The following is a 144,179-nucleotide window of genomic DNA, read 5'->3' on the forward strand; positions in this document are numbered from 1 at the left end:
CAACCTTTTTGTTGTATGAAAATATTTATTTAAAACGTTACCATCAAAACGTCTAACAAACTAAACTTTAAACTGTTTTGAACCCAAAAATATTATTTTGAAATCATCTATGATGAAATATTATCAGAATTACTCACGCATGTCTCACCCATTTCAACTGCTTTTATCAAATAATCATTATTGTAAATGAATGATGTAAGATTTTTTAAAGTTTTATAGGCATGTCAACTGATAAAAAAGAAAAATAAAACAAAACACCCTTGGAATTATAATATTTTTATTATATGTGAATAATAATTATAATTTGTTACCATTTCCTAATTTAATTAATATGACAACAATGCGATAATGCAATCGAAATATTTACTGTAATAACACGTTTATAAAGTATAAAATATGATTATAAATTATATACGTATGCTCATTTAATGTGTTCCATAACAATACAATATACATATTTAGATAAGTTGTATTTATCTAAATATATACATATTTAGATAAATACAACATTTAGATAAGCAAGTATAGAAAATTTTAAAAATTTCGAAATTCTAATCAATCTTTGCGTTTCTTCAGACTCCACAACGGATCCAAATAGCTGAGCGGATCCTGCATATCGCCACTTTTCAGTCCGGCGGCCTGTTTCATCTCTTCAAAACTTTCTTTGGTGAATTTGTTGAAATTTTCGGAAGAACTTCGTGGATGAGGAGTAGTTATATGCGGTGGTGGAACACTAGCACCGCTTTGAATCGAAACAGCTTCACCGTTAAACATCACAGTACCTGTGAAACGTAAAATTTAATTATAAAGCCATCTTATCGAATGTACACAAGTGGATTTAAATAAATTAAAATATCACCAGAACAAAGTACACCCTGCACGTAAAATAATACTGTTCGGTAAATGTCAACAAGATACTTTGTATCTTCCAAGACATTCGTCCGAACTCCACATAGATATAATAAACCTGCATCCAACATATCTAAAACAAATATAAATGTCAATAAACGATAGAAAATTGCTACCGTTGAGACAAAACAGACATTGATTTTCCACCTCTGAGATCTACAAATCCTCCTCTCACTTGACTCATCGCCATGATTAAAAGTATAATAAGAGCACTTCGGCCAGCTCCAGCGTTGCAGTGAATCAAAGTTTTTGGAAGATGATTATCTTTAGAATTTACGTCTTTTGTATTCAAAACTTTGTCAACCAACATAACAAGCGGGGCACTGACGACTCTGAAACAAAAATTAAACTATAATCATTGAAACTATTAAACTATCAAGCAATTAAATTTAAAAAAATGCAATTTACCTTGCTGGAAATACGTTTATTTGATAATGAGTTAGATTTTGTTCGATGTTTTTATATTTAATAGTCAATTTTCTTTCAGTCCAATTAACGTTACAATTAATATCATTGAGAGTAATGATTAAGTCAGAGAATACAAGTTCTTGATTTTTAGACGTCGGTCCGTAAAATTTTCCTTGCAACTATAATGCAATGTAAAAATAAAACTTGTGACTCAAATTCAAAATAAATATAATGAAGGTTAAGTTGTTTTAATAAAAATTACCTCGATTTCAGTCAATAAGCAAACCATTATAGAAACTTTTTGCTGAAGAATCATATGCCAAAATGCAGAATAGTTTTCTTCAGACGGAAGGTCAGATACAATTAAAGGAATGGACCAGGCGGAAATTTGCTAAAAATTAATCATGGTTATTAAACTTGATTACAGTTTCAATGATTTATCATTTTAGATTTACGTAAATAGATACCTTAATGTGTGAAGCATTCACATATTTATCAGAAAATTCCAAAGTAAGCTTAACTCTGGAATCATCGTACGGAATAACATCCGGTGAAAAGTTTTTATCCATATTATTCTTACCAGCCAATGTTAATTTCAGATGGTTATCTTTGTTCTAGTGAAACAATAAAAAAATAATAAGCAAAAATACTCAATATAGTATATTCAATGTATGTACGTCAAAAAATATTGAAAAAAACCTGAGTATCTTGAATTTTTTTCCATTTCGAATCCAACATAGTAATCCCCGAGTGAGTTTTCTTCGTAAGTCCATCAACAAACTGTTGTAAGCTCTTCACTTCCTGCGTGAATTTATTTAAAAGACTGGGATCTGCAAATATGTCCTTCTTTGGCGGTCGCACCAAAGTTTCATCCTCGCACACGTCATCGCCCTCTAACATTTCCGACTGAGACATTTCTTTTTGTGGCACTTTTCGGATCACGTATTCAGAAACCGGAGGCACTCGAATCTCCGGGACGAGCGGCGTTTGTTCAATACTGAAATCTAAACCGGAGAGTAAATCCAAAGCCGACGGCTCTTTAACTTCCTTGACTTCGGGCGTTTCCGGAGATTTCACCTGTTCTTCGCTGACATGTGACGTCGTTTTAGACGCCTTACCTGAAACACAATTACATATAATATAAGCATAAGAATAAGATTTTATTCCATTTTTGAAATGATACGAGTATTGTATATTATATATTATTGTTGAATTCATTTTCATAAGATCTACAAAAGCTTTGATTGAGAATTTCATATACTTCTATAATAATAATTTGTTAATGAATTTTTCAGATTATACACACCTTCATCAGAATACGTCATGGTAGTTTTATTATCATGTGAATTCATATAAGTTACGCTATTCTGTCCGTTCGTACTTGGCTGTTCAATGTAAGAAGGCTGTTGATCGTAATTGGCAGAATGATTTTGTTGAGAATATTGCACAGGATTTGCATTAGAGACTTGAGGAACTTCAGGCGTATTCGTTTGCCTTTCAGTAGAAATATTTGAAGAAGATTGTACCGTTCCGTAATGTCCCGCACTCGTATACAAATTTGGTTGGTAGTGATTTTCGTTCATATCCTGATTGTTCGGAACGACCGACTGTTGCATGTTATTACTACAATTTTGATATCCATAGTTGTAATCGTACAATCCAGTCTTGTTATTGAATCCGTATCCAGGATGATTTTGATACGAGTTTGACATTTCCATATTGGATTGATTGTAATTATAGTTAGAATACTGCTGCGGTTTCGTTTCATCGACTGGAATCGATTCAGAAGTATTCGCTGAATTTGCGTCATAGCCCATCATATGAGGCAAATTTTTGGGCAAAAAATCGCGTTGAACGTGAGATTGAATTGGCAAGGCGTCTGTCGAAGCTTGCGATGTGTACGTATTTTTCATCTCGTTATTAACAGGTTGAGCATTTTGCTGTTCTTGAGGCATAGAATACAATTGTGTGTTTTGTTGCTCTTGAGGCATAGAATACAGTTGTGTATTTTGGTGCTCTTGAGGCATGAGATACTGTTGAGTGTTTTGTTGCTCTTGAGGCACAGAATACGGTTGAGAAGTTTGGACAGAATGTCCTATTTGGGAATAAGTACCAGCGTGTGATGATATCAAAGGATCCATCGGCGGTTTTATTTCTTGGGGTGCCACAACGTTAGATTCTGCGGCAGGAATTTGTTGATACTGATACATATTTTGCATATCGTTCGAAACACTGACATTTGCAACAACAGGTGCTTGATAATTATACTGATAACTCTCACTGGATGCATACGTCGGATAAGCGTTTCTATTAGACGCTTGTGTATCAGGCATAGGTGACATGTGAGGCATGTTATAATTATATCCGATTTGAGGTGTCATGGATTTGTCGGACACTTGTTGAGTAGTTGCGTTAGAATATGTCAAGTTCTGTTGTTGAAGCGACATATCATACATCTGAGATGTGTTCACCACGCCCCCATACATGCTGTTCGGTACTTGATTGGAAATGTTCACGTTTTGCATCTGACTTGTCAGTTTGTTGTAATCAACTTGGGCCGGATCTGAATACACCGGCTGTTGAATATTGCTCTGATAGTTCATCGGATTTTGTAAATAATTAGTATAATTGGGATTGTAAGCTTCGTAGCCCGGTACGCTTTGAGCTGATTGATCATAGTGCTGCATGGAATGAATGGGTGCTTGATAATTTGAATATCCCATGTCGGTTTCTTTCGGAGTCATATCGAAATTTTTATTTGGCATGTTTTCACTCGGTACGTTCGTGTTGTAACCATAGTAGTTGGAATACTGTTGATATATTTTGGGGTCTACATTAGAATACTGTTCAACGTTATGGATATGTGGATTAAGTTCGGGGTTTGGAGCATATGCTCCAGAAATATTAGACGGTTTGTAGACGTCGCTGTCTGCTATTGACGTTGGCTGTCTCATACTATACGAATCGGAATAATTTGAAGTCATCGGAATGTTTTCACCTGAAATATATATTAAGAATAAATAGCAATTCAATATATGAGCCATTATATTTGAAAGTGGCAAAAGTTCAATTTTCAGTTCCTAAGATACTATTTCTGTTTGACTTAATTCACAAATTGTTATCACTTATTTTAATTCGATATTTCCAAAATATCTGAAAAGCAGAATAAATGTATTACAGGCCACCAGTAATTTTAAATATTGTTCAACTCAAAACATTACATTTATTGTTTTGCGAAATATTTCCCGAAATGAAGAAAAGTAGACTTATGCCACTTTCAACTATAATGGCACATATTTAAATACATATATGTATATGTATTGCGATCAATATGATAAATTGGAATTTGTTATTAATAATAGTTTAAAGTAATAAATAGAGTATCGTAATTACTTTGACCAAATCACTAGGTTATTATTAATATTTATCGGATTTATCACTATGACCGTAATATATATATACATATTAATATGAGAAGACAGATAAGATCTAATGCAAGGAGTAAACGTCACTATGTCTATAAATTACCTTCAGAACCTAATGGAGCAGGTCTAACATATGGAGGATACATATGACCAGCATATGATGCTTCTGAAGAATCTGTAACTAAAAATACCACATTTCTTATTTTGTAAAAAAGTTTTAAAATAATTTAATTGAAAATAAATACCTTGAGAATGTTGAGAACTATTCCGATTTTTCATATATGGAAGAAAATCTTTTAATTTTGGAGCTGCAGAAACTTCATCTTTTATTACACTTGAAGCCAAATTAGTGTTCAGTGGGACAGAAGGATTTTTTACTACTGCAGGAGCTGCTATGAAAAGTTAATTATATTTTTAGAATGGTTTAGATTAAAACACAAATTTGCAAATGCTTACGAGAATCATTACCTGGCGGTTTCGGAGAATGACTGGCCAAAAGTTGTGCTCTTTCCTCTTGTTGCACTTTGCATATGCTCTTCAAACGAGACAAAAGTCTAGATACCGTGCTGGAAAGCTTACGATAAAATTCAATTCCTTTCAAAGACTTGTTCAATAGGTCTTCGTATGTTTCATAAGAAGTTTTCATTGCTAGAAGAAATATTGAATTATAAAATTATGTAATATCAAATTTTGCAAATAATTATAAATATTTACATCAGAGACAAATAGTGTGTATGGCTAGAAGGGAAAGGAAACACAATTAATGCTAAGATAGGAATGGAATGCTTTTATAAAATATACAAATGAATGCTTTTATATTAACACTCTATACATACATAGCATTTTATTGTGTAAAATGGGAGTGTATATGAAGGGTTCTTATAGAAATGGGCGTTCCGGCACACCTCGTAAATCTGATAAGTAAATGTAAACAATATGTTAACTTCAAAAATTCCCCAAGTCTCCCATGCTGTTGAATATTGATGGGAAGGGTACTTGATGACTGGGAGCATATACAATTTCAGATACGCCAATGATACCACTCTCATAGCCAACTCCGAAGAAGTCTGCAATATGAAAGCAGAATAATCCGACTCGAGATGAACAGAGCAAAAACAAGGATTGTGATAGTGGATCGATATGGTAAACCAGTGAGGATGGATGCTCTATCTGATCTTGAAGTTGTACACGAGTTAATTTATCTCAGATGATGGAAAATAAAAACGCGGATTGGGATGGCGAAAAGCTCAATTTCGAAACAGAGCAAAATTTGGAAAAGACCAGGCCATCACCACATGTCTACAAAAATGCATCTGATCCAAGCTTTTCCCTGTATTTCTATAAGTAGTGGAGACATGGACGGGACGAGCTCGAGAAAGGCAGGGAATAGTTGATTTTGAGATGTGGTGTTAGAGACGGATGTTTAGAATTCCCTGGACAGCGAGAAGAACCAATGCCTCCATCCTGCAAGAGATAGGATATCATCCGTTCTTAGGCGTATCTTTCAGTTTTTTGGGCTCATCGCGAAGCGAGACCAGGACAGCTTGGAATAATTGGTCATTCTGGGAAGCGTTGAGACGAGTAGAAGAAAAGGATGATCCCAACTAGATGGAGTAACCAAATCAAGGCTGCCACTAGGAAACTGTGTTCGAGTTATTGCGAGCTGCAGGGTGTCTAAAGGCTGGAGGACCATGATAGGCCGTATTATGGAAGTCCGACCCTCAGATATGAGGACAAAAAATATACATATACATATGTACATAAAGTGTTCAAGAGTATGCAAGGAATTCAAGTGGTGGAACAACTAGTAAGAACACAAAGGATGTATGTATGTATGATGATGAATATTTTACCAGTTAAGAAAGATTCCTTCTTCTTTAGAACGTCAGATATTAGCTTTTTAGTTGGAGCATATTTAGCGTAGGCCTCCGTCAGAGCCTTGAGAATGTTTTCTTGAGCTGCCATATTTTGATTGATGAAATTGACCTAAACAATACAAAACATCGTTAATATGTCCGATTTAATCTAATAATACACACTGATATTTAAACTTACCAATTTATTATGCTTTTCAATCTCCTGCTTAAATATTTCATCGAGAGACTCTCCAGTTCGGGTGAGTAATTGTGATGTAATATCATCAGTGTTTACAGTTTCGCGTAGCTGAAGAACGAGCATACTCCTCTGAGCACGCATTTCATTAACTTTTTCGACTAAAGATCTCATATCTGACATTGCAGTTGAATCAACATTCGCTATCATAAACAAAAAATAGCATATTATTCGCAAAAGTTTAAATTTAAGTTATATTTAGTAGAAATGGGATTGAATAATTACCTTTGACAGATTCCAATGATGGAATATGTTTGCTCAAATCATCAAGTGGTAAACTTAAAAGCTTGAGATTTGCCAAATGAAGCGTCATAGCTTTATGTAAAGTTTGATTGCTTTCATTTGCTTTGTTGTGAGCTTCTAAATATTTATTGGCTTCGCGCGATAACTCCGTACTTACTATAGATGGAGGTCTTTTTCCAATGATTTGTTGAAATTCTTTTTCGCTTCCTTCTTCCATCTGTAATATACATCAAAACATATTGTATTAAATTTGAAAACTCAATCATATTGTATAAAATATATTGTTTTAAATACCTCAATCATGCTTTTAATATCGGCAAACATTGATTCGACTTCCGTGTGAATATCAGCAAGGTTGTTCATAGTTTCGATTAGATTTTGTATAGCATCAGTTTTAACACTGATCGAAGCGCATATGTCGATCAAATCCTGTGGTAGTCTCTCCGGTTCATTCAAAACATTGAGGTCATCGAGTTGGAGTGATGACATAAATTCATTGAGCTGGTTGTCTTTTGCGTCGACGTCTCCACAAACTTTTCGCAACAGTTTCGCTTTCTCTTCGGAGTACATAGAAGACGCTTCATGAGCTCTCATCGGAACGAGACGACCGAATATATCAGGACCCGAAACTTCAGGATCGTTGAAGTTGATCGGAATTCCTTTAGCCAACGCGGCTGGTTTAGGTTCGCTGAGCAAATCCTTATCGGGAACTTCTTCGTGGTAAATGAATTCATTTTCATTTTTAGCGGCTTTTCGTTTACCCTCAACAACGTCATTTGCAAATGTCAAAGCTTCGTTTATGGCATCGATTTGCTCCAAACCTTTGGATAGTTTTTTTGCTTCTTGTAGTTTATCGCTAGCTAATTGATAGAATGCAACACGCTCCCCCATTTTTTGGGACTCTTCCGATTGCATGCCTTGAAACAAGTATACTATAGAACTGATATAAGCAATTTTAAAAGACAAGGATTTATGCCAGGCGTTGCATGTCTTCATTCCAACTGTTTCATGAACACTGTCCGCACCCTGAGACGTGTCTAGTGCGGCAAGTGCACTTTTATAATGCAGTATCGCTTGCATTCCGATTGCTCCTGCAATAACAAATCAGATATTATTTTTTAAATACAAAATGTATATTAGCAATACTATATAAACATACCATTGAAAACATAATATAATTAAATGAACACTATTATTATTATCAATAAAATATCATAATCATTTCGATCTAATACTATTTATTTAATTTGCTACTTTATATATAAATCAATAATACAAACCGACGATAGCTGGCTTTCTACTATCTTGCATACTTTTTTCTAAAATGCATTCCTGGGCCTGTGCTAGGCAAATATCTTGGAATAATTTCATAATTTCAGGACTGAGATCAACACCTGATGGTTGTGGGAAATGATCTTTCAAGTGTTGAAAGGCCCATACGGCATTTTGAAAATGAGTACATGCGGCTTTCATGCTATCAGGTGTAATTCTAGATTCCGCAGCACCAAGTTTGGAATGCAGAGCGCCTACATTATACAGGACGCAAACCATCTCAAAACGAATATCAGACAAGGTGCAAACAATGTTTGCGAATAAATCTTTCCTACAAGAGAAATGTATCATAATCAGCGAGGAGTCAATAACCGTGAAAAGTAAACATAGGTGATTATTACGTTTGAAAAATGTCTACTTATCACGTACCATGCGAATGCAACTGCAACCGGTTGACCTTTAGACATGGGAAATCTGCTTTGAAGTCCTCGAAGTTGGCAAAAGTAGCGTTTTAAAGCAGCAGTGCCGGTGAGATCTATCGCCGGTCGTACGGCCACCGATCGAAGCCCTTCCAATTGATGAATTTCATTGTTATAGCTCTCTGAATCTTCTCGATAGCATACGGCGATATACTAAAATTAAGGAAGGTATTTGTAATAGGGTTTGGGATAAATACACTAATTACATATTGGTGTAAGAATGTATTGGCTTTAAAATTTATAATATAAACAATATTTGGCAAGTCACAGTTTTTTATATCATAAGAAAAGATGTCGTCATAACACATATATTTTTTTTCCATCGATGAAAATCTAATAAATGAATGCATAAAATAGTAACCATTTTTTTATTGTTTAGTATTATTTTATCATTTATACATACATTTTCACCGTGATTTTTTTTTTGTAATGACATCACTCAATCTTTAGAAAATAGAGTTCTAACCAAATATAAATAGCAGTAAATAACAAAAAACTCAATCTCACAAAATATGTCAGTTAAGGAATTTTCTTTGTATACGATGATATGATTTAAAATTTGCATATTACATTTAAGCATGAAAATATTTTGTAAATGAATTCAACAAGCAATTGACATTTTTTTAAGTATAAAAAGTAAAACCATTACATGGTCAACAGAAGACCTTCACAGATATTTAAAAATTAGATATATACAGTGAAAATTCATTATAATGATGTCTTTAAGACTTATGAACACACCTTAAGCGGGCGAATTTTTTTTGCAGCGACTAGCGGTAGGGGGCAAAATCACAAGACTGCGCGAATAAATACAATAGATTATAAAAATCATTCAACATTCAAACTCATATAAAAAAAATCTCTATATACTATTAGAATAAATGTAGTACTACATATCCCGCCTTCCGCGATGAACCAATATCAAACGTAATACTACGTATCCCGCATTTCTCGTCAAGCTCATATGAAACGTAGTACTACGTGACCCGCTTAAGGTGTGTTAAACTATTTCATATTACCGAAAACTCCAGACTGGGAAATTATTTTTTGGTTATTTCCATAATCGATATATTGAAATTTGATTATATAAATGAATCGAATAATATATAAGTACGAAAATTGTTTTTTATTAAGTACATCTTCAATATTTTAAAGCTTTTTAAGACAAATAGGAAAGATTTGATATAACATACTAGCTGAACCCGGCATGCGTTGCAACGCCACAATAGCGCATTCAATTCCCGTTCCAGTTCCCTATTCCGTTCCCGTTCTCGTTCCCGTTCCCATTTGTCGGAAAAACGCAGGCAGCGAACACTTTGGTCGCGACGCGAAAACATTTGAAATTATAACATTGCAATGACACCCATTCCCGTTTTTTTTCACAGTAATCTTCCCGGACATGCATACAACAAATCCTGAAAGTTCCATCGTAATCGGTTCAGTGGCTTAGGAGCCTATTCGATACACACACACAGACATTCATTTATATATATACAGTGGCGGCTCGTTAAGAAAAGATCTAAGAATCCGCATCGAGATGGCTAGAACAGCATTTGTAAAAATGAAGGCGGCGCTTAAAAACAAGCATCTCAATCTTCATACGCGGTTGAGATTCGCGAAGAGCTACGTCTGGACAGTATTACTACACGGATGTGAGACGTGGACTCTGAAAACCAAGATGATCAGCCGCATTGAAGCTTTTGAGATGTGGGTCTATAGGCGTATGCTGAAGATTCCGTGGACCAAAAAGATATCAAACGAAGCTGTCCTCGGCATGATGGGGAGAGGCAGGGAACTTGTTTCTGTCATCAAGCGGAGAAAGATGGAGTACCTCGGACACATGATACGGGGTCCAGAATACGAATTTCTCCGTTTGATAACCATGGGGAAAATAGAAGGAAAAAAATGGATTGGCAGGAAAAAGTTATCTTGGCTTCGAAACATGCGCATGTGGACCGATATGAGCGCCGAAGAGCTGTTCCGAGCCGCTGAAGACCGATGCGGATATATTCAAATAATCGACGAGGTGGTCGCCAACGTCCGGATGCGGACAAGGCATTAACAAGAAGAAGAAGGCGGCTCGTGCATAGGAACTGCGGCGCTGCAGCACCCCCAGAAAAATTACAAAAAAGTCGCATTTACAACTTGTATTCAGATATATTTGACATACTCATTAATAATGATTATGTGAAATATCTTATCATTCTTATTTAAATTATATTCACAGGTTGTAAATGTATACAAATGAGATTTTTTTTGTATTTTTTCTGGGGGTGCTGCAGCGCCGCAGTTCCTATGCACGAGCCGCCACTGTATATATATATATATATATATATATATATATATATATATATATATATATATATATATATATAGATAGTTGTACTAAAATCAGTTTTAATCAAAATAAAAACAATAAATTTCATAATTTTTTTAATGCAACCATTGTCATGAAAATGATAAAAAAAACAACAAAGATATGGTCGTTATATTTTGCATTAGGATCACCGGAGATCAGCTGAGATTTTGCACATGATCAAAGATTGACCAAAATTACACATTACTTTCAAATAATGGTCGTTGTTGTTCACACTTGGGCCATTTTAAGTGTCAAATATGACATGATTCTGAAAGATAATTCGCATTTACGAATGCGCAATCGGAATGACGTGTACACTCAGAGGCTCAATTAGGTGGAGCAATCGATATCTGCCAGGCATTAGTGACGTATATGATTTATAAACAGAAATTGACGGTCTTCGGGTGACAGAAGTGAGGTGGGGTGAGTGGACGAGTACCTGCTTTAACTTGGTGGCAAATTGTGGGGCTTCGTGAGGAACTTTCAGCTCCAGCGACAGCATCGGCAGCCTCGGAGCTGCCTCCATCGCCATTCTGAACGCTTTGAATCTGCACTTATCCTATAAATGATTTGATCCTGTCAACCGAAAAAACAGCTCAGACGACACAAATCACACACCCACTGACACACAAAACGCGCTTAGCTGCGACTTTGTTGACCATTGCCGATTGATTAATTAATTTTGGAATGCGATTTGTAATCTGATCTTATGATTTGGGTCAAATTGATTATTTATTAAAATTTGCAAGTATCATTTATTACTCTATAAATATGAGCACATTTATCTGAAATAATCTGTTCATTGAGCTGCCACTGTGGTATTTTGAAAACGCTGTAACGTTATATCCATAGAAGTAGAATACATAGAATCGCTCTCAGCCTCCAAAAATGTTGCCACAAAAACCCTGCGTGGCAGAGTTTGTTCATTGTTTGCTAAACTTCGTCTCCGTCTCTCTTGTCTCTCTTCTGACTTTCCGTCTCTCTCTTCAATGGCTCGCTTTTAGACGGTACTTTTCTTAACAATGACCATTCTATGCATTCTACTTCTATGGTTATATCGCATAAATATTAATTTATAAATCATTTTTATAAACATTTAAGGAGCTGTGTCGGTACAGAATTTACCCAAACATTTTTACACAATGTTTTCGTAGTTCGAAAATATTGATATATTAGAAGAATAATAGATTATGGTTTGATTTTAAATGGTAAACGGATTATTTCGCACGAAAATCGTTGCCACAGAAATCACGAATACGGAATATCTGGCACTCGAGTTCTATCGATGGAGTTTTTGGGTGCTGGATGTTCCGTGATCGAGATTTTAGTGACGTGCGCGAGATCGCTTTTTGCCGAATAATTACCAAATCGTTTTCAGCGAGGCAGATTACACGCATTATGGCCCAAATTGGGGAATCCTCAAATCATGTTTCTTATTTACATTTAAATGTTAATTGATTTACATTACGTTACCTTTTCTTATTAGAAGCCTGTTGATATTAGCTTCAATTATTATATGTACATATATGAGATCAGAGCAAACAATGCATATTTTATATTTCTATGTACATATGTACGTGTATGTTGAAAACGGGTCTACGTGACGAGCCGGAATGTTAAATTACCGAAAACGCAAATATCGGAAGGCAAAGATCGAAAATCGAAAGATAAAAAAAGGTTGTTGGTAAACGGTACATACTCACTTAATTTGCGCGAGGAGGATACAACAGGGACAAGAGGAACAGGCTTTTCCTCCCATATTAATGTGCGCGCGCAGAATACGGGAGGAAAAGCCTGTTCCTCTTGTTCCTGTTGTATCCTGCTCGCGCAAATTAAGTGAGTATGTACCGTTTACCTTGCACCCTTTTTTTTGATCTTTCGACTTAAGATCTTTCGATTTTCGATCTTTGCGTTTTCGGTAATTTAACATTCCGGCTCGTCACGGAGACCGGTTGAAAACTAATAATGGACTCGCCCGCCGTAACCAAACAATATAATGGCGGGCTTTGCTACTGAAGTGGCCTTAGCACCGCGAAAACCGACCATCAGATAAATCTTTTGAATATGTATCTATGAAGTTGCAGCTGTCGAAATATCATTTATGTATGTGAAATAAACATGCATATATGTTGCACAACTATAATATAAAGTAAAATAAAATAAAATCTCACAATAACGTTTTTTCTAATACAAATTCACAACATTTTAAATTTTGAAGGTCGACAAACAAATTTATCGATAATAATTATCATTACATTTAGAAATATTCGAGTTAAAAATACTATTGATTTTTCAGTATTTCATTAGTGGGACTTTTGTTTGGGTTAGTTAGTCCACAGATGAATCCATTATTATTCATTTTCACATTGGATGGAAATTTTATATTTCTATCCACCAAAATGAGCATAGTATTAACAATAAATATTATACTTTGATTGATTGATTACGTGTTCGAAAAATGATTACATTCCCATAGTAACTAAAATGTGTACACAAACAAACATACATTCTCAACAAAATGAAGTTTAAAATATCGAAATTTAACGAGCCGAAGCATAAAAGCATAGTTTCTTGTATCAGTTGGAATAATACAGAAGAAGTATTCTCATGCGGGTAATAATTTGATCGAAAATAATATTTCATACATTTCCTATGAATGTATAAGATTTTCATATTTGTTGCAGCGATGATCACATACTTCTGAAATGGAATCTAGTAACTAATGAATCTTTGACCGTCACAACGCTACCTGATAACTTCTTTCCGACCAGTCTTCAGCCGTATCCTAAAACAGGATTTGGATCTAGCAGCAATAAGCAATCACAAGATAACCTTCTGCTCACTACAGCAGATGGCAGGTATTCAATTAGAAAACTAAACATACAAATATTTACTAAATAAACATACATCATATACAAACTTACATCACTTTTATTAGATTCCATTTCGTCAATCAAAATGGACGTATTGAAAAATCAGTCGCCGCTCATCAAGGAGCTTGCCTAGTTGGTCAATGGAGTCCTGATGGATCAAGCATTTTAACAGCCGGCGAAGATGGCACATTAAGAATATGGTCCCGGAGTGGACTAGCAAGATCTCTCATAGGAAATGTCGGTGTTCCCATTTACTGTGCCATTTGGGGACCATCAGGAAGCAGCTTGTTGCATACTCAATCTAACTGTATAGTGATCACACACTTGCAAGGAAACACCAAACGTTTACAGTGGAAAGGTCATGATGGTCTCATATTATCTGCAGCGTGGAATCCGACAAATAATATCATCGTTAGCGGCTCTGAAGATGGATTTTTCAAAGTATTACTATACATTAGAAAAGCTCAACAATCAAAATACAGATGACATATTATTATGTGTTGCTTTATAGACATGGGATATGTTCGGACAACTACTTTCATGTAGTATGAAGCATGATTGTCCAATACTATCGGTCAGTTGGTCTCCGGCTGGAGATTTGTTTGCAGTGGCTGGTTATAATCTATTGCGACTTTGTGATTTTACAGGGGTAATTTTTTTCATATTTCAACATTTACATATTTGCGATATTCTTCAATTTATTAATGTCGTTTTCAACAGTGGTCTCACTGCCTTGAGCGACCGAATACAGGTAGTATCCAGCATATTGCTTGGTCTTCAGATGGGACACAACTTGCGGCAGCTTGCTCAAATGGACATGTTTTATTTGCACATTTGATACAAAGGTAATTGACTAAATATAATATAAATATCTTAGAATTCCATGCTTTGCAACAAGTTAAAGCGTTTCAGGCAGATGAGCTGGAAGAACTATTCGTGTACGTTGACAGGACGTAAGACGATAACAATAACAGAAGTCACCAATAGCACAACAGAGCAATTGGATTACTCGAATCGGGTAATTCAAATGGGCCTCGCCAGTGGACACTTAATAGTTGTCACTACTAAACAATGTCACATCCATTCATCGACCAGTTGGAACACTCCGGTCGTATTTGATTTAAAGGACAGCATAGTCTACATGATATTGATCTCGGAAAGGTAATAAATCATTCATAAAATATGTTGAATATTTAATTACGAATTATAATTATAATTATTACCTCACCAACTTTTATTTATGACTATTGTCGTCGTTTCCAAAACTGATTATTTCATTTATTGCAATATTTTAGATGTTTTTGCTTGGTGGAACGTTCTGGAATCAATATCTACAGCTATTTAGGAAGGCTGTTGGCTAGTCCGAGATGGGGTTCGATGCGTTTGGATGTCCTTGCTAGATCGTCCATTTCTTTAGGACCTGATACACTAGCTGTTATTGATCAGAATGATCACAAAAGTATGTAAAAAAGTGAATATGAGTATGTGAGTGTTTATGATCATGTTGAAAACTTTCCAGCTATACATATATTCGAACTTCCAACTGGAATTGCCGTTCGAAGCTCGTCGGAACACTCAACTATGACCGTCACTCATACAATGGCTGCTTCTGAAATAGTTTTGAGTCAATCTGGACTATTAGCCGAACGACAGTTAGCCATGATCGATTTCAATAAAGATTTATACATATTAACAGTTAAGGATTCAAAATTGAAATTGAAAAAAATTGGTGGGTATGAAGATTGATGACTTATAAGCATTTAATTTTATTATAATACATAATGGTTGCTTTATGCTTAGCCGTACAAGTAAGTGGAATTACCTGGTGTGAAGATGTTGCAATTCTTGTAGCTCTACGTGAAGGTCGACTAATTATATTCGGCAGTCCGAGAACATCTGCATTTCTATCGCTCACCACTATAGTAAGAGATGTTAGGTAAATTGGAATCTAGTGGATTTTTAAAGTTATGTATTATTTGTAAGTGTGATTTTTTTCAAAAGTGATCTAGGAAAAAATCCCAAGTTAATCAGAGCAGAAGAAGGGTGTGTGGTCATAAGACGGGGCGACGGTTCGTTATTACACATTGCAATTTCGCCATTTCCAATGCAGTTGGCGAGAAAAGTTGCCGCTAATCAGTGGTCGCAAGCGCTCAAAGTGAATTTATTTTTTATTTATATGTAATGTAGATATATCAAACAATTATTTGAATTGTAAAGTTAATGCTGCAAATATTACTTTTAGTTATGTCGAATAATCAAAGATGATACATTGTGGGCTTGCTTAGCGGCACTGTCTTGGGAGAGTAAAGAGTTGGCAGTTGCTGAGGAAGCTTTCGCTATTATAAAACAGCCTCATCAGGTTGAATACATACAACAATTAAAGGTTTTTTTATGTGTTATTATATAATATTAAATTTTAAATATTTTAACACATACATATATGTACTATGGTCAAATTGTTGTAGAATCCTACTCAAATCGAGAGCAATCAAGACTAATCAATGGTGATTTTGAAAAAACATAAATAAATACTTGAAGTTTACGAAATAAATAAAAATTTAATTAACAGTACAATATACAACAATCTTAAAACTATACAATACCATGTAATATATATATATAAAATTATAATAAATTAATATATTTAATAATATCAAGATTAATGTCTTTATTTTATATCAAAATTAGTACATATGTATGTACTAATTTAAGATTTGAGGTATAATAAAATTTTTACTAATAAATGAATACATTGCAATGACAATGATCTTTATTACCTTAATAACAACAAATAAGTTAACACAGAAATCCATTTAAAATACAAATTGAAAACCATCAACATAAATAAATCCTACTATTATATGTACATATATTTTTGACAGATATCATAATTTTATTTACAAGATATAGGCACTTTCAGGTATTTTTTTTGTTTTTGATTATTGAGCAAATGATTATTTCTTGTGTAAGATAAAATCCCATGTATCTTTCCATCGAAGGTTTACAAGATCATTTTCAGTTAAATCCGTCGTGCCGTAGTTGAGCACAGTAAATTTCAAAAAGTTTTGCACTACATACAACAACCAAACAACTATTCCCATTACGAACAAAACTGTTATCCACTTGTTGACAGTTTTGCAAATTAAAAACAAGTAAATGTGTTCGATTATAGCTGCCAATAAGAGGACTTTAAAAACGAAAGCTGATAAGTAATGATGAAGGAACAGTGTACGCTCCATGAAAAAATAAGGCAAGTAGTGAAATAGGTATCCTACGACGAATATTTCGCCAGCTGCTAAAAATTGCTGCCAACTTGCTACTGACAAATCATAGCACAGACGTCTTCTTCTTATCAAATAAAATGATAAAAACCCAAAGTAAATAACCAAACCAAGTGATCCTGAATACCAAACGATCAAATTTCCAATCAAATGTACTTGCGCCTGGAAAAATATCAATGAATTAATGCCAATAAATCACAACTGTAAATATTTACAGCAGTTTCATACATACGTTTGAATCTGAGGATACCCAATAGGCAATTCCTCTAGTGAGGAAAGGCCACTCTAATGGCTCACTGGAAAACATGTGGTTTTGAACATATTCTTGACTAGTAAAGAGCATCTTGTACTGAAGCTCCAGAAACTTTTCCCAAAATGTTAGATGAGTAGCCGTTGTCGGAATCATTTCTGCATGTACCAATTGCCTTTCGCGTTCCTTTTTATCGTCAGCTGAAATATATAACATTTATGATTACTGTGAACAATTAACCCTTTGCCCGTGGCAGTAAATATAGCGAACAAGCCCTGTACGCGGTACCTTTTTCGCGAATTTGGAAATTGAGTTTTCGACCTTAAATACAGATTTTAATATTTACTCAAGTAACCAGATATGTTAATTAATACATAAAGTATTATTTTAAACAATAAAATACATAGTATATCCCGTAGTTTTGGCTTAATTGTCAAATAATCATTCTTCATACAATTGAGACGGTGACACGACAACTCGTTCACAGATTTTTCGTAAACCGATGATGCGCTCCAGGCATTACGTATACGGCCATCTCTTTCTCACCCCATCTGTTCACCATGATCTCGTTTACTCTGCCATTACGTATGCAGCTATCTCTTTCACAGACCATTTTTTCACCGATAACAGACGGTCTGTGAAAGAGATGGCTGCATACGTAATGGCATAGTAAACAAGATCATGGTGAACAGACGGGGTGAGAAAGAGATGGCCGTATACGTAATGCCTGGAGCGCATTATCGGTTTACGGAAAATCTGTGAACGAGTTGTCAGGTAACCAATTGAGACGTATCGTCGCCATTGTTCAACAGACGTGACGTCACATAAACGAGGTTTCAGTATGGTTCCACAAAAAACTAATTTGACTGGTATATATTCATTTTAAACAAATTTAATAAAAGGCATTCAACTCTCAGTAATATATTCAACTAATTTTGAACCTTAAAACAGTTGAAATAGGCACATATAAGGCTCAAAATCCCGTACAAAGTTCAGAAATTCTATGGAAGACAGCCGCGCTACAGACTTATCGCGCAAAGCTTCCATAGAAGACGGCCGCGGGCAAATGGTTAAGATATTAATTTGTTACACACTGGTTAGAAACTACGGCATGAGTATTATTAATTTCAAGAAAAATATGTACTTCCAACATACTTTTAGTATATCGATGCTCTTCGACGTTCCAAATCGTATCATCTTGGTTTATAACTTTATCGGCAACAATTTCGTGCTGATTGAAGCCCCATTCAGCCAGCTGTCTACCGCTAAACTTCAACGCTAAGCCAGAATTGACATGTATCAAGTGTACGAGAGACTGTATAGTATTCCATGATGCACCTTCTTGATCTTTGTTGATAATTTCTACTTTCCACAAATTTTGAGCAGACATTGAAACATTATAATCTATATAACAAGACACTTCCTACAAATAAAAATCAAAACATAAGACTACCCCAATTCACAATGAGCATATACATGTATGTATGTATGTAAAAAGTAAAATAAATATAATACTTGGCATTGTGGAGACATTGGTGCAGCTACGTCATGAGAATTGAGTGCTCTGCTGGTGATTCCATGAACCAACTGTATCACATCGCCGTCTTTAATCGGATCTATCGGATAACCTACGGTGAGATCATTCTTTTCGGGCCTCTTGACTATCCACCAGTTATTGACGTCTTTGAAACTGTAGCACGTAACTTGCTGCTGATGCGATGAGCCTCTCTTGTCGGCGTATTTAATAGGATAGACGTGAGCGTGTGAGTGAAGCCAGCATGTACGGCCGTGAGTGTGTCTACAATCAATACAATTGGCGAATTTTATCTTGTAATTTGTTCATATGATAGACAAATGTTCTAAATAATACTAACCGAAGTGTAATCTGAGATCCGTGAGCAACATGTAATGGTTGCCCTTTGGTGATACTTGCAAGTCCTCCATCTAACGATGCTTGAAAAGCACTGGTCATTACTGTATCATGGGGACCAGCTTTGGTCAGCAAGCTCAAATGTACAGCAAATATTGAAATATAAACTATGGATGGGACGATTATCAACAAACAACTGATACGTAGAAAAAAACTTAATATAGTCTTAAGGACTACGGTCCGATTTCCCAAGAGATTCCAAAACTCACGTCCAATAATAAACAGTCCTAATAGACAGGAATAGAACCCTGAAAATTTGATACTGAAAAGGATAGTAAATTGAATATAACATGTACATAAATACTATTATAGCTTCAAATCATGTATTCTAAATATTATACCTTGTACAGCAAGTGAGTGAAATACAACCGATAATAAACCACATCCATTTGGTGGAACCAGTCGAGTGATTGTGATGAAACTTAAACTTGAGCAGAGAAAATATACCGAAAAATCCAAATATTAACAATATTGACTCCATCAGCATAAATCTAGACTGCGTCAAGAGTGCATTATCTAAAAGACAAAAAAATAAACACAATAAAACAATCAAGTATAAATCTAAAGTAGTCAGTAGTTACCCAAAAATTTTGTACCACAAGTTATTAACAAAGAGGCTATTACAGCCGTCCATTCTGAGTATTGTAATACTATCATAATTTTATAGACTAGTGGAATTAGTAAGCTGCCACATAGAGCTGGAATCAACCTCAATGTGAAAATTGGGACGGTATCGTCATAAGCGCTTCCTATTTTGTCAAATGTAAAATTTCCAGAGTAGCCGGCTAAATAGGCGACTGCTGATAGCATCTGTTTTCCAAGTGGAGGATGAGAATCGAAAAAGAAAATTCTCTTCATATACAGTGATACATATCGGCCGTAGTGTAATTCATCAAATCTGAAATATAAACCTTAAAATTAAAAGACTGCTTGGAAACAATAAATGCATGGGAATATAACGAGATACAATTAAAAATTTGACTATGTATCTGAACTCTTAGTCAAATATAAACATTGAAACCCCATATTCAATGAACATTTTGTGAGTTTAACATTTCTCTTCACCGAAGTCAGAAGAAAATCCATTGGATCAACTTCATTTTAACTGGCATTCAGGATAGGCCCAATTATGTATAATAAATGCTTACACTATATTCTTAGGCTCTTGTAATTTGTAAAATCGTGTCATTAGCGCTATGATGAATAGACTTATTGCCATCAAATCCAATTCTATTTTTAAGCTAAACCTTCTTTTGTATAGGAATTGTTTTGTGAGCACATCTTCGGCGAATATTTCAGTAGCTGTAGCGCCATCTCCCTGCAATAAAATATTTTCCATTTAGTTCTAAAATTATATAGAATACAAAAGAAAACGAAATTCGATAACTCGGATGATACATTTAAAATTTTCTTATTAAAGTGGATAATACTCTGAAGATGATGTATGTTCCACTAAGGATAATCTTATGGAGTTTGATTATCAGAAGTACACTTACATATGTACATAAAACAAACGATGTTTATTTATTTATTGAAAAATCAACAGATCACAGATGTAGAAATGCATAAAAATAAAGAATAAATGTAACAAAATAACATCTGAGCCCAATTATAGATTTTTACAAATTACATTAAATGGTACATAGAGACAAACAAATGGAAAAGGAAAGAATAAAAATTAAAACATGACTAAATGGAACAATGCATAACTAAGCATAAATTAATATAATATTGGATAAAGATTATATAATAGAAATAGAAATGGATCAATTAATTAAAACTCTCCCGATGGCAGTCCTGAATTGATGCAAGGAAATACCGAATGAATCAACTTCATTCAACTCCCCGTTAAACATACGATAAACACGCTTCAGATAGCAATATTTTAGGGAATTGGTTTTGAAAGGGCTAATTGAAAGGAGTGCAACGGGTCCAATATACCTAACTGGGATCCTGAAACCAACCTTACTCGGTGAATCGGGACAATCAAGGAAACCATTTAGGAGCTTAAAAAGTAATGTAGCATCAGTGAGTCGTCGTCTGACAGAAAGATTGTTAAAGGATAGGAGTTTTAAAATATCGGAAACAGTAGTATGGGCGTAGATCGGAAAACGGTAGCGTAAGAATTTGATAAATTTTAGTTGAACTTTTTCAATACAATTAATATGGGATATGTAAAAAGGTGACCAGATAATTGAGGCAAATTCAAGGCGAGAACTTACATGATCATTAAAGGGTTTAGTTGAGCAGAGTAGGAATCCAAGAGATTTATATGCATTATTAGTATTATCATTAATTTGGAGATTTATATGCTTTATTAGTATTATATTAATTTAGACGAATGCATAGTATATGTAGTTCTATAAAACTGAATGCATGGTTCATATGAATGAGCTACAACTATCAAAATATTTACGGTGGTCGGTAAGTAGGTACCTACATGTACCAACAACAATAACAAATATATGAAACTGGCGCGCCAATTTCAATGTCATGAACAATAAACAAATAAGACGATACTCACCACCTCTCTTTTTCCACACTTGTCTCGTGCGGGTTCCGGTTCATTATCCGGACCTGGTTCCACTTCCGGTTTGAGTCTAGAAGTGACATCGTCGCGACGAGTCTTCATAACGACCACCAAATGGTACGCCACGAGTGCAACTGAACCAACGGTACTTTGCGCGCTTTCACCTCTTCTCCCCCCACTTCTTCATTCCTCACACTTCTACAACTTCCACGCCTCTACAACTGTGAAGCCTGTAGCACCTCTAATCGGACGAAAACCTTGCTAGAGTTTTAAATTCGGAGAAACGTCACAGTCGTTGACTGTAAAAAATAAACAGATTGACAGATTCGTACAGAGAGATGTAATAAGAATAGAGGGGCCCTTACGAATAAATAATTGTTGTCAATTTTACGCGGTACGTCTCTATAAATACGCTACATCGCACGGAATACAATCGGATCAATTTACTTATAAAATTTTATCCCATGTTGTTTATTGTGTGTTTTTGAATGTGTTGTGCAATTTTTAGCGATGCTTGCCTATCTTGAGAGTAATATAAACAAACAGATAAGTTTTTATCGGACATACGTCGAGCACCAAGCGTCAAATACGACTGATGCTAAAATTATTTAGATCTGTCCGTGGACAGAATGTCACTTGACAACAAAAGAACTTACACTTCTATTAATATTACATTTCTCTGGATTCGTAGGACCGAATTGAAAAAACTGCTTATTTTAGGTAGTCTCGTTCATTAGCAAGTGAGGCAGCGCTTAATTCGAAGCTGGTTTTCCCAGATGTGAACAATAAACTACTCACTGCGTCTTCAACTTCAATGTGGAATCCTCTCTTCATATCCACGCAACCATTATGATATGTGTATTGTAAAGTGTATTCGAAAGTGGATAATGGAGACCCTTGGGTTAGGCCAAGCGGCATCTCCCACTAGTTCCCAGAATCCGGATGAAAGCGTGAGACTGTACGTGTCTGAGACCGTGATACTGTACGTGCCTAAACAATGGAGAAACAAACGGATCAGAGAAGCTGTGCTGAGTGGCTTGCCCTTCATAAGGAGGTACTTAGGTCATATCAGATCATTCTGGAATGATCTGATGCTGTGGCGGCTCGCTTATACGACATGGTCGAGTTTGGTTGCCTTCCTGCGAGTGGGGACCAACCCGGCTGGGTTCGGACAGCTGCTACTCACTCTGTCTTCAGCTGTCATATAATAAACACGTGCATTAACATGCCAGTCGTCTCATTCGTTCATCCTCCATACTGGTGACCCCCGACATCGAGCCACGCAGCCTCGATCAATTTCAACATGCCGCTCATCCCTGCCTCGCCGAGTCAGGCGGGAGAAGCTACCCGCCGCGCCCCCATCGCCATCAACACGCGTCGCGGCCCGCGGGTGACAATAAACGAGCAGACACGGCTACCTACCTACCTACCTACCTACCGACGTCCAGCCACAACGTCGACGACAGGTGCTTTTAAAAAATGGGGGAGCGAATGAGACGACGATCTTGACAGCTGGATGTGGAGTCATGCGCGATCCACTACACATAGAACGGTCATCCAGCACCACAAGACATACACCACCTCAGCACCATCATCATCATCATCATCATCAAGGCCCCGTCCGTCCCCACGAGCGTCGTCACGCCGAGACGGGCGGTAGCGCTACAACACCTCCACGAGCCACAACGACTCACAGTCCAGCTCGGAGTATCATCAACCACATCGATGCCCCTGCCGCCCCCGCCGCCCCACCAACCGACATCAGCCTCGGAAGAGCGCCGCCGCCGCAGCATCGCATTGATCGGCGCGACCATCGGACCACCCACCGTCCTGCTCGCGACGTCACCGCCCTCGAATCTACCGACCATTCAGGGCGGTACACCTATGTACACAGCGGATGACCCACGTCAACATAATTTTTTTCTCCCCACTCAATAATTTTTTTGCTTTTTGTGTAACAATAACTTTTTTTCTTTTGTAAAATTTGTTTCTTTGTAATTTTGGTATCGCTGATGCTGGGGGGGGAGTGATGTGGCGGCTCGCTTATACGACATGGTCGAGTTTGGTTGCCTTCCTGCGAGTGGGGACCAACCCGGCTGGGTTCGGACAGCTGCTACTCACTCTGTCTTCAGCTGTCATATAATAAACACGTGCATTAACATGCCAGTCGTCTCATTCGTTCATCCTCCATAATGCGCTGGCTGCGCGTGGACCTCCTTAATCATCCAATAAATGATGTGAAGCGATTTTGGCCTTTCATTTGGATCCCCCAACCATCCTTACGCAACAATATCACATTTTTAAAAGGGGTGGCATTTTGAACTTTCCCCGGGGGCGGCATAGATCTAAATGCGTTACTGATCACATAGTTAATGTTCCGACCAAGTCTTCATGGTCAGCTTTCGTGGCGTTACGACCAAAGGAGCCGTTTTGGAGGGAGATCGGCGCCGAGCGCGCGTCCCCGCCTTCTATTCGTTTTCCGCTTCGGTCGAGTGAACATCTCTGTTCGCTACCGAGTTTGTTCCCACCACCGAGTCCCGATCAGCTCAGCCTGGATCGGCAGACGATACTGGAAGTACAGCTTCAGTATACGTCCGGTGAGAAGTGAGGAAATCCTGGTCTTTCTTCGTCGAAGTCAGATCACGTAGTCACGTGAGGAGTGAGGTTATCATAACCTCTCGAACACGTGCGCGCTAATTTCACGACGGACTCCCCCCCCCTGCTTATTCTCTGTATTTATACATATATAAAATACAGTCACCATACAAACAGAATTACAACCTGTTTTTATTATTATACAATTTCCTCCCTTTTTCCACATCACGCATCCCACGCACATTACGAAGGAGAAAGGGACATAGCAGAGCAGCCGACATCAGCAGAGACCAGACCACCGACGACGAAGGAAGGCACCGTGAGGAAACCAGTCCCGCCCAAGCTTACCACTAGCTATCTCAGAAAACCGACTTCGGAGGTGCTCTCGAGTTGAACATCCCTGGAGTCTGTACAGTTAATTGAACTCAGTTTATTTTGTGATTATCAACCATATTGGTGACTAAAGTCATCTTAAATGGCTGGGGTGGATAATTATGGTGATATTCAAAGCCGTTACAATAGACTGACTGGCAGAAAATGCATCTGATAAATCGGACTCAAATTGTCAGCTGATCTTCAGTCATATGTTCCAATCGATTGATGTTTATTGTGATGAAAAATGTAATATGTGTTAAATTGAGCAAATATAGTCTTTATAATCTGAAGTTGGCATGCTAGCTGTCAATGTGACAGATCTGTAGACGACGTGTGCGCCATGGAGTGTAGGCTTTGTTTGAGGCTTGTAACAGCTGATTGTTTAATTCCAATTTTTGAAAATTCCAATTCTCAAGTCGAACGCATTTGGAGTTGCTGTAATCTACGGGTTAGTTTAAACAATTTTTATTTCATTTTTGGTTTGAAAGCAAAATATTTCAATTATTATTTAACTTACAGGTTCAAAATCAATACAGACTACCAGATATGATATGCTTGTCGTGTGAATCCAACTTAAGCATGTTTAGTGATTTTAAAACAATTTGTGCTAAAAATGATAAAACAGTTAAATTGAGATTAAACGAATGTTTGAATATTAAAGTAGAAGAAGTTTTATTGGATAATTTAGTTTGGGAGGACAACTGGAGTCATACTAATGTACTGGAATTTAAAAAAAAATGTAATCCTGAGGATTGTGAAAATCAATCAAAAAATGTGGGAAAAGGCAATATAAACCAAATGAATGTAATTACAGATCACCATTTTAACCCAAATCAAATAAGTCCCAACAGCTCTAAGTTTTTTGAAAATAGTACTTTAAAAGTACATATGGAATATCATTCTGGAGAAAAATCTTTCAAATGCGAAATCTGCTTAAAAGTATTTAGAAGAGAAGATGATTTAAAAGAACACATGAAATATCATATAGAAGAAAAACCTTTCAAGTGTGACATTTGTTCAAAATGTTTTGTTTTAAATGGTGCTCTCAAACTTCATATGAAACGTCACATTGGTATCAAACCTTTCCAATGTGTCTTCTGTTCAAGGTCTTATCTGATAAAAAGTGAATTAACAATTCATATGAAGTATCACATGGGAGAAACACATTTCAAGTGTGAAATTTGTTCAAAAGGCTTTGTTCGAAAATGTACTTTACAAATACACATGAAATTTCACACAGGAGAAAAACCTTTCAAGTGTGACATTTGTTCAAGAGGCTTTGTTCAAAAATGTACTTTACAAGTACACATGAAATGTCACACTGGAGAAAAACCTTTCAAGTGTGACATTTGTTCAAAAGACTTTGTTAAAAAATCTAACTTAAAAAGACACCAAAATATTCATGACAAATAAAAACCCCTGAAATAATATAAAAACCTGATTTTGAAAAATGAAATAACTCATTGAGTTAAATTACATGTATGTAAATTCAGAGAGGTTTTTCAGATTTGTAATCTTTATAGTTACAAGGTTTTTATTAGTTACATTTTATATCATATATATTGTATACTAGCTATAAGATAATAGTAATCATATTAAAAAAAATTAAGAAAAACTTTGTTTTTTAATTGGGACCCGAACCGAAAACCGGATTAAGGTCTGTTCATACCTATCCAGCACGACCCGTATCCTGCAAGTGCGGATAGTATTCTTTGGTACATTATATGGACGTATTCATACCCCATTCGCGCATACGCATTCATGCGCGTCCATATAGAATGTACTAAAGAATACTGTCCGTACTTGCAGGATTCGGGTCGTACTGGATAGGTATGAACAGACCTTTAACCGTTACGTTTGCCGGAACAAAAACCAAAACCGTACCGATATTTTTTTCGGTTCGTCACCTTCCTGCGAGTTGGGACCAACTCGGCCGCGTTCAGAATTGCTACTATCACTTCGTCTTCGGCCGTCATAATAAACCAACGTGCATTAACAAGCCAGTCGTCTCATTCGTTCCATCCCCTATAATACTAAAATACCTGTAATAGAATGTATTACTAAATGGAATAGCACATTCGATGTGTTAAACTCTTGTTATGTAAAGAATTTTGTTCAAAAATAGCTGAAAACAATATGGGATAAATTGCAAAGCGAGCAAAAGACGTCAAGTCATTTTTACGGGATTTGGATTCAATCAAAATTGAAACTACAAAACTCAAAAATAGATATACCCATACTTGTAATAATTAGCTCCTAGCATAAAACAAACAACTTGATTCTTTCTGAACTGTTGTTGCATTTTTGTTCCTAAAAGCAGGGCTTGATGAGAAATTGGTAAACCTAGAATAATCGTAAGTGAAGCTAAAAGGAGGTTTGTAAAAAGTTAAATAAGTATGAATAAGAAAAATGTATTTTGTCTACATCAGAATATATCTAATAATTTTAGCTACATCAGATTCTGCCCTCTATTCTGCAGTGCATCAGCGGCAAGCTGCAAACGCTAGAAAATATTCTCCTTTGACATTTTAATAATGTATATGATCACAATAAGTTATAGCAAAAAGTCGTATAGACGATGTGGGTGTATTTACATTAACTTGCTAATATACAAGAGAACAAAAAACAGGAACTGAACCGATATATTTTTTTACCGAACTAGAACGAAAAAAATAACGGTTCGGGTTCCTGCAGAATATTGACACTATCAGACAATGGGGCCTTCGACACAGTCAATATTACTAACAGTATCACCTGTAAAAGTCTGTTCATACTTAACAACACTGCACGGCTTCAGCACTGCACGACTCCGTTTCAAATATGTCATTTTATTACATTTCTATTCATATCTACCTACACGTCGCGGTCACGTCACGCTTACAGCATTTTGGCCGAGTGCAAGGCAAAATCGGCTTACTTATACATTACAGGCCATGACGATACGGCGCAATATTGCTTACGTCGTATTATCGAGTACTTACAATATGAATGCATACACGTGCATATTGTGGATGATGGACAACATTTTTTAAAATATTTCCGTGTGAACCGATACCAATTTGAAACAATACTGGATAAAATAAAAACACAAATCACCAATAAATCTACAAAATTTAAGGGAGCATTGTCAAAAAGTCATTGTCAGTGCCAAAACAATGTCGAAAGATTGAACAGCTGTCAACTGTCACTATCGATAATTGGTCCAAAACAGCAAAGCGGCAGACTCATGGCACATAATTCGCGTGTATTTCTCCACGATGGCCAAAAAGACGGATACGATACGTGATTACTAGTCAAATGTGAACCTGTCACAGGACAACTGGTCGCTCTAGATCGGTCACTCGTGATCATCCGTCACGCTAAAACTGGTCACGAGAAAACTAGTCACACGCTAAAACTGGTCACGAGAAAACTAGTCACACGCTTAAACTGGTCACGAGAAAACTGGTCACACGCTGAAACTGGTCACGAGAAAACTGGTCACACGCTGAAACTGGTCACACCCAAAAATTTAAAATTGGTCACACAAACAAAAATATTCTCAAATAGTTTTTATTTACGAAATTTTTATTATTATCGACTAGACATATGTTCGAGCCAAAGGCCCTCATGGCCGTGGCCGTGGCCGTTGTTTGTGGTCTTCGCGAGGAGTTCGCGGGTATCTGTCAGCCCATCTGACGTTCGCATCGCTCGCATCCGAGAAGGTTCGCATGGCAATCGCTTTTGCGTTCATTTCACTTTGACAGTTCGAATGTCAAATCAAAATTTAATCTTAATTCACCACGGTAAATGTATCGCGGGGAGGTCTACGAAAACACTGATTGTGTTAGTAAGATATGGCATGCCATATCCCTTTGCAGCCCATCCAACAAAATCCACATGCTGGGGTGGCTGCAATTAAAAATCGCGTTCAACGCATTGTGAAAACCCTCGCAACAATTCGTTGTTTTGGGCGATCCATCAATGGCTGCCGAGTGTTGGTTCCACAATTCTACCCACCTGACGAAGTGAATACAATTTTTTCGATGCTTCATGGGGAGTTTCCAGACGAGGCCATTTATCAAGATGTCGCGACATATTTTTTTACGACCTATATTGGAGGCATTGCGGGACGAACTCCACCATTCCCTATAGAATTGTACCAATTCTACCAATTATCATAGATATTACAATAGAACCACGATTATCCGTTTTCAACACATTATACATAAACATATTCTTGAATATATATTATTTGGTTTGATTTTTAAATGCTTTTTATTATTACGAAATTATGTTCACAATACATCTTATATCTACATATTTTAATAGCTACTGATTTACTGATCATTTTCTATTTTGCAATTTTATTTTATTTGGTTAGTAATCATAGTATTATATTATTCTAATGTTAATGCACAGCATAATAGGAGAAAGAGCTCAAAAACCTATTTACAATTGAATATATATTATAATATATAGATGACATATAGAAAATGTTTTACAATGTAACAAAGATAGACAAATAATGTTACCGACGATTTATTTATGTAGATGAGATGTAACAAGTTCATTATAAAATGACGAATTCACTTTTAGATACCGTCCATATTAAAGATGAAGCCGATGGCATAATCATCGCTCTTGTACAAAACATGCAGAATGAATCTCCGGCAACGTCCCATTGGCTCCGAAGCTGAGAAAACAAAACGACCTTCTTTTTTACATATAATTTCTATTGTAACAAGTGAACATAAATAAAGGATCCTCTTACTAACACAATCAGTGTTTTCGTAGATCTCCCCGCGGTACATTTACCGCGGTGAATTAAGATTAAATTTTGATTTGACATTCGAACTGTCAAAGTGAAATGAACGCAAAAGCGATTGCCAACCTTCTCGGATGCGAACGATGCGAACGTCAGATGGGCTGACAGATACCCGCGAACTCCTCGCGAAGACCACAAACAACGGCCACGGCCACGGCCACGAGGGCCTTTGGCTCGAACATATGTCTAGTCGATAATAATAAAAATTTCGTAAATAAAAACTATTTGAGAATATTTTTGTTTGTGTGACCAATTTTAAATTTTTGGGTGTGACCAGTTTCAGCGTGTGACCAGTTTTCTCGTGACCAGTTTTAGCGTGTGACTAGTTTTCTCGTGACCAGTTTCAGCGTGTGACCAGTTTTCTCGTGACCAGTTTTAGCGTGTGACTAGTTTTCTCGTGACCAGTTTTAGCGTGTGACTAGTTTTCTCGTGACCAGTTTTAGCGTGACGGATGATCACGAGTGACCGATCTAGAGCGACCAGTTGTCCTGTGACAGGTTCACATTTGACTAGTAGTCCCTTTACCGATTTTCTACAATTTTTTTTATATTTGTCATTTCAAGTAATGGTCATTAAATTTTTATTTATGGCGAAATGCACTATAAATTTCAACCTAGTTAATGACAGTTGTTCGCGGGCTTTCCTGTTCGAATGCCTGTATTTATTTTCCATAATATTCTATCGGTTTTTTGATATAACAAATGTCATCTAAGATTAGCTTGTCGATTCTCACGTGATGGAATAATTTATTTTCGATAAATAGGAGTTTCATGAATCGAGGTATTTGAATAAGCAAACACGTTTTCGGCGTATTTTCCTAATCGAATACTCACTGAATACCTAATAGATTCCTTTTAATCACGATGAATAAAAGTACAGAGGTGACTTGCCCTGTCTGCGGACGTTCATTCTCACCAGACGTCATACAGCAACACGCTGATCGTTGTTTATTTCTTACATCATCAGCATCACCACCTAGTAATAGTATAGCGAAAAAGATAAAACTTGACCACCGCCCAGCAAAATCTCTAGATTTTGATAATCATGATAAACCTCCACCTGCAAAGGTTTTTTTCTTATATGATATTTTTATTATATGTACATATGTATATACAAACAACTGTTTTTAATGTGCTGTAGAAACCAAAAACGGAAAATGTACCACTTGCAGAACAAATGCGTCCGAAATCTCTGGAAGAGTACATCGGACAATGTCACGTGATAGGAGATAACACTTTATTGAGGCAATTGATATTGAAGAGAGAAATTCCCAGTATGATATTTTGGGGTCCTCCTGGATGTGGAAAGGTATTCAAGTTTTACAATATAAAATTAGTGTGTATATAAGCATTTCGTTTCACCGTTTCAGTAGACATCGTTGGCGAATGTAATATCAAACATATGCAAAGAGGAAAGTAATCTACGATTCGTTAAATTATCGGCGACCATGTCCGGGGTTAACGATGTCAAGGAAGTTGTTAAAGTTGCTAAAAACGAAGCCAAGTTTGACCGTAAGACTATTCTTTTCATGGACGAGGTACATCGTTTTAATAAACTGCAGCAAGATACGTTTCTGCCGCATATCGAAAGCGGGGTCATCGTGATGATTGGAGCGACAACGGAAAACCCATCTTTCAGTTTGAACTCGGCTTTGCTGAGTCGATGTCGGGTTATAGTACTAGAGAAACTTAACAGTGATAACGTTATGAATATCTTGTTGAGAGCTGTGACTGAAAAATACAGTGCAGATATTGTAGATTGTGCAGATGAAGTTTCTAGCAGGTATTCTAATAACGAAATAATTATAAACTTTTACAATTCTTAACTTTTATCATTTTTTAGACCGTCTATAGATCGGAAGACTTTACAGTGGTTAGCGGATATTTGTGACGGTGATGCAAGAATAGCGTTAAACAGTCTTCAGATATCATTTCAGATGAAACAACCTCGCACTGGATCGTCCAAATCTGTTCATATATCCCTTGAGGATATACAGGAAGGAATCAAGGTTATAAAATCTTTGCTTGCATTAGTTGTCTTTATATGTAGGTACTTCTAGATACCTTTTATGTTAATGGATTAATGTAATTAAAACAGCTTTTAATAACTAAGTTTAAGCCGTCAATTTGAGTTATGTTAAATTTCTCTATAGGCTTTTCTAAGATATATTTTAAAACAGAAGGCAGTTTCTTCTTCTTTCCCGTAATTTTCTTCATGTCTGAGAGTCGTGACTTTCCCCGTCTTTTGACTTCCAAACAGTGGCCCGTCGTGGTCTTCTAGCCATCTTGACATCCCACAGTTTTCCCAGTGGCAACCTTAACCTTGTCCCTCCATCTTGTTGGAGATCTTCCTCTACATCTGCTTCCCAAAATGACAAAATTTCGCAGGTCGTCCTGATCTCGCCTTGCAATTTGCTCAAATAACTAAAGGATACGTCTAAAACAGATGGATAGGTTATCGCAAACCTTCAGCTCTTGCTCGATGAAAGGAATTAGTTCTTCTCGCTGTCCAAGGGATTCTAAGCATACATCTCCAGTACATTTCAAAAGCGTCTCTTTTTAGCTCGCACCGTCCATGTCTCCACTCCCAACAAAAATATGGGGAAAATCAAAGCGCATTTTCATAGACACTGCCTTTCTCAAGCTCGCACCGTCTATGTCTACTCCATATATAATAAAATATGGGGAAGACCAAACGCATTTTCGTAGACATGGTGATACTCTATCGTCAACCCTCAGCTCTTGCAGGATGGAAGCAATAGTTCTTCCTGCTGTCCAGGGGATCCTAAGTATCTATCTTCAGGACATCTCAAAAGCGTCTATTCTCTGCCTTTCTCGAGCGTGCACCGTTCATGTATCCACTCCGGTTCCCGGAAGAATGCATTGAATAGTAGCGCAGTTTCAAGAAATCCTAATTTTAAAGAGGCTCAAGAAGAACTTACGCAATAGAATTCTACAAAAAAGGGTTAGCACCAATGGCGGCTCGTGAGAATTCATAGGGGGGGTTGCAGAGATTAATCAGGCTGTAGTAGCTCGCTGACCTTACCGGTGATCAAATGCAGACAAAAACAGCATGTATTTGTACTATACTGGGAGGGCTGCACCCTCAGATAACATAGAAATACCCCTTGACGCTTTTTTGTGGAATTCTATTGCGTTAGTTCTTTTTGAGCATCTTTGAAAGTTTGGATGTCTCTTTAGTGCATTTATCCGATCACCTTCCACTCAATATATAAATACGGGAAAGACCAAACGTATTTTGGTAGATACGGTAATGCCCTATCGTCAACCCTCAGCTCTTGCAGGATGGAAGCAATGGTTCTTCTCGCTGTCCAGGGAATCTTAAGCATCCATCTTCAGCACCACATCTCAAAAGCGTCCATTCTCTGCCTTTCACGAGCTCGCACCTTCTGTCTGGTCTATCCAAATTGTGCTCAGTTCTGACACTGAGCTTTCCAAAGACGTTTAATAGTGTTTGTAAAAGTATTGTAGTTGGGTTGCATCGCCACTGATGCCAAAACAAGTTTGACGCAAAACTAAAGAAATTTTTTAATGGAATAACAGTCGGCGATGCAAATAATAACAAATTGATTGTTAGTTCTAGAAAAATATAATAGAAACGAAACTAGGATTAACTCTGCGGTCCTTTTGGCTCTAAGACATTGTTCTAAGAAGAGCATACAATCCTTATTTCAAATTAGCCAACAAAGAAAATCAATGACTCGAAATTTATGCATACGTATTCATCGACTATTTGGTAGTTGGCATCATTTTTCCAGAGCAATGCATTTAAAATTGGCTTCTCTGGCATGTGGATCTTTCACTTCTTTTCCTTCTCACTTTCATTTAGAGATCTCACTTATTATACGACCGCAAAGGGGAGGAACATTACAACATAATATCAACGATGCACAAAAGTATACGAGCATCGGACGACAACGCTGCACTATACTGGCTGACCAGAATGCTCACCGGTGGAGAAGATCCTCTATACATTGCGCGACGTTTAGTTCGACTCGCTGGCGAGGACATCGGTAATTATAAATACAATTCGAATTGTTAACTATTCATATCCATAGGTAAATGGATATTCGATTTACCTATTTTAAGATTCTATATATACTTGTAGTTTTAAGCTGACACACATAAATTTTGTATGAATAGTGACGTATCACAATTCATACAGACATACATATGTATCTGAAGGCAATCATATGTGGACATTAGTCGATTCAAATGACCATACATTTGTAGGTCGTCAACTTCCACCTCGAGATAAGCTTTACTGAAGTGATAAAGCAACTGTTTCAATTGCGACAAAAACTTAATTGAGAACATTCCAAAATGTATCTGGTTGAAATTTTAATCGCACAGGTCTAGCAGATCCCAGAGCCTTGCAGATTGCCGTCTCGTGTATGCAAGCCTGTCAATTGATAGGCATGCCGGAATGTGACGTGGTATTGGCAGAATGCGTCGTGTACATGGCGAGGGCTCCGAAGAGCACCGAGGTGTATGTGGCCCTTCAAAGGTGTAAGAAGAACATCTCGGAGCACAAAGGAGCTCTGCCGTCGGTGCCGCTACCTTTGAGAAACGCGCCGACCAAACTCATGACTGAACTCGGTACTAATTGATAGTCCAAACTTTTTTGGGAAGCATGGAGTTGAGATGATTAGTTTTTTATTCTGGTTATTGTCTTGTGCAGGTTACGGGAGAGGATACAACACAGCACACAAAAACAAATCGGGTTTGCAGTATATGCCGGATGGGATGGAGAGCGTGGTGTTTTTTTGAAATGAACACGAACGTTGAGATTTATATATCATTCTTATCAAAAAATACACACATTTAAAATAAACATCTTTTCATTAAAAATTATGCATGCAATTTGCAAGGTATTATTATTAAAAAGATTGCAATTCCTACATTTAATCATTGTCATATTAATAATGCAACTAACCTCTGCTCGGAAATGCTCTTTCACATGTTGCAAACACTTTTCTTCCCAACAATAAAAAAAATACACAGTATGGCAGTTTTTTTTCAATGACATTGAGAAAACTAGACCTATCATAATTCAAAAACGACTTCACTACTGATTTTTTATATATATATATAAATTTAATTAAGTGAAACCGATGCTAAAAAAGTTACATTGATTTAGATACATCTAACGAAATTAGATGCATAACAACTTATATTTGATTTGATTAAAACTATCAGGTGTTTCAATAGATTTGTGCATAAGATTAGTTGAAATAAAAAGTCAATTGAAAATTCATGTATTTTTTGTACACTACCGATGCAAAGCAACGTAACTAATTTAATAAATAAAAGAAATAAAAACATAACCGTTAATATTTCAGTTGAACTAAAGTTAATAAAGATAAAAAAAAGTAGTCCCCAATTGTATTCGCCATCATCTAAGATGTTTCTCAATATAAATACAGCAATAAATAATCTAAACATTTGAAAACTATTTTTTTTTAAATGCAACAATAATTAATTTTTCAATAAGTGTTGAATTTGCTATACTGAAAACTAAATAAAATACATTTTTAACTAATAAAAACAAAACACTTGAGTTTCCTTTAGGCATATTTCGTACGTATACGTATATAAAATATAACAGGTTGGAAATGTGAATTTATTATGATATATTTTCTAAAATACATGTAAAGATCACATTTCACAATACATTTTCAATAAAAAAAATTTGATGAAACCTATGTACATACTTGATCGTGACCGTAAAAAAAATCATGTTTGTAATTAACGATCAATTTATAAAAAAAAACATGAAAAAATGAGTCATTAGGTGACAAATGATTATAAATTGACTATTAAAAAAAAAGATCTAAAAATAGCTTATTCTAAAATTTTTTGATTGCGTCTGGAATTTAATCTATAAATATGTATTTTACTACATATACTAGGCTCAAAGATATTTAATTGATAAAATAAGAAGTTATGCGAGTTCGTCAAAAAAATCTAAAATATTAAAAACTAAATTGCAACATTGTATGTTTATTTTTTTAATTTAATTTTCATTAAAAGACATAGTCAACCGTAGCCATATCAATGGCCCAACGGAATTTGTCTCGCTGAGTTTTGTTGTAGATTTTCTCAATTGGAACACCATTTTTCTTGCACCTGAAAATAAAAACGATCGGTAAGTATTAAACAGTCAGTACATATTGGATTAATGTAATAAATAAAAACACTAACCACGCTATGGAAATACGAGGATCGAGATAGTTGAGTTTGGAGGTTCCCAACGCTATAGTTTTGTTCTCATCTCTGTCTGTTTCTTGCACTTCCAACTTGCGTAATTGCTCTTGCAGCTTTTGTATAGCCTTCTTTTTCTTATCGGCGTTCATCTTTTCCTTAACGGAGCCCTTTCTAGCCAATTTCAACAGGTCTTTGAGCTCACTTTCACCCTCGTCCAACTGATCCCTCTTTGTTTGTATCTTCTCCTTCAGCGCGTCCATAGACTTCTGGTGACCTTTGGGGACGGCCCTTTGATGGTTGCAAAGGACAGCAACGGCTCGATTTGCCCGATTATATGATAATATTTTCTCCTCTATGGATGTGTCTGCTTCCGTCAGCAGATTGAGCTGATTTTGCAGCGTGAATGATGCATTGAAAGTACGGAACACTTTAGCGGTGAGATTGGGCATAAGCTCCCTCAAATGCTCGTTCATTGTTTGGGTGTTGAGACGATCGAAGAGATCATCGCCTGTCTTTTTATTCTCTTTGAAGAGTTCTAAATTTTTAAACACTCTCTTCTCAACAGGTACTTCGTTGTAATAACGAATGGAATCCTTTCCGAGGAAGTCGAATACAACAACATATTCTTTTCCGTCTTTCTCTTTGTGTAATTCAATATGTTCTACTCGAAGTGAACAACAACCGACTGTGTCGGCTTGATCTTCGTCTTTCTCATTACCTGCCCTAAGAGCTAATCTATCGATAAAGTACAAAGCGACAGCTCGTTGCCGAATACGCATCTCTTTAGCTTTCCATTCTTCCCGGTAAGTCTCACGAATTTTATCCACACATGAAGCTAACTTTCGGGCTGTTTCATACTTTTGCCAGTCTTTTTCTCCTTTTAATTTTGAGCTTGGATTCAACATAACGTACTTGACTTGACCTTGAACATTCTCAGTCCATGAAGCAAGCCAAGTGACGGTGTTGTCATGTCTTACTTCTTTCCAGCGATGACCCGAAGGTGGTTTAGGTATATTGCTATTCTTCGAACAATTTATAGTGACATGTTCAGGCTCAACACGTTTCTTCAACATGCCCATCTTGGGATGTTCCCCACGCCCTCTGAAAAGTCCAGGAGGTTCAATGCGGAAATTTCCAATTTTCTCTTTATGTCCATCAATTGTGCAGAATCCGTACTCTTTCTGTATTTCTTCATTCTTGGTCTTCAAGGAAAGTTTTTCTTCTTTCGTTTTATTTCTGTTTCTTTCAGCCTGAGCCATGAAAAATGTGTGCATTTCTTTGAAATCACACTTACGTAAGTCTTTGATCACGGTTTTTTCTTTATCGGTCATCATTTTTCGCCAATCGGTGAAGAAATTCTCATTAAATGTGTCTTTTGAAGTGTAGTCGTGATCAAGCATACGAGCGTAGAAGCCAGCAATCTCTTCACTCGTTTCTGATAAACGTACTTCTTTACCATCATATCGGAAGATAACATTTTTCGGAAGTTTCTCATATAAAGGTGCAAATAGAGGACCTTTGTGTTCTAAATACGACCACTTTGTCCCATCATTAATCTTCTCCTCTTCCCACCTAAAAGTATGCACAATAATAACCATACATATTTACTGAAAATTATGAAAAAAGATACCAACTTCAGCTGAAAAACGTACCACTTCCAAACTTCTGCTTCGTCTTCTTTCTTCTTCTTTTTAGTTGGACTAACTCCGTGGGAAGTCTCTAATTCTCTTTTAACTTTGGTGGGTTTAGCCTTTTTCTTGGCTTTGGGTTTCTTATCTTCATCAGACTCGTAGACAGGTTCTGCAAGTATAAAAACATAATAATTTCCCAAATTACTTTATATAATATATTTTTTCATAAAATCAAATATATGAAAAAAAATGTTAAACCTTTTTTAACTTTTTTTGCTTTAGGGATTTTATGGGAAGTCAATGGTTTATCCTCTTCACTTTCACTATCAACCGCTTTTCTTTTATTCTTTCTTATATTCTGTAAAAAAAATAATAACATTAACGAATTGAAAATCGATACCAAGAATAAAAGTTTAACAATTAAAAATTAGCATACTAATGGCATGTCTTCTTCACTTTCTATTTCTTCGTCTTTAAACGTTTTTTCAGGCTCGAAAGAGACATCTTCTCTTTCACTGTCCTGACTATTATTCCAGTCATTTTCTTCTTGTTTTATTTCCGGTGACTAAAAATATATATTTTTAAGTGTTAGTTTAAACAACCAAGAATTATTTTATTAGAATTTTTTTTCATCATACCATATCATTTTCAATCTCCTCTTTGACTTCTCTCACTTCTTCTTTTTTCTCGGGACTCTTGAAAGACGAATCATGGTGGGAGCTAGATTTATGTTTGTCCTTACTGGAACTGTGAGATTTTTCCTTGCTATAGTGATAATAGGACACAGGATTAAAAAATCTTAACGAACATAATATTGTTAAAATTAAAAAAATATTCACACACCTAGAATGTTTGTCACCATGTTTTGAACTGTTACTACTTGAATGCTTCGAACGGTGCCCATCTTTGTCGCTCCGATGTTTATCCTTGCTCTTGTCTCTGTCCTTTGAACCGTGCCGTTTGTGATCTTTATCTTTGGAACTACCAGAGGAACTTTTGTGATCTGACCGTTTATGCTTGTCATCGCCGCTTTTGTGTTTATCGCTTCTGTCCTTTGAGCCATCAGTGTGTTTAGACTTTTCCTTGTCCCTGTCTCTGTCCTTGTCGCTTCTGCTCCTGTCCTTATCGCTGCGGTCTTTATCTTTGTTGGAAGATTTATGAGATGAGCTGTGACTTCGATGTTTATCTCTAAACAACCATATAAAATATGTATTTTTTAATTTTCAGTTAAATTAACGAAATACAAAAATTATTTTTTATTGGTGATAATCTGAGTTACACAATTTTACATGTTACCGCCCGAGTGTACATTTCATTGGTTTTTGAACATATTATGCTAGATTGTTCATACACGAACCAATCTGGCCAGTTATAGTGTACACAAAAGAACAAATCGACCAACTAGTAGGTATAAGTTTAAGTATTCTCAATCGTTTGTCCTATTCTCTAACGAGTATGCACGTCCTGGGTGGCAATATTTTAAAAATTAGCAGAAACTAATCATATTAGCATTGTTATGTGGTTTCCCTTTTAAATACATCACAGCTAAGAGTTTCACGTGATATCTGGTGAGTCAATTTGAAAATAGATTTTGACTGTTAGCAATTAAACGAAGACCAACAGTTTGTGAACGAACACTTATTGTAACATATACATTTTTTTTTATTAAAAAAATAAGAAACTATCTGAAATAGTATAAATTATGCATATAAATAAGTTAAAATTTGTAATTTTATATCAATATTTTCAAATTCATTAAAATATTAATAACCAGTGGTTTTCCCTGGTTTCGCTCGGTATTTGTAATATAAACTGCTTAAATATGACTAATGTAATAGTAAACATTTTATTAAATTTATTCGAGTAGTTTTATTTTGTATTTAAATATTCATTTGTTTTTTTATTAAATTTAGGGTCATGGATTCTACGAACCAAAACTTACATACATACATTAAAAGTCTCCTTCGAAATTATATATTAGATATCATTTATCTATATTATTCGTCACACAGGAAAAAAGAAACGAATAAAAAGGCACTGAACTCATTTAAATGTAATTAATTTTGCCAATGGTAAGACAGATATGTTTCTATTGTTGAAAAGGACATCAAAAGTTCATAATAGAGCTGGTCGACCGACAGGAATATATAGATCCAGGTTTTGGCTATTCTCGAACCGAATAAAACGGGCCAAAGACGACCTTATATCACAGTAAGGACAGAGAATCAGTTTGATCAGTTGTTTAAGCAATACTTATGTAATTAATCGTTCTATGCAAGCAACATACGAACGAGTAGCAAACATGTAAAACTACATACATATTCAGGTTAAGTTAGCAAAAGCATGTGGGCAAAAAGACAAACCCAATTACCGAGCCAGTGCCACATATACATACTTGTGCATTACATCAAACTGGCACACATGACAAAAAATAAATAAATCAATTTTGCAGTTTATCAATCTGAAATTCGAGGCGGGCATAAATAATGACAAATAATAATACTTAATTTTTTTTAAAACATATGAATCGCAAGACAATTCGACATGCATGCGTTCAAAATAAAAATTCAAAAGTTTTATTCTTTTGTTTTTCGCATTTGCCACACACACACTGCGAGTGGTACCAACGAGCAGTCCACATCTCACACTTGTTCTCTGCAATGAGCAAGTGCCTGCAGTGATAATATTGGCACACATGCTCGCGAAATCCTATCGACTAACCTTAAAATCTATGACGGGATAGACACAGAGGGGGGTGGGGGTGGGGAGGCGAGGTGGCGAAAGCTTGAGCGGGTGGGTGGGTGGGGGGTTGCGTGGCGGGGAGGGGGAGGGGGGTTTGTCACGTGTGCGAGTCAGACCTGTCCGAGTCCCGTTTGTCGCGATCCTTGTCCCGATGCTTGTCCTTGCCGGAGTGATGTTTGTCGCGATGGTGGCCCTTGTCGGCCGAGGAGTACCCGTTGTGCACGCCGTTGAGGTGGTCGCCTTTGGTGCCGTTGAGAGCGCGCACCTGCAATCGAATGCGAATGGGAACATGTACATACAATGTCAGAGGTGAGTGAGTGAATGAATGCCAATGCCGATGCCGCTGCCGAGTGCCGGGGTGGCACTTCCGGCGGATGCGGCGCTGGACCGGACCGGCTGGAGTCGGAGTTACCTCGTCGGGGGAGGCGCACTGCAGCTCGGCCATGTCGGCGAGCGTTTCCGGCGCACGTGCGCCGCTTTCCGGTCCGCGGCGGAAGTGGGGGGGCGAGGGCGGAGCCGCCGCTTCTTCAGCCGCAGCGGGAGCGCCGGGGACGCCGCCGAACGCGACTGAGAGCGAAGCGAAAGCGAAGAGCAGTCGAAGCTGCTGCCCCACTCGCCGCTGCTCTCCGCTCGCAGCGCAGCCACTCGGCCAAAGCCGCTTTGCCACCACCACTCGCCGCGAAGCGGTCAACGACCGTGAACAACACCGGCCATAACACTCCCCTTGGTTATACTCTCTCAAAAGCTCAAAAAACCCGGCCAATAATCGACCCATTAGCTTACTTTGCACGCTTTCAAAAATTCTGGAAAAAATAATCTACACTCGTTTACTTAAATTTGAATTTCGCACTGGACATTCCACGACCCAACAACTAACAAGACTAACTGAACACGTGACGAAGAACTTTAATATGAAGAGAAGTACCGGAATGGTATGTCTCGACATAGAAAAGGCCTTCGACACGGTTTGGCACGATGGACTCATTCATAAGCTCCTTATTAACAAAATACCAAACTACATAATTCTCATCATCAAATCGTACCTAACTCGTAGAAAGCGTAAATAATGAATTATCGTCTCCAAAAATAATCGCAGCTGGCGTTCCGCAGGGGAGCTTGCTTGGCCCACTCTTATTCTCCATATATATAAATGACATACCTATTCCAAAAAACTGTCACATAGCCCTATATGCAGATGATACCGCTTGCTTCACAAGTAGCAAAAAACCAGACTTTATTCTTAAAAATCTTGAATTTGCAATTAAAACAATGACTGAACACTTCACTAAGTGGAAAATTCAAATTATTAATCAAACCAAAACAGACGCCATATTCTTTAGTGTTAGAAAGCATAAGCCAAGTTCAGATCTGAAAATCCCCTCTGGAGAAAGTCTGAAATGGCAGTCAGTAATAAAATATTTAGGAGTAACGTTCGATAAAAGAATGAGATGGGCACCTCACATTGAGGCAGCGAAATGCAAGGCGATGCGGGGTATATCCTCAATATATCCAATATTTAATCGCCATAGTTCTTTATCAACTCAAAATAAAATAAAATTATATCGCGCGCTCATATTACTATTATTAACCTATGCTTCACCTGTATGGAATAACGCCTCGAATACTAATCTTTCTAAGCTCCAAGTAATACAAAATAAATCCCTAAAAATAATTTATAATACACCCATATATACTAACTTGAAAAAACTGCATGCCATATATAATATTCCGTTTGTTACAGACATTACTAACAAACTAACCAGTAGATTCTATGACAGAATCACTAATAACCATACTAACACACTTGTGAAGAGTCTCGGTGATTACAACAAAATTTCTATACCCTTCAGGTATAAACACAGATTACCTAAACACAATCTGCTTTATGTCATCGACTTTAGAGAGTCTTTAATTAATATTATGTATTAGATGTATTATTAACATTTATAAGGATTGTAAATAGGTTTTTGAGCTCTTTTTCCTATTATGCTGTAGATTAACATTAGAATAATATAATACTATGATTACTAACCAAATTAAGTTAAATTGTAAAATAGAAAATGATCAATAGATCAGTAGCTATTAAAATAGATATAAGATGTATTGTGAACATAATTTCGTAATAATAAAAAGCGTTTAAAAAAAAAAAAAAAATACTCTCTCGCACTTACCCTTTAGGGACGCGTTCTCTTCGGCTTGGTTTCTTTATATTGCGCTTCATACTTCAAATTTTGACGTGTCGATTAGTCACGCGGCTGAAACTGAATCCGAATGAAATTATATTCCTTTGTTTCAAAATTTAAAATTTAATTTCAAATTCTAAAGCTGCGTGACGAATACGGACACTTGTTTCATGCCGGTGCCAGACATGAGTTCGAAGAAGTGATCACTTCTTTGAAGACTTTGCTCATACATTTGGTCACACATTGTTGTATCTGCCAGATATGTGTTCAACAGTGGCGGGCGGTGACTTTTCAAACAAGGGATGCTGTCCCTTGTTTGAAAAAAAAAACCGACCAATTTATTTTTTAAAATTTAATTTTATTCTTCGTTCCTTTTTACAAAATTCATCGATAACCGCATCATAGAATTTTTTATTGTTTTTTAAATTTGACATTATTTTCTTTTCGATTGCAATTAAAGCAAGACCAGAGAGTCTTTCTTCACTTTGACTACTTCTGGTGAACGTTTTAATTCTTTTCATAGTCGAAAATGATCGTTCAGCCGATGCGCTCGTGGAAGGTATCGTACAAATTAATTGTATTAAACTAAATACTTGTTCCAAAACGTCTATTAGATCATCTTTCACAATTAATTCCTTTACGTCATTTATAGATTTCAAATGAAAATCTTGCGTTGAGTACATGTAAATTAATTCGCTTTTTAATTTCATAAAATCAAAGTATTTTCCATAAGTTAGGTGGAGTGATTTAAATAGGAAATCTGGAAAATTATTTTCATATTCTTTAAATTTTTTGACGTTAAAAAATTCGAGAAATTTTAAATTTTCGATATCTCGAAATCGATTGGTTGTATTTACTGAAAGAGTTTCTAAAATTTCAGAATAGTGAAGTTTATACGTTGTTTTCACATCTTCTTCACATTCAGCATATTTTCTTTTTCTATTAAAATTTTTAGTTATTACTTTGTTCCACAATGAATCAAAATCGTCTTTTTTGTTATCTAAATATTTTACAAATTTTTTAATTTCACTTACGCAATACGATATGTCAAAGGTTTTTTTTTGTAAAATTTCAAATAAAAAATCTGCCGAATTAAATATTGCAGAAAATAAATGCAAATTGAAATTGAATTCAAACTCTTTTAAATAACGATGAAGGACTTCAGCATTTATGACAGCATCAGTATCCCATTCGTCTTCGTCATTAATTATTTGATTAAATATTTCCATTAATTCTGTTTGATATTCTAATATCATATTTAAAATTTTGCTATTGTAGTTCCATCGTGTAGGGGCAGCAGTGGGAAATCGTTTTTTTATTTGACAATCGAGAAGGGAAATTCTTCTTGAAGACTTACAAAAAAAAGTTGAAAATGACAACATACGGCTGAAAAAACGTTTGCATCCGGATATATGTTTAACAGATTGCGACAAAACTAAATTCAATCTGTGAGCGTAACAATGGACAAATAAAGAATTAGGACAAATATCTCGAATTTTTCGTTGCACTCCATTATGCTCCCCGGACATTACAGCCGCTCCATCGTACGTTTGTGCAATTAATTTGTCCAAACAACCAAATTCTTCCAAGGTTTCTACTTTCATCTACATATCTAAAAATAGTAGATAGCTGAGCTTTGCGACTGATATCTGTAGATTCGTACACAATTATGGAAACAAATTTTGATGCACGTATTTCAGTTTTAATCTCATCTAGCAAGACTTTTGATATTGCGGATACCAAGTCATTTTGTATATGGTTCGATAGTCCAGTAAACACCGTAGAGTTATCTAAATGAGTTTTCAATTTTATGTCTGATTCACTCAACAGATACAGCAATTCAATATAATTCCCTCTATTTTCCGATTCCTGGTGCTCAAAATGTCCTCGTAAAGGTTGTTCTTGTTTTGCTAAAAAACAGATCGCGCTTATTAATTTCGACAAAATGTATCTATTTGCAGTAACTTCTTTGTTGTGCATTTCAATATTTGCTTTAAATTGAGCACTTAAAAAATTTTCTATACGAGGTCCCTTTCCAAATTTTTTAAATTGAGCAGCAGAACATATGTGAGCTTGAGAACATTCATGTCTCTTGCGCGATTTACTTAAATTGTTTAGGTCAGAAAATCCAAATTTACTCCAGACATTCACTTCTTGAGAAAATAAAATACATGGCCAACAGAATAATTTCGTTAAGTGAGCACATCCACAAATCCATGAAATTTTTTCGTATGTTTCTGTGTTAAAATACCTTTTAAATGTTTTTGTTTTAGACTGAATATTTAATATTGGTGTGGGTTTGGGGCTCTTAACAATAATCTCCTTTTCATTAAATGGGAGAGAAGCAAATCTTCTTTTCAGCACATTTTCAATTAAACAATTGCAATTATTATTGATCTCGACGACAAGTCCACTCTCATTGTTATTTTCGATATCCATATTAAAGGCAATAATGAAAACTCGTAAGTAGTGGAACAGTAAACTAAAAATAAAGTTAGACGAAACTAATTTAAATGAAAACTTAATTCAAAAGTAAAAAATAACCAACTTACAGTATAAATGATTAACTTCGTCTAAAGAAATGAATCGGCTAGCTTTTTGATAAATAACTTGGGGCGTAGCGTGCGGAAATATCGATCAACAGCGGCTTCCAAGTGAAACTCAATAGATAAGCAAACAGAGAAACCGAATCCACCGTAGAGGTTAAACAAGTGTCAACGCGTCCGCGCGAATAAGACAGCCTCATAGTGCGCATGCGCAAATGGGATCGGTCGCGACTCCGAATCCATGACGCGCGCGCACTTCACTCAGCGTCTACTCGCCAGCGTCACTCGCCTGTGGCCGGCCTATGCGAATGCGGCCTATGCGAATCCTTAATAAAAATTATCAAAAGATCCTATATAATGCATCATGTAACAAAAAACACGTGATATGTGAAATATATATCATATACTACATCATAATCACGTACATCACTAAGAATACATCGAAGCGAAATTCAAATATTTATTAAAAATACTCTTGGCTTTTTAAAGTTATAGGGGATGCGCCGCATCCACCGCATCCATGGACCGCACGCCACTGGTGTTCAAAGATTTGATCACTCCTTTAAGCTCACGGTTTTCAAATAGACTTCACAAAACATGGACGACGATTTGGTCGACACAGTTTGCTTATATTATTTATGCACGTGTAATTATTTATTACACGTGCACCGTACCATTTCACACATCCATTCACATCTTCGTTTTGGCTGTTTTTGTTTATTTATTTGCACGTGTAATAGTTATTTATTATTTATCTGTCAACCAGTTTTCTCGTCACTGATTTTAGGGTGTGACCAGTTTTAGTGTGACGGGTGATCACATGTGACCGATCTAGAGCGACCGGTTGTCCTGTGACTGGTTCACATATGCTTAGTAGTCCGTTTACCGTGTGAAATGTATCGTAATAGAACAAGGTAGCGTAATAGAACAAGCGTAATAGAACAAGGCTTCGCGCAGTGTGGCAGGCACACAAACATTTGAACTTTTATCGCTTTGATGTGCGCTAAAAAACCGACACGGAAAGGCAAAGCGCACTTGAGTGATCAAATATGTGACAATAGTATCAAATGCCCGTGCCACACATGTGAACACTTATTTGATCACATCTTTGAACACATGTCTGGCGCCGGCATAAGGCTTATTCCGTACACGAACTTTGTGGACATTAATTTTTCTAGAGTTAAAAATATTTCTAATTTTTTTTCAAAGTAAACATTTTAATAGAAATTTTGACGAAATGGGAGCGCTCGATAATTTCCAACAGGCAATAAATGAAATGGCCAGTCTTTTATTAAAAAATGGCCAGTATTATATTATTGTTGCGTAGGGGTGAGTTCAGGGTCCAAATTAAAAGCCATAGTCGCTTCACAGCATTTATTGAATGATTTAGGAGGTCCACACGTTCGCTCCAGAATAATCCGATACGACATATGTACGTCCTTATAAAGAACAAGTTGCTCACCACGGCTTCCCCTATATATTTATGTATCTATTTTCCAGGTACGTACAGGTTTAAGTGAGTCTCACGCACTCGCCTGGATTTTGAAAATTCTAGTGGGTACCGACTGAGTACCGTTTGGCCTTATCTAAGGGTCTCCATTCTTCACCCCCGAATGCACTTAGCCAGCGGATACTCTCTCGTGTTTCCACGTTACATTATTAAATGCCAGTATAAATAACAAATAGGAGGCCGATGCTAAAAACTGGGCCAGGCCCTAATTATTAGCATCGGCTGGTACCCCTCTTTCGTCAGGACTGGAAAGACCAATTCAATTGACTCGAAAATTTAGTGGCTGCTCGTGGCTTGAAATTGGTTCGGTGATTATTGCCCATAAAGCACTCGCCCAAAAGTCACTAAAACCTCTATAACGGAATATTTTGCAGCCGAAAAGTCCATCATACTAACAATAACTATCATACTAACCGCTAACGACAACTCGAGTGCCAAATATTCCGTATTCGCGATTTTCATGACAATAATTGTCTTGGGCGATCGCAATTTGCGTAATAATCCAATTACCCTTGAAATTATATGAAATCTAACAAATCTGTAGTTAATTGTTTGTTTTATTTTCTTATATTCTGATTTACTTAACAATTTTGTCTTTTTTTTACAAGATTTTTTTTAATTGCTGAACGTATCAAGATGAAAATTTATATTTGTATTCTTTATGTATGTACTATTTTAAAGTTGATAAGATTTTTAGAATATATAAACCGGATGTAGCCTCAAACTTGTATTTCCATCCACAGACTCAATACAGGACTCCTTTATTTTACTGCTCTGTCTTATGGATTTATATATTTTCCAAAATTACCCTTTTGTTCTTTATTTTGTAAAATCGACTATCCCTATAACAAAACAATCACATTTTTTACTTGCCTAGGCAGAAACTAATCAATCTTAACTAAGTTGGACACACTCAATTCGAATATGACAATAATGTTTGTTGGTTTGCTCTCATTTAAGAGACATAGGCGTTTAAAAAATGTGAAATTTTTACAGATTTCTGGCTTCTGCAGTCTTTAATTCAAAATCTATATTGAGCATTGGAAGCAATAGTCAGATGATTTTTTTCTATTTTATGTTTTTAAAATAAGTATAATAAATTAGCATGCGAGTTTAAAAAAAATAAAAAAAATTTTCTTTAATATTATGAGCTAATTTTTCACTTAACCACGTTTATAAGAATTGGTTTTTAATCTCAATATTATAATTTTATTTGAACATACTAATTCGAGTGATAAATGATTTGAAATTACAATATGAAATGTTTTAGGAGCGCTTTGCGCTTGAAGATTAACAATCAACAATCATAATTGTTTTCATTCCAAAGTGGTTAGGAATTTTACCTAACTAAGCGAAATTAACGATATTCGTACTAGGTATCTCCAAAATACACATACACATTTTTTTAAACCATAAAAACGTGATTGTTTTGAGTTCAAATTTGTCAAAATCTCGAGATCGAATTTTTGCATGATTACAAAACTACATCTATTGTTATTGGATTATTAGGCACATTGCGATCGCCCAAAAGACAACTTTTGTCATGAAAGTCGCGAATACGGAATATTTGGCATTCGAGTTCTCTTTAGTATGATGGAATTTTCGGCTGCCAGATGTTAAAACATTACTTTTCGAATAATTGTGAAACTTGAGTTGATATCATCCGACATTGATAATATTTAATGAAAGCTTTTGATTATTTCATGAATCCGAAGCACGATGTTTTAAATCTCGTGAGGTGAGTTAATGCTTGTTTTCACTGAATTTTTTTATGTAGAGACAGCGCACATAATCTGATGATGAATTACATAACTATGAACTGCCACAGTACATGAAGTATAACAACGTAAAGTTTTAATTAATTAACCAACTTCATTGACGATGGGTATGTTTACATATTATACAACTGCAATGTGTATTTATTGGCATGATAGAAACCAGACAGTACGTAAAAAATAATAATGAAAGACGTTTATATAGCAAACATATTTATTTATAATATGGGCAATACAATTTTGCTCTCATTGTAAAATTGTTCACATTGTATACACATACGTAGAATCGTCAACTATAATTAAAAACAGAATAATTTTATTATACAAAAATAATAATCATTTAAGAACAATCCAAAGTATGCAATAACTTCATCGTTTCCGATGTGAAACTTACAAATATAACAAAAATTATAATATGCAATTATAATGTGAGAATTTTATTGAAAAGCATAATTTTTTTTAAATAATGTAATTGTAAATGACACGATATTGACAATTTCAGTCACGACATATATAAATATGTATCAGTCTTTTTACTTTATACCCAGATTTTAAATCAAATCATTTCAATAGTTAAAACTAAACTATTACACAGCTTTGCAGTAATTTTTCTTATAAGGCAGTTTTAAAATTAATTATGTATCTGTAGCTGTTTCTGTTTTAATTGAATTTAAATCGAATCAAACAAAGAGATAAAAATGTTTTAAAACTTCACAATGCATTCAGACACATAATATCGTATAATTTTTTTTTTATTTATTCGACATATTGGTTAAATATCTCTTATACTAGTAATTTTTTCTTAACAATAATCACAACATTTGGTTTGCCTATATTACAATATGTATGTAATATCTGTGAGAATTTTACGTATAATATAAAAATATTTCTAGTGTAATTTTAATATTGAAGTTAATACAGAAATAATCCCTTTCGGAATGTACATATTGTGTTTTAATATTTATAATTGGCAAAATCATAATTTTAATTAAGCATAATTTAGTATGTGAAATCATGAAATTATTTTATTCAATACAAAAATTAAATATAATAAAGCATACATTTGTAAATTTTGATAATTATATTAAATTAATATTTGTAGACTTTAAATAACTAAAATTATTTTAAAATGCATGCATATAATATAGAAAAATCCGAAGTTAAAACAAATTTAAATTTACAGAAAGTAAGCATGTCATTTAAATTTTGATCTAAAATCATCGAATAATTTAAAACATTCATTACATTAAAAATTAATTAGCTCTAAAAATTTTACTTAAATAATTCAAATACCATTATCGAGAATTTATTTAATTTTTTTATGTATACACGTTAAATCAGTCACAAGTGTGAGCATTTCTTAAGTATATACAAATTAGCTACATATATTTTCTGAATTCTGACGTAATTTAAGTACATCTATTTTTATTAGTCACAATTGGTACTAGTATTTCAATACAGCTACAAAAACTACAAAATGAAGAAACGGAATGTGACCATCAAATGAATTCATAAACTAAGTTAACTTTGTCATGTTAGGCTTAATTGTTGGGCAATAAACTGAACCAAACTGACCCGCAGAAAGGTCAGGCCATATCTACAGAAGCCACGAAAAGAGAGATGATGAGTATAGCACTATATACACAGAAATAAGTAATTTATTACATTCCAGTAAAATCTTTTGGTTTTTTTGGTATAAGAAAATATTTTGAGGTAGTTAAATAGTTGAAGTGAATTTTAAAATTAAATATAAAATATGAATGTACTTAAATTCTACTTTACGTTACACTTGGATACACTTTTAATACACGAGAATGAACTTGAAATGAAGTTATAATATATGTATACAATGATCGTTTTTCGTTGTGTGTGGATTTTATATTCAAAACGATAGAATCTAAAATAAAAAGGATAATAAATTAACAAACAATATAAGGTGGGATACAATAGTAAAAAAAGTAATAAAAGAAAAGTATTATATATGTATATAATCGAAAATTATAATACGATACATATTCAGTCAGTTTACACATAAATTAAAATTAAAAACTATGTACAGGCTACAAAAAGATAAAACAAACACATCCTATCGACGATGCAAGTATCAGTCATTTTCGCAGTAAATTATTCAGAACGGTACCGGCAATCGTTCTTAGTTTGCTATTAAATATTGTATTACGCACTTGTAAAATTTTTGGTTCCTTTGTAACGATTCGTATATGCATGTATTTTTTTTCTAATAAATAGGAAGAGCATTCAGCGGTACTTTAACTTGTACAATCAAACTTGCCGAATAAAAAAAAAAAAAAAAACCTATAAAGTGACTGTTTATCATATTTACACATAAAATGAAACGAAACTAATGTAAAGACAGGGTTTGTACAAATTTTTCGACCACAGCTTCTAGATCAGAGGGCAGTTTAGATCGATCGCTCTGCATAATGTATAAATTAATCACTTCTTCGAGTTGATGGTGTAAATCTATCAGCGGCTTGAGTTCAATACCGTTAAGCAATTTTATGCATCTTTGCATGACAGTCTCTAGTTCTTCCTTATCGATAATTAACTTAGTATCACAATCTATAAACAATAGCATATTAATTACACAGCATTCTAATATATTGAATACATTTAAAAATATCAACAATTAATTACCTTTATTGGAATGTTCTTTATTATGCGATTTGTTTCGATGCGGCGTTGACGTGAGCATTGTGGAGTTATGATTGCTATGTTTTTCCGGAGACACGGGGCTATAATTTTAATATAATAATCAACGACATGCATACATATGTAGGGTTGGAATTGAACGAAAGGTTGATGTATGGGGTATGGCTGATGATGACTGATTGTGGGGTGAGGGATGAAACGGGCAGAGATGTAACCATTAGTAGCAGTTAGACCTGCACTCCGAGCGGTCGGCTGTCAAGCCACCGCCTGTATCATTGTAATAAACAACATGACTGAAAAACGCATGTGTTTGGTCTTCACCTCGCCCGCCACATCCCAACCGTGGTCCTGAACAGCGTCATCTGCCAGGATTTATACCACATATATATATATATATATATATATATATATATATATATATATATATATATATATATATATATATATATATATATATATATATATATATATATATATATATATATATATATATATATATATATAAAAGTACATATTGCATATACAAACCCATTGATTAATTTTTTGATTTCAGAAACTCCATCCACAGCGTTTGCATCAAATAACATATCATCTTTGTCAGAATGCAGCTTTTTGGGTGTATTGTGATCGATGTCAGAATGCCGATCATTGTCTGGAGTCTTCTGACTACTATCAGCAGCATCATTGGATTTGTTACTATTGTTAGACGGTATGTTATCGTGTTCACTAGGACCTGTGTCATTGTCAGTGAGAGATGGCTCTCCATTTACAGGTGATTCGCATAGCGGTTTGTTTTCCTTTGATTCCTCATCGGTCACTACCAAAGGATTTTCCTGCAAAAAATTTAAAATATAAAAAATATTCTATATGAAATTGCTATTTATATAAAAAAAACTCTCTATACCTTTTGTGGAATTTTAGATTTCTTTGCAACCATGCCTTTAGACCACAAAGACTGTTTCTTTTTCCTCTTGCGTTTACTCGAAGTAGGATGCGATGAGTTTGAAGCGTTGTTTGAATTCGATTCACCTTCCGGACAGATATCCGGAGTGCAACTGTTGGACTCTTGAGGCAGGTCTAAATATGTTGAATTATTTGGGTTTGTGATTTTAGATACGGCTGAAATGTAATATTCATTTTAATCGCATAATTAATAATAATTAGGCATTCTATTTATACGCATAATTTGACACTAAACCAACTGATACACAGGAAACATCAAACAATTTATAACACGAAGATTATTTAGGTACATGGGTAATTTGAAGAAGTTTATCGTATGCATTTTAAATTTAACCATGTGTCAGTTGGCCTACATAAATATACATAATATATATAACTCACTCGAATGATTGGCAGTGAAAATAAAATTTGGTAAATCCTGGTCCATTGCGGTGCCGGCTGCAGCTCGTCGATCGGCAACGACTCGGCAATCTTCTTCAAAGTCACTGTCCATCTCGACTTCTACGAGCGCATACGCGTGATCTCTAAGCGAACAGGCTTCATGACGTATTTGTTTATCTGACGATGTTCTGGACGAAAAATTAATAAAACGATATGAATAAAAAGGGCTGTAAATACTTACGTCGGTTCAATTCGATCGACCGAACTATATAAAGATATATAGAAAAAAAAACAATAATAATCATGCTTTCAAATCGACAACATCTATTAAAGTTGGTTTTACTTTTTAATACAAACCAAATAATAACATGCGTGGAAAATGCATGTTAAAATTTTCAATTTGCATTTCGTAAAAATATATTAAGAAATAGAGAAAATATACAACTAAAATTTTTAATAACGGACGTTCCTGAAATTTGAAAATATATTTACATATAAATTTCGAATGTCCAGGAATGGAACAATTAAAAATAAAAATAAATATATATATTATATATATTGTATACAAAGTCCAGATGAAATGCACACGCACACATTATGATGACTATGACTTAGTAAATAGCATGCTTGGTTATAAATGGGTGTTATTTTGGCATACCTATTGATCCCTTTCGTTCTAATGAGAGCATGAAGGATGAACGATGATATCAAAATGAGAATATGAGACAATGAAACAGAAATAACAAACAAATCATTTGTGGAACGACATTTGAAAACATTCGATGGGGAATATTTTTAAACGACATTCCGATGCATGAAACACATCGACTGAATAGAGAAAAAAAAATGGTGCTCCAATGACGCGTCTCAAGGTGAAAACGACGTTAAAAGTGCATTCACACTTGATCTTGGCGTCTTTTTTTTTACCTGTCAGGATTGTATTCTAAAGCGTTGGCGCATATTAAATCTATGTCTTGCAAAAAGTCCCTGGCGCAATTGTACCGGTGCATGTCGACTTTTGTCATCATCGTTTCCAAATCCATCGGTTGTTTGATTATTGTCAGATAATCGGTGACCTATAAGATAAATGATTATTTTTCAGAAATTAAACGACTGCAAACAAAATATGATCGTGTATCTCTCATTACTTCTTCCAAATCTACAGGTTTTGTGAATTTGTAGAATCGTCTATTGGCAGCAAGCTTTCGGCACACGTCTCTAAGGAATATTCTAAGTTCTCGCAGTAAATGAGCTTCTTTTCGTGCATTCCTTCTCATCTCAAGCGGACTAGGTTGGGGAGGTGGGGGTAGTGGAGCTGAAAAATACGGTTCATTAGCGAAAAAGTAACTCAAAATGTGTCAATGTAAATAATTATACATATATATATATACATATGTAACTGGAGTAATTTTGTATGTTTCAGTTATATTTTATACGAAAATATTATTGTATGTCAAGTTTTCTTGTTTATACAAAAATAACATATTTATTGAGTACTTAAAATTTTGTTTAAAACTTTTACTGGTTTTTTGCTTTTGCACATTGATTAACTCACCTTTAGGAAGTTCCGGTAATTGCTTTACCATAAATAAATTGGGTGAATCCAAAGCCCTTGTTAAGAAGAGTGGCCTCAAGAAATTTGTAAGTTCTAAGGTGGTAGCTTCTCTAACATTGTAGATACAGTCTTTGTACAAAGGGAAGATATATTTCAACTGGAAAAAATAAATAAGGCTAAAAACAATTCACACAATTTACAAAAAGGCAATGAAAGAATAGTTAAAAACAAACCTGTTGCGGTAATTCATTGTAAGAACAACTACAGGTACCGATGAATAAGCAATTCCCAGAAGAAGACAACTCCTGCCAGAGATGCATGATGAGATTAGCACCACTGTCGCCCAACAATGGCCATAGCAAATCGATCGATGGCACGTAAACAATACAACCGTTTTCCGTTTGTGAACAACGGCGTATTTCAGCAAACGTCTAGAGAAATACGAAATAATTTCACAAATAAAATCAAATAAATAATGTTTTTAACTATTAATAAAACTTACAGTGAGGATGGCTTGCTCTGGTATAAGAGTAACACCTTGGTACAGTGCTGATAAACTCAATTCTCGTATAGCACAATGTTCCAAGGCAGTCAAGAGAGCTGGTCCTACATGAGACGACGAGCAAGGACCTCTCAATAGTAAAGTGGCAGACCATTGATATGAAGATGGAATTCTATAAATATTGTCATCGTTCGATTTCAAATAAATTTTCATACAAAATTAAAATTCAGCATACAAAATGTGACTAACCTGTTGGTGTTATTTTTGGCAGCAGGTGGGAATATTTTTTTGGTAACAGTCAAGGCGGCTTCGACATTAGCCGACAGTAATGGTATTAGATGAGGTGGTAATGATCGAGCAGGAGGTGGCATACATCGAGAGCCTGCTGCGACGAGTCCTTTCATTGCACATACTATATCCTCTTTTTGAACTTCAACCTAAAATATGAAAAAATATTTTAATTTTGATATACGTAATATAAAAAACACGACAGTTACTTTTTCGCATATATTATATGTATGTAGATATATATATACCTTTTGGGTGTCTATAACCAGCGCATGTTCACTGTTATAAACTTGAGGATACGTTCGTTCCAAAGCTTTCAAAACTGATTCAGAACACAAAGCTTTTAAATCCGATCCTGAAACAAAAATTATTTTCAGTCGAAATAAATTTTGCCTTATGAAAATAAAACAAAAAATAGTTATTTAAAACATACCTCCATATCCAGTAGTAATATCGGCAACATACTGAATAGTGGACGGAGCTGGAGGAGGATTCCAAGCTGAGGTAAGAATACGCAAAATTGCAGAACGTTGAACTGCCGACGGTGCCGGAAAATGAAGCTCTCTATCGAAACGACCAGCGCGTCGCAAAGCCGGATCTACAGCATCCAACCGATTTGTAGCACCAATGACGATGATCTCTCCTCTGGAAAATAGCAAAGAATGATAAGTATTGGACATTTGAAATACAAAAACAAATAAAAACGAATCCGACCAACCTATCACAAAGCCCATCCATTTCTGCTAGAAGTGTACCGACAACGCTTGTATGGACTTGGTCTTGTCTTGCACTTCTGACAGGTGCTAGAGCATCGATTTCGTCAAAGAAGATAATACTCGGTTTCATTTTGGTAGCCTGTTGGAATAGTAGTTTGATATTTCGTTCACTCTCTCCGACCCACTTCTTCAAGCAATCGGCGCCTTTCCGCATAAAGAATGACACTTTCTGACCACCTTGTAGTGAGCATTCATTGGCAAGTGCCCTGGCCAATAGAGTTTTTCCAGTGCCAGGAGGTCCATGGAACAGCACACCTTTCGGAGGCCGTGTATTGAATTTTTCAAACACTTGAGGGTACATTAACGGGAACAGTACCATCTCGCGCAGGCAACGAATATGATTTTCCAAACCACCAACCTTGAATAAAGATACACAATAAATCTTTTTCTGCCCACATTGAATAATCATACACCTAGCCAAATTTTAAATATGTAGTATATAATCTTACTGAAGAAAATCTGATGTTTCCATCAACAGCAATAGGTTGAATTTCTCTTAATGCACGTTCATTGTTTTCTCCACCAAGCGTTTTAGATTTTTGTCTAGAAATGATCATAAAAAACAAAAATAAATAAAGCAATTAGATTAACAATACACTCTCTTTTTCTCAGAAAGGCATATTATTGTCGTGATTCGTGCTTATAAAAGAGACGTACTTCTTCCTTAAAAAGTGTAAATTATGTCAGTTTTAGAATTAAATTATATATATATATATATATATATATATATATATATATATATATATATATATATATATATATATATTATATTTACCTTGTTTTCGTTTTATTTTTAACAGATACATTCAATTCATCGTCTGATGTCGACGTTGTTGAATTAGAACTGGAACTGGGACTTTGAGCTGCAATAAAATATAAAACAATAAATAAATACAAACACTAGTCAGTAAATTAGAAAAATATATTTATACACTAACATCTTAAAATAATTTTTGGTTGTTTACGCTCACGAAGACTGTATGTTTTGTCATTATATGTCTTATTCCTGCGAGGATATTCTTTACCTGGAAATGGCAGACATAAAGTAAGCGATATATTAAATCATACATTGTAAATTAGCAGCGAGATTAGAAACCTTGACAAGATGTAGATTCAATAAATGTATTCCTAGGCTTCCTCGTTCTGTTAGATCTCCTCAAACGTCGAATTGCCACTTCGTTTGCGGAATCACTTGAGTTATCACTATCGCTCACTTTGAACATAAATTGTATTAAGTCCATAAAATATGGTAAATTACATAAATGAAGAATTCAATATTATTTTTTACCTGATTCTTGTCGACTGTTACTGTTGTCATCTTTTTTATCATTTATTTCATTTTGGCTATCATTAATTCTACCCCTTGTTATAGGGCGCCTTCTTCTCAATGTTCGGTTGTTATTATTAGTAACCTTTTCATCCCTGTATCAACATCAAACAGTTTTATATATGTATGTATATTCAGGACTGTATAATTGGACAAAAGTAAAATAAATATAAACCTTTCATCAGATGCTTCTTTGCACTCTATGCCATTTTCTTCGATTTTTTTTAGCTCTGATTTGTCCGAATCTAGAGAGCTGTGTTCTTCTTTAAGATTTTGGTCATCATCTGTTTTAAATTCCTTTTTCAAATTTGTCGTCGGTGTACCTTTTGTTTTCTTATTAGCAATCTTATCGCTGAGGGGTTCATCGTCAGTATGATCATCTCCATTCGTTTGCTTACTCTATAATATAATATTAAAACAATAATATACAATACATAGGTATATTGATTAATAATATGTAATAAATATATAAAAAATGTACCATCTGTTTTGGCAACAGTCGTTCATCTTCAGACGACGATTCAGAAAACGAAATCTGTCGCAGTCCATAAAGTCGAGGGTAACCTTTCACTTTAAGGTCATTTGTAATCCAGCTTTCGTTAAATGTACCATGGAGTAATTTACGTTGCCGACTGCTGCGTCTTACATCTGTAACCGCTTAAAATATAAATTATAAAGCATAAGCCTGTAATAAAACCATACGATCGAAACTACAAATGACTGTAACACATACGAGATTCTGTTGTTTGTAGAGGTTTATCACTCTCTTCCATGTAGTTGTTGGGACGAAGAGGACGTAATTGGCGACCGACCACACCTGAATGTCGATTGCTAGGCACTCGTCGTACTCTTTCTTCTCCTTTAAAAAACACACGAACAGGACGGCGTCGTCTAAGAAAAAAAAGTCAATATTTATGTATTAATACCCAAAGCTTACAATAAATGTGGATTATTGAATGAATTGAATAGTACCTGTTGAATTTTTCAGCCTCGGTGTCTTCACTTTCCGGATACATAATTCGAGGCATTTTAATTGATCTCAATCTTCTGCTAACCACTGAAATGTAAGAAAAGACATTGAACTGGTTCGTAGACAATCACGATGCGAACGGAAACTACATATAATATAATGTCGACAAAGCATAAATAAATAAATTGTTAGCGGTGTTAGATTACCAATGCGTATTGTTTAGTAAGTATGTTTGATAGAGTATAATTACATTTGGTCGGCCAATGCTGTCGTCTAGTGACTCTATAGTGGCTACGTAGCGCTCTGGGAGACCATACATCTACAGACACATCCTGAGAATTAAACAATCGTTTAGGTTTAGATTTTATCTTCGATACATGGCGATGAAATGGGTATCGATTGTTCAACGGATGATGTAATTTCGCAACAACAAATAGTCTCAAATTTCAGTACTAATTAGTATTTTAAAAAACACTTTTGTATAATACACACACATGTACATACATATATATCAAAGATTTGATTAATACAGTACACTCCCGATTATCCGGGCTAATGCTGGAGAGAAAGGTGACGGATAATCCGAATCATCAAATTTTGACTTGGTTTCGAATATAATATCATATCTACAACACAAATTTTTGTTTCATAATTTTAATATGTACTCATTATTTATTAATAAAAATGCTCATAGTTAGGCAGATAAGTGGTCGTTAGTAGTTATGTAGTACTAGTGTTGTACCGTTTTATGACTAATGTAACCACTGGTATCTTCTTCACTTGTAGTGTCACTCTCATTTTCTTCCTCTTGAGAAAAAAAATAAACGATACCAGCATCATCCATGCGTTTAAAACCGGGACCACTTAAATCATGAATGAGCCACTCCTCGATGTTTTCTTTATCCACGCGTTTTCAAAACATTTAAAATTTTCCAATAATCCACATATTTTTTTTTTTTATACAATTATCCACATATCATTTGCTTCATTCTCTTCAGAATCCACTAAATCTGTTTCCATGTCAGGAAGAATCTTTCTCCAGGATTGAACAAGTGTTACTGGCTTTACTTTTGATCAAGATTGTGTTATTCCGTGTATAGCATCCAATGTCGTCATTTTTTTCCATAAGTTGATCAGGTTGTAATCTTCCTCAACAAGAGTTTTTAGAAGACTTTGACGATAAAGACGTTTCATTGATGATGTCACATTAGGTAGCAAACATTTTGTAACCACAAGTCCATCATTTGTTTTCAATATGCTATCGTTCGGATGAGAAGAAGCATTATCTAATAACAATACTGCTTTCTATGGCAATCCCTTATTTTAAAAAAAAATCTTGCACCTCTGGAACCCATTTCTTTTTGAACCAATCTTCAAAAATTTCCCTGTCCATCCATGCTCCTTTCTGACTATAATAATCGATGGGAAGAATTTTCATTTCAGTTCCATTAAAAGATCGAGGTTTCTTTGCTTTCTCAATCATCAAAAGTTTTATTTCATGAATTCTTGATGACTTTCCGCAACACACGACAGTTATCCTTTCTTTGGACGATTTATGTCCAGAAGCGGACTTTTTTCTCATTGAAGCGAGCGTTTTCGGCAAGCACTTCCAGTACAGGCTTGTTTCATCTGCATTATAGATTTGATTGGGTTGAAAATTTTCTCTTTGCAAATATTCTCGAAATTCGATGCAGAATTGAAAATAATTAAACATACGTACATATGTTACGAAAAAATCTGCTCTGAATACACGCACTTGCTACTTCTTCAATCAATCAGTGCGTCTCATAATCATATAATAAAAAAAAAAATAATTTATATTTTCAAGCATGGATAATCAGCAAACCGGATAATCGAGAGTATACTGTAGTTGATATAACCTTTCTTTTACCAAGTAAAAAAATTCCAGCTCTGTCCAAGCGGGGTATGGATAGTACCGCAGAGTGTTTTCGTCAAAGATGGACTTATTTGATTACGAAACATCATGTATGTGTTATTATTAAGCTTCGGCGCGACCTTGCGCACCATTGTTCATTTTTTTGCTCTCTAGCTTTGTAGTTTGCCCTCTTTCCTGGAAAATACCCCTAAAATTCCCATTTTTTATTCCAAAAGCACACTCCACCGCCGAAGACTAGTTATTATAACTATATTACACGTATTGAAGAAATTGTGTATTTTTATAGTATTTTAGATTGTATAATAGAGAAACAGATAGACATCACGATTCTTCCTCTTCTAATACCAAATCCGTTTTCGGATGTAGGCGACTACCATGGGCAGACATCGTTTATGGCCCCTTGCGAATTCTGCCCTATCATGGGCAAGCCGAAACAACTTTTTAAGTCTGAGACCCATCTATGACCTGATGTTTCGGAGCCAAGAGAGCTTCTTTTTCCCAAGCCACCGTTTACCTTCTATTTTCCCCGCTATGATTATTTATAGAAGGCGATATTTGGGGCCGCGAATAAAGTGGCCAAAACATTCCATATTACAGCGCTTTACCGTGTCAAGAAGCTCTCTCATTTTTATAAAGAAGCTAGAGGGCCGTTTCGTTCCTCACATGCTCCTTCCATTAGATCTTTAAACGTCCTCCGGTAACAACACATTTCAAAAGACTCTACCCTGTTCAGGCTTGACATTAATAACATGAAAAACATAAATGTGTAGTTCGTTTATACTCGGTTTGGGTGAGCAACTGTTTGTGATATCTATATAAATGTATTTAAAATAATTTTTTAGTTAACCTTTTCACCGCGTACGACTACTATACATGTCCTAGCGAACATGCCCTCAGCGCGTGAGACACGCATAGATGTCTTGGAAGTTCCAACCTGTATAAGAGCCGTCTATTGTGTTAAAATTTTATAACTTGGTTGAAAATATTACTAAATGTATACTTTATCAAATTCAATAGATGGCAATAGTCAAAAAAATTAATATAGGTTGTAAAATTCAAAAAAATATTACAACCTATATTTATAGTCGAAAACGCGATAACAAAATCCGCAAAAAAGCAGCCGCGTACAGGGCATGTTCGCTAAATTTGGTGATGCGGGCAAAGGGTTAAAATTGCAAGTTTATATAATCCATTTTCTTGCAGCATATGTGTATGTATTTTTGTACCGCAGGAATAAAATAATACAGGAGGGTTAAAAATAAATTTCAATTTTAATACAATGAAGCTGAAATATTCTTCAATTTTACAAAGTAATTTAAAGAAATTTCATATAATAATAAAACACAGCGAAACCTCAAATTTTTTGTGTTTTATTGAGATTTAAATATAGCTCTAGTTTCATTTCATTTTTGTGTTGAATTAATTAAAAAAAAAAAATAGTAATAATTTGGACTAAAAATTGAATCAAATCTTTTGACTTTTTCATTTAGTATATCTTTTCATAATTTTACGGTCCGAGTTGCTATATTTGATTTTATTTGTCATCGCCTCAATTAATATTTTCGTGTGTCTCAAGGTTTTCCTGCATACAAAAGCCGAGTATGTTTCAAAATACGTATACGATATTTTAAATGGGTCGTTCGATTATTGTCGCTAATTCGTCGAACGAGTCGCGTGCAGACTCTAGTATTACTAAAAATCAATACACAATTATATAAACCGAGCATATCGGGTAAGATTAACCGCAACTTGCGAGAGAGAATGAAACGTGTTTTCGAAGCGAATTCTATATGAGAAGCGATATAGAAGGGCAATACGCGGGGCATATATGGACATAATTGACGCGATTGCACAAATGAGGATCGACGTACGATGGTTGGAGACGCCGCAGCCGCAGCCGGAAACATGGAGCCATGTGATTTCTTTGTATGAGCGTGCAGCTGTCAAAGTAAAGGTAAACACGAGCGGAGGGGAGAAAGGGGCGTGTGCGAGTGAGACGCGAGTATGCGGAGTGGGTGAGTGCGAGCGAGAGAGGGAGCGCGGCCGGCCGAACGGAGAGTGGTGAGGGAAAAGAACAGAACCTGCTGGTCCCGATAGTCTCTGGGTCCACTGGTGCTGCGGCGAGTCTTCACCATAGCCTTCGCGCGTGTCTTCGCCCGCCCCGCCTCGCCCTTCGCGCTCTGCCCCGCCCCGCCCTGCCCTGCCCTGCTCTGCCCAGCGACGCTCGCCACCGCCTACGAGACGATCGCGATCGCTGACCGTCAGCTGCAGCCGCACCTCACCCCGCCCGCACCCACACTGACGCGGTCTCAACTCGCCCGCCACTACGGCCATGCGCGCTCGCTTCGATTATTTAGGTTATCGCTCTCTTCGACCTTTTCGACCACGTCTGGGTGGGTGACCGTCACCGCACCGAATGTTAAAAAGTCGAAAATGTTCGTTTGCCATGCATACGAAAAACGGTTAGTATACATCGTAAACGATCTAGAACGACCGGTTGTCCTGTGACCAGTTCACATTTGACTAGTAATCACCGAACCATGTACATATGTGTATTCAAGAAAAAGCATATTTTTTCGGTAAACGGGTTACATCTGTAGAGATATAGCACGACTTGTGATATCACCTATTTCCCTCATCGAACTTAATCTGTACAAATGACATCATCGTGTCCTCTTCTCGTACACGAAAGTTAGCCGTGGCCGAAATACTTCGTCCAGCTTACCCATAAAGGCGATTCGACTCGTTCCAGATACGCAATCACGAGTACACGGGAAATCCCAAGGAGCTACGCAACTACGCATCAAACATCGAACACAAAGGGAGACCTCGAGCCCGTCGGAATCTTCCAGAACGTGATCTCACCAGCCCAGCTACGCGTTGCTCAAGCAACACCTTTATAAACCAGTGCATCGTCCCCAGATGCCAGTGAGCTTCAGAAACTCGACCTAGCTCGTTCCAGTGAATCCTTTACCTACTTCGCTGTACATACGAATACACCTGTATTAATCGAGTAATAAAGATCCTCTTCAAAATTCAACTGAATTTCCATAGGCTGGGAAACGGTCTAATACCTTCAACCCCCCTATACATCCTAAATGTGAATCGCTACCAGGATAACCACCGCTATGAAAATCGCTCGCGCGGTATCCTGTCGCACTGGAAAATTGCCGTACAGAAAAGTGCTCGAATATTGCTAGGCAAATGCTTTTTTTACGTTTCGTGCGAGCGATTGTCGTAGCGGCGGTTATCCTAGTTGCGATTCACATTCGAGTTGCAATCACCGAACCATTTTTTCATAACTTTTATTTACAAATGAAAAGAACAGGAATGAACACATGAAAATGAATCATTTATGTGGTTTTATATTTATCTGGAGAAAAGTATTTTTGGTGTTGATTTCAAATAATAATGGAATTCTTGGCAGGATTTTTAAAAATTTACTTTGGTAATTAGCATTGCTATATAAGAACTGCGACTTGACTTGTAAATGGATTATTTCGCACATTGCGATCGCGCAACGACAATCTTTGCCACGAAAATCGCGAATACAGATCATCTGGCACTCGATTTCTCTTTAGTATGATATTTCACGTGGATAAATCTCGATGGATGGAATTTTCAGGTGCTAGATGTTCCGTGATCGAGATTTTAGTGACGTGCGTGAAATCGTTTTGTGCGGAATAATCAACAAAAAAATCTTTGTTTCAATTTTGTGGATTTAATTAAAAAAAACATAATCACTGATCAAATTAAAGTAACAAATCGCGATTATCTGATATACATAGATATTTATTTACTAGCTAGGTAGGTAAATATTGTTATTTGGAATCAATTATCTCTGCAAAAATTATGATTGTTTTTTGTATGTTCCTAAATATATATTTTTAAATAATTACCCAATTCATTTACAAATTATGACAAATTCAATAATTAATTGGATAGCATACATAGTTCAACTTGTGATAATTTTCGTAACTATTTGATTTATTATTATCATTTAAAAATTTTTCTGCAAAACTGAATAGTAAAATGGTTTTAATGAAAATGTAAATCTTCATTAATTTTATTTTATTTTATCTAGACTATTTACATATATAATAATTGAAATCTCAAAATACATTTCATATATTAAGATCAGCACTAGCCTCTGTTATTTTCATGCTATCTATAAATAACTAAACGTGGTAGAAGCTTACATATAATTTAAGCTCAGAAACTGTCATTGCCTCTGTTCAAAATGAATAAATTCCAAGTCTCATCGAATAACGTATTCGGAAGGTATATCCATTTCTTAATTAAAAAATAATAATTATCTAATGAAATAAAATACATCATAAATAAAAAATTCAGGTATTTGGTTGCAATCGAAGACATTAAACCTGGAGAAATCATATTTAAAGACGAAGCAGTTGTTGTGGGTCCAAAATTTCAATCTGAATTAATTTGTTTAAATTGTTGTAAACAAATAAAATCTCAATTTCATTGCTGTTCTAAATGTAAACTAGCACCTCTATGTGGAACATCTTGTGAAAACACCAAAGGTAATATAATTTCAATTTAATCAGTTAAATAATTTCTTAACAATTAATAACTTTATATGTACATATGTATATAATAGGTTCACATACGGCATTAGAATGTGAAACATTTTCAAAATTGAAACCAAAACTCACTGTTCCAATGTTATTAGAAAATTTGCATTTGATTACTGTTTTGCGTTGTATATTACTAAAAAATCAGAGCGATTCTAATAATTGGAAAAGATTAATAACCATGGAAAGTCATTTGGAAAAGCGACGCCGTACAGGAATTTGGAAAATCCATGAGAAAACTTCTCAAGTAAGTGTTTAAGTTGATTAATTTCATGTTCATCAATACATATTTACATATGTTTGGTACAACCTAAATCAATTTCAGGTACTGTTTGACCTAAAAATAATAAACGAGAAAGATATAGAGAGTGAATTGGTACAAAAAATTTGTGGTATTTTGGATGTAAATAGCTTTGAGCTGCGAGCTTCTGATTCTCAAGAACTTTTAAAAATTGATTCTTTATGCGGAGTATATCCTTTAGCCGCCTTAATGACTCACAATTGTGTTTCGAATACTCATTTAGCCATTGATAATAATTTCCTAATGACCGTAAGGGCCAGTGTTCCCGTTGAAAAAGGTTCACCGATATTTTTCAACTATACTGATGTCTTGCAAGTAAGATTTGATTTCATTTCGTCGTTTATAGTGTGATTTTACGATTTAATAATATATAATTTGCTGTAAAGGGAACTCTGAATAGAAGAGAGCATCTGAGGGAAGGAAAATATTTTGAATGTCTCTGTGATCGATGCAAAGATTATACCGAGCTTGGTCTTCATTTGAGTTCTATGAAATGCTTGCATTGTAAGAATGCGAGAGTAGTGATGAAAAAACCTGCTAAATCAAGTCAACTAACTAAATCTGATGTGTGGCTTTGCCTAGATTGCAAGCGTAAGTGTACTGGAGATGAGATCAAAGAAATTTTGGAAAAAATTATCACAGTTTTCCAACAAATAGGTATTTACATGTAAAATTTCATATATGTACATACATATAAAGCATAATATAGACTATTCGTTAATTAACTGTACATATTTTGATCAAAATAGATAAGAGTGATCCAAAAAGCATAGAAGATTTTATTAACTATGCAGCCAAGGATTTAAATATAAATCATTACATTATATTAGACGCCAAGCATGTGCTAGCTGGCTTGTTGAGAAATATATTGGATAGATCACCTCAGCAATCAAAGAAGATGTTATTGAAGAAACTTGAAATTTGTAAAGATTTTTTGCCTATATTGGATGTTCTAGAACCAGGATTATCGCGTTTGAAAGGCATATTTTTATGTTTTACATATTTTTAAAATAAATAAATTAATGCATATGAATAATTGATGAAATATTTAAATTGTATTTACAGCTATTACATTATATGAAATGCATATTCCAATCGTTCAAATTGCAAATAAGGAACACGATGCGAAAGAAATTACCAGTGTTGAATTATTGGTATATTAATCATTACATGTACATCTAGCTATTGTGATTGATAGTTTTATTTAGTTTTTCCCCTCGAAAAGCATTCCACGACATAATTTAATCAATATGCATTATCTTTGCTTTAATGTAGGAAATTTCAATTTTAAGATGATATGTATTTTATATTATTTTGAGAAATGAAAATTCACTTTTAACATGATTTTTGGTAAATTATTCTATATTTTAGATTCGTAAATGATCTTTTAAAAACTTTATTGTTAATTAAAGCCTGATATTGTTATAATATAAATAGACATGGTATGTATATTGGTTATATTATGAAGTTTCACTGTGATATGGTAAATTGATGTTGATAGTTTATAGTAAAAGTTAGTTTAGTGATTTTAAGCTTTTGGTTTTCATTGTTTTATATTATAATGATATTGAACTTCTTTCTGACCATATAAAAATGATAAACTAAAATATAAACATATTATAAAATAATAATTTTGTATTATTCATCTAAAGATTGAAACTAAAATTAATGATTAAAGGTTGAAAGAATTTCATTTTCTGAAATATATTATTTATATGTACATATAATATATTACCTATTTATCATGTATTTTAAAACATAAATTAATTATGCAATTACAAACCTGTTTTATAATACTTGTATAATTGTGTGTTAACAACATATGTGTTTACCTTAAAAACTCGATTACTTAAAAGTATATTATCAATACTTTGAATTTGGAGCTTATACCCTTGGGGATAACCTTTGGAGCTTGAATTTGAATTAAAATTTCGGATGCCAACATTTATGCCAATTTCAACATGGTGAGTAAATTTTTATTATGAATCCAAGCATTTTATAATGTAAAAAATCTATACGAAAGCTTTTACAAATTATGAACATTTGTATGTGTAAAATACATATATTTACAATATATTTATGTGTATTTGGTGTATGTACTCATGAATAATCAATTGAATTCTATAAGATCGTTTCCTATGTTTAAAAATTATTATGAATGCGTTACTAACACTATAATATGTAAGCCTTATACATATGTAGTAACTTTTTATGCTTGAAATTGTACAGAAGATTGCCTCCCACTTTATCCTATTAGTATTTTCAGAAGTTAATTAAACAGGAAATAGACTGTATGTAAAAAATTATGTAATGAAAAATGAAAATTTGTATTGTTAATATTTAGAATACATTGTAATAAGTGAATATATTGCAGGAAAAGTTAGAAAGTTCTGAAAAATGCTTAAAAGAAGCGATTCGACTGCTTTTATTTGAGCCACCATCCAGTCCCGAAGGTAATTTGTGTAAGAGAGCAATGGATGAGTTTAAGTTGTTGAAAGGTGCTGTAAATGAAGCAAGGCAACTGGCAAAAATGGAATTGGAAGACAAGAAAACAATCCAAATGAAGAGAATGAAAGATAAATTGATAAAATAGTTTAAAATTAATGTTTTGGATATAAATATTAAATATCATTTATAAATATAGTAAAATTTGAAAACAATGTGTAGATTTTTATATATTTTATTGCAATGTTTATGTCGCGTGAAATGTTTGAATAATTTATAACAATTTTAGTTAGTAAAATATTTGTTACATACTCTTTTGCTTTTATATTTTTAACAAAAAAATGGTAAAAACTACCTACCTACCTACCTACATATAAACAATATAAAACACCAATAGAAAAATTACTTAATTAAATAAATTTTCAATAGATGGCGCTAAATGTTCACGGATTTATTTTCCTAGAGGAAACATTGGTAGCAAACAGTATATATATATATAGAAGTTTTTTGTTGATCTGTTATTATGTTCGTATTATATTCGTACGTTTTGTTGGGAGTATTTTAACTGTGACATACATATTTTGAATCGAAACGACTATAATAGTAGGGCAAGCGTTATCTCACACAGACACACTATTACATATATGATAAAAATCTTGTATTTAATTCAAAACAACGCCGATGTTTCCTAAGGAGATTTATCAAAGGGTAATTATTAATTATATAAATTACATATTATAGTTAAAAAAATAGGCCATATTAGTATTGTATCCATATCCGTAATGATTTGTTGACAGTCAAATCTTTCATAGGGCATTTGGTTAAGAATTTTGTTATATTTAGTTAGACACTGAGTTGGGAAAAAACATCGAATGATAATTATTATTTTGAATAAAAATACCAATAATTTTATTTTACTACCGTCATCTATGTATAAAATTCATGACTACAAGACGTCACCGAGATTAAAAATTTTCGATCTTGAAACGCTTCTTAAACGATATTTTATCTCTATCGTAATGGCGGAGGATCCATTTACTTATATTGATGAACAAAATGAGCAATATGGCAAAGTATGAAAACGATCGGTAAGAGGCAAACTTTTTCCTGAATTGTAATCGTAATTGAAACGTAAAGGAGGTATGTAAAAATTTGATTTGGTTTCTGAGAATCTCTTTTTGAACAAAAATATATTTAATTATTATAATATCGAAAGAAAAAACTAAATTTGGACGTTTTGGAACATGTAAAGCTCATTTATATTAAAAAAAAACAACTATGTAAATGCACTTACAAAAATTATGGTCCATTTCATGTTTAATAATATTTTGAATTTTTGAAAGACAGTGACCATTACAAATAGGATTAATTGACTGATTGATAAATGATACAGATATAAATAAATGTTTCAGCTATACTAGTTTAAGTTAAACAAAATGCTAAAGACATGTCTGCATGTCTGTTGGAAAATCTTTCCATCGGTGGCCTGATAAAAGTCTGATCGATTAAAATTGGTTTGATTCTAAGTAATAAGTATGTAATTTACATTGAAATCATGCTTCATAGATATGAAACATTGATATAAGTAGACACATATTTTCTTCAAAATTATTCACGCTATTCAGTTCGAATTGTCTGTGCGTGAATTTCCACTCAGATTCGTACGTCATAATCGAAAGTATGTTTGAGTTGCGATTTCGTGTGCGGATTCGCGAACACACCTCTGATAAGAAATATGTAACGTGTGAAGCGTATTCAACTGTTCATCTTTCGAAATTCACCACGCCAATGAGCCCCTTATGAAACGAGTGCACAAGGGCTGAATTTGTCATTCAAATCATATTAGTTCTACGCGAGTTCGCGGGTTCGATAATTTGTTCAATTCTACATGTATGTGTTCCTTTCATATGTTCAGTGACACGAGACGATTTATGTGGTATTTAACTGTATAAAAAGTATTTATGTATAACCGTTTTTGTACATTTAATCTAATATATAATTTCGAAAGAGATTTTGTATGTATGTAAGTTTGGTTTGTACATAGAATCCGTGATGTTATTGAAAACATCAAATTTTCTATGACGACGATATAGATTTTAGTTCTGATTTCGGATTTCTATTTCAGTTCCGGTTCCGGATCCTTTTTTCATTTCCGGATCCGGATTCCTGTTTCAGTTCCGAATCCCGATTCCTTTTTCATTTTAGTTTCAGAATGTTTATTGTTTATTTATTATTAGATTACCCATGTTAAAGCGGTTTATATTAGAAATACCGAGCGAAGCCGGGTAAAACGACTAGTGCGATTAATAAAATACGACGAATAACGTAAGGATTAGTTTAGACAAGGAAATTAATTATTTGACACCGTATCAATTTTGGTACTTTTGTTGGAAAATTTAATTATTAGAAAGTAATTTAAATCACCCCCTCCTATAATAACAAATATATTATATTGTTTGCGGAAGAAAAAGTAAAAATATAAAAAAATTAAAGTGTAAGAAAACATCAAACAGAGTAACGTTTTTATAAAAGAAATAATTTTTTTTTATGTTTATATTTTTTATTACATTTTTTACGTTTTTTTTTCTGAACCTATTTACCGAGTAATTAAAGGGTAGACTCTGATTATATGTACTTTATTTTCAGGATGAAACTACCCATTTTGATAGATTGTCACTGTTGTAGATTAGTAAGCTTTTGACTGCGGTGGCTAACCACCTTCATTCGACAAAATATAATATGTATGTAGGCAGTGGCGGACTGGGACTGAAATTAGTGCATGCCAGGGTTAAAAAAATTTGTCCCCCCCCCCCCATATAACAAAATTTTCTTCTTTCCATCACGCTAAAAATCAAGGGTAAAAAAAAAATAAAATTTTCAAAAACGGGAATAAACAAATTTATGTACAAGAAAAATGGCAAAAGCAAAATAGATCCATAAATTACATTGTATATTTCTTTTTAACCCTTGTCCTAGGTAAATAGAATGCATCATAAAATAATGCGGCATAAAAGCGGCTTTTACTTTCGGTAGAAAACAATCAGGGACGTCATTTCAGCTTTTTCTTGGGGGGCGCAAGCAAAGATTGGTCAAATTGAACTTTTTTTCAAAAAATCTTTTTTATATCGGAATAAAAATGGAAAATATTCTTTGCATACACCTTATTGAGTTATAAAATATGAAAAAAATAAGCTTATTTTTAATAAAATAATTAGAAAAAAATATTATGTAAAAAGCGAAAAAAGTGCCGCAGGCGAAAATTTTTTTCTAAAAATCTTCACACGGTCAACAAAAATCGACCATCAAACTGAGTCACTAAAAAACTATCAATTAACTTAATTTCTACCGACTGTCTGTTCTAATTTCACTTTTCACTTTATCTTTATACATAAATATGTACGTAATAACAATAGATAAAGTTTTGTGATCATGCGAAAATCGGGATTTTGGGGAGGGGGCCCCTATCCTATATTTCTATATACATGGATGTGTCTAGATTACGAATAGATTTTATATTCTGAAACTGTTTAAAATTGTGTATTTAAATCTTACTATATCGTCGAAGTATAATCAAATATTATTTTGAAAGTATGAAGTAAATTTAAATCGCTGGTTGATGATGAATCGTCCTATCAAAATTGTTTTAAGCAATTCAGTTTATATTATTCACGGAAATTTGTTTATTCCCATTTTTATTTCAGAAGGTAGTTGTTACATAGGTATTGGTATATATGTATATAATATTGAGGTTAGAAATGGGCCCAGCAAAAGGGCCCACACAAATGTTGAAACTAACATTTCGAGCCTAATAAAAAAAGTTAACCGATCCTTGGGCTGTTAAAGCAGGTATTAGTTGTTTGTGTATATCGTAAGAAATTTGTTTTGTTGAAATACCCAAACTTTAGGTCCCAAAGTGCAATATCCTATAATTTTTTACACACGTGAAATAGTTAAAAAGTTATTTAATTTTACTAAGGGCCCATATTTTCTAACATAAGTGGGGCCCACATGCCATCGGGCATGTTCGCTTGTATGGCCAGTCCGCCACTGTATGTAGGTATCTGCAGTAAAATACATTTGTTGAAGAGAGTGGGGGAAAAATAACTTGTCAACGGCTGATACTTTGAACGTGTTTATATTTTACATTTAATTCAATAGAAAAAATGATTACTCTGCGGATTTAAGGACGTCACACGAGATGGAATTTTCGTTCAGGTTTTGGCGTTGAATTAATTTGGCCCCATGGCGAAAATCAACCCCTTCGCTTAATGTTGACATCGTTCAAATGTCAAGGGTCCCTTTAAGTCTAATGAAAATTCTCCAACCTAAGAAAACGTTACCCTAAAAATCCAACCGATTAAGTCCGTCAAACAAAAATGCCCCCTGCCTTCGTTCAATACCTTCATAAATTTTTAAATATTATTTTTAATAAGAGAAGCTTTCTGGTTTTTTTTTTATTAAAATGGGAATTATTGTAGGTGGGTGTGTATTGAATTGATCGTTGTCGTAAAAAATAAGTATAGAAGGGTTTGCCCATGCATTTCGAAGTATTATATTCGAGCTTAGCCAGGTTCTGTCCTAAGGATGACATTAAAGAAATGGCGCACGTTGCAAAAATAAATTAAAAGTTGCGTTTTTTCCTTCGTCAAGTCACCCCCTTCTTGGGACGCAGCCTTCAGTGCCGCACGTCCAATCCTGACTTCATAGTCGGCACGTGGTCATTGAATATATATCCTAAATATATAAATTATATTATTTATATTGACAGTCGGAGAAATGTTCTTGTACTTCATAAAAACATAGTCCTTTACACTCTACATTTGTATGTAAGTGTATGTGACTACCCGAAACAGCATTAACCGACATGATCTATTCATATTATACAGCAGTACATGTTACCGAAACCAGAATTCAATTTTTTGTCCATTGAAATATTCACGCATGACGTGACATCATAGTGGCGAGTGCACCCGTATACTAACGAAGGGTTTTGCTATGTGCATACATGTAGATATTTTCGGAACCGTCATATTGCGACAACATTAGCTCGACGATAGGACACAAGCAATATTGTGCCGTATCGTTGCACTCTGTAATGTAAAGTAAGCCGTGAACCCGTTCTTCAAAAATGTTTTTTCACTGTATTAATTAATGTACGAGAGTAAAAATAGTAAAAAATTGTCAATATGTACATACATATATATAATATTGATATTGCAACATATGAAAATTGCTATTGACTTATTAGCAATTAAACATTATAATTTTCTACGTGAGAAAAAATATGACTATTAGAAAGACTTTCACACTTAACGGATATTTGTACTACGGATTTTGCAACGTAGGCTGAATACTTTATTTTTAGTATGTGGAAGAACTAAGACTAAAGCTACTCCCTAATTTAGTTACAGTTGAACTTGGTTTATAAATATTAAATATCATGTTTGATTTTTGTTTTAATTTTGTTCGACGCCACTGTGCAGTACTTTCTCTCCCCAGTTTTTTTTCCTCAACGAAAACGCGTTGTTTTAGGCCCCGCGAAATCTTGACTCTTAATTACTTTCCCTTGTATGTAAGGAATGGGTGGGTTTGCCCACCCACCCAGGAAATGTTTACCCAGCACCCATCAGTTGAACGTGTTGAAAATTCGACACAAAAACGTGAAAAATCTGTGCGAAAATAATTTCAAACTTTACCCAGTCACTTTCACTGCAAAATTATGAAGGTGTACAACAAACTGTTGTTAAAAGAGTATTTATAAACTGAGAAAAAGGGTGCTTAATCTTGAACTTATGGATGTAGGTCTAACTTTTGGTATGAAATCAACTGTAATAATAATAGATTGCTGAATGATTGGAAGTTTATAATTTTTGATTGGTTTTAAAATACTAAATTTAAAATGATTTTTTTTGAAAAAATCTTTGCAATTAAAAAAAAGATTGTTATGTAGTTTAAATTATGATAAGCGATCGTGACCGTGTAACAGTGACGTTAAGGTAGGCCTGTTTCTAGCGCGGACAGATTATAAAGTAGACGCAGGTAGCAATTTGGACTCTAGCCATTGTCTGAGTCTAGGTACATAGATAATTGATTGCTTATAAGTTAGAACCAGATTGGTGGACATGTTTGTTTTTCCCATTAAAAATCGTTCACTATTATCAACCTTTTTTTATGCTATCTTGCTTTGTAGAACAATAGTGAGCCATTTTTTGTGGGCAAAAGCAACTTGTCCGCCGATCTCTGTTTATAACCAGATTTAGGCGGCCAGGATGCTTTTACTCACAAAAAATGGTTCATTATTGTCAATTACTATTGTCTACAAAGCAAGAAAGAAAAAAGGTCGACAATCGTAATTGACAATAGTGAACCATTTTTTGTGGGTTAAAGCAACTTGTCCGCTGATCTCTGTTTATAACCAGATTTAGGGGGCCAGGATGCTTTTACTCACAAAAAATGGTTCCCTATTGTCTACAAAGCAAGAAAGCAAAAAGGTCGACAATAGTAATTGACAATAGTGAACCATTTTTTGTGAGTTAAAGCATCCTGGCCGCCTAAGTTTGCTTATAGTACTCTGATGATAGTTTGATTCCAATTCATGATTTATGAACTGCTTCTTTGACCAGTTAAGAAAAAAAATTGTATATGCCCATCGAAGAATTAAATTAAAATATGTAAATACAGTAAATATACAAATCCATGAAAAATAAAATACAGTGTTTTCGATAATTTGGTACAGAAAAAAAAATAATCCGCAAAGATCTTTAATAATATTTTCAATGTTTTATTTGGAAAATTGTTACACTCACCGGAAGGGAGGGATAATTAAAAAGGGGGACGCGGGGGACGAAAAAGTAAGAGTACTCGAAATGAAGAAAATGCTGAAGAGGCGACAAGATGGTGCGTGAAATGGGATTTTTATTTTTGTTCATGGAGTGGTTTGTCCGACCAAAATTTCTTTCGATTTACTCCCCACTCTCCTCAATTTTTACATTCTACATGTTAGATTTATTTATATCAATCAATTATCGAAATTGACAAATCAACAGGGTGTTCGAACTTAAAGTTATCGTTAAAAATCGAAGATGAAATCATTTTCAAAGTATACATATGGATGTATTTTGATTTTTAAATGCTATTTATTATTACGAAATTATGTTCACAATACATCTTATATCTATTTTAATAGCTACTGATCTACTGATCATTTTCTATTTTACAATTTAATTTAATTTGGTTAGTAATCATAGTATTATATTTTTCTAATATTAATCTACAGCATAATAGGAAAAAGAGCTCAAAAACCTATTTACAATCCTTATATGGATGTATGCATGGATTTGAATGTATGTATGTATATAGTGGATGTTTCATCAATATTATTGAAACGTTCTGTGGCTACATATATATATATATATATATATATATATTTATATATATATATATATATATATATATATATATATATTTGTGTTTTTTGTAGACGTTAAGATGTGTCGATGTGCGTGTGTTGGTGTACCCATAGAGTGCGTGCTGGAGTTTCTAATTACAACTTCTTGTTATTCATTCGCGAGAAAAGTGCTTTTCTTGCACGGTGTTCGCAAAAAAATTTTCACTTCTCCATTGAGTTTTCTATGAACACGCTTTAAAGTGAAAATTATCAAGTTTTGTTTAATACACCCGATGAAATTTTCACTAGTGTAGTATAACTTTAAGCTCATAAATGGTTTCCTTGATTGTTTTGATTTACTGAATAAGGTTAATTTCAGAATCCCAGTTCGGTACTCTAGACGCGTTGCACTCTTTTCACTTGATCCTTTCAATAATAATTCCCAAAAATATTCTTATCTGCAGCGCATTTATCGTAAGTTTAACGGAGAGCTTAATGAGGTTGATCTATTTGGTATTTCCCTACATCAATTCAGGTCTAACATCAAGAGAATCTTGACCGATTGATTAATTTCTTCTCCTATTCTATTTTATAACCTTTTTCCAATATTTCCAATATTTTTATACTTTAGTTTAGTTATGTAATGTGCTATTTAATCATATTATAGCTTTCATTCTTTTCCTTTTCATTTGTTTATTTTGTATTTACCTTTTTCATCTGTTTTATATTTGTAAATTTCAATTTCTTCTTATATTCTATTTTATAACCTTTTTCCAATATTTTAATACTATAGTTTAATTATGCAATGTTCTACATATTTTGTCATGTTAAAGCCTTTATTCTTTTCTTTTTCATTTGTTTTCCTTATATTTATCTTTTTCATTTTTTTATAATTTTTGTAAAAATCTGTTATTGGACTCGGATGTTACATATATTATATATTTACCATTTGTTTTTTTATACTTATCTATGTACATCCTGTTGTCTGTTGATTTTTCAATAAATAAAAAAAAATATTATTTGTCACGCATACTGACAGTCAATGCGCATGCGCTTAAGTATTATGTTATTTAATTTGATTTTAATTGTTCTTTTGTTTTTGTAATTTTCTTCAATGCCACCATATTGGGCAGTTAGTTGTTCGAGTTCACGTTTGCGGCTCTTCAGAGATGATTTAAGAAGAGGCAGCGGTACCAATCTAGTTCGATAATTGGGTTAGGGTGAGTGATCTTTTTTCCTATTTACTGATTTTGAAAATTCGCTTTATATCAAGTGTGCACCGGATCACAAGTATGCATATAAACTACTTATTTTGTCACACTTCACTCGATGCGCATGCGCAGTCTGTCATCTGACATTACACTGATTGTTCGTACATATGTTCCTTACTAGAGTCTATATCAATTTATATGTAACAGTTATTATATACAATTACGTCTCGATACAATCAGCTAGTGGTTTGAGTCCGATATAGTACATGTTTTCATTTAGAATTTGACCTGGAACTGGTAAATTTTATTGTGTTATTTCGAAGACTTCTTGATTCAACAATTCAGGTTAAATACCTTCGTTGCGTTCTCCCCAATATTTTACTTTAGAAATGAGCTAATTTCAGGCACACACGATGTTTTTTTAGGGGCGGTCCAATCTAGGGTGACATACATACATATGATTAGTTTCAAGAATAGCATTTCATCTTTTAAAAACTTTTATTTATTTTCACTATCGCGCGTGTAGAATTAAAAATAACATTCATTTTAACAATCATTATATATGTATGTATAACCTACGAGTGAAGTAAAAATATATGAGAGATAAAGAGAGCCTATAATGCAAATTTTATAAAATACTAGCTGAACCCGGCATGCCTTGCAATGCCACAATAACGCATGCAATTCCCGTTCCCGTTCCCATTTGTCGGAAAACGCAGGCAGCGAACACATTTGAAATTATTGCGTTGCAATGACACTCATTCCCGTTTTTTTTCACAGTAATCATCCCGGAAATGCATACAACAAATCCTGAAAGTTCCATCGTAATCGGTTCAGTGGTTTAGGAGCCTATTCGAGACGCAAAGACATTCATTTTTATATATGTACATATATAGATAGAGTGAAGAAAGAACAGGTCATAAGCGTTTAAACAATTAAAAACTGACATAGCGAGAGGGTGGCGAAAAGGGAAAAAACGATCGGAAGAGTGTGGATCAATTCTGATAGACGTCACCGAGAACGATAATTGAGTATTTTCAAACGTGTCCATTACGATTATTTTTCACCATCGTAATGGCGGATTTGATTTCCACATATAATGATGACCAAACCGAGCAAAATTGCAAAGTTTCAAAACGATCGGATAAGAACCCAAATTTCGTCAGACGAAAAAATCGAAAGCGAGCTAAGAAGAGGCTAGTAATAATAAAAAGTCATAAACTAGTAGGTACATAAATGAACAGGGATTCGGTATTTACACTCTGCACTAAAACAATTAATCCCCTTTGGTAGGTGCTCATTCTGAAAACAAAGATGAGAACTTTTAAGAATTTTATTTAATTTTTAACTTTAATTTATTTATTTTCTTAATATGTTTTTTCGATATTATATCGTAGACGTGTAGAGAGGTTTCCGAAATCGGAGTGAAAGGTGCAGGAGTGGTGGTAGAGGTAGTTTATTGTTGTTCTATCGACGAGCCAGTTCCGAATGAATCACGGAAAAAAACCGGCGAATATTTATGCACAATATACATATACTCTCAGTACAGATAGTTCATTGGTCGATGCCTTTTTGGCACGAACGCGTGATCAGGCGATTAATTATGGTAAACCAGTGGTCTATCTCTACTTTATAATATTTTATCTGTATCTTTGTTTCTTATCTTATTTTGTTTTGAATCTATATTTATTATTGTATTTTTTTTGTTCAGTCATAGTGACGACTTCAGGCAGTTCTGTAATGTCAATATGGCAAAATTATAAATAAATAAAAATGCAAAATATAATATACTAGCTGTATTACCCGGCTACGCTCAGTATTTATAATATAAACCGCTTAAGCCCTCGGCGCCCCCCTGAGCCTTTGCCTTCTAGGGCTTCCCCCTCGGCGCCCCCTGAGCCTTTGCCCTTTAAAAAAAAATGGAATCATTTGTTCGATGACGGCTGCGCCCCCTTCGGGGCCCCATGCGGCTGCGCCCCATTAGCTATTGCTATTGCCGTTTAGGGCTTCGCCCCTCTGTGCCCCCATGAGCAATTGCCGTTTTGGGCTTCGCCCTTATGCGCCCCCAGTAGCAATTGCCGTTTAGGGCTTCGCCCCTCTGCGCCCCCATGAGAAATTGCCGTTTAGGGCTTCGCCCCTCTGCGCCCCCATGAGCAATTGCTGTTTAGGGCTTCGCCCCTCTGCGCCCCCATGAGCAATTTCCGTTTAGGGCTTGGCCCCTCTGCGCCCCCATGAGCTATTGCCGTTTAGGGCTTCGCCTCTCTGCGCCCCCATGAGCTATTGCCGTTTTGGACTTCGCCCCTCTGCGCCCCCATGAGCAATTGCCGTTTAGGGCTTTGCCCGAAAAATCGAATCGGCGTCTATGAATCGAAAAAAAAATATATCGAATCATTTGTTCGATGACGTCACCGATCTACGGACGACGAACGAACCAAGGATACATACATATATACAAAGTCTCTTTCCAAATTATATATTAGATCGACTGATTTGAGGGGTGGTCCGGACCAACTGGACAGCCCGATGTGTGCGCACCTACATACATATGTAGCTAATTAAATTTATTTTTGGTAAAAACATAACCATCACTTCACTTCTACAGCCTCCAATCGTCTTAGAGTTCTACTTCAAATTTCTAGAATATCTGTCCATATGTTTGTATACCTTCATTTTTACAAGGCTTTTCTATGTTTGATTGAGCTAAATTTCAAACGATTGAGCTAAATTTCCGATCTTTTTGAAACTTTGCAAATTTGCGCGGTTTGGTCAACGATGGAAATTTCAATCGATTTTTATAGTTTCACGGTGAAAAATAATCGTAATAAATACTTATATATTTGTGAAATTTTTAAAGACGGTGACGTTTAATAGCAGTAAGCTTATTATAAAGTTTTGTCAAATCCTCTTTCTGAGGTTTTTTTTTTATTTTTTCTTTTGTTTTCGTTAGGTGCTACTGCAATATGGAATTTTAAGAGTAACGTTCTTTTGAGTTTCTTCATTGATAATTTGCCGTTTGGAACACTAATGTATGGTCTTCTATCATTCATGCTCCGATCAGTTTAATTGAAGCGTCTCAATAGAGAATTAATTAAAAATAACCCCCATATGTCGGTGGAATATCAAAGCGATCTAAATATGTAGTGGAAGTGGTTCAAAATGAAATCACGAATTGTTGACGGGCAGGAATGTCACTGAACTAACAGAGTGAAGCTAATTAAAAGCTTGTAAAAAAAGAAAAAAAATCTTTCAAAAAATCGACCCCTCCCCAAAACTCACCCAAAGCACTATATTCAAATATCCAAAATTTATAAGGTTACACTTTCGTACTCCACAGGAGATGAAAACGAAAGTGTCCCATAGTATCATTTGGTACAATGACTCCAAGCAACCAAGAAAGTATTCGAAAAAAAGAGAAACTTGGTGAACAGGGTGTGCCGCACACACGGCGCCCCACCAACACAGCTGCGTGTGCATAATTATCAGAGACGCCCCGTCCGCTGTAAGAGAATAAGAAAATATATAAGTGTATAGATGAATCTTTTCTTTTACGCGTCTTTCTTTCCCCGTCTCTCCCCCTCTCGTCCACCCCCCATCTCCTCCACATCACCCCCTCACCTCTCCTGAGTAACACCTCCATCTCCTCATCCTCTCCTCTCGGGAGACACCCCCCCCGGCGGGTTTTGCATCCCCCGCGCACTCCCTCTCTCCCCCCATGCTCCCCTTCATCCCCCCTTCCGACCCGGTACAATCCGATTAAGACAAGCGGGAGAGAATCCATCGCGTCCTTGCCGTATATAAGTTTCAACCGGGCTAAAGAAAAATAATGCCTCGCACTAGCGCGACCGATACACGCTCGTAAATTAAATTTTTATTTTTTTGCATTTTTTGTTGTTTTATATGTACATATTATTATATATACGTATAATACTAAACGTGTTATTTTATTTTCGCTTGGAAAAAAATATTATTTTTATATGTCTCATCACACAAGTCAATTTCTGGAGAAGACAATTAAAGGTGATGAGAATTGGGATGGGCCAATGGATTGAAGAATACCTATATAAGAAGTCATTGTCAATAACTATATCATTGTGATCAGTCACCTTCTAAAAAGCTCTACAAATCTGCCTAAATTTATCAACCAAATTGACCTCTACAATCTTAACATCATTTGAACAATTCACAATTTGTTCGTCTGCTCTTCATTTGTTTTACATTTTATTTATGCTTGAGTTACATATGAATTGTACATTTATATACAAATTTACATATTATAGCTAATCCTCAACTTAATCCTATTTAAACTGGGGAAAAAAGCCCCACTATACAGCGTCGTAAATTTTACCCAAATCTGAACTAGGGAATTTTTTTTTATTATTTGAAATCATACGTATGCAATTAACTTTATAATTTGAATATATTTTATAATGTAATTGTATGAATACATAGTTAGAAAGGATTTTCTTTTTTTATCAAAGATATATTTCTTCGAGTTAATAACTTAATACTTTTCATTCAAAAGCAATTAATTACGGTAGCATTTAGGATAGGATTTTGGATGGAATTTATACGTATATATTTTTCTTACTTAAAATTAAGGGAGCAAACCTGAAAAATACTTCTGTTTTCACAATCGAGTGAAAGTTTGAAAAGCGTCAAAACCAAAATAGGCAATTAATCAAAAACGACGCAAAATCCGGACCCACCTTTTAATTTCGCATAATTAACTATTTAACTCTTCGTCGACCGATATACCGACACAATGAGAAAGGGAATTAGTTTTAAAAGATCCAATTTTAATGTCTTTTCGAAATCAGATCTGAATCATAAAAAAATATATCTGAAATATGTATATAAAAAAAATTAAACTTACAGAATACAAATCAATCAAACGATGTTGAAATATTATTTAGTTTTAGTTTTTAATTTTTTATACTACATACATACATACATATAATAATATCACAAAGAGGCATTATATGTACATATATTATATAATGCTTCATTTAAATCTAAAATAAAAATTTATCTAGAAAACTGTATAAACACATACATACATATGTACATACTATGTGCATATCATCATCATAAGTATGACTATTTCAAACGTGAATTATGCTTGAGAAAAATCATTATACTTCTCCATTATATGTATAGGTACATATAATCATTTCAACGGAAAGGATTACTGCGAATTTTTGTTATGAATAGTTTTCGTTTGATTTAAGGAGTAGGTTTGATTCGAAAAAAACAACGTGTAATTCAAAACTATGTAAAATTTATAATGAAGGACTGGTATATTTTATATTTCTTTCATAAAATTTGACACTTGGTTATTTTAAAGTAGTCTTAACATATACATTTATATGAAAATTATCTAATATATAATTCGGAAAGAGACTTTGCTTATACATATGTATTTATGTATGTATGTATGTAACCTTCGTTCGTAAACGAGAAATTCGATTTTTTTTTTCGATTCATAGGCGGCGATTCGATTCGATTCGCCCTCGGGGGCGCAGCCGCCGAGGGCAAAACCTCCGGGTTCGAAGCCTCCGGGGGCGCAGCCGCCGAGGGCGAAGCCTCTGGGGGCGAAGGTTCCGGGGGCGCAGACGCCGGATTCTGCTATACATATGTATAACTTCGAAAGAGACAGTGTTTGTTTGTTCGTGACAGTCAATTTAATAAAAAAAAACAAATAAGTATTCAAATAAATTTATATGAAATAAAACTATTCAAATAAATTTAATAAAATGTTTACTATTAGATTAGTTATGTTTAAGCGGTTTAATATTACAAATATTGAGTGAAGTCGGGTAAAACCACTAGTAATTAATACAAAATCAAAACTTATCATTTATTATACCGTCTTAATCTATACCTGATCTGCTCCAAAATATTTAAAGTTCAACATCTAATAAGGTAAACTAAAGTTGAACGATGGATAGTTATCATTTTTCTTATAACGAAATTCGTCCACAAAATTGTGGATTTTTTTCTTATTTTATAATTAATGCTATGTAATATAATTGGTCCTCCTGGAACCAAAATTGCGAATTTGGCAAGTGAATGGAAAAATACTCGTTAGGCAATAAAACGGCTTCGAATTGCTCATTTGAAATCGATTACACACACGTACGAAACGAAACGTAACGACTCATGTTCAAAGGTGCTTCGAAAGAAAAGAGGGGGGGGGGGAGAGGGGAAGGGTTGGAGGGAATTGTAGAAAATTTTCCGAGTGAAAGCGAACGAGTTTTGTTAATTAATATTTTTGGGGGCTCGGCGTGTTCTCTCTATTTGAATTTATAAGCCGGCGTGAATAATTCCGATCGCCGGGCGCCGACAGTGTTGAAAGGCTCGTCTCGCGTTTTCTCCGTTTTCCCCGTTTTTCCCGCTAATTTCCTGCAGCGTTCATAATTTATATTGATTAAGAAGTCGGCCACACAACCCCTTGCTAAGATTTAAAACGCGCGATGTTTTATATCGGCCCTAGGTAAGCCCCGGGTCCCCCGGCCGACCACCTAACCCCATTCCCTCCCACCCAGTCGCAACCCTCTACAGATTCTATACTACGGTTACGTGGAAATTGTCGGAAAAAATATTTATTTTTATCAAAAAATACTACGTATCAGATATCGGGTATCTAGTAAGGTAATTCACCTGTATACTACACTATCTTCACGTATACATACATACATATTGTGTCCTTAACGCTATAAAATTTTATTTGTTTTTAAAAAAGCGTTTTAAATATTCAAATAGATCATGATTGAATATAAATATTACAATTTTTTAATAATTATCCCCAGTGAACTTTTTTCCACTTTTAAGTTGTTTGTTTTAGAAGCGTAACCTTCCCAAGGGACGATAAATTCATACATCACGAAACGTCAATACATATGTGGTTAGTTTATTTATTTATTTATTCATTTGGGGGGGGGGAAGGAGGCTTATATATATGTAAATGAAAAAAAAATAACAAAATAAATACGTCCATAAATTATAAAAAGATTGGAAAATGACTTATTGTTACTCAAAAGTGTTTTTTTTTGTTTAATTTTTTTCATCGAAACAAATACGCATTATCGTCTCTTGTAATAAGCAATCATATGTATAATACGTAAAACTATCGATGTATCAAAATTTCAAGTTCATTCAACTTAAAAAGTCGTATGGAAAGTTCTGATACAAACTTCACTTAATTTAACACGATCGCATTACTGACAATGCCCAGCGAGAATGATTTTTAATATAAAACACAATTAATGTAAGAGCATGCGGTGCAATCAAGGGTTATTGTTCGACACGCGCTTCGCGAACGGGCTATACAAAAGGGTGGGGGTGGTTTTTTAGCGAGCGGACGGGGGGAGGCCGCCGAGGGGAGACGGGGGTATAGGGCGCGTAAAATTCGGGAGGTCTGGGTGGACCACCATGCCCCCCTTCTGCTAAGACTCATCAGAGCCTAGCAGAGAAAATTCTTATTATTCTTACGTTATATTTTATATCCTTATATTTGGGTATAGAAGCGCCGGCACACCGCGGCGAGAGGGTGTGTGCTCTACCCCCATCTGTACCCCATCCCCGTCCACCCCCCCGATTTTACCGAAAAGATGGCGCCACACTTCGATAAATATGCTACAATATATTTTAATTAATAGATTGCATTTTTGGCCGGGAGGGGGTTAATTAATACTAATTAAAAGCTAGTAGGTAGTATACTTTGTGCGTTGTTGATAATTAATTTTAATGTGTATATTATATGTATATGTATGTATAGGTATATTTTAGGCTTGGCTTTAAATAAACTTATGTATATTAGGTACACATACATATATGTACATATGTTGTATGGATACATATGTATGTATGTACATTGCATTGAGAGATTAGTTGAATTAAGTTGAGAAATAGTACTAAACTAGTTTGAATAAAAATTAATGGTCCAAATAATGAAAAATACAGGTCAAGTAAAAAAAATATAATTTAAATAGTCAAAGATTAGTAATTAACACGTGATGTGCTCGGCATGTATGTAATATGTTTACCTATAGTACATATATTTATTTAACCTTATCATTCCTATTTAATAAAAATAAATAACAAAACAATACAGTTTACAATATATGTTCATACGTACATACATAATTGAATACGTCATGGAGATGTCGATTTTTTTTAAGAATTAATGAAATAATGAAAAAATTAATGCTTGTAAATAATAATTAATAATGTATGTATGCATGTATTTATGAATCCTGTGTTACAATAAGGTGAGTAAATTTAGAATTAACATTTATATAAATTTTGTTTTTTTTATACATACATATGTACATAAATCATAAAAATGAAATATTATGCAAATATAGTAAAATATGATTTCCAATAATTAATTATGAATTGATGATTTAATGATGTATTATTTTGTACTGAATTATAATATAAGCATTATTATAAATTTAGAATATATATATGTAAATACATACATACAATATATGTATGTATGTTTTTAATTGATCCACATTAATTATTTTTTAAATCAAAACATGTTTACTCTATGAATTTGTTATATATTAAAATAATATAATTACTTATATTTTAAAAGATAAACAGTTGAGTGAAAATTCATATACAAATTTCACCACAAAACTTTACGATTGTAGGAAAACATTTCAATTCACCAACCCCAGACTTTCAATCAGTAAAAATGCGGAAAAAAGTACATAAAAATATTCGTATGTGTATTCTGTGGGGGGTTTAGTTGGTAATTGGCTCCTCATTCGCGTTCAATAAACATTGGAATTCATATCTTGTGGATGCAGGGAGCAATTCTTGGCTGCTGCATTTCGCTTTCGACCCATTATCCACCCACTCATATAAAACAGTCGATGTTAACCCCCTCACCGCCTCACATCCTCCCGACACCACCCCCACCCACTAATATACACTCATACACACGCGTGCAAACACACATTACGATTCATACTTTCTTCGGCCCGTTTTTCCCTTCTCTCCGCGTTTCTTGCCCGACTGATCCGCGCGGCCGCCCACTCCTTACTAACAAGTGCTTCTCAACATGTGGGATATTCTTAATTAAACATGATTTTTAAATGCATATCAATTTAATTTGAACGATTTGGTTTTATCTGTAGCAGAATTTTATAGGACTGTCTTGCGAAGGGTAATCTTCCATGAAAAAGAAGGAAAGGACATGGGTAGTGAATATGTAGAATATTTCATACGGGGGATATTTTATGGTAATCTGGGGATAATATTCAGATTGTCATATGGTTGATTTATTTAATTGACTGATTGCTAATTTTTTATGTAAATATTGTTGCGTAGACCCGAGGAGGGGTTTTTAGATGCGGCGAGTATTAGTAGTAGAAGGAATTAATTTAATTATTTACATCTTGGATAGCTAGCTTGGAATGAATCAACGGAGAAATTCACTGGCTTTTTATACTAAACGTACATATGTATGTATGTTCATCACAAAATCTTGGATCTATGTACATGTTTAGTTTGGGATCGTACCATGTTCCATTTTTATCTGTATATATTTTTTCTTTTTGTGTAGCCATAGTGACGACTTGAAGCTGATCTGTAATGTAACTATGGCGAAATTGTGAATAAATAAATAATAAATACATATGTAATAAATAATAAATAATAATAAATAATAAATAATAATAAATAATAAATACATATGTAATAAATAATAATAATACATAATAAATAATAAATAACTAGTCGTGAAACCTCATTGGCTGTTGAACGTAGCTCACTCATAGGTTGTCGAGTCCCGATTGCTAATTAAACAGAGTGCTGGTCATCCACTGGTCGACGAGCACTTATTGTCCAATATACACTTTATAATATTTTATAATTTTGGCAGATATTTTTCTTCTTTTATATAGCTGCAAATTCATTTTAAATAACATTCTGTTTTTGTATATTTTGATACTATAAACATTCATATTTGTGAAGCATCAATATAATATAATTTATTAAACATTCATATTTGTGAAGCATCGATAGTATTATCGTTTAGCAATACTATTGTTAATATATTTAATGTTGGATGACTATAATCAGTAAAGCGATACAAGGACTTTTTTTTAATTTTTCATTTTTAAACGCTTGTTATTTTTCATAAATTATGTTTCCAATACATCTTAGGTCTTTTGTAATAGCTACTGATTTAGTGATCATTTTCTATTTAATATTTTTTTCTTTAGTATTTATAGTATCTTTTATCTTATTTTGTTGTTAGTGTGCACATCATAATAGGAAAAAGAGCTCAAAAACCTATTTACAATTTTTTTAAATATTCGTAGTACTTTTTATACATATTTATATTATGTACATTATTTTAACGAAATATTCTTTTAAGTCGATGATCTAAGAATATATATGTTTTAGCTGCTCTGCTGCTCGAAACAGTCGAAAATAATTTAAATTCGACTAAAATTAATAACAGGACAATCGAAATTTATAAAGTGACCGTAAAATTTCAGATCGTTTCAATTTTTACGTTTTGTGGTTTAAGTACGTTTTCACAACGGCGATCATACGAGTGAAAATCTCCCGTAATTAAATGACAACTTTGGGTGGCGATACTAGCTCAAGAGATATAAATACATATGTATGTACACTTGTTCATAGTAGGTACCCATCTACAATATTTTTCATTGAGCTCAGATTGAAATAGTTGTACTTCGGTACAGTTTGAGAAGCTGAGGGCGTGAGGGTGTGCGGCGGGGTTTCCCACACCCCGGCAATCCCGGGGAATACATTTTCGCGCACTCGTGCGGCCCGTTAATTACATTATGCGCATTGCCATGTCATTCTTCGGACGAGCGGCAAGAAAGAGTGGGAAAGAACCAGGGCTGAGGGGGCGAAGGCGATGGGGGCTAGCCAGGGGGGTGGAAAGGGGAGGGGGTGTTGGGGGGGCTGTTTGTCGCGGCCGGGCTGGGGGCGCCGCCCCGCGTATAGATACATGTATTATTTATGCGCCTTACATTGTTGGAAAATGTTTTATTGTCTCTATTTTTCACGTCTAGGTGTGTTGTGCTCAGACTCCATCTACAGCGAATTTGACTTTGAGCTGGTGAAGGCTCAGATTGAGACTTTGTATATTGTATGCTCGTTAAAATTTAACAAAATTATTTAAAAATAAAATTAATGTATTCTTTTAGGATAGGCATCTATTATAATTAGGATAGGCATGTAGTATTCTAGGATAGATATGTATATAATATTACCTGTATACATATTTTCTTTCACTTTTTTTCCAATATTTGACCGATTTATTTAAATTTAGTGCATTGTTTATTATGTGATGTAATGATGAGGACGCGTTATAGGACTAGGCTTTTGATGACGTAATAGGAAGATGTTATATGTATCATTATATCTGTAGAAAAAAGTCTTGACGTCATGTAAGTCAAGTTCACTTACAGCTGTTATGTAAGCTTGTAAATTGAATGTATGTATCTAAAGTTTGATATAAATGTATGTATCTAACTTAAATATAGATGAAATAACTATCAACTACATATATGTATGTACATATGTACATTTGGATATTTGAATAGATGTGAATGTGTGCGAATTGTTTCACATTTTATTTTGTTTTTATTTTGATTGAATTGAACTCCGCAAGTTCTCAACTCCTAGCATACCGAAAAAGAGTAGAGAAAAAAATACGCTCAAAGTTATGAGTTGAACTTTCGAGCTTTCAGTTACGTGCTTCTTTCATTGTTTGAGCCGCATTTTGTTGCACTTTTCTACGACTCTTTATACTTTATTTTTAATGGCCCCAAGATGAAAGTTTTGTGTATACATATACATACATATTAATGGTGGGATATCTATTTCAAATATCTTATATGTGTGTATGTGAGTATATTGGTATCGATAGAAAATGTTTATCTATCATGATATGTACTAGATTATGAATTCAATATTTGTATATACATACATAGACGAAACTTAGATAGCGCAAGTTTAAATAAATATAATTGGAATGAACGAAAGTGATCGTATGATTGATGTGAGATTGTAATGTACGGTAAATGCAAGCAACTGACAAACATGCTATGTAGAACTACCGCTTGACGGAATGTTGCTAATCAACAATAATCAGCTTATCTTATATGTATATGTACAGGTCTGTTACCTAGAGTTGGCGCGAACAAATGTGCTTGTGCTTGTCGGTGAAAAGGTGTATAGCATGCTGTCACACGGTATTCAATAATAATACAGTTATAAGCGTCTAAACAATTAAAATCTGACAAGACGAGTGGTTGGCGGAAAGTCAAACATATAAGGCTACTCGCCATCAAACGTCAACGTCTTCAAAATTTTTGAGTCGTTACATGTCTTTATTTATTTTATTTTATTTTGTTAGGAAAATTAACAGTTTATTAAATTACAAAAATTGATAAAATAACATTATTATTTTAAGAAAAACCATCAAGAATTTTCGCATATATGTAGGTAAAAAAAGAAAAATTTAAACATTTAAAATAAAAAATAATAAATGATAAAAACAATAACATAATAAAAATTCATAATCACAATTGTAAAATTTCAATAAAGTTAATCATCGAAAAACAAATTTGCAACAGTCACTCTAGCTTGTATAGCATTAATATTAAATAATACTATTTTTTTCAACATTGAACTATCATTAGGGATTTAAATTTCTATCGGTGACCAAACCCGGCAAAACGGCAAACCAATATGAAGAATGTAGGAATTTCGACTGAATCATTAGCGAAGTGAAACAGAAAAACCTTGTAAAAAGATGCTCTGTTCCTTTCGCGCGCTTCTGTGTGAGTATGAGAACGCGCCAACTTTCAATAACAGACCTGTATATTTTATTTTATTTTTATTTACATAGATATGTATATACCAGGAAGGCTTGACAGGAAGACTCAAATGCGCCTTCCTAGACAATTAATTACAAACAATGCAGCATTTTTATTACATTAATCACTGTATTTCGAGATACTAAAGAACACGAAATTAATTAATCCATTGAGATTTAGACTTGCACATATTTTTTTACAAATTGCACATACTTTAAATACAGAAAATTTGTGACAGCAGGTAGCATGATTTTTATGCCAATTTTGTGGAACCCTTTCAATAATGATCAGATTAAATTGACAAACTCTGATAAGAAACAATCGACTTGAAGTCACAAATATCAAAGTATTAAATATTAGCCCGAGATCGAACCCTTACATCAAACCATTCCTTATTTTTGTTTTGTCAAAAAGTCATAATCTGTACAAATGGTGTGAGTTTACTTTACAAGCTGATGACTTGCGCGTGACTTCAAATCTGTGGTGGGATAATTTTGTATTGTACAGGCTAAAATTGATCATATGCCTGACAAATGGTAAACGATAAAAAAGTCATATTAAAATATCATGGGACCGACAGAATTTGTAACAAATGTTGTTTTTTAAGATTCACCAATGGTAATTTTTATGACATTTCAGTCGTGCGATGGTTAAATCTGTCGTGTAATCAGTGATTACACGACAGATTACTAATCACATAACCCGTCGTGCAATAATTATACATATTTGCCGGGCAAATATTGTATGATCGTGCGTTCACCGATTCTATCGTTATGACTATCTATTTTGTCGGTATCGGTAACCTTGCGCTAGTGATACATTCATATTGATTTTGATTTTTAAATGCTTTTTATTATTACTAAATTATGTTCACAATACATTTTATATCTATTTTAATAGCTACTGATCTATTCTTCATTTTCTATTTTACAATTTTAATTTAATTTTGTTAGTAATCACAGTATTATATTATTATATTGTTAATGCACAATAGGAAAAAGAGATCAAAAACCTATTTACAATTCTTAACATACATATGTACATTCATCTTAATCATGATTATTTATTTATTTATTTATTTTTAAACAGACCATTGTGGCATAACAGGAATTCCTAAAGCGCCACAATGGTCAAAAAATATAACACAAAAAAGAAAAAAAAACAAAATAACAATTAAACATAAACATAAATACATCCATACATACATTAAAAATAGCATTTATAATAACAGATAAAGTAAAATATAGCATAAGGAATGCCTTGCACCTACAGCCAGTTTCAATAAATATGTAAGAAACAACTACAAATACAAAACATCCCTGTAAGGCCCAAATGGAAGAGAGTTAATCAAAATTTCACTCATAAATCACAATCAATCATGAAAACAATGATGAGCGCAGACTACCAGATAAATGGGTTAGAGTAATTTCCGACAATTTACGCTCACTAAGGTGGAAAATATCACATTCAGTCTCGGCAGCAACGATTTCATTAAGAAGTCGGATAGCTCTTGGAATAGGAGCCATTCGAAAAAGGACTGTGCGGGCAGGAGGTACAGCCAGCAAATGATGATGTCTACCACGCACATAGTGATTAGGGACATAAAGCCCCAACTGCTCCAGCAACAACGGGCATGACGTATTACCACGTAAGAGCAGGAGAACGAAACGAATTAATGAGAAGTTTCTCCGAAGTTCAAGGGAATTATACCCAAGCATGCCCAAAAGGAAAGGAGTGGGGTAGAGATATGGGTAATACCCATATTCTTTCCTATATAGGAAACGAAGAAATGCTTTTTGCACTTTCTCAATCATCAGAGAGTAATTTGCTTCATGCGGATTCCACACAATCGCATTATACTCTAGCTTACTTCTCACAAGCGAATTGAAAAGCAAGCGAGAAGACAAAGGATTGGAGAATAATCTTGCATATCTCAAAACAAATCCAAGTCGACTAAAGGAAACGTCTGCGACTTTTTTGATATGGTTGTGAAAGGTGAGCTGAGGATCAAAAGTGATACCCAAATCGACAATAGATTCCACACGCTTCAACAAGACGGATCTAATGGAATATCCGTGACAATAGAGTGAATGTGCACGTCCATAGCTCATAATTGCACATTTGTTTAAATTAAGTTCAAGGCCTAAACTAGAACTGAACTCCAAGACAGCGTTAATATCAGCTTGAAGGAGAGAGGCTTGCCTCTCATCCTTGACAGCAAAAAATAATTTAACGTCGTCAGCAAACAAGAGACATGATGCATTACATAAAACTCTAGGGAGGTTATTAATAAGAATTGTAAATAGCAATGGGCCTAAAGTGGACCCCTGAGTAACACCAGATCGAGTAAAAAATGAAGGAGATTCATAAAGACCATATCTAACAAATTGCTTCCTATCACTAAGATAAGAAGCAAAGAGTTTAAGAAGACGCGTTGAAAAACCCACTTCAGCTAACCTGATCAAAAGAGCGTCATTATTGACTTGATCAAAGGCTTTACGAAAGTCAAAGTAGGCTACATCAACTTGCTGACCAACGTCAACTTTAGACATGATCAAATGTGTGAAGCAGGCGAGATTAGTGGTAGTGGAACGACAGGGTGTAAAACCATGTTGCTCATCACACAATAATCTTTTAAACTGCGCAAGAATCAAACGGTGAAGGATGATGTCAAAAATTTTGGGAATAGCCGAGATAATAGCAATAGGTCTATAATTTTCAACCTCATTTTTAGAGCCACTCTTATGAATAGGAATGACTCTAGATAATTTCCATTTTTCAGGATAATTACCAGAAGCAAGAATAAGGTTAAAAATAAACTGAAGAGGCTCTAAAAGCGAATTACAGCATACCTTTAATACGTCAGGGGGCACACCGTCAGGCCCAACAGACCCCTTCAGCTTCATAATAGCCATCCTAACATCTCCCAGCGATACCCGCGGAATGTCTATACCGACACCCTCAGTACCAATTTGTGAAGCCAAACTAGCATTAAGGGATGGTTTTCTCTGGTCAAAGACAGAGCTAAAAAATGAAGCAAAAGCATTGGCAATCTCAGGACCGTCAAAACTTTTATTACCAAATGAGAATGAATGCTCAAGACCATGTGAAATATGCTTACTCTTAATAAATCTGAAAAAGTGGTTAGGATTAACCGCAATAGCACTCTCCATCTCATTAAGATAGACAGTATATCGCTCACTCACACCACGTTTCACGATCTTCCTAAGAGTCCGGAATCTCTCATAGTCACAAAATGATTGGCTACGTTTCCATCTTCTATGAGACAACCATTTTGCACGAACATCAGCTATAAGTTTGCACCCAAACCACGGCGGAAATACCCGCCGATGTTGTTCCGAATTAGGATAACTGATGAACCGAGGAACATGACTGTCAAAAATATTATAAAGTGTATAATACAAATATTCAACAGCATCACCAGTATTCATGAGGTACATTTGGCGCCAGTCAATTGAACGAACCTCATTATAAACCAATTCAGAATCAACACGAGCAAAATTCCATCGCAGTGAGGAAACCCCAACCGATGAACAAGCTGAAGCAGCTCTCACAGAAGAAATAAACAAAAGCTCAATATGTAATGCATCATGATATAGGTCCTCAGGGATGATCGCAGTTCCTTTTGGGCATTGGATCATCGTTGCTGACACATTACATTCATTCACTAACATAATATCAAGCATACTTGGATTAATGGGTGAACCAATCTGTATAATGTCGCAATAGGAAATCACAAAATTAAATTTATTGCGGACATGAATATTAGCACTAGGTAGATTAAAATCACCCATTATTAACAATATATCACGTTCATTCATAAAATCACGCACATTCATCATATTCACAAACAATAACTCGTATACGTCCTCTTTCGCAGCAGGCGGAATGTAAACCACACATATAAACATTCTCAAAAATATAAAATCAACTCTCACCCATAAGTCCTCACCAGATAGAGTTTCAAAATTTGTCATCCGGACTGACCGAAACCAATCACGACAAGCAAATAAAACACCACCACCACGTCGATCAACTCTATCGCGACGATGCACCCTCCAGGAAGAATCAAAAAGTTCAGCATCAAAAAATGATGAAGTCAACCATGTTTCCGTTAGTGCTACCATATCATCACAAATAGTAGAAACGGCTGAATTAAACGCAGCCAGCTTTGTCCTGAGACCTCGTACATTTTGGTAATAAATTACCAATTTTCGGTTTCCCAGTTTGGCGCGTGACTTTCTTTGAGACAAGAAATGGCAGTTTTGATTGAGCCAACGGAGACGAAACGGAAGAGGAAGCAGAAGAAGAAGCCAACACAGTCACAACAGCATCACGACTATCAGGACCATTTGAGCAGGCAGATGTAGGAGAAGAGGCAAATGTAGGAGAAGAGGCATACATAGACGTCACTGCGACCGTTTCCATAGAAGATTCACCAATACTTGCAGACGTAGTTTTAATATCAGGCTTCAAACATTTAGCAGCTCCCGAACAAACATCAGCAAATTATGTACTCTCATATGAGCAGTGGTGTCACCCTAATGGTTTCCATGGGTTTCCGGAAACCCGTTGTCAAAAATCAAAGGTTTCCGGAAACCCGTTGTTAGAAATCTAAAAATACATATAATTTTTGTCAAAAAATGTACAAATCTTGAAAATTCAATAAACTCGTAAATTTTTATTAACGATTTTCGAGATTATGTGGACGACAGCGATTTATCATTAATTCGAATACCGAAAAGTATCCAAGAAGGTAAGAAAATATCTACATAACTTTTGCTGTGAGCTCTGCAGAAGCTAAAAAGGGTATTTAGTTTGAATAATGAATAATATTCCTAATGATCAAAGAAATTATTTAACTGTAGATAACATATCCCATTTAATGACTATTAAACTTCTTGGAAAGGCACGTTTTGAATTCGATGCAAAGCCATTTGTTGAATCGTGGTTACATCAGAGGCATCACACTGCTGATGAGTGATGATACTTCATAAAATAAGATAAACCCACTATCTGTGTATTAAAATGAGCGACGTAAAAAAATCAAATTACACTATTGAATTCAAATTTAACTGCTAGTGGATGTATACAAATAAGCATTTGAAATATTATAACATTCAATTAATACATATATAATATGTATGTATGTATATAAGTTCATCCAAGTCACTATTACGTAAAAATTGAAATTTATATTTATTTTAATAATACTGCCTTTAACGAAAAAAATTACATATATATGTACATATATATAAAATGAAAAAAAAATGGAAACCCGTTGTTCCAAAATTGGGGTGACACCACTGAATATGAGTATTGAAATGGGAAGACAATCATATTAATGGATATAATATGTACATATGAACATTCGATATTAGCCTTGGTCATAATTAAAGTTATGTACATTAGACCAGTGTCTTATATTTCGTTCAATCGAGATCTTACTATACATGGATATGTATGTATATTTATTTTTTTTAATTTCACTTTTGAAAAGCGTCATCAAAACGTCATCTGTCGCAAATGTACGCGTCGCGCCAATTTTCGTCCGATGTACCTAGCACATTGTCGTAGCTGCGAGTTCTGGTCGGTTTCTTTCTTTGTGTTGGGGCCAAAGGAGTGCCCCCACCCCTTCTCGCGGGTCTCCCTTCACCTCTCGGGCACCCCCGCGCGCCCCCGTCCGACTGACAACTCATTAGCGGGCGTCGAATAGAAATACACGTTTAATGAATATTGGAATTTAAAACACGTTCACCCCCCCCCCGCTGCGCCCCCCTTACCCCCGCCGTCCACCCTCGCAGGCTCCGCGCACCCCTTTAGCCCCCCCAGGACCAGTGCCCCCAATGAGTCCCCCCCCCGTCATTTCTTAGCGAGTTCTCTGTCCCCTTCTAATGTTGTCCCCCTTTTTCTATCTTTCTTTACGTCCGACGTGTTTGTGTGTACGTGCGGGCCGCGCATCACACAAACGGTTACGATGGCTTGGTTGAAATTTGCATGTTAGAGCCGGGTCAAATTGTGTGTTCATGAGGGATTCGAAATTTGTATATATATTTATGTAATTATCAGAGAAGATCGTTTAGATTGAGTGTATAATTCATGTCAATTCCAACACTAAAATATTTTATGACTATTAAAATACTCTATAACGTTCTACATACGTGAAAATTTTTTGAATTGTATAAATCTAGTTTTAAATTGGAATGAAATGATCCAATGAGGGATAAAGTGTCGTGTGTCGATATATGTATTATTTTTATTTTTTCTCCATAAACTGTTTCTGTAATTTTTGTTTTATTTTTTCTTTACGGTCGTACACATTCTTTGAATTGAAAATTTAAAATCATTTAAATTCGATAATCTGGAACTTTTACATGATATCACATTAACAGTTCTACTGTAAAAGCTCCTGGAATTTTGGTTCAATATACGCCCACGGCAAGAGATCTAGCTGACTAAGGGCGAAATAACATTGGGAAGAACGGCACGTCGTGTGCTTAGCTCCGCATTGTGGGGAGAAATCCTAATTTTCAAAGGCACTCAAAAATAACTTACGCAATAGAATTCTAAAAAAAGGGTCGACACCCTTGGATAGCATAAAAATTGACGCTGTTTTGTGGAATTCAATTGCGCTAGTTCTTCTTGAGCATATTTGAAAGTTTGGATGTCTCCAGAGTGCGGCTCTCTTGAGTGCATTTATATGATCACCATAGTGTAGATATCAGCCAATTTTTGAGTATTAGCAGTAACACCAGGAAAATTAACTGAAAAGATCGACTTTGATGTCACAATTATCTAAATTTGACCAGTAGAAATATTTAAAATAATAAATGTAATGATTCTTCAATTTAGATCTCTCTGAGGCTCGAACCCAGGACCTCTCAGACACTGATTACCAAATTAAACACTAATTATTAAATAAATCACACACTAATTACTAAATAAATAATTAATTTATACACTCTGTAAAAGAAGACAAACGGAGTATTTTGCACATGGCGATCTCGCACACGACAATCGTTGCAACAAAAATTGCGAACACGGAATATCAGGCACTGCCAGATTTAGTGGCGATTGTGAGATCGCCATGTGCAAAATATAATATAATATATGTTATTTTTGTTTCTTTTTTCACTTACCAATTACCACAGTTACAGGTTACCTTGAATTGATACTTTTGGCTAAATATGTATATAAATTTATATATGAATTTGAAATTACATTTAATCAGACAATGCTGACAAATAGACAGTAGACAGCCAATTTGTGAGGAACCGTTTCCACAATTAAATCAGATGAATTGTCAATCTCCGAAAGGAAAGAAATTGGAGTCACAAATATCAAAATCTGACCAGTAGCACCGCAGAAACACTTCAAATCATACATCGCATGATTATTTTCAATCTAATCGGGACCTGAACCTGAAATCTGTCAATAGCTTGCATTATAGGCTAACCCCTGTTGGCTTGTGACAACACTTCATACATATAATATTGTACAATCGATTTGTCTAGAGGACTTTCTCGGAATCGAAGCTATTTGTGTGATAGTGGATTGAGAATTTATGACACGTGAATTTGCGTGCGTGTGGCTGTTTGTGTGTGTGGGCGTGCACACGCCGGTACTTTTCCTTCTTATTATTCTTCTTCTTAACTAAGAGCCGTACTTTAAGACGTCCGTATTGATCGGCGAGCATTTTACACCGACGCCGCCGCCTCTTGCTTTACGGGACGCCGAACCTCGTTATACGCGCAACTCGTTATACGGACACCACACACCCCCTTCCCCATTACATCCCACCCTCACACACACTTGACCCACTTTACATGGACACCAAGCAGATCCAATCATCACCAATTTTCAGCACCGAGTACATGATCAATATTTTCCAATGAGGTATTCAATCAAGTGTGTGTCTAAACCTACATACTATCTATGTACACCTTAATTTCACTTTGAAAACACTGCTAGTAGTAAATCTTTAAATAATAGTAGTTAAACGACAAAATAAAAATCTGAAACATTTCAGAAGGAAGAGATTGGTTAATTATGTATTTTTTATTTTATTTTTATTTTATTAATTGAAAAATCAACAGACAGGATGTACAGAGATAGGTATAAAAAAAACAAAAAGTAAATAAATAATATATGTAACATCCGAGTCCAATAATAGATTTTTACAAAAATGAAAAAGATAAATATAAGGAAAACAAATTAAAAAGTAAAGAATAAAGGCATGACAAAATATGTAGTACATTGCATAATTAAACTATAGTATTAAAATATTTGGAAAAGGTTATAAGATAGAATATAAGAAGAAATTGAAATTTACAAATATAAAAAACAAATGAAAAAGGTAAATACAAAATAAACAAATGAAAAGGAAAAGAATGAAAGCTATAATATGATTAAATAGCACATTACATAACTAAACTAAAGTATAAAAATAATGGAAATATTGGAAAAATAGAATAGAAGAAAAAATGAATCAATCGGTCAAGATTCTCTTGATGTTAGACCTGAATTGATGTAGGGAAATACCAAACAGATCAACCTCATTCAGCTCTCCGTTAAACATACGATAAACGCGCTGCAGATAAAAATATTTTTGGGAATTAGTATTGAAAGGATCAAGTGAAAAGAGTGCAACGCGTCTAGAGTATCGAACTGGGATTCTGAAATTAACCTTATTCAGTAAATCAGAACAATCAAGGAAACCATTTATGAGCTTAAAGAAGAATATAGCATCAGAATGTCGTCGCCTGACAGAAAGATTGTTAAAAGAAAGGATTTTTAAAATGTCGGAAACAGTAGAATGGGTATAGGTAGGAAAAAGGTAGCGTAAGGATTTAATAAATTTAAGTTGAACTTTCTCAATACAATTAATATGGGATAAATAAAAAGGTGACCAGATAATTGAGGCAAATTCAAGGTGAGACCTTACAAAGGAAAAATAAAGTAATTTTAGTACATAAGGATCATTAAAGGGTTTTGTTGAGCGGAGTAGGAATCCAAGAGATTTAAATGCTTTGTTGGTAATAAAAGAAATATGTTCAGAGAAATCTAGTTTATTATTGAGTATTACACCAAGATCCTTAATAGAAGATGACGTGTTAAGGATTGAATGATTTAATTGATATTGATTAGTAATAATTGACTTATTTCTAGTGAAATTTAAAATAGAGCATTTTATTAGTATATTATTATTAGTGATAGGTCTGGTGAAATATTATCGGGTGCATTATTAGAATATATTTTTTTATGTTCTTATATTAATTGACTTCTTAAAAATTTAATTTATGTACATATGTATATACAAATGTACGAGAAGAACATTAATTATTCATTTAAAAGGACGAGCGTTTGCGTGGGAGGCTCATAGGTTCGAGATCCACTCAAGGTGAACAATTTTTTTTTGTTTTTATGTCGTATGTTAGGGGTTCCAAAAGACCGCCCGAAAAAAAAGCGGTTTACGGTTTTTTTTTTTTAAAAAATCCGGTTGACCGGCTTTCACCGGTTTCAGAAAATTAAGTTTTTAATTTTTATATCAAAAATAATTCAATTTAATTTATAATTATATAGATTAAATTGAGTTGTAAACATTATGATTTTATAAGATCATTATTATGTACTAGTGTTAGACCCGTTGATTTCAACGGGTGGTTTCGAAAAGGAATTGAAACTCGAATAAAAATAAAGTTAAAGATATTGAATCGACTGGTTTCGGAAAGAAATTGATGCACAAATTACGAATGACAAATTACGAAGTGATTACGAATTACGAATTACATTTTGTGTATCGCCGACGCCTCCGGCACCCCGGGGCCTTCGCCCCCGGCGCTTCCGTTGCTCCGGGGCCTTCGGCCCCAGCGCCGCCAACGCCTCCGGCGCCCGCAGCGCACCCAGCGCCCCCGATGCCTTCGGCACCCCGGGGGCTTCGCCCCCAGCGCCGCCGACGCCTCCGGCGCCCGCAGCGCACCCAGCGCCGCCGACGCCTCCGGCGCCCGCAGCGCACCCAGCGCCGCCGACGCCTCCGGCGCCCGCAGCGCACCCAGCGCCCCCGATGCCTTCGGCACCCCGGGGGCTTCGCCCCCAGCGCCGCCGACGCCTCCGGCGCCCCCAATGCTTTCGGCACCCCGGGGGCTTCGCCCCCAGCGCCGCCGACGCCTCCGGCGCCCCCAATGCTTTTGGCACCCCGGGGGCTTCGCCCCCAGCGCCCCCGATGCCTCCGGCACCCCGGGGGCTTCGCCCCCAGCGCCGCCGGCGCCTCCGGCGCCCCCAATGTCTTTGGCACCCCGGAGGCTTCGCCCCCAGTGCCCAAATTGTTTATTTACATATGTAACATTTAAGGACCTTCAAAATGGTCATAGAAATATTCTGCAGCTTTCGAATATACATAAGTGCAAAGTTTATGTTAGTATTTTTATGATTTAAACTGAAGCTGACCTGTCTTAATAAGAAATATAATAACTGTGTCATTTATCAGGTTACCGAAGATTAATTTTTCCGGCTTGCCTTTTATATTCGTAAAAAATGTTTCTTTTTGACATTGTAGAAATGTTTACGCTACTTCTCGGAAAATTGGCCAAAAAATTAAACGATTACGTGTGCATTTGCGTAATTCAACATTATATGAACGGGATCGTGAAAAGTTGGCGATTTGAAAGGTTTCCCGAAGGGGTGACACTTTTCCGGGGCGTTGAGCCGTATAGAGGGTGCAATCAAAGTCAAGTGCGTGTAGCGAATGTTTGCTTTGAAACGTCGGGAAAACTTTCTTTATCGAGCTTTGATTCTTCCACACGCGCTGCCATTGTCAATACGGGAGGCAATTTTGCACTTTTTAATTTCTTCCAAGAAAAGCGTCTCGGAAGAATCATTAGCGTGTGTATGTGTATGTGAGTGTTTGGGGTGGTTTGGGGTGGTTCGAGGACGCGTGACGTAAATCTGGCGACATATTGTGTTCGGTTTGGCAGCTACCGGCTCCACTTGTTTATGTAAGAAGAAACGTTACTTGCTGCCACACACAGAACTGCTTACCACTATACTCCATCCAAATAAAATTGGCATTGTCAGTTGAAAAGAACTGAGTAAAATTTTAAATATTTCGATACAATTGATGGAATTGTATTGTATCTTACATGATTGTTTCAATATACCTTAATTTTTAGAGACTCAAAATTAAGCAAGTATAATTCATTTGTATACTTATATATACATACATATGTACATATTTAGAACATATCGATTGCTTGGTGCACAGATATTTTTATTTATTTTTTTTATTTTATATTTGTATGTCCATTTTTAAATTTGTATAAAATTTTATTATTTGTATTTATTTATCGTTCTGTGCACTAAGACATTGATATTTACATATTTATATCAAAGGTTCCACGACAAAATATTTACGGTCGACATAATGTATACGATGTAAGATACACGTAATACGTCCATGGAAAAAAAATGCTACCATGACAAAATGTTTACGGAAAAAATGCCCACGCGACAAAATGCCTACCCAAAAAACGTTGACTCGTTCAAAAACAATTTTTTTTATGAAAAGTGAAAGTTTTTGGGGTGGATATTTTGTCGCATGATCATTCTGTCGTGGAAACGTTTTGTGAGCATTTTATCCATGAACTTACTGTCACTTTTAGTGCTTGGCTTATAGACAAGCACACTCTATTTTGTTAAGGTAACAAAGTTTTCCATATTGTGAAAAGCTAGGAATTTCCCACGATATTTGAACGAAGTGTACGCGAGTCGGAGCGCTTATCAGTTCGCGAGCAGTGGTACCGTCGATATTATTGGTTGTATAAGGCGCTATAGAGATGCTCCACCAACCCTCTTACACCCCCTTTCCCTGTTCTTCTACACACCCCTTATGTCGGATGCCTCCACGAGTGTTTCTCGGGCCGCGGGACAACCCTTCCGCGAGATGGCTCCGATACGTCCCTGATGGTATTCCCATTAGAACCTGCCGATTTATTGTGTCGGAGAACTCACGTGTCTGCCGCATCTTTTCAACGCACGGAGATAAGAAGATGTGAAAATAGGAGTCGAGGGGAATTTCCCGGCGTTGACGTGTTAACGGGAAAATCGGATGGATTTGTCTGTCGATTGGCAAGACTGTGACTTCTGTGCTTATTTACTCGTTAAATCATGTTATGCTTAGATTAGATAATTTAAGTACATAATTTGCATACATATATTTTTACATACATACATATACATATGTATATGTACATATAACATGGGTACCGATATACATATGTATTATAATACATACATATATGAACATGTGTTGGTATACGTGTCGCGTTGATTTTAAGCTTTCTGCAGGAGATGTCCAGCACAGACTCTTAAATAAATTTAAAAGATGCTTCAAATAATAATTATACCATATTTTATCAGAATCTTCACATAGAATATGACTTTTATGTTGAAATGATTTACATAATACGATTGCGCATCATATATGGAAATTTGACAGGTCGAAAAGAGTCTTAAGATTTCCGAAGATGTCTTGTTGCTGCAGTTTGTCAATTCGGCCACTTCGGACGTCTTCGTTCATCATATGTACATATGTACATATGATCGCCATCAATCAGATTCGGTAACTCTAAAGAGCACTGAATAGCTACGTACCAGTAAAATATCTTAAATAGGACAGTGTAATGTTTGTCATAATGGAGCTCCAAATTGAGTATAAATTAAAAATGTATATAAATATATGTATTTTTGGATTATTATGAATTTGATGATATTAAAAAAGCGAATTCATTCGATAACTAAACAACGCATCATATTTTATGAAATTATTTTGATGCATAAAATTTGCTTAAACTACCCTCCCATCTCGTGAGCCTGGTACCTTTATTGGATTTATTGCTCAGTCTGTGCACTCACGTTTTAAAATCAAATTATATATAGGCATATAAAAATAGAAGAAATGAGGGTTGCTCGGCATCATGTGTGATTATGGAAAGCAGGGTGGACTCACTATGGTGGGTCGTCCTACACCCACTTCCATCCAGTTTCTTTAATTAATCTCGAGGAATCTCCTCTCCCTCACCCCATCTCTACTTCTTCGCGCTGTCTCCACGCACTCTAGAGCTTTATTGTACCGCACGGGGATGCTGTCGGAGTTGGGGGGTGGCTGGGTGGGAAAGTGGGTTGGGCGGGTGGGTTAAAAAGAAGTAGAGGAATGCGCCGGTGGTGCGCGAGCTGCAAAAACTCATAAAAATCTCGGCAAACGAAGACATCCAACCGGTCGAATTAAATCGAGAACGTCTAAGATTATGCAAAGTTAATAAGTCATTTCATTTTTTTTCCCGCACTTTTTTTCTACTCTTGAAACATTGTATCCGTTACGGTTTAAGTTGACGTTAAACGATTTTAGAATCGAATTTTTTTTATAAACTGATAAATAATTTAATAATTTATTTTTATTTTTTTCCTTCATTTGTCATCGAACCTGGAATTTTGACGGAAAATATTTTTATGTACACGAAGAACAGTTAAAATATCATAAATCTAAGTATAAATTGTGCATCCTAGAAAAGAAAGTTTTCACTAGATTTGAGAGGATACTAAAAATAAAATGTGTGTGCGATTAAATGGAATCATATACATTTTTTGGTTCCACAAATAAACAAAACAGCGTTAAACAAGTTATTTTTAACTTTTTTTCATTGTTCTGTTTTATGCTGTTCTGTTTTTTCACTGTTCTGTTCAGAGTATTCCTGTATTCTGTTTGATCCGGCTACCACATTTTTAAGTGAGTTGGTGACTCCTGCTTATTGTGTGTGTATGTATGTGCCAATGGTTGGCAATGTCAGATATCAGGCACGCACCCGCAACCACATCGAGCCTATGTGTGGGGATTTTTGTGGGAGAATTTACACCCTCCCCATCACACCCCCTCGTTCGAACTCCCACCCGTATCGGTGATGAGCGTGGGTGTGTTCGTACGTGAGCATGCAGATCGGCTCTTGCTCGGGGAAAATACTTTCTAAAAAGTATATTTTTTATTAGTACATTTCTTAAAGAAGTGGGAAGTCATTGAAGTATTTCCCAAATCATATTATATAAATAGTTGGTAATGAAATTTATTCTGAAATAATACTTTATTTTGGCACTTTAATATTCTTGAATTCTTTTGAAGCTGGTTTCCGAAACACTTATTTTCCAAATTCAATATAAGCAACTACTTTTAGGGTCGAGAAATTATTCTTCTGTCCTGTCCATGTTAAATACGATTCCAGATTCAGGTGAATTATTGATAAATAAGTAATGAAAACCATACATTGGGAAATTTTTTTAAAGTCGCCCAAGTAGATTGTTCGATTGTTGAGCAATCGGTTGGGCGACAGATTGCCGTAGACGCCTTTTAATGAAGAGCAACTAGTTTCCCATCTGGTAAGGCTTTTGTTTAAAACACAATATAATCGGTCTGATGATCCAAGCGAAAGTTCAATACGTAGATAGTCATCACGGATTTAATACAATCCAACTACGTATGTACCATATGTAGATATGTTTAATGTGAAGCAAAAAAACATAAGTTTTTGTCAATGTGTACTCAAAATTGTATTTGACAACATAATCTTCGTTTTACAAATCTGCGCAGTTAGTTGTTCTGTAAGTCAGTCGTAGCATTACTTGCTATGATTATTACTGTAGCATGTATTTTACTGATAAATTTGCCTAATCTGTGGTTTCCTTAGATTTTCATAGAAACGATTCCTGCAAAATTGACTTTCCCTCCCCATTTCTCTCGCAAAATCTTGAGTTATTATGTTATATCTCAAGTTTCGCCGGGTTTCTTTCCATATATGTCTCTGTGGATGATTATTGTATAAAAATTCATATTGTTGTATAAATATTTGTTGATCGTATCGTATACAACGTTTGCAATGCACTTTGCTATGTTTGACCATAGATGTCATGTATAATTTCGAATTATGTAATAATATATAATTTGGTGTGTTTCTTGATCTGTATAGTGCACTCGTTGCATTGGAGCGATCTGTAATGAGGAGTGTACATATATTGATTGAATAATAAAAAAAGAAAGACTTAGTTAGTGGGGAAGGTTGAATATCCGGTAGAGAAGACGATAAAGATAAAAAGATGGAGAAAAAAAAAGTTTAAAATTTTATTTAATAATAGAGAATAATAGAAATTTTAAGTTAATAATAGAGAATATATGTATGTATGGTATGAGCACATAAAAATTTAAAAACATATGTGTTGTACATATGTATATGTACATAAAAATATGAAATTCTCCTATAGTGCGAGCCATTGAAAATGAATTGTGGTTCTCGAATAAGAAATTGTAGAAACAGAAGAATTTTCACTGGCGGTATTTAGCACGCCGGCTGCTGCTGTCGTCATGGTGGTGGTATGGTGGTGAGAAATTCCCTCTTTCTCCCGCATATGTATGTATAATACATATATGTATTTGTATGTATGTGTGGGTGGGTTCGGCAAGTGTTCCCGCGTCTCGCAGAGTGCTCTTTTTTGCCACTTGTTTACCAACTTAATATATTCTCGAGACGTGGGGGGGGGGGGGGGATTGGGGGTGTTGTAGCTTTTGTTGGGACTACCCCTCTTTCCCAAGTCCTCCCCCCCCACTTTCCCACCCATTGTTGGCGCTCACGGCCCGGTGCGTGAGCCGCTTTACGCGAGAGGGCGAAGATTAAATGTATGTTATGTGGTAAGGGGGTACGTTACTGATATGGGGAATTGATGTTGAAAAGTGTCAAAATGATTACGGAGCGGTGGAGGCGCGAGACGTATACATACATTACCATAAGAAAGTGGGGAAAAGTAACGTTTCAATTGCTCTGGATGCCGAATATCCTTCGCCTCCTGGGGTGTAATGTGTTAATATCACGTATACATATATGTCGTATATACTCATGATTCACACATAAATATTAATTTTGTATTTTTGCTCTCTATACAAATCTACAGTTTTTATTTAAGAATCACAGGTTGTTACATTATATCAAGGTAGTTCAGTTTCTCAATAGAATTAAAATTGAATAAAAAAAGGTAAAAAGCTAAGATGATTATAACTCCATTTGAGATTTGATCCATCCCAAGTAATCGTGTGTTTTAGTGTAAACACTTGGAATGTCTGAGGTTGTACAAGACGTAGCACTAAAACTGAAGACTCCAATGAGATCCAAATTAGTATAAGTCATGTACATGAGAGGACTTCCAGCGTCTGCTTGACAAGAGTTATTGCCCCAATTTGCTTTCGTGCAAATATGCTTTTTCGTTATGTTGGCGTGCAATGGTGCATATGCTTTTTGACATGTATTCAATGTTTTGTATTGAACACTAAAGTGCATCTTTTTGTTATAACTTTTTTGTCCTACTTGAGAGACACCCCATCCGGCCATCTTGAAAAAGAGTTCGTTATCTTTTTTGCCGATTGTTAAATCATTCTCTGGTAAACATATGGGTCCTATAGTATCTGGAAACAACATAAGAATGTATTGGTTCAATATATGATACAATGTACAATCAAGTTTGTCACAAAAAAATTTCGTAATTGATTTACCGGTATTTGGAGCTTCTTTTGTCAATCTTATGATGGCTATATCGTTTTTATATGAGTTTGAAGGATCGTAATCGGGGTGAATGATGATTTTTTCGATCGGTATACTGACATGTTTATCGATGCAACTAATATCTCCGAAAGAATTGTCTTTCGAACAATCTGGGTCTGTCATTGTGTCGTATTCACCCAAGCGAACGTGGGTCCTATAATATGTATATTAAACAATAGTATTTCATTAAAATTTCGTTTCAATGTAATTAATCAGGTTATATAGGTTATTGTAATACAGCTTAAGCTCAGCTTTAGCTTGGTGTTGGAACACATTTTATTTACAAAATATGTACATATTTATATAATAGTGGCAGTAAAAATAATTTTAAATATCGACTTCAATTTTTAACTGTCGGTTAATATAGCAAAAAGAATTTTAAGATATCAAAATTACTTTTAAAATTTTGTTTTCATATGTATTTACTAAAGATCCAATAGACGTACATATATTCAATTGGCCAAATTATATACGTACATATGTACGTATATTATGTATATAATTAAAAAAAATTGTACTTACGGTGTTCCCACGTTCACGTACACATTACCATATACACATTGTGCTGCTGTTAGAACGTATTTAGCACTTATGAGCGAACCTCCACATTTCAACGTAGTGGTATTTTGGGTGGTTCTGTACTCGATCAGTGCCATCCAAGGATAATCATACATACTGGCTTCAATTCCACCAACTATCTGGTCTCCATCCATGATTCCGCATTTGGATCTCGGTGGAAGAACAGCTACAGGTGGAGACGGCGGTGTCACTTCAACTTTTGGATATACGCAGCAAGTACTAGGATTTGAGACACCGAAGCAATTGGAATTGTTTAGGTACTCTTGTATTTTGGTTTTGAGTGGTTTTTGTCCTCGCATTATTTGTACGTATGATGGACATTCGTCGTTGCTGACACATTTGCCTTGTATAAAATTCGGCGTGGTACATTCTTCAATTGCATTTACTATGCACAGTAGCAGCGCTGCGATTGCTAGACCCAGGGGTGGTAGTTTTCGCCCCATCTGTAGGCTTTAGTTTGTTTCACCACTGTGCTATTATGAACCGAGTACGATGTAGACGCTGGTCCTCTCTGGTATATGTACATATATTGACTCTTATGCTGAACGATTATCGCCAAACGTTCTCAAGTTGTTTTTCTAACCGAATCAGTGAAAACTGATGACCTGTAACCATATGAATACTTAAAATAAAATAGAAGCTGATAAATATGTAGTAGGTTATTTTGTTGTAGCGTTTTCCTCTTAACCGGCCAATTTTACATACATACATAAACATATGTAAGCATATACAGATATGTAACGTGCTTGCTTATTTTATACTGTATCTCTATTTCGAAAATAAAATTTGGAAAAAATAACGCAATAATATATTTTTTATTTGTTTCATAATATACATATGTACATATACATATATTGTACATATGTATGTATATAGTTTTGATTTTTAATTATGTATGATTTTTAATTAATAACTTCTTTATTATTACTAAATTATGTTCACATTACATTTTTAATAGCTATTTTAATTATTAATTTCAATTAATTTTTAATATCTTTTTTAATAGTTACTGATCTACTGATCATTTTCTATTTGACAATTTTCATTCTTTTATGTTAGTAATTATATTACTACTTATTTTAAGTTTAATGTACAGCATAACGTGAAAAAAAACATAAAAACCAATTTACAATAATAATAATTCTTATAAATGCTCATATTATACAAAATATTAACTAAAAACTATCTCAAATCAATGATATAATAAAAGACAGATCTAAGGAATTCAATAGATTTTATCATAATTGGACATAAAAAATCACATGTTACAGTAATATATTTTTAATAATAACAATAATATAGTTTAACATAATAGTTTATAGAATTCCAAACTTTTAATATAAAAGTTTGGAATTCCGATCGTACAAGGCGTAGCTCCAAAACTGTAAATTCCAACAAGTTCAGTTTTAAAATCATCAATGTTCACAAGAGGACCTTCAGCATCCATTCTACAGGAGTGTAAAATTTTTGATGGTCACTTTTCAGAAGAAATGTTTAAGTTTTAAGATTGGTTTTGGATAGTTTTGGACATTGTCTGAAACTCGTTGTTATTCAAATTAACGATAAATTCAATGGAAAAAACACTGTTAGAAAGATGATAAAGTTATTTTAAAACATTCGATAAACCCCAAAGACCCCATTTATCAACTGTATTAAATGGGAGGTGTTTTATTAACGGGACAATTAAATTGTATTGATTGTATTTTTCTATGTATAGTATCAGTACGTAAATTTTGAATTGATCCTATGCACATATTTATGTATGTACGAGTATGTACATCAATAAGCTATTGCGACATCCTATTTCGTTGTCATTAAAAATCATCAATACATATGTACATATCTAATATGATTCTATGATGGGCATTATTATCACACATGAAAAGAAATGTCAAAAATATGTTTTTATAATTAAATATCAATCAATGTGGCAATTTTTATCTCGTGTCGACCTTCTCAACCTCTCGGTATTAAAAATCGTCTCAAATGAACTACATAGTATGCTTGAATCAAAATCGGTCAGTACATCGTCGAACGTGAATGAGATTTGTTCCCCATGATTAGCGACGCAAGCATGTAGATATAGTTTTTCTTCATTTTACTTTTTTTAGTCTATTTCCCATGGGATAATGCGCGTGCGCGTGCGGAACAAGTCATTTCCTCCCACGCATGCTCAGCCGAGCAGCCAGCCAGCAACCAAACAGCGTGAAAGAGGATGATCACTTTGCCACAAACACAATAGATTCGAGTTTACCACTCAACATCGATTAGTACTCGGACAACCGCTAAAAACGCTTTTTCTATACGAAAATATTGGAAGTTTGGATTTAAAGGGTTTCCAGTAGTTACCGTTGTCGGAGTCCTAACAAGTTTTTCATTATTATTACGGCTGTTTTGTTTCGACGTAGGCTATTGAGTCGTGATCTTCAGGCTTGCAATAAACACGAGCGCATTTACAATCAACCGCTCGTGTGTGTGTATGCAACACAATGTAAACACGTGTGCAACAACATATCGTATACAGCTTGCCGATTGTGTTTCTACACTTTCAAATATGTTTAGATTAACCCGGCTTCGCTAGGTATTTGTAATATAAACCGCTTAAGCATGACTAATCTAATAGTAAACATTTTATTGTGTATTTGAATTGTTTTATTTTATATAAATTTATTTGAATACTCATACGTTTTTTTTTATTAAATTGACTGTCACAAATAAACAAACATATATTATAAAAAATTATATGTATACCAGAATCCGGCGTCTGCGCCCCCGCGGCTGCGCCCCCTAAGACCCCCAGAGGTTTTGCCCTAGGCGGCTGCGACCCCAGAGGCTTCGCCCCCCAGGGCTCCGCACCCGGCAACGCCTGCGCCCTCGACGCATTTGCCCCTGAAGACTTCGAATCCGTTGAATTGAAAATAATCGAATCTTCACCTATGAATCGAAAAAAAAAAATCGAATTTTACGAACTACGAACTACGAACGAAGGTTAAATACATACAAAGTCTCTTTCCAAATTATGTATTAGATTATCAGTGGTGTTTGATCAATTCAATTTAACACATATGAAATCTTTTATACGAAAATTTTTCTCTCATGCTTATTTTCAATTCACCATTACATGGATGGTTAGTTTTGTCTAACAAAACAGTGTGACAGGAAGTTTTATCTAGACGTTCGTCTTTATAAAACTTTATATAAACGTTCGTCTATACCTATGTATGTAAAGAAATCAATAAAAATGTGGGTTATATCATATTTCTTATGATATACTAATATTTACACAATGTGTTCGTTGATTTTCCATCATTCTAAAACCTCACTTTTTCTAATAAAGAAATAATGTGAATGTATAGCACAATGTCCCTTTATAGTGTGTTATTTGATTAGAAAAAAAAACAAAAAAAATGTTTACAGGAGAAATTTGGACTACTTTTTGCGTCAAAGAAGTTTATTTATTTGCAGGTGATTTTTTCATCCTGGTTTGGATAGATAGAATGAGCTAAATATCTTTAGCTTCTTTTCAATTCTTCAACGAATAGTAGATATATATTTTTTTTTCGGGATTATAATTAGCATTGATATGTTCGAATATTAAATATTAATATATTATATCATAGTAAACAAAAGTGCACACAGATTTTAAAGGCCGAGATTTTAATGTTCCAGCAGAAAATATTAACTCAGTACTGAAACAGAAACTTTAACGTAGACCTTTTAACATGGACGCTTTTTCGAAAATATAGTCGAGGGATTTCAAAACAATTTATGGACAGAAACTTGTTGCGCCTTGCGTACAGTTAACACTGCCCTGAAAAAAGGTTAAACTGAAAGCTTACACATCTAAGTTAAGTATACGTTGTTGTGTGGTGTGCGGCAAAAATGAATGTGCGCAGATAATTTTCTGGTTGTAATTTAAAGTCATGACTTTGTGCGGCCTCTCTCTGTCGATACTTCCACCCCTCAAACTGTGGGACGGGAGGATAAAGGTCAAAACGACCAACTTCCATCATTAAAACAATTTTTTTCTATATGTATATTAAAATATTACAGCATTGCATGCTTTTTACATTTTTACAACATCGTTGTTTGTAATTCGTCGTCTATTATAATAAAACTTTTGTTCGTAATATACTGTAAACATAATAAGATTCGTGATTTGAGCGTGATGATCGCATGTGGTTCCGGACAAATTGCACCGGTTCTCAAATTATTGCGATTCTTAATTTGAAACCGTAGCCGAACACGAAACGCTAATTTGTAAAAAGAAAAGGACGAGTACTCTTGCTTGCATGCGTATACATAAATAATGCTCACAAGATTTATTATCTCGTTCGAGGTGTGAATTGAGTCGTTTGAGACTTCCGGTTCACGATAAGTTCATGTAATCAATACCCATTACATGTAACGTTTGATTAATGTTTGCAGTCAGCATATGTATTATATTATGTTAAGTATAGAAGTCATTTTGATAAATTACTTTTTTAAACAGATTTTTTTTAAATTTATGAAATGTTTCCATCGAAGGAGTGGCTATTGGATCTTTGTGCATAAAAAGTGTTGCATTTTGTTGGTCGTGTTGCAGCATCAGTATTCGTGCAACCACACAGAGACGCACAGGGTGTTTATTAGTGTGGGTGTTGGCGACATGACGGTGGCATTTGAAACCGCAGGATGTCATGCAGGTCCCTCCCACATGCGCCTCTTCAGCAATTTCTTCGGAGACGATTGCTAAATGTTATAATAGCAAGGATGAACACAAGAAAATTATGAATAAAAAAAAGCTATTCAAAACGAGTTTTTGTCCAATTCTTTTCCGAATGTTAGAACTCGGATTAGAATTTCAATGAGATGTTCACAAAATATGTGCATATGATGTTGTTAAAAAACCTCAACTTCATTAATGACTTGAAGACTATGTGATAGAAGAGGAGTAGAAATCAAGAAACTGCGAAAATATACAAGAGGGCTTTCATTAGATTTTCGTTGCCTTTTTTGAAGGGATAATTTCAGTATAACAATACATAAATGTATACAATTTCAAATATATAGTAACTTTCTTATATTTTTTTCAATGCTTTCAAATTTTTGACAATGGACAGAATGAACATTCTTCTGTAAAACAGTTATTTGTATTTTTGCCATAAAATACCATTTCCAAAGGCATATTTTTGTATTTTGGAGATAATAACGAAAATATGCCTTTCCTGTGTGGAGAGATCTGGAGTAGAATCGCTTGGATACTTATTCATAAGTGATCCTCAATCATTTTATGTATGCGGAAGTGATAATTATCATCATCATTTACAGCCACTCACCATCTACTGCTGGGTGACGGCCTCTCCAACACGTTCCCATTCATCTCTGTTTTGGGCACCTCTCGTACATTTAATCCCATAAATTTTTCTTGTTTCATCCACCCATCTCTCTTGTGGCATTCTTTGCACCCATTTACATTATCTCGGCTACCATTCCAGTATTTTTTTGACCAAATTTCATCCATTCTTCTAGTTACGTGACCTGCCTATTTTCGGTTCAATCTCTTCACTCTCTCCACTATGTCAACTACCCTTGTTATACTTCTCATAAATGTATTCCGTTTCCAATGTATTGTCGTTATAACGAGCATACGCGTGCCCAAACTTCTGTCGCTGCATATAATTTTTTTTGTGATATTTAGGCACTCAATTTCAAAGCTTCACATCAATACGTCATCTCTGGAAAATCCATTGAACGGAGATCATTTTCTTCAGAGATAGTAGCATTTTTGATTTAATAACGGGATTCGTTCTCCTAAATACACTCTATTCTAATATCCTACGTCTATGGATCGGATTATATAATATTAGACTTTGGCTGATCTAAATTTTTCCAAAATATCCGTTATCTTTTTTGAATTTTTACCCAGAATCTTTCATTTATGAGCAGAATGCTTCTTCATCTAAATAGTCATCGTAATGATGCAAATATTAATATGTACCACATATTACATAAGATTTGATTTCCATCATACTCTCATCAATGTTCTTGGCTAGACCCTAATGCTTTCAACTATACTACTAATTTGTGTGTGGCTGTCGAACGAACGAAATGAAAAAGAGATAAAAAAGAAAACATGGCGACATTAAAGACGTGCGATGTGTAATGAGGCTGCGGAAGCGTTCGTCGGCGCAATCTCACCAACTCATGATGCCACCGTCTCCATCATCATCATATTCTTCAATTTTAATGTGCGACATAATTGCATATTTACCACTGACTCGGTGAAGGACTATATTGTTTCTGCGGCGAGCGCCATTGTTACACAGACGGGGAACTTGGCGACGCGGAAACGTTTCACTATTGTATTACAGCACTTTTGGATTATCTTATTGATGCGATTAAAAGTTCAGGATCGGCATTGAGATGTTGTGGAGGTGCGAAATCAAAGTATCAAGTTTGCGAAGTTTCGGCTGAAAATTTTGTATTTTAATTAATCTTTGACACGGGTTGATTATCAAATGATCTACGAACTGTTGCAATTTTAAATTTTTAATACTTGTATTCAGTACATATTTGGTTTATATTTAAAAAAGAAAATTTTGAATTGAATTCAGCAACTTTATCCATACTTATTGAAATTACTTGTGTGCTTGCAATTTAATTATTATTGTATTTATTACAAGTACAATAGCTTATTTTAATTGCAATTACAAGTACAATTACTTTTAATTTGATACCAAAATTACACTTGCATTAAAGAAAATTATTATACTATTTTTTGATTTTTAAATGCTTTCTATTATTCATAGATGTCCACAGAACATTCTAGGTCTATTCTTGTAGATATTGATGCAGTGATCATTATCACTGCATCAATATCTACAAGTAATATCTTATTTTAATGTTAGTGTAAATTTAAGTATTATAATATAATGTTTTTAATCAAGTCTAAATATTTATTGAAATATAACGTAAAAAATGTCGAAAGTGCGAGTGGAGTTTTTTAAATGTATTTTATGTACTTAAATATTCTTTAATGTACATATGTACATATATGTATATAAATATATTTACATGAATATATGTTGAGTGTACTGGGATTCATTATATTGAATTAAAATTAATTGAATTGACTTAGGTTGAATGATTTGAATTAAATTAATGTTTTTTTATTAAAAACATGATGAATAGTTTATAATTTGTTTTTTTTTTAATTTAAATTTTTTTTCTTATCAAATAATAAATACATATAATGCGTAAGTTAAATTTTAAATCAAAATGTTATAATAATTTTATTATAAATTTTAAGTAAAACTTTTTTGCAACTTATATAGATGTCACTAAGAACGGAAAACGCCGAATTTGAGACGTATGAAATTGAATATTCTTTAAAATAAAAAAATAAAAAAATTAGGATACATAGGAGTTATTATAAAATGCAAACACAGAAATAAGTCAAATCATGCGTTTTAAATTTGTAATTAATCATTTACCGAATCAAGTTTAAGCGCATAATTCGAATGCTTGATTCGCGTTTTTTTACTTAATTTATTTTCCGGTATGGTTAGCAAGCGAGCGCATCTTTTGTTTCGGTCTTGGCATGATTCGCCGGTTTGGGATTCGATCCGGACGATGCGTGAACCCGACCACAGTACACGTCATTGTTCCGGTCCCGACGCAAAACTTTCGTAATTAATCGATTGATTGCGCCGAAATGAACTGGATTCCCACGCGCGAAAACGGAGACGGTAAGCCGGCGACGCAAAAAATGCGTCAACGACGCGCACGACACCTGGCGGCTCGGCGAGCAAAGCTCGAGCAAATTCTACGCCATTATAAATAGATACATACGGTGATTCGAATGCAATTATTATTGGGTATGTACATACACATTTGTCGTTTTGTTCTCGCGGTGTTTTTCGACGGTTCCAATTATTCGGCGGCGGCCATTGTTCGAGCACAATGGCGGCGGGGTACGGTATTTAATTTAAAAGCTGACCGTCAACAAAACGCTAACAAGACGCGCATTCAAAAGAAAGCAGCTCGGTGTGTATCGTTCGTTAATGGTCATCGTGAGATGACTCTTTTTGGCACGAACGTTGCTCATCGGAACGATAAATAGCTGTATACATACCATATATACTGACTATTATGTGTAGTTATATTGCCGATGATGCAATTTAATTATGTGATTATTATATATAATGTGCGGGTTGATTTATATTGTAAGATGAAAGTGAATCATCTGAACGAGGTTTATAAATTGGATGTTATTATTGAAAATTATATTGCTATAGTTTTTGGTTAAAAATTGATTATAACTGATTTAAGTCAATTTGGCAGTAAGTAAACTTTTAATTTATAATTTGTTAACGTGCTTTAATATGAACCTATAAATACGAGATTGCTGTTGGTCAGAATGTCTTATTTTGGAATCACACTAAACATTATAAAAACATATGTATGTATGGAATATTACATAGACTAATTTTATACTTCTAAATTATATTTTACATATACATATGTATAAAATTTTGCACCATTTTATTATCAAATTGGCGAGCCTCAACACGCTGAATAACTTGAGATTAGCAAGCGAGATAGGAAAGGAGATGCCAATTTTACAGGAACCGTTTCAATGAAAATCAGAAAAATTGACAAACTCTGATCGACCTGGAGTCACAAACCAAGGTCTGGTCAGCAGCGGGATTCTAGTGGGATTCGAACTCGTGAAACTCTGCTCGAAAGCATAATATGCTAACTACGAGTCCACGACGCTGATTTAATTAAATATTATAATTTATAGCCCAGAGACATCATAGAAATCTTGAAACGTATTCAGGCAATATGTATGTATGTATTGTGTATTTGTCATGTGATTTCCAAGCTGGAAGGTTTAAAATTAGACCTGTCTAAACTTTATTGCGTTGATAAGATAAAAATAAGACTTTGACTCACAATTGACCAAGAAATTGTAATGTAATTTAATGAGAACAATTTAAAAAAGGGCTTGTTAATATGTATATAAAATATGCACGTGTTCTATAATTCATTAATATACTATACGGTCGAAATTATCAAGGTAATACAACTTGACGCATAGGTATTGAATATGTTTTTGGGTATTGCCAAATCTGTCGATAGGAAATTGGGTGTCTATAGGTATTACATATGCATTGATATAGGTAATGTGTAGATATGTAAGAAGAGCTAGAGGGCTATCGTTTGTCGATTCTCGTAAGATAATGTTGCGGCCGCATAAAAGAAACGTCAGTGGTGCGGACGGGACTCGAATTAAATAAATCACATAACAAATGTTAAGTCACGCTCGAGATTCCGTGATACAGTCTCTCACCATGTGTAAGTACATATTTATATCTACTTAACAACCAAAATGAGTTATGTATTATATGTGTAATATATAACTTTTTGGAATTCTTGTCAAAATTTTTATCGAACCATAGAGCGTTTTCACGAAAACTTTAGATTTATTTTAGACGGTTTATTTCTACAATTGTCAACTATCATATTTTGTGTGCCACCTTACGGTATTTCGATTTAGAAACTATGTATGTGGGTTTAAATAAGACTCGGAGTGCGAGATCGAAGGGCTTCCATAAAAAAACACCCGTTGAGTGTATTTTTCCGCAATAGTATAGTGGTTATACTATACTTCAGTTTTCTACATATATATGCATTAATTTTTATTTATTTTTTACATAGATCATGTACATATGCCATGAAAAAAATTACCCTATGGCGACACATACATATGGTTAAATAAATTTTATTGTAAATACATAAGTACTTGCAATTTTTCAAACATAAAAGTACATAGAATACAAATAGAGACATCTATGGATAATCAACAAATTTTTGATGCACAGCAAATTTACGAGAAATAAATGATGTAGGTAGATTTCAACAAATTCGAATTTGCGAGAAACTGAGGGGGAGGATATCGATTTATTGGATCCATCTCAATCATTAAGCTAGAAAAATTAGAAAATTCTAACAGGAAACTATTGATCTGTGTTTTTTCAATAACCACAATACCTCACCAACAGCGTATTTGGCCAGGACTTGAACCCATGACATATCTACTGGTATGGAATAGCTCTACCAGTGCACTACACTGTGGATGTATGTAAAACTGCTAAATTTTGTATATTATCTAATGACAACCTAGCGCAGACCATAGACAGATTTTGAAGGTTTTTTTCTTAATTTCATCCGTCCAAGTATTGTTAGGTGAAATCCGAAAATTCCTTAAATCGTTGATAAATTTATCTTATGTTAATACTAAATAGGTTTATAAATAGGAATTTATTTAAATTTTTTTTTCAAATTATAGCTGGAAAATCAGTATCAATTGAATGAGAATATATTTTTTATTTATCATTATTGTATAGAATATTTAATGACTCAAGAAATGAAAAATACTACATAAATATATGTACATATACATAGTGCTGAAAAATGTCATAGAGATGAATAATATTTTTAAAACGCTATTATCAAACATGAATATGTAGATATACACATGTATAGTATGCATATTCAGAATACTAAAAGATTATTTTCATTAAAATAAAAGAAAAAGAAAAAAGCAATTTTAAAACCTACATATTATATGTTCAGGTAATATTAATTTAGATAACAATGGAACTGTTTTTTGTAAAATTAACTGCACGAAAACCTGATAAAGGAATTATAGAACTTGATAGTGTAAATAGATAATTATTCAGAGACGACTTTAATAAGTTCATTAAACTATCAAGAATTATTCATTGTATAGATGAGGCGATATTTCGTAAAATCAATAAGGTCATGCTTTATGTAAGGTGTTGATATAAAACGTTGGTTTCGAGTTTTAATAGTTATTTGGAAATTTTATAATTTAAAAGTATGAGAAGTATCAGGGGTCATATTTGTATAGTTACTTGTATATTCGAAAGTACTTACTAGTTGGTTTAAAAATTTTCGTAGGTATTAAATAAAAATGATTATGGAATTTGTACACTGCTGTTTTACAGCTATATATGTACATATACATTAACTTATAAGTTGGGTTGAAGCTTCTCAATCAATACGCTTGGAATTCCCGCAGCGTGTTATCAGTACATGTTATCAACACACACGCGTGGTGTAGACCGCCAAACAAAAGGTGAGAAGATCTCCAGCCTCAGGTGGGGCCCCTGACCGCGAACCGCTGTTTACAACACCTTTTTGACGGCTCTCCATTTTTTCCATTTTATTATTACATTACATTGAGAATGACCCGAGCCGATGACACCGCGTCGATAGCGCCGAAGAGAATCACGAAAAAAAGGACTCTAGGGATCACTGACACTGCCTCTTTATTAAGATAATAACGAAGTGGAACTTAAATTCAAGATTTCAAATTATTATGTAGTAAAAATACTCAATTTTGTTAATTTTCAGAATTAAAATTAACATAATATGTATGCATGCTTTATGAATTATAAATATTTAAACGCATTTTCAACGTTTTCATTTGATATAATACCAACATATACATATTATACAAATGAACAATTTTCAAAAGCAAATATTAATATACCGGTGTTTGACATTGCTGACAACATATCTCTGATGCAATTTCAAGAATTTTGCTTTAAATATTGCATCACATTTCCTCGAACGTCGTTCTTGAACACCTTTAAGTATATGTATAGGCAATATATGTATATAAATATTGTATATAAATAAAACAAATCAGTTCCGATCCACCCTACTATCCCCTGATTACACATAGCGTGAAGATAAGGCCGTCACAATAATATCGAAATTAGATTGTGCATGATTTGGATTGAATCTTAATTAAAAAAACGCCATAGTCTATTGAATTCGTATGTCCATCTTCGATTGAGTTTCACCAGTGATTGTGTGATATATTTCGAAAATCGATTTCAGTTCATATGTAGGTATGTATGTACTTGTAAATACGTATACACGGTAATGCAAAAATTATCAGAGTATTCTCTATTTTCATCCAGTTTACGGACAGAATCACAGAATCACAGAATCGTTCATTAAATATAAATCTAAATTCATCAATAGCCTAACCTTACACATTTTGTACGAAAGTTGGGTAGAAACAATCTGGTTTGAGTATTCTTTTAGACGAATTTGGTAGTTCAAAAGTTTATTTCGCCCATCTACTTTTCTAAAAAGAAGTAACCGAATCAGTACAATACATCAGCGGGAGATCAGAAGAAAAGGGCGATCAGTCAAGATCGGCTATCACCCAAAGAATGACAATCACCCAGTGCTTTTCAGTGACGTTCAGTTTTACTGTTATAGCTTTCGGTATCAAATTCCGATCGATAATACGACCAACGACGACGGCTCTCAAACGTTTGTTTGCTCGAATTCACCTCGTATTTTAACCATTCAATCGGTACGACAAGGGTCAGAGATGGGGTCAACTCGATACTCGTATTATACATATGTATGTATGTACATCAGTAATGCGTGTGGTGTCTTCTCAGAGATCGCTTTCGCTGTGTGAGTACTATTGTTTTTACATAGAATCACGAGGATACATATTAACGGTAGTCGCGATACGATTTTTTTTTTAATTTAGACCATTGTGGCTGTTCAGGTCACCCTATTGGATAACAGTGGTCAACTATAAATTATACAAAAGAAACAGATGATAATACAATACAAATAAAAGAATACAATATATGTATGTTAAAAAATATATAGAAACAATATAAATGAGGGGATGAGGGGAAAGGGGTGGTTATTTTGCAGTAATTAAGTCACTTACCATACAAGCAGATTGTGCAAAACATATCTTGCAAGTGATAGATATATCACAGTGAAATTATGTATATTTCAAGTGAAAATATATTTACACTGACGTCTCAGTGAAGTCATAACCAGTTACATTTTCAGGGTTGGTTTTATTAATTTAAGATAAGATTGTTAGGGTTGGTATTATTTAAGGGTTAAGATAGGTTAGGTTAAGTAAGGGTTGGCCCTATTCATTTAAGATTGGGTTGTTAGGGTTAAATTTATAGAGTTGAACTATGTAAATTCATTGTTTGATACATTTTAACTGCTTGAATTGGTGAAAATATATTTTCGCTAGTGAAAATATATTTTCACTTGAAATATGCTTTCACTGTAACAGATACAAATGGATCGAGTTTTATTTATTCTTGTAAAATACATTAAAAAAGGTAAAATGGATTGAATGATTGAATACTGACGTCGATTATGTTCATTTACTAAAAAATTCATCGTTTTCTAGAAAATGTTTTATTGTTAATTTATTGATGTAAGTATTTTATTTATATATTATCTTAGCTATCAAGCTTATTTAAAAAATACGTCTTAATTACTTAACTCTAAAATTTATAATTAACTTATATGTACTGTCCCTCACAGAGGTGTCTCTTCGCACCTCGTAGTAACAATAGATGAAGTTTTGTGATTATAGGAAAATTCAAACTCGTTTTTTTCTTGTACCTACATATGTACATTTTAGATTTATGTAATATTAAGTAAGCGTAAATACTGTTCAAACTACTTATTTACGTAATGGTTCAGTATTATTTGCCTTTTTGATTTTCATTTTTTTGTCATTAATTATTTTATAGCATGCAATATACTCGCAAATTAACGAGACACCTATGAATGGTACATAAGTTTTATTGTACAATAATCATACTCCAACAGTGGTGACATCGTAGGTAGGAAGGATTTTTAGCCAATTTTTAAACGGGAACCGTTTCAACAATGAAATCAGAGAAAATTGGCAAACTCTGATAGGAAACGATCGACTTGGAGTCACAAATATCCAAGTCTGACCAGCAGCACTACAGATGTACTCAGAAAAATACTTTTCAATCGAGGTCAGCTCATGGGATCGAACTCGGCGCCTCTCGGCGCTAAGCAGAAGCTTTACGACTGAGCTATGCTACTGGCTAGCCTCTTTTTGAACCTCTAAGCCTTAAATTTTCATCCATCTTCTTGGTTGTTCATTTTCTTGTTGTTCTACTGAAAATGAGTCTTCTTTTCTCTGGTCATTGTGGTGGTTCCATCAAAACTATCGATTAAATTTACGAAATTCTCTTCTTCCATATTAAGATTTATGTCTTTGGTCATTTCGACTATATCGCTGATAACATTTCCAGTTCTTCAGTTTGCATACTATTGGGGAGTCAACATATTCCATATATTATTCATGGTATACAGACATATTTATATTGAAATTTTATTCAAGGCAACATCAATATTTTTAACAGTTATATAAATGTCTTACTCTTTCCAGTATTACGTTAACGATTTGCCGTTTTGTCCATAATAGCCTGCCTAAATTTGTTTCGTAGATAATGCTTTTAAATATATGATCCAACTCGATCCATTGAATGTCTTTCATCTCATCAACTTTTTCATATTGTTTTATAATTTCAACTTTTGTACCCATAGTAATGAGATGTTTATTTTTATTATTAGTTCCCAAATCACATTTATGTTTGCAAAGCATGGTTAGGGGATATATTTTAATAATGAGCAAGATGAAAAAAGTCTTAATACAAGAGGAAATCTATAGTAACTATAAATTGCATTATGTGAGTGTAAAAGATGCTGGTGCGGAAATTCCAGTGCTGTTTCTGTCTCACATGCATACATATGTATGTACGTGTACGCAATATTTATTTTATGTAAACATACGCGTAGCGAAACAAAGCGCTGTTAAATAAAATTGCTAGGAAAATTATTATTTCTGCAAATCGCGTAAGTACAAATTCATGCAACTCGAGGACTTACTGTAGTGGTTACATTTGAAATAGGCTACCTAACGAATTTATAATTTCTAGTAACCTAAGCCTCTTTAAATTTCCTAAAAATGATTGGTTTTTCGTATTTTTTTAAATTTTATTTTCTCTAATTTATTATTGACACGATTTGCCTCTATAATTCTTTTGTCAGGTCTATTTTAGAGTTTAACTGCATAATTCGGTCACCTAACAAAAAGTTGTATATTTATATATTAGAAAAAGTTCATAAAAAATTCTGTCGTATTTTATTATTTCGACACACGTTCCTTGTTCTTCGTGGAAATATTTATAATCCACCAATTCTTAGCGAATTCACTTTCTATGCAACAGAAAATTATTTTAGAATACGCAAACGTGTTCTGTTTTCGCCAATCATAGCGAAAACTAACATTATTTTAAATACTAAAATAGTATTTGCACAGCCATAGGGCTTTTTAACCATTTAGCTGGTTAGACGGACATTGACATATTTAATGTTACTTTTGGTCGGTTTATAGGATCCATTCAGAATATTGTGTTTCCTTAATTTTTTAATCTTTTCTGATTTGTTAATTTATAATAATGTTCTTTTTTTGTTAATTACATACCTCCTTTATTTTATATTATAAGATTTCATTGTATGTTTTCATTATTTAATTTGCTTAAGTGGGTTATTACCTGTATACATAAATAAATCAATAAATATGCCCCGGGTTCGTCGGCTATGCCTCCTCTCCCAAGTATTTTTAAATAAATAAATATAAATTTAACGACAAACCGAGTGAATTTAGCTGATTTTCAGTGATGTCAAAAGATGGTTTCACCGATCACCGATTTTGATATTTAATTTTTGATTTTTAAATGCTTTTTATTATTACAAAATTATGTTCACAATACATCTTATATCTATTTTAATAGCTACTGATATACTGATCATTTTCTATTTTACAATTTCAATTTAATTTTGTTAGTAATCATTAGTCACCGGAGCCTGAGGGGGCCGTGTATTGTTCAAAGGTTGTAAATGCATTGTTAAAGGTTTGCCGAACAATGGATAGCACTGTGACTATCCTACCTCTAGTAATCATAGTATTATATTATTCTAATGTTAATGTACAGCATAATAGGAAAAGAGCTCAAAAACCTATTTCTTACCTAATTCTTATAAATGCTCATAATACATCTAATATATTATATAATATTAATTAAAGACTTTCTAAAGTCGATGACCTAAAGCAGATTGTGTTTAGGTAATGTATGTTTATACCTGAAGGGTATAGACATTTTGTTGTAATCACTGAGACTTTTCACAAATGTATTAGTATGGTTATTAGTGATTCTGTCATAGAATCTAATGGTTAGTTTGTTAGTAATGTCTGTAACAAACGGAATATTATTTATGGCATGCAGTTTTTTCAAGTTAGTATATGTATATGTGTGTATTATAAATTATTTTAGGGATTTATTTTGTATTACTTGGAGCTTGGAAAGGATAGTATTCGAGGCGTTATTCCACTGAGGTGAAGCATGTTTTCGATATATGTATGTACATATGTAACAGGTGTAGAAAACATCAAAACTTAATATTTCATACATTTTCATTTGATTATTGAAATCAAATTTATTCTAGTGAAAATATAGCTTCACTGGCGAATAGAGGTTGATTGTTAAATGCAGGTAGGTATTTGATTCTCGGATGTACAATACGTACAATGTGAGGTATGTGAAAAATTGAGCGCATCCATTTTAATACGATTCGTGTTATCGTCATGACGTGGTGGCGTATCGTATCGGATGAGCTCGTGAGCGAAGTATACGGAGCCAGAGGTGGTTGGCGTATGGTACGCGAGCCGGTCGTGCCGAAACGCGCCGCTGACTTATTGCCACACACAAACGTAATAATATTTAGCTGATGCCGGACGTGTATGGCCTGCGTGGATGCACCTCGTCGACGGCGAACACTGCGTCGATACATCTACAATTTAACTGTGTAAGAAAATTTCTTAATTGTTGTCAGGTAAACGTATATATAATATATATATGTATATGAGTGGCACGCGGTGAAATTATCTCTCTTTTTTGTCATACAGCCTTGTTTAATATGCGTGCGATTAATGTGCGCGTGCAGAATACGGGAGGAAAAGCCTGATCGTCTTGTTCCTGTTGTATCCTGCAAATTAAGTGAGGATGTACGATGGGGGGAGTGAGAGTTTTACCGCACGCCACTCATATATGTATATACTAAACGTTTTTCATATGTATGCATGGTTAACGAACATTTTCGACTTTTTCACTGTCGACTTTTTTACGGTCACCCGTTTATGTATGTATATAAAAAATCACTTTTTTAAAAAAACCTGAATGAGTCAAGCAGAAAGGTTGTCTCAATATTTTACAAAAATATTTTAAGAATTTCTCAAAAAATAAGAAAGAAATATGTACTAGGTTGTAGATAGATATTAGGTATGCTATATCGTACATATATTTTTAGATGCTTAAAAACAATAAAAATCAACATGTTAAGTGAGGTTGCGGAATTAAAGCTTACTTCAGAATTTCTTCAACGTCTAATCGTTTTAAAAGTTTATCGAAAATATTCGTTCAATTACATCTCAATAATCCTTTGAGTCATCATATACAATACATCTTATATATAATTTCGAAAGAGACTATGTATATATATATATATATATATATATATATATATATATATATACATATGTATGTAACCTTCGTTCGTTGGTTCGTAGACGACATGTTCGATTTATTTTTTTTCGATTCATAGGCGCCGATTCGATTTTTTTCGATTCAAAGGATTAGTAAAAAAGCATAATTGGTTTTATTTTTGGATTCTAATGCGTACTCTATCACTATCAAATCGCGTAAACTTTTGCCGTTGATGATTAGTAATTACATATGTACATATATAAATGAATGGAATACATCTGTAACGGCGCAGTGGTCCTCCCGGAGGAGAGATATCCGCGGCGAGAGCGTGACTTAAACAGACGTTTTATTACCATAATTTAAAACAAATATCTGATTTTGTGTTTGTACATTAAAGTGTTAAAGTGAACTCTCGGGTTACCGGCGAGAGATTTTCTCGGTTAGAGATTCGCACATGGGAACCGGCCGCGTCACTCCATCACCCCTAGCAAATGAGACTACATACCATTACAAGTATAACTATGTAAATATACTTGTATGCATACATATGTATATGCATATTATATAAATATATTGCTTGAGTATATATGTACGTACAAGTGCATGAGAAATGAATCAGGTTGATTTTGCAAGCACGAACAATAATGCTGACTAGCAAATTTCACGGTACTAATTGAAACTAGCCTTATACATTTTAATATTACCACATATGTATGTACATGGATGCATTTCTTATTAAATAATCTTATTGTGAGATGACGCATTATTTTAGAATATCTGAAAAGTGGTCCTTTCCGAATCTAACGACCTGATTGATGATAGTAATCATACTAGCACTAGTGAAATATCCCGATGAAATATCATCGCATGGGTATAAAATTATTATATACCCGTATAAACCAAAAAAAAAAATCCGGAACCGGAACCGTTATTTTCGTAGACTCTCATAGATAGTTTTCAATTCTTTATTTGTAATAATTTTCAATTCTTTATTTGTAATAATTTTCAATTCTTTATTTGTAATAATTTTCAATTCTTTATTTGTAATAATTTTCAATTCTTAAAGTTAACGTTAACAAAATATAATATTTTCCGATTATACACAAACGGTCATTGACCTCGTAACGTTGAATATTATTATTACACATAACAAATTACGTGCATATATGTACATATGATGTGTATTTACAACACGTATTCTGGGCGAGGATATGGCGTGCGGCGCGGGCTTGTGAGGACATTGCGTTTGGATCGGAGGGTCCGAGGTTCGATTCCCGGCGCCCGCGGTGAATGAAATCAATTTTTTTCTCGAATATCGTCAACATATAAATAATTTTAATTATAATTTTAATTTAATTGAAAATAAATATATAAAAAAATGGTTCAAAGCCTCGCTAAATGAAATTATTAAAATTATGTATTTTTATATGGCGAGAAGGAATATTTCAATTAATGTTTAAAAAAAAAAGGCGAAATGAAGAATTGGATTTGGCTTGATGTCCGTAACCATTAGCTCAATTTAGACCTATATTCAGGCTATTGGGGTGATCGGTTCGAGTCGCGACAAAGTCGTCTCGTCGAAAAATGAATTTATCGATTTTTATCGATTCATTCATTATGTTCGGCGAGAGTTAGGACAAACACACACACACACACAGATTACCGTCTTTATATATATGATTCATATTATTATATACATATATACGTATGTACATATGTGTAGTATATACTTTTACAGTTGGATGAAATCCTCTCCAATTTAATTAATGTAATGTCTTGTATGCAAACAATTTTTAGGTTTAATATTTTTGCACCGAGATGCACATGAAAACCAAACCTTATGAATAATATGAATTGTTCTGAATGTAAACGTATGTAGGAGAAACGCGATAATGGTGAAGTACGCGGAACGTTTTTGTTACTTGTTTTTCATTTTTCCTCGATATATTTACCCAGAGACCTTATTATGTGATTCAATAAGACGTTCACCCTACACTCCTCTTTCTCCTCAACCCCATCTCCTCCTCTGTCTAGCCGCTTAACCCCCTGGCCGTGGCGGAACCGTAATCCCGCTCTCGTACCACCACTTCTACTTTCCCGCTGAATAAACACGAATGCAATGCCGACCAACCTTACGAATGCAAATGCACACAAAATAGCACGAAAAAATAAAAGAAACGGAGTAACAAACAAAAAATGGAGAAAAAACCGCGCAACTACCGCTGAAGTTAAAAAAAAACCAACGAGCCAACGACTTCTAGGTGGAAAGTGTGCGTCAACTCATACCAAGGCAATATCCATTAATTGATTAGCCATTTTAAATCAAAATTATATTACAAATATTGTATAATACATACAATAATATATCTAGAGAAATACTAGGCTTGTATTATCTGTCACACTTACGTGTCATGGCCGCCATTCTAATATATGTAGTTCAAATAATTTTGTCTTTTAATACTTTAACGTAGAGATTAGGCAATTGGTGACCAATTAAGTCTCACGACCCATCGACCAATGACTTATCTGTGTTGACAGTACACGCTGTTTAAATATTCGGTGGATTTGTTCCGTGCTTTATTTGGAGCTGGCTGGTAGACGGACCAACAAAAATAAACCACCTCTATCACTACTCACTGCGTCTTTCACTCTGATCTCGGAAACCCTTCTACACGTCCACACTACAATACTACAATTGGGAGATACTTCACTTAATAACTGTAAATTTAGTAGGAACGAAATTATGATCCAAGATTTCAATCCGATCCAATGAAAGATTCTGAGATGTTTTAGATAGGTAAGCATCTTGTCTTGATGAAGAAGGAGAAAAGATATGTATATCATGTTTTTTTTCTGTTATTGAGTTCAGATTGTTTCGCAATCAATAAATATTTATTCTGAAGATATGTAAAAAAAGAATATAGTTTTTTTAATGAAATTAATCTACGTGAGTTTTTTTTATATTTGTAACTAATTCCTAGTATATATTTTTACAATACATCATGTATGTACATATATGAGAGCAAATTCGTAAAATTTATTTATATAAAGTAATTATGTGGTTTATTTTAATTAGAAAAAACAAGATCCGATTTTACTATACGTCTTGCCGTTCCTACTCATATTTTTATTGAAATATTTAGAAAGTTTTCGATGATACCTCTAAAAATTTTTGACTCAGAAGCGTGAAGATATGGTTCAATTAATACATTTGTATGTAAATTATTTTTCTTGCAAAATATGTATACATACATATATACTACGACACTGAATAAATTCAAAGAGGGAGTTCTTTACCGTGACTTTCCATGAATATAACTTAAAGGTTTGCGGTGTTGATGATTCGATTTATTGCGGTGAAATCAAATTTTCTCATTACACGCCTGGCTTTTCATACATACGAAGAGGCTATAAATACAAAGTCAACGATGGATGAATGTAGAAAAAAATATAAAAAAGTGGTTAAACGAATGGAAGTCGCTTCGTCTGCGACTAGAGAGTGTATTAAATATAATTTGGATAGATAGAGCCTGGGGAAGTTGCATCGGCCGTGTAGCCTCGAGACTCGGTAGACAGAGTAAATGAATGTGGCTAAAAATCACGTTAAGACTTCATTACGCTCCGAGGATATTTGTTTAAAATTTAGTTTGCCAGGGCGCTGCAGCCGCCGAAGGAAATTTAATGGCCGAGTGGAAAACGCTGAAAAGTGGGAAAGCGTCTGCACTCTCGTCATGTGATTTAATCACTCTTCACTATACACTTATGTTAAGCCTATAGAATAAATACCCGATCAAGTTTTCAGATATACATACGTTTCGACAGATAAATCAAAAAAGTTGAACTTAAACGTGTATAATTGAATGATGCGAAACTTAACCTCTACTGTTTCGATATGTCAGTTATTATATTTTTGATTTTAAAATGGTTTTTAGTGTTAGCTAAAATTCACTATGGATGAAAGTCACTTTCAAATCTGCATTAATACAATTTTATGCAAAAAAGTTGACAAAACTTTCTTCTAGGGTATCTGTTTCCGTCTTATTTTCATAGACCATCATATTTTCGTTTTATTTTCATAAATCGCCAGCAGCATGGTTCAGCGTTGACACTAAAGCACCGAGAGGTCGCCGGGTACGATCCCGTTAGCTGACCTCAATTGAAAAGCATTTATTCTGAGTATAACCTAAATGCTGCTGGTCAGACTTGGATATTTGTGCTCGAAGTCGATTGTTTTCTATCAGAGTTTGCCAATTTATCTGATTTCATTATTGAAGCGATTCATCCATCAAATTGGTACAAACCATCCTACCCTCTCTATGGGCTGGGCCGCACCGTGCAACTTTGTCGGCCGACTTGTTGCGCGATACGAAAAAATGTGTGGAAATGTGTGCAACAAACAAGTTGACGAGTGTGGCATGTCCCATCTACCTGCGTGCATTGGTCTGGTCACCCTCAACCAAGTTGTTCGCGAGTTGAGCGATGCGGCCCGGCCCTATTTCACCACTATTTGAATAATTTCAAAAATTTATTATCTATAATATATGTAGATGACTCGCCAACTCATATACAGTATTTGTATTATACTTATATGTCTGGTCACAGTGACGCGTTAGAGTATTCTGTAATGTCACTCTAGCAAAATATGTTAAAAATAAAATAAAATAAATAAATGTAATCTGTTGATAACTGGATAAACTTATTTTTAATATTTCAAAGAGTTGGTTAGGGGTAGATTTCACATGGCAGCGTATGCGTATGCGGATGTACATATCTGAAACGAAGTACATGTAATACATTAGTCTTTGAGATATTTTATTATACTACTAAGTACATACATATTATACCTATATAACGTATTTGCTTCCATAAAACGACGTAACGTGCCTCGCATCCGAGTGTTATTCTAGAGGAGGTGTTGCTTGTTATCTCATCCGAGATTGAATTTGATTACGTTGATAATATTAAAGTTATGAGTGTGTTCTCACACATATTACACTTCTGACGATGTTTGTATAGATTAAGCGCCCGTGAAGTGGATTTAAATTAGCAGTCGAGTGAGGGGGTTGATGTAGGGAAGGGATGGGGGTGACTTCCACTAAATAAAGCCTTCGGGGCTGAACTCGAGTTAAAAAGTTAAAATCAATTAACTCGTGGAGCGCAACGTCGATAAGTGTACCTACACTACCTACATACTTATATACAATATAAAAATGTATTATGTATTCAGATACTTCGCAAATATCTCGAATTTTCAAACTCCGATGCTAATTAGTTGGAAAAATAACATAAAGCAAATTCGCGTACAAATACGGCTACAGATTGAATAATACTTTGACGGTTAAAATTTAAGTGCGGACTGGTTTTAATTTTGTCTATCGGAAGGGATGTAAACAATCTAAAAATTGGGTTGGTATAAATAAGGTTTTAAGGTTGTAACTGGATGTAAATAAGGTTGTTATTTACCTAATTAAAATTAACCGCCTCAAATTGATAAACAGAGTTGTCATACGAAGAATGAAAGGCGATCTTGTCTAAGTTTACAAAATTATAAATAGCTACTACAATTGTCTTATGTTATATTACAATTACCTTAATTATATTACAATTGCCTTACATTATATTAGTTATATTACAATTACCTTATATTATATTAGTTATAATAATTACCTTAATTAAGGTTAAACTTCCGGACTCCAAAAAGGTATGTCTTACAAAAAATCAGAGAGTCTACCAAATGAATAAGTAACCTAAACCTCTTAACTATTTTATCTATTGGTGAATTAAAAACGTATTTGAGAAAGTATAAGAGCTTGTAATATTAAGTTTATATGAGATGAGAGTAAGTGAGACTGAAAAAGTAAACTTTTCCTACTTTTTAAACTGTGAGTTGCCAAGAGGTGGTAGAAAGCCGCATTTGGGTAGCTAGCTGTCATCGCTTTAATCTGACAAGATTCCTATGTAAATTTAAATCTGTTCGTTAATGATTAAACTTCTCTAGATTAACGTTGGAAACAATAGCTTACTTCAATGTTAGCTAACCGTATGTCCGTAAAATATCGTACCGTAATATTGCATTGTTTAATTGGCAAAACTGATTCCCGATTTCTGTTTCAGTTCCGATTCCGATTAATTATTACTATTCATATTGTAACTTTATTTTAAATCATGTATCAATTCGAAAGCACCCGTTGAAATTTCAACGGGCATAAAAGTAGTACTTATATATATTACTCATATATATAATATATATATATATATATATATATATATATATATATATATATATATATATATATATATATATTTATATATATATATATATATATATATATATATATATATATATATATATATATATATATATATATATATATATTATATTGTAACGTACGCCGCGGAGTAAGCAAATAGAATCCCAGAGACTGACCGTTCAAAGATTATCTGTAACGGATATCTGTTAACGGATTAACTAAATGCATACCGTGCGACTGGTATAAGTGGGTTTTAAGGATTAGCGACAAACTAAGTGCATGAAACAATGATTGCACTTCTCATACCGTGGGAATACATATCCGAATACGTGACTATACAGTAGGTAAACAGATTAGACGTCTTGAGAGACCGTGAGACCGGTGTAAGTGGTTTTAGGGATTAGCGACGAGCTAAGTGCATGAAAGCTAAACAATGATTGCACTTCTCATACCGTGGGAATACATATCCGAATACGTGACTATACTGTAGGTAAACAGATTAGACGTCCTGAGAGATCTACCCCTTATAAGGCGGTACGTAGGCGATCTCATGTCATTCTGGATTGAACAGTGGCAATACGTGTATCTCCATAATCATCAATAAATGCTGTGAAACGACGGTTGGCCTTTTCTTGGATCCTCCACCCACCCCTACGCAACACTGGTCGTCAGAAGTGGGATCCAAGATGGGCCGTGGAACAAAGTCACCAGCGAAGGAAGAGAAGCTACAGCGAAGCCATCCTCGGGAGCTGTAGGAGAGAGTTCGAGCCATGGAGACACGAAATAAAAAAATGCAGTTTTCACTGCAACACACAGAATCGGTCATCACATATTCGGTTGTCGAATTGCAGTTATCACTGCAACTCGACTTTGACATTATCGGCGGTGGCCGCCGAGAATTCATCGGGATGACGGAAGGAGGTTACGAAACGGGAGGTTTCGTACAAGTGCTGCCGGGAGAGGACAACTTGGGGCGCTGTCAAGGGCAACATCGAGGAGCAGCATCCGGCAATTGCAGAGTCATCCAAAGGGCGACCGGGACGAGTGCAGTTCACCGGTCCACTTACGCCGCAAGTACCAAAAATTAGCGGCTGTTGGGGACGACGATCCACGGGAAAGCATCGTCGTCAGAAGAGGAGCGGAGAGCAGGAATGCGGAGGAGCAAGAATTCATCGGGATGACGGAGGGAGGTTACGAAACGGGAGGTTTCGTACAAGTGCTGCCGGGAGAGGACAACTTGAGGCGTTGTCAAGGGCAACATCGGAGAGCAGCATCCGGCAATTGCAGAGTCATCCAAAGGGCGACCGGGAAGAGGGCAGTTCGCCAATTCGCCGCAAGTAGCAAGAGTTAGCGGCTGTAGGTGACGTCGATCCACGGGAAAGCATCGTCGTCAGAAGAGGAGTGGAGATCGACTACAACTGAGAGATGTCGATTACAAGCCACTATTCCCTTCAACTGTTTGTTGACGGCAGATGTCAACAAACTGGAAAAAAATCTAATTGGAAACTAGTCGAGTCTAATTGGAAGAGTCGGAAAGTAAACGGATTGAAATGGAATTCAATCGGAACCATGCAACGGCAGAGAGGCATATTTATCAGATTGGATAAATGTGGGTTGGTCAGTCGGCGGAGTCAATCAAGTCACTTTTGGGAGGAAAGAGGCATCGCTTCAGAGGGAATGGCAACGGAAGCACGTTCTGGGTGGAACGTTGGTCTGCAGCAAGATGCTGGGCCACATGACAGGAAGACGGGGCCACCGTAACAAATTTGAACGTTGGGGAAACGAGCGACTTGGATCAACCACGTGAGGGCATTTGAAACCGAAGAAACGCCAGATCGCGACTTCAACGAGAGAGAGCGGAACAATTGATATACGTCAACATCGAAAAAAATCTAGTTGGAAACTAGTGGAAACACGAGTACCTAAAAAAATACATGGACAGTTGCAGCAGTGCTTAGATCATCTCGCAGATGTAACGGGAAAATACATCAGAAAGAAATGGATTTCAGTTGGGTCAATGGAACGGAAAAGAAGCACATTCAACAGAGTGGCAGACTGTTGGGTGCCAAGGTCAATGGAACGGAAAAGAAACACAACCAGCAGAGTGGCAGACTGAGGTGTGCACATTTTCCAGGGTCAAGGGAACGGAAAAGAAGCACCACCAGCAGAGTGGCAGACTGAGGGGTGCACATTTTCCAGGGTCAACCGTCACTTTTGTGAGGATGGTGGCGATTCTTGTGGGACATGGCTTTGGAGCACGTTCTGGGTTGAACGTTGGTCTGCAGCAAGATGCTGGGCCACATGACAGAGGAACACTGGGCCACCGTAGCAAATTTGGACGATGGTGACACGAGAGACATGGACCAAGTCACTTTTGTGAGGATGGGAGCCATTCTTGTGGGACATGGCTTTGGAGCACGTTCTGGGTTGAACGTTGGTCTGCAGCAGGATGCTGGACCACATGACAGGAATACGGGGCTGCCATAGCAAATTTGGACTTTGGTGATACGAGCAACATGGACCAAACACGTGAGAAAATTTTGGACCGAAGAGCTAACAAATAATGATTTCCAAATGTAGAACATCGGATGACTAATTTTAGGGGATTAGAAATATAACTGTAATTGTTTCCATTGTAAAGGTGACGTAAAGTGAAGTGTAATGAAAGTTTTATGTAATTGTTTCCATTGTAAAGGTGACGTAAATTGAAGTTTAACGAAAGTTAATGTAATTGTTTCCATTGTAAAGTTGACGTAAATTGAAGTGTAACGAAAATTTAATGTAATTGTTTACATTGTAAAGGTGTCGTAAATTGAAGTTTAACGAAAGTTTTCATGTAATTGTTTCCATTGTAAAGGTGACGTAAATCGTAGTGTAACGAAATTTTAAATGTTTTTGTTTACATTGTAAAGGTGACGTAAATTGAAATGTAACGAAAGTTCAATGTAATTGTTTCCATTGTAAAGGTGTCGTAAATTGAAGGGTAACGAAAGTTTAATGTAATTGTCTACATTGTAAAGGTGTCGTAAATTGAAATGTAACGAAAGTTTAATGCAATTGTTTCCATTGTAAAGATGACGTTAATCTAACTGTTACAGAATTTAAATTGTAAAGGTAACGTTAATGTAACGGTAGTAGAAATTAAATGTCATTGTTTCCATTGTAACTGTAAAGATCACGACTGTAATTGTAAATGTAACTGTGACTGATATCAGAGATAAATGTAACTACTGTAGATTTATCAGTTCGGATTTGTTGGTCAATCGGGACGATTTGACCTAAGAGGGAGGCAATGTAACGTACGCCGCGGAGTAAGCAAATAGAATCCCAGAGACTGACCGTTCAAAGATTATCTGTAACGGATATCTGTTAACGGATTAACTAAATGCATACCGTGCGACTGGTATAAGTGGGTTTTAAGGATTAGCGACAAACTAAGTGCATGAAACAATGATTGCACTTCTCATACCGTGGGAATACATATCCGAATACGTGACTATACAGTAGGTAAACAGATTAGACGTCTTGAGAGACCGTGAGACCGGTGTAAGTGGTTTTAGGGATTAGCGACGAGCTAAGTGCATGAAAGCTAAACAATGATTGCACTTCTCATACCGTGGGAATACATATCCGAATACGTGACTATACTGTAGGTAAACAGATTAGACGTCCTGAGAGATCTACCCCTTATAAGGCGGTACGTAGGCGATCTCATGTCATTCTGGATTGAACAGTGGCAATACGTGTATCTCCATAATCATCAATAAATGCTGTGAAACGACGGTTGGCTTTTACTTGGATCCTCCACCCACCCTTACGCAACAATATATATATATATATATATATATATATATATATATATATATATATATATATATATATATATATATATATATATATATATATATATATATATATATATATATAGGATATTAATATAAAATGATTATAATTATGTATAATGATGTGGCTCATGCCGAACAGTTGGTATTATGCACTGTATGTATTAATGTTAAGGTTGGTACTACCGAACCGTGTGCGGTAGCGACAGTAGTAGGCGTCGCGCCTTGACGCGTCGGTTGCGTACGCGCATCGATTACCTATTGTTCTAAATAAACATAAGATTGAATTGAGATCGCTTTTACTTGTCTCTCTCTCCTGCAATCCTCCCTACTACCCAGCGGACTTCCTATATATATATATATATATATATATATATATATATATATATATATATATATATATATATATATATATATGTATATGAATGAACTTATTTACTTATTTTATGTATGTATGTACATATGTATGTAGTTCTATGTAGTATGGGAATGTTGGTTCGACGCGATTAACCTTTTGCGTGCCGACGCTCCACATACGAGGACTAGACAAAGGGCGCCGAAACGGTCCAAATTAATTGTCGGCTGGGTTCATTAACTCACCATCGTCCATCATTCGAGTCCCAATTAAATCACACACTCACTATTCGAGATGTCTTAATGTTTGTTGTTTGCGGTTGGCACGACTACACCGTTCGCTCATTTTTTTCGTTTTGTTTTTATTTTATTCGCTTCGATCCAATTTGAGGTATTTAAGAGTAAGTATCTACCTGCTCTGGAATCGCTACGTTCATTTAATACCATCCAGCACGTTATATAAGAAAATATTAAATTTAAACTTATGCACATACAGTTAACGCCATAGATATATATGTAATTCTATAATTATTGTTAACGCGTGTTAACGTGCATTATTAATACACGATGATAAAACACGGCATTTATTTGATATTAGCTTGTTTGGATTTACGTATATATTGATATACAGTAATATATAGTAGGTACAAAATGCGTCTTTATAAGTGATGGAAAATTATCGTGTTTCATATATTCTTTATATGAAATTGTATGGTTATTATCCTTGGTTATATCCTAGTGCATTCCTATTAGGGCGTTGGGGTTCAACTCATTGGAGTCTCGCCGTGTTATGTTTCTGGGAAAGCACTTTTTTAAGCTATTAAATGGGTTAGTACATAATCCTCAGGATCTTAATGAATTTAAGTTTTATGCACCTAGTAAGTTCAGGGACCTGAGGAATCGTGATTTGTTTTCTCCTCCTGTGGCTCGCACAAATATGTTGGCAAAGTCTCCAATATCTAGAGCATATATGTACATACATTCCTATATGCCCAACCGGGTTGCTGGTGAAAGTTAGCTAAATTAATCTACAAAAAAGAAGAAGGATTTGTCGTGCAAAGACGTTGCAATGTGCAAATATATAAATTTTCTGACTTATTTAACATTAAAAAAAATGCAGCATACCATAGCATGTGTTATCATTGGTGAGAGCATGAAATGAAACAATCATTGTTAGTGTTTGGTTGAGGTTAAAATAGTGACACATATGTAGTCTTCATTTACATGTGTTATGAGAAATGTTTTATATTGGCTATATTCTTTAAAAGCGGTTAAAGTGCGTTTTGGTTTAGTATAATCGTCCAATCGAAGCTATCAATCGTGTGCACCAATCCTATTTCGGCCTCGAACGATCATCATATATCATCAATTTATCGAGTCGCATGGGGCCAAAAGCGTGATGATGCGAATCACATATGCGCTTCGTCGCTGTACGATAACCCCTAAACGGCCGTCAATCGCAGCCCAAGTATTTATTTATACATTAATAATAACGAATGTGTATATCGATTGGGGCGGGTTATTAATGATCGCAGTCTTGGTACCATTTCGTGCCGAGAGAGTACCGAGAATTGATCTTATTGTTGCAAGCAATTTGCCGGATATCTTGATCCACGGCTGTTTGTAATATCGAAATATCTACTATTCGATTCGGACAAGAGCCCTACTCACGCAACAAGCTCCGATCAACTGGTTGTAATTTTTGAAAGATGGGATGAATATAAGATTTATGAAAAATGTATATGTATGACTTGATTCCACCTTTAATTATGACCATGACTTCAGCTAACCTTAGGGCAAAAATACATTGAATGGTATGGGACGTCACGTCCCTGGCTTGTAAACAGTGGGTGTTTCATGACCTTAAACAGTGGGCATTCCACAAAACCTAATTCGGGTTTATTGTATTTTTAGAAAGTTTTGCACACTAAAACAAAACAAAAAACGCCATCACGCCCAATCTATGCCACCGCGTTCCTTAGTAAAACTTACATCGTTGAGTGTGTTTGGTGATATTTGATTCTTGTATTGGCATATGTATGACAGATATTGATATCGGTGATTTCCATATTTGAAGAAATGTAGAAGAATCTTGTAGAAATAATACGATTGTTAGAATTAGCAATGAAATGAAGATACGTCCATTCACAGCTGAAGTCTACATATGTAGGCTAAATTTGCGACATCTTCTTGTCAAAATGATTGTGCAATATCTTAAAAAGCTTAATACATATAGAGAGAAACATAACGGGATACCATTGACACTTTTCGATGTCAAAGATTTCTTATATGTAGTTGTTTCTTTGTGTTTTTAGTCAATCAGACTGCGAATGTATTTTTCCGTCTCTACTGGCGATTCAAAATACACGAAGTTGAAAATAAAAAATTAAATGCAATATATATCTTTTTTTATGAAAATAAGCTGATTTATATCAACTTTTATTTAAAATTAGTAATAATATTATAATTAAGTTTTCATCTTAAAGAAAAATCTGCTGGGGCCTGGGTCGTCAATTGGCGAATATTGAGAATTTAGTCGCTAAAGCATTACATGGCTTAAATTTGTAAAACTCTACCTACCGTTTGCATTTGTATATTTCATGATCGCTTGAAAGTAAAATTTAAATATAAGTTGTAATAATTTGAGAAATGAGCCTTTGAAATGTTCTCATTGAAACTTTATCAAGGCGAAACGAGCTTTCTAGTGCTTTGAGTGTGATATAGGCTCGGTTCGTGCGGAATGTCGGGTATTAAGAGGTCGTTTTGATAGATATCGTATTATTATTCATTGCCTTTCATGTTATCTGTTGCTGATTCCACATTAATTCCATATGCCAAGAAGAAAGTTTATTATTGTACTCACACTAAACATTCGTGATTCTCACCACACACTTTGTAGGTATACCTATCTACATATGTATGTATATTCTTGTCGGAGGGAGGTAGGGAGGGGATTATCAAAGTTGCGTACCAAAACTCTGATCTGTCAATGTGATCAGATTGTGGCAACGGGTAAGTCAACAACTGTCGGCAACTGATACCGGAACATCGACCGGAACTCGAAACTTAAAGGAACGGTTGCTGTCTATATTGTGGCACGCGTCGACGATGGACGCTTACCTGTCATCGGCAGGAACCTGTCACAAAGACAAAGCAACTCCAATTAACTTTCAATCGGATCGATTCTTTTCGATGGCCAAAATGAAGGCTTTGATCGACTGAAAATACATAATATGTATTAAAGCAAGAGTGACATATATAAAGTAGGTATGTACATGTACATAGATGTTAGTAGGTAGGATGGTCAGAAAACCTTTTTTATTTTAAGTAAATTAAAATTAAAAAAAAACGTAAAATTTGATTTGCTATTGAGACGTGTTTTGATTTTGGTATAGATTCGTCATTATATCAAACTTATCCACTGTAACTGTCAATTTTTTTGGAAACACATCAAGGAAAGAACCAATTTCTGTCAATCATGACAGATTTGTGTATCATGGATGACATTAGTCAGTGATTCTCTATACATGTATCTTATGTAAGAATTTGTTTACGGATACAATGTTGACATATTTCAAAACCGTTTTCAGAAAATAAGGTAGCTTTAAACTTTTAATATATGTACATTTAATATTTAAAAAATGATATGACATTACGTGTTACCACACCTATGGTATTAAACTTAAAAACTTGGTACATATATAAATTTATAGATTACTAGCTGAACCCGGAATGCGTTGCAATGCCACAATAACGCATGCAATTCCCGTTCCCGTTCCCGTTCCCATTTGTCGGAATAAAAACGCAGGCAACGAAAACGTTGATCGCGATGCTAAAACATTTGAAATTATAGCGTTGCAATGACACTCATTCCCGTTTTTGGGCGATTTTTTTTTCATAGTAATCTTCCCGGATATGCATACAACAAATCCTGAAAGTTCCATCGTAATCGGTTTAGTGGTTTAGGAGCCTATTCGAGACACACACACAGACATTCATTTATATATATATATATATATATATATATATATATATATATATATATATATATATATATATATATATATATATATATATATATGTAGATGAATTTGAAATCATATTCAAATATTGGTGTCAAATAGTAGGTAGTATGGTTTTTGCCAGTTTGATGAGGAACCGTTTCAACAATGAAATCAGATACATTCGGAATAAATTATATTTAATCGAGGTTAACACAGGACTTGAACCCGGCAACCTCTCGATGCTTAGCATTAATGCAACCACCGAGCTATACTGCTGGCTTATGAGACCATCTGCCTTATCATTAAGCAGATATCGTTAGATTCTAATGAATTTAATGAACTCTGAAAAAAAAGTGCTGAAATTGGAAAAGCTGATGAAAAACGAGCAAAAAAATGACTTCATTGCTTGTGGGTGTCAGAATTGGATAAAATAGAAAAGTAGTACTATGGATCTGGGTAAACAGTAAATAAATATTGATGCCTGAGTTCTAATTTATGCTTAAGTCCTTTTGGATTAAGAACATTGTATTTAGTCCATAGCTGGTTGTTGAAAATTGAGAGTAAGACTAAATTTCAAAAGTTAAATCCATATATTATATATGTAGATAGATTAATTTCCCAAACACATGCAGTTTTTGTAGTTGATTATTGCTTGACTATTGAGATCCAGAGTAAAGTTTCGATAAGGAGATTTAATCTAACATTTTTCAATATCAGTCCAATTTTTACATGAATGTATTTCATAATTGTTGAAGTATTCCAATACAACAACGTCACACGATATTTTGAAAGTGAAATCCAATTCACACATGTCTGAAATATGTAATAGTGTGGTGTGGTGTAGTGTAGTTGGGAAACTATCGAGGTGTAGTTTATTGAATTGCGTTCATCTGAAGCGTTATCGCCACAGCAGGCATTCGCAGTAGCGAATATAGTCGATCGGTTCGCTTAAACCGGCATAGGTAAAACTTTACCCAGGACACACTTATTGGTAAACGGGTGTGGACAAGGGTTGTGTGTATAGATTAGCAGCGGCTGGAGCTGATATCTCCAAGTTGGAAGTTGGAAAGCCGAGAGACACAACTTGTGTACTGTTTCGACGCTCCGTTTGTTACCTAACACCCTTCCTATACTAAATTATGTATATATTTTATGCACATACATACATATTTACATATGTATAATAAATTTAAGTACCCAGTTTGGTCCAGTTAGTCCAGTCCAACATAAAGTCGCAAAAATCTCAATTCTAGAATATTATTTTAAATATAAAATAGTCTATGTAGGTGACTGACTCGTAGAGAAGCACTTTCGTCTATATTTATGTTAATAATTAAATAAAATATCTGCATACCTATTGGTATATATGTACATACATACTTGACAAATGAATAAATGTTTAAAATATATTTTATGTAGTATTATTTTCGTCATGATTTTGTGAGATCTGCTAATTCAATATTATAAACCAATTTAATAAAATAAAATAAATGTTTAAAAAACCAATTTAAAAAACGTTTTTATATAAAAAATGCACAGTTTCTCATTTTTTTCATTTTAACGCCTATAGTTGAATTTCTTTTTTAATTTTCTGTTCAAATATTATTTCTAAAAAAAAATGTAGTTTAATTTCATTCGTAATTATTAATTAATATATTGCCTAGTTATGTATTTTTAAATCTGGAATTTTTTAAAATTGGAATAATCTTTGACCAATTCGGGCCCTGGAAATAATAAAAATTCTGAGATTTTGTGTGGATGAAGGTACTTATTCAAAATTCAAAATTTTTTGAATAAAGCTTCCCATTTTTCAACAATTTTAAGAAAATATATGCACCGCAGACCAAAAATTTTTTTTTTTTAAGATATTTAAGACCTTATATCAATACAAATGCCCAATCAAAAGTATCTAAATAATTAAATATTTAATAGGCAAAATTAAAAACAGGAATTTTTTTCTTAAATAAATCTTATGTATTTTAATGGGGGTATTCATCGACAGCAGATTCGTTATTTGCGGTCAATTTTTAATTATTTATATTTTCTCGTTATGATTTTTTCTAGAATCGGGGTCCTTCAAATAGCACGGAATTTGTCCCCTCCCCCTCTTCTCTGCCCTGGGTATTAGCCCTAATTTAAGATATAAATGAATTGAAAGCTGTATTAGAATAGCCTTCAGTTTGTACTCGTGAACAGGACGATGTAGCACTTTACATACTCAAAGCACTTCATTCATACATACTTATTTAAAATTAATTTTATATTCAAAATTACACTGGGAATATTATGATAAATAATTCGAAATATTAAAAAGGTCGAATAGGACACGAAATGTGTAAATACATTTAATATTATACACCCAGTACGGATACGTACCCGTATTACTTAATGTACATATAAATTGTATTATCGTTGATTTATATGTGTCCGGTATGAGATCCGACTGACCGGATTTCCGGCTGGTAACGCACCCTCTCCCACCCCCAGCCTCGCCCCTCACACCTCCTCTCCCAGGAAACGCCAACACCAAAGGATACTTGTGAAGAGTTGCGAGCCGAAACCCGGGAAATATCTTAGATATTAAACGAACCCGCACACAAACTCTAACGCAAGTGGAACCCACACACACATAGAAAGGACCCGTTAAAAATGACGGAATATGATAGAATATTCTCGTACAATATGCAAATCGACGTCAATGGCAACCTCTCACATATTCCGGTCAATCCTTCAAATATAACGCCTTCTCAGCTGGCGGAGATATTGAATTTACCAAAGAGGGTATGAGACCAAATCTCGATATTTATTCATAGCCGTGCAAAATTAGTTAATGGTTGAGAGGAGTCGTTTTCTGTTTGTGCAATAAAATTTGGATATATTTAAATTTTGAATCGTGGTATATAATCGTGTTGAATCAATCTAGCAAGCAACGACTGTTTTTGATTTTGCTTGGAAGTAATTTTATACTATTTTTTCCGAATATTAAAGAGGAATGTCTAAAAAAAAATTTCCGTACTATTGGTTTTACCCGGCTTCGCTCGGTATTTGTAATATAAACCGCATAAACATGACTAATCTAATAGTAAACATTTTACTAAATTTATTTGAATAGTTTTATTTTGTATAAATTTATTTGAATACTCATCTGTTTTTTTATTAAATTGACTGTCACGAACAAACAAACATATAAACTGTCTCTTTCGAAATTATATGTATACCAGAATCCGGCGCCTGCGCCCCCGGAGCCTTTGCCTTCGGCAGCTAACATACTTAAATGTAGCATGTATGTATATTTATAAAATAGTATAGAAAAATCAAATACGTATAAGCGACAAAAGTGGATAGTTCGCGGACCTTTTGGCTTGCTTTGGGTGATAAAGAACTGTAAATGAGAAGTATAATATAAAATATGTGCAATGTAACTTTGGTAAGTCCAATTTCACTTTCAATTAGTATTATACTTGAATCGTGTTTCAATACTTCATGTGAAAACATGAACCCATATATTTGAAATTGGCGTTAGTCCATTTTTCTTCATTTCGAGAAATATCTCGTAGAACATTAAATATAATGTTTTGCATTTTATAATATTTAAAAATACTGGTGGCCTATTAAGTCAAACAGAAATATGTCAAATTATAGTTTGGGATAATTTTATTTGCTATACGTACATATATGTACATATGTACATACATATATGAAACCGTGAATCTTGGTAAACCACAAATCTCTATAGAATACTTGGTCCTGCCGTAAAGTTCAAACGTTGAAAGTACTTTAGAATGGCCAGCCACACACTTATGTAGTATTGGCAATACAAAATCTTAATAATATAATATAAGTTAAATGTATGTATGTATAATATGTATGTATGTTCGTGTATGAGTGCGGTTTGGGCCAGGGTCGTGGGTCACTCGTTATCTGTTTCCACGTCCCGACCTGTGTGTATTTGGGATCTCTGTGAATACCACCGTTGGGTATTTTGAAATATTGACCAAGTTTGGAAGTCAATATCGTAGCGGTGAACGAGTGGGTGGGGGTGGGTGTATAGGTAGGTAGGTGGGTGGATTAGCGCATCCCTCACGTCTTATTTAATGCCACTTTGAAGAAGGGTATAAATCAACCTCCCCATGACCGGACTTGGAGCCCCTCGCACCAAGATACACCCTTGCGAAAACCAAAGTGATTTATCGCCCACCAAGATTTCATTGAGACGTCATCATAATTAAACATAAAAAAAATTTAAATTGAATCAGTGGTAGGTAACTATTTTTCAAGATTGGACCCACATATAATTGAAATAATGGTGTTCATGAAATTGGAAAGCCCTTTTTTATGGTAATTATCGTTTTAATATGAATATTATTTCATATTAAATTCTCGATTAATTATATGCTACAAGTTGATGTGTATCAAAAGATTTTCCAAAATCTGTAAATTCATTAGACTGTGTTGAAATATAAATACTTCTTTTGTGTATTTAATATGAACTTTGTGTATTTATCTTATTATATGAGTAAAAATATTACGTTAATACAAAGATACATGTGTATTTAAGTAAATTATTACTTTACAAAAGGCGTATTATAATATATAAATATTTCCTTTGGACAGGTTTTAAATGTATAGGAAACAAATAAATATATACATATATATTGAAATTCTACTACATATTGATCAATAATTGAGCCGCTATATTTAAAAGTGGCGTAAGTCCGATTTTCTTCATTTCGAGAAATATTTCGCAAAACGTTAAATATGTATATTGTTATGGCGTAATATTTAAAAACACTGTTGGCCTGTTATACGTTTTTTCTGCTTTTCCTAGATCCTGGACGTTTCGAATTAAAATAAGTGACAATTTGTGAATTACGTCAAACATAAATAGTGTTTTTCGAACTGAAAATTGGACTTCCGACACTTTCAAATATAATGGCTCAATTGTGAAAATCTTACATATGTACCAAATATACATACATATGTAAGATTTTTTCTAGGAGAAAAAATAGGCTTGTATAATATTAACAGTGCGATTTATGAGATAAAATACTTAAAATTTGTTTTAATAAAATACATTACAGATTATATCTCATGTAGCTTATTTAAAAGCATTTTTCTTTTAATAACATAAGTCATAGCTAATATATTCCAATTTGATAGATTTTTTCAAAAACTTCAATGTACATAATATTATATATAAAGATGCGGCCCACAAGTCTGAAGTTCTTGGTTTACAATACGGGGGTTGGTTTTTATGTAATATATGCTCAAAAATAAATCAAATGGGATGGGAAGTTGTTAAAGAAGTTATATTATTTCTGGGGTCAGGTCGGATTTAGTCGCAGGCCCAAGGCTTGTTATTGTTTCGAAAGGACAAGAGATGACCCTAAAAGGGATCTATGTATACGAAATTCAGCTCCCTGAATGCTGAGCGATCAATTAAACAATGAAAATTCACAATATTTTAAGTTTGTGGGTGCGTGCATGTAAGGGAGGAAATTACATATACGTATGAGTGAATTGGGAAAAGTAAATGGGGTAGAGAATCTCCACAATTCTAGAAGACAATAGAAAGTTGTACTATGTCCGACAAACCCTCCTTTATATTTTCCCACCCACTTCCTATTTCCACCTTTTTGTTGCCATTTTACTGCTGAGTTATCCTGCTACTACATTTTACGTGGTGGTTGTCAATTGGTTGACCCATGCTATGATTTTACTATGTAATGGTAGTTAACGGCGAATACAAGTTGTTTTTTAGTGCATAAATGACTATGTTCCATTTTAATGACAACGACATACATATTCGTATATTAAATCTTCTCGTGCAATGCAAAAATACGTAAATTATTTATTTAGAAAAAACATAATCATGTAAACTTAACAGGTTACTCTAATGCGTAACCGTGGTTTAATATACATATGTACATACGTACATATGTATGTATATATGTGGGTACACATGTACATAGTAACATATAAAAAGCAACGAAATAACAAAAGAAAGCACATATTTTCTTAATCAAATGTAGGCCATTGTGGCGCATTAGGTTCTTCCTGTAAAGCTACAATGGTCCAAAACTACTATAAATTAAATAAAATAAAATAAATCATAGGAAATATATTAAAAATAATTCAGATGGACCAACCCATGTTTTGAGGAATTTAAGAAGTATTTTAAAAACAAAATTCAACTTTGTTGCACACATATTCAGACATACCGGTTATGAGAACATTTTTGGTACAAATTTGGGCGCTAATGTATAAACAAGCACAATAAAAGTTCTACTTTCGGTTGTGAGATTTTGCTCAAAAAATTTTTATTACTTTATATTTTAGCTTTTGTCTTGTGTGAGTTTCCCTTCCTTTCCGCTTTAAATTGTATCGAAAATGTTCTCATAACCGGTTTTATTTTTTATATTTGTATATTCCTTAAATATGTACAATG

At 34.6% G+C, this 144,179-nt stretch overlaps 10 protein-coding genes and 1 long non-coding RNA gene across 15 annotated transcripts; 5 read left to right on the forward strand and 6 right to left on the reverse strand.

Annotated features, from left to right (window-relative positions):
• Nucleotides 1–257: 257 nt before the first annotated feature.
• Nucleotides 258–11,869, reverse strand: mop (tyrosine-protein phosphatase non-receptor type protein myopic). Of its 2 annotated transcripts, none has more exons than XM_077440376.1 (18): nucleotides 11,647–11,869; nucleotides 8,799–9,001; nucleotides 8,378–8,700; nucleotides 7,392–8,188; nucleotides 7,080–7,314; nucleotides 6,798–6,997; nucleotides 6,596–6,728; nucleotides 5,211–5,390; nucleotides 4,988–5,131; nucleotides 4,846–4,923; nucleotides 2,624–4,315; nucleotides 2,017–2,435; nucleotides 1,785–1,931; nucleotides 1,580–1,708; nucleotides 1,318–1,496; nucleotides 1,057–1,241; nucleotides 860–982; nucleotides 258–782 (listed from the first exon to the last, which is right to left on the reverse strand). In XM_077440376.1, the coding sequence occupies exons 1-18, from the start codon at nucleotides 11,737–11,739 to the stop codon at nucleotides 556–558; spliced, it is 5,487 nt and encodes a 1,828-aa protein (XP_077296502.1). In that variant the 5' UTR covers nucleotides 11,740–11,869; the 3' UTR covers nucleotides 258–555. The 2 variants fall into 2 exon arrangements, with proteins under 2 accessions (XP_077296502.1, XP_077296501.1); XM_077440375.1 differs by having other exon boundaries at nucleotides 4,988–5,134.
• A 1,856-nt stretch (nucleotides 11,870–13,725) lies between these two features.
• Oseg5 (intraflagellar transport protein Oseg5) lies at nucleotides 13,726–16,578 on the forward strand. Its single transcript, XM_077439300.1, has 12 exons — nucleotides 13,726–13,820; nucleotides 13,892–14,065; nucleotides 14,146–14,521; nucleotides 14,592–14,729; nucleotides 14,801–14,925; nucleotides 14,993–15,241; nucleotides 15,376–15,539; nucleotides 15,600–15,809; nucleotides 15,881–16,016; nucleotides 16,082–16,235; nucleotides 16,323–16,463; nucleotides 16,546–16,578. Exons 1-12 carry the CDS (start codon nucleotides 13,726–13,728, stop codon nucleotides 16,576–16,578), a joined length of 1,995 nt encoding a protein of 664 aa, XP_077295426.1.
• A 240-nt stretch (nucleotides 16,579–16,818) lies between these two features.
• rt (Protein O-mannosyltransferase rt) lies at nucleotides 16,819–22,537 on the reverse strand. The gene is made up of 9 exons (XM_077439145.1): nucleotides 22,066–22,537; nucleotides 20,690–20,859; nucleotides 20,138–20,439; nucleotides 19,883–20,057; nucleotides 19,486–19,803; nucleotides 19,127–19,409; nucleotides 18,767–19,034; nucleotides 17,594–17,811; nucleotides 16,819–17,523 (listed from the first exon to the last, which is right to left on the reverse strand). Exons 1-9 carry the CDS (start codon nucleotides 22,171–22,173, stop codon nucleotides 17,035–17,037), a joined length of 2,331 nt encoding a protein of 776 aa, XP_077295271.1. The 5' UTR covers nucleotides 22,174–22,537; the 3' UTR covers nucleotides 16,819–17,034.
• Nucleotides 22,538–25,355: 2,818 nt separating this feature from the next.
• Nucleotides 25,356–26,638, forward strand: LOC143918114 (uncharacterized). The gene is made up of 2 exons (XM_077439824.1): nucleotides 25,356–25,489; nucleotides 25,561–26,638. Exons 1-2 carry the CDS (start codon nucleotides 25,382–25,384, stop codon nucleotides 26,452–26,454), a joined length of 1,002 nt encoding a protein of 333 aa, XP_077295950.1. The 5' UTR covers nucleotides 25,356–25,381; the 3' UTR covers nucleotides 26,455–26,638.
• Nucleotides 26,639–30,329: 3,691 nt separating this feature from the next.
• Nucleotides 30,330–35,117, forward strand: LOC143918364 (ATPase WRNIP1-like). Of its 3 annotated transcripts, none has more exons than XM_077440232.1 (8): nucleotides 30,330–30,628; nucleotides 30,696–30,915; nucleotides 30,989–31,156; nucleotides 31,221–31,630; nucleotides 31,691–31,856; nucleotides 33,698–33,881; nucleotides 34,222–34,467; nucleotides 34,550–35,117. In XM_077440232.1, the coding sequence occupies exons 2-8, from the start codon at nucleotides 30,712–30,714 to the stop codon at nucleotides 34,636–34,638; spliced, it is 1,467 nt and encodes a 488-aa protein (XP_077296358.1). In that variant the 5' UTR covers nucleotides 30,330–30,628; nucleotides 30,696–30,711; the 3' UTR covers nucleotides 34,639–35,117. The 3 variants fall into 3 exon arrangements, with proteins under 3 accessions (XP_077296358.1, XP_077296360.1, XP_077296359.1); XM_077440234.1 differs by having other exon boundaries at nucleotides 30,445–30,628; nucleotides 30,723–30,915; XM_077440233.1 differs by having other exon boundaries at nucleotides 30,445–30,628; nucleotides 30,728–30,915.
• Nucleotides 35,118–35,870: 753 nt separating this feature from the next.
• Nucleotides 35,871–41,150, reverse strand: Top1 (DNA topoisomerase 1). Its single transcript, XM_077440231.1, has 9 exons — nucleotides 40,861–41,150; nucleotides 40,565–40,713; nucleotides 38,550–38,894; nucleotides 38,345–38,471; nucleotides 38,143–38,271; nucleotides 37,965–38,064; nucleotides 37,728–37,875; nucleotides 36,073–37,647; nucleotides 35,871–35,997 (listed from the first exon to the last, which is right to left on the reverse strand). The coding sequence occupies exons 1-9, from the start codon at nucleotides 40,891–40,893 to the stop codon at nucleotides 35,895–35,897; spliced, it is 2,709 nt and encodes a 902-aa protein (XP_077296357.1). The 5' UTR covers nucleotides 40,894–41,150; the 3' UTR covers nucleotides 35,871–35,894.
• Nucleotides 41,151–43,003: 1,853 nt separating this feature from the next.
• LOC143917966 (zinc finger MYM-type protein 1-like) lies at nucleotides 43,004–45,364 on the reverse strand. The gene is made up of 2 exons (XM_077439605.1): nucleotides 45,184–45,364; nucleotides 43,004–45,113 (listed from the first exon to the last, which is right to left on the reverse strand). Exon 2 carries the CDS (start codon nucleotides 45,068–45,070, stop codon nucleotides 44,144–44,146), a length of 927 nt encoding a protein of 308 aa, XP_077295731.1. The 5' UTR covers nucleotides 45,071–45,113; nucleotides 45,184–45,364; the 3' UTR covers nucleotides 43,004–44,143.
• Nucleotides 45,365–49,783: 4,419 nt separating this feature from the next.
• LOC143917999 (ATPase family AAA domain-containing protein 2-like) lies at nucleotides 49,784–64,066 on the reverse strand. 2 transcript variants are annotated; one of them, XM_077439646.1, is made up of 25 exons: nucleotides 61,873–64,066; nucleotides 58,145–58,226; nucleotides 57,897–57,981; nucleotides 57,658–57,815; nucleotides 57,406–57,572; nucleotides 57,100–57,323; nucleotides 56,886–57,019; nucleotides 56,694–56,810; nucleotides 56,536–56,622; nucleotides 56,373–56,460; nucleotides 56,047–56,140; nucleotides 55,540–55,955; nucleotides 55,255–55,466; nucleotides 55,070–55,176; nucleotides 54,783–54,970; nucleotides 54,534–54,705; nucleotides 54,265–54,462; nucleotides 54,032–54,188; nucleotides 53,625–53,791; nucleotides 53,404–53,552; nucleotides 52,477–52,664; nucleotides 52,037–52,251; nucleotides 51,661–51,965; nucleotides 51,118–51,215; nucleotides 49,784–51,042 (listed from the first exon to the last, which is right to left on the reverse strand). In XM_077439646.1, exons 1-25 carry the CDS (start codon nucleotides 61,924–61,926, stop codon nucleotides 50,822–50,824), a joined length of 4,083 nt encoding a protein of 1,360 aa, XP_077295772.1. In that variant the 5' UTR covers nucleotides 61,927–64,066; the 3' UTR covers nucleotides 49,784–50,821. The 2 variants fall into 2 exon arrangements, with proteins under 2 accessions (XP_077295772.1, XP_077295771.1); XM_077439645.1 differs by having other exon boundaries at nucleotides 57,406–57,581.
• Nucleotides 61,900–67,440, forward strand: LOC143918001 (SET domain-containing protein SmydA-8-like). Its single transcript, XM_077439647.1, has 8 exons — nucleotides 61,900–64,072; nucleotides 64,145–64,335; nucleotides 64,413–64,633; nucleotides 64,712–65,002; nucleotides 65,074–65,344; nucleotides 65,437–65,667; nucleotides 65,753–65,841; nucleotides 67,062–67,440. Exons 1-8 carry the CDS (start codon nucleotides 64,032–64,034, stop codon nucleotides 67,278–67,280), a joined length of 1,554 nt encoding a protein of 517 aa, XP_077295773.1. The 5' UTR covers nucleotides 61,900–64,031; the 3' UTR covers nucleotides 67,281–67,440.
• Nucleotides 67,441–103,764: 36,324 nt separating this feature from the next.
• Nucleotides 103,765–106,536, reverse strand: LOC143917550 (phenoloxidase-activating enzyme-like). Its single transcript, XM_077439087.1, has 3 exons — nucleotides 105,777–106,536; nucleotides 105,206–105,408; nucleotides 103,765–105,118 (listed from the first exon to the last, which is right to left on the reverse strand). The coding sequence occupies exons 1-3, from the start codon at nucleotides 106,274–106,276 to the stop codon at nucleotides 104,709–104,711; spliced, it is 1,113 nt and encodes a 370-aa protein (XP_077295213.1). The 5' UTR covers nucleotides 106,277–106,536; the 3' UTR covers nucleotides 103,765–104,708.
• Nucleotides 106,537–131,743: 25,207 nt separating this feature from the next.
• Nucleotides 131,744–133,313, forward strand: LOC143918221 (uncharacterized). Its single transcript, XR_013261102.1, has 2 exons — nucleotides 131,744–132,294; nucleotides 132,361–133,313. It is a non-coding gene; the product is annotated as an uncharacterized LOC143918221 (long non-coding RNA).
• The last annotated feature ends 10,866 nt before the right edge of the window (nucleotides 133,314–144,179 follow it).

The sequence above is a fragment of the Arctopsyche grandis genome, chromosome 10, assembly GCF_051622035.1.
Source record: "Arctopsyche grandis isolate Sample6627 chromosome 10, ASM5162203v2, whole genome shotgun sequence".
Classification (NCBI taxonomy): Eukaryota; Metazoa; Arthropoda; class Insecta; order Trichoptera; family Hydropsychidae; genus Arctopsyche; species Arctopsyche grandis.

Bases quoted from the DNA above. Each gene is read 5' to 3' on its own strand.
- LOC143918364 (XM_077440232.1), top strand. From the start codon at position 30,712: ATGAATAAAAGTACAGAGGTGACTTGCCCTGTCTGCGGACGTTCATTC. The intron at 31,857-33,697 runs GTTATAAAATCT...ACTTTCATTTAG, and splicing joins ATATACAGGAAGGAATCAAG to AGATCTCACTTATTATACGA. The intron at 33,882-34,221 runs GTAATTATAAAT...TTAATCGCACAG, and splicing joins ACTCGCTGGCGAGGACATCG to GTCTAGCAGATCCCAGAGCC.
- rt (XM_077439145.1), bottom strand. From the start codon at position 22,173: ATGAAGACTCGTCGCGACGATGTCACTTCTAGACTCAAACCGGAAGTG. The intron at 17,812-18,766 runs GTATGTTGGAAG...TATATATTTCAG, and splicing joins AGAGCATCGATATACTAAAA to CTGACGATAAAAAGGAACGC. The intron at 17,524-17,593 runs GTATGTATGAAA...ATATTTTTCCAG, and splicing joins GGGTATCCTCAGATTCAAAC to GCGCAAGTACATTTGATTGG.
- LOC143917966 (XM_077439605.1), bottom strand. From the start codon at position 45,070: ATGGATATCGAAAATAACAATGAGAGTGGACTTGTCGTCGAGATCAAT.
- LOC143918114 (XM_077439824.1), top strand. From the start codon at position 25,382: ATGGAGTGTAGGCTTTGTTTGAGGCTTGTAACAGCTGATTGTTTAATT. The intron at 25,490-25,560 runs GTTAGTTTAAAC...TTTAACTTACAG, and splicing joins GGAGTTGCTGTAATCTACGG to GTTCAAAATCAATACAGACT.
- mop (XM_077440375.1), bottom strand. From the start codon at position 11,739: ATGGCGATGGAGGCAGCTCCGAGGCTGCCGATGCTGTCGCTGGAGCTG. The intron at 4,316-4,845 runs GTAATTTATAGA...TATATATTTCAG, and splicing joins TGCTCCATTAGGTTCTGAAG to GTGAAAACATTCCGATGACT. The intron at 1,932-2,016 runs GTTTTTTTCAAT...TTGTTTCACTAG, and splicing joins AAAAAATTCAAGATACTCAG to AACAAAGATAACCATCTGAA.
- Top1 (XM_077440231.1), bottom strand. From the start codon at position 40,893: ATGGCCGAGCTGCAGTGCGCCTCCCCCGACGAG. The intron at 38,065-38,142 runs GTATGCTAATTT...TTTTTTTTACAG, and splicing joins GTGAAGAAGACATGCCATTA to AATATAAGAAAGAATAAAAG. The intron at 35,998-36,072 runs GTTAGTGTTTTT...TTTTATTTTCAG, and splicing joins CCTCGTATTTCCATAGCGTG to GTGCAAGAAAAATGGTGTTC.
- LOC143918001 (XM_077439647.1), top strand. From the start codon at position 64,032: ATGAATAAATTCCAAGTCTCATCGAATAACGTATTCGGAAG. The intron at 64,634-64,711 runs GTAAGTGTTTAA...AATCAATTTCAG, and splicing joins TCCATGAGAAAACTTCTCAA to GTACTGTTTGACCTAAAAAT. The intron at 65,842-67,061 runs GTATATTAATCA...AATATATTGCAG, and splicing joins TTACCAGTGTTGAATTATTG to GAAAAGTTAGAAAGTTCTGA.
- Oseg5 (XM_077439300.1), top strand. From the start codon at position 13,726: ATGAAGTTTAAAATATCGAAATTTAACGAGCCGAAGCATAAAAGCATA. The intron at 14,066-14,145 runs GTATTCAATTAG...CACTTTTATTAG, and splicing joins CTCACTACAGCAGATGGCAG to ATTCCATTTCGTCAATCAAA. The intron at 16,464-16,545 runs GTTTTTTTATGT...AAATTGTTGTAG, and splicing joins AATACATACAACAATTAAAG to AATCCTACTCAAATCGAGAG.
- LOC143917999 (XM_077439645.1), bottom strand. From the start codon at position 61,926: ATGGTGAAGACTCGCCGCAGCACCAGTGGACCCAGAGACTATCGGGAC. The intron at 53,553-53,624 runs GTAATGAGAGAT...TTTATCTTATAG, and splicing joins AACCTGTAGATTTGGAAGAA to GTCACCGATTATCTGACAAT. The intron at 52,665-53,403 runs GTAAAAAAAAAG...TTTTTCGTCCAG, and splicing joins TTAGAATACAATCCTGACAG to AACATCGTCAGATAAACAAA.
- LOC143917550 (XM_077439087.1), bottom strand. From the start codon at position 106,276: ATGGGGCGAAAACTACCACCCCTGGGTCTAGCAATCGCAGCGCTGCTA. The intron at 105,409-105,776 runs GTAAGTACAATT...TACATATTATAG, and splicing joins TACGTGAACGTGGGAACACC to GACCCACGTTCGCTTGGGTG. The intron at 105,119-105,205 runs GTAAATCAATTA...TGTTGTTTCCAG, and splicing joins AAAAGAAGCTCCAAATACCG to ATACTATAGGACCCATATGT.